At 46.4% G+C, this 138,311-nt stretch overlaps 14 protein-coding genes, 4 long non-coding RNA genes and 1 pseudogene across 23 annotated transcripts; 8 read left to right on the forward strand and 11 right to left on the reverse strand.

Moving 5' to 3' along the window:
• Window positions 1-5,526: 5,526 nt before the first annotated feature.
• Window positions 5,527-9,522, reverse strand: LOC112878956 (endoglucanase 5-like). Its single transcript, XM_025943241.1, has 2 exons — window positions 8,010-9,522; window positions 5,527-6,468 (listed from the first exon to the last, which is right to left on the reverse strand). Exons 1-2 carry the CDS (start codon window positions 8,895-8,897, stop codon window positions 5,752-5,754), a joined length of 1,605 nt encoding a protein of 534 aa, XP_025799026.1. The 5' UTR covers window positions 8,898-9,522; the 3' UTR covers window positions 5,527-5,751.
• A 5,278-nt stretch (window positions 9,523-14,800) lies between these two features.
• Window positions 14,801-18,829, forward strand: LOC112874646 (U-box domain-containing protein 52-like). Its single transcript, XM_025938099.1, has 10 exons — window positions 14,801-15,062; window positions 15,177-15,298; window positions 15,504-15,625; window positions 15,712-15,881; window positions 15,988-16,030; window positions 16,291-16,561; window positions 16,674-16,757; window positions 16,923-17,465; window positions 17,712-18,470; window positions 18,577-18,829. Exons 1-10 carry the CDS (start codon window positions 14,801-14,803, stop codon window positions 18,652-18,654), a joined length of 2,454 nt encoding a protein of 817 aa, XP_025793884.1. The 3' UTR covers window positions 18,655-18,829.
• A 423-nt stretch (window positions 18,830-19,252) lies between these two features.
• LOC112884337 (ribulose bisphosphate carboxylase small chain clone 512-like) lies at window positions 19,253-20,214 on the forward strand. Its single transcript, XM_025949719.1, has 3 exons — window positions 19,253-19,417; window positions 19,497-19,628; window positions 19,741-20,214. The coding sequence occupies exons 1-3, from the start codon at window positions 19,253-19,255 to the stop codon at window positions 19,996-19,998; spliced, it is 555 nt and encodes a 184-aa protein (XP_025805504.1). The 3' UTR covers window positions 19,999-20,214.
• Window positions 20,215-20,610: 396 nt separating this feature from the next.
• LOC112881792 (VIN3-like protein 2) lies at window positions 20,611-26,496 on the reverse strand. The gene is made up of 4 exons (XM_025946662.1): window positions 26,277-26,496; window positions 23,725-24,406; window positions 22,467-22,774; window positions 20,611-22,388 (listed from the first exon to the last, which is right to left on the reverse strand). Exons 1-4 carry the CDS (start codon window positions 26,293-26,295, stop codon window positions 21,154-21,156), a joined length of 2,244 nt encoding a protein of 747 aa, XP_025802447.1. The 5' UTR covers window positions 26,296-26,496; the 3' UTR covers window positions 20,611-21,153.
• Window positions 26,497-31,934: 5,438 nt separating this feature from the next.
• LOC112884344 lies at window positions 31,935-33,693 on the forward strand (annotated as a pseudogene).
• A 3,269-nt stretch (window positions 33,694-36,962) lies between these two features.
• Window positions 36,963-39,444, reverse strand: LOC112898866 (polyubiquitin). Its single transcript, XM_025967203.1, has 2 exons — window positions 39,321-39,444; window positions 36,963-38,239 (listed from the first exon to the last, which is right to left on the reverse strand). The coding sequence occupies exon 2, from the start codon at window positions 38,237-38,239 to the stop codon at window positions 37,094-37,096; it is 1,146 nt and encodes a 381-aa protein (XP_025822988.1). The 5' UTR covers window positions 39,321-39,444; the 3' UTR covers window positions 36,963-37,093.
• An 894-nt stretch (window positions 39,445-40,338) lies between these two features.
• Window positions 40,339-45,183, reverse strand: LOC112888971 (uncharacterized protein C23H3.12c). The gene is made up of 8 exons (XM_025955450.1): window positions 44,383-45,183; window positions 44,206-44,270; window positions 43,986-44,084; window positions 43,163-43,210; window positions 42,996-43,065; window positions 42,649-42,720; window positions 42,198-42,317; window positions 40,339-41,104 (listed from the first exon to the last, which is right to left on the reverse strand). The coding sequence occupies exons 1-8, from the start codon at window positions 44,581-44,583 to the stop codon at window positions 40,961-40,963; spliced, it is 819 nt and encodes a 272-aa protein (XP_025811235.1). The 5' UTR covers window positions 44,584-45,183; the 3' UTR covers window positions 40,339-40,960.
• A 127-nt stretch (window positions 45,184-45,310) lies between these two features.
• LOC112888904 (DNA-directed RNA polymerase V subunit 1) lies at window positions 45,311-58,549 on the reverse strand. The gene is made up of 19 exons (XM_025955326.1): window positions 58,315-58,549; window positions 57,655-57,742; window positions 57,074-57,200; window positions 56,857-56,972; window positions 56,663-56,719; window positions 55,831-56,001; window positions 55,570-55,728; window positions 55,329-55,484; window positions 53,368-55,095; window positions 53,098-53,273; window positions 52,639-52,714; window positions 52,442-52,569; window positions 51,397-51,563; window positions 49,158-49,432; window positions 48,473-48,646; window positions 48,246-48,386; window positions 46,514-48,075; window positions 46,292-46,400; window positions 45,311-46,163 (listed from the first exon to the last, which is right to left on the reverse strand). The coding sequence occupies exons 2-19, from the start codon at window positions 57,736-57,738 to the stop codon at window positions 45,633-45,635; spliced, it is 5,937 nt and encodes a 1,978-aa protein (XP_025811111.1). The 5' UTR covers window positions 57,739-57,742; window positions 58,315-58,549; the 3' UTR covers window positions 45,311-45,632.
• Window positions 58,550-65,909: 7,360 nt separating this feature from the next.
• On the reverse strand, window positions 65,910-68,758 carry LOC112879365. Its single transcript, XM_025943605.1, has 5 exons — window positions 68,605-68,758; window positions 68,353-68,468; window positions 67,614-67,699; window positions 66,419-66,506; window positions 65,910-66,267 (listed from the first exon to the last, which is right to left on the reverse strand). The coding sequence occupies exons 2-5, from the start codon at window positions 68,426-68,428 to the stop codon at window positions 66,047-66,049; spliced, it is 471 nt and encodes a 156-aa protein (XP_025799390.1). The 5' UTR covers window positions 68,429-68,468; window positions 68,605-68,758; the 3' UTR covers window positions 65,910-66,046.
• Window positions 68,759-69,586: 828 nt separating this feature from the next.
• LOC112893885 lies at window positions 69,587-74,363 on the forward strand. Its single transcript, XM_025961411.1, has 12 exons — window positions 69,587-69,923; window positions 70,021-70,150; window positions 70,555-70,638; window positions 70,734-70,850; window positions 70,965-71,162; window positions 71,244-71,447; window positions 71,532-72,019; window positions 72,702-72,801; window positions 72,973-73,032; window positions 73,105-73,197; window positions 73,279-73,398; window positions 73,653-74,363. The coding sequence occupies exons 1-12, from the start codon at window positions 69,859-69,861 to the stop codon at window positions 74,019-74,021; spliced, it is 2,028 nt and encodes a 675-aa protein (XP_025817196.1). The 5' UTR covers window positions 69,587-69,858; the 3' UTR covers window positions 74,022-74,363.
• Window positions 74,364-74,896: 533 nt separating this feature from the next.
• On the forward strand, window positions 74,897-76,002 carry LOC112883402. 3 transcript variants are annotated; one of them, XR_003226839.1, is made up of 3 exons: window positions 74,897-75,033; window positions 75,109-75,281; window positions 75,690-76,002. It is a non-coding gene; the product is annotated as an uncharacterized LOC112883402 (long non-coding RNA). The 3 variants fall into 3 exon arrangements; XR_003226837.1 differs by having other exon boundaries at window positions 74,905-75,038; window positions 75,134-75,281; XR_003226840.1 differs by having other exon boundaries at window positions 74,937-75,038.
• LOC112883375 (tyrosine-sulfated glycopeptide receptor 1-like) lies at window positions 75,359-85,067 on the reverse strand. The gene is made up of 2 exons (XM_025948673.1): window positions 82,909-85,067; window positions 75,359-78,717 (listed from the first exon to the last, which is right to left on the reverse strand). Exons 1-2 carry the CDS (start codon window positions 84,336-84,338, stop codon window positions 75,657-75,659), a joined length of 4,491 nt encoding a protein of 1,496 aa, XP_025804458.1. The 5' UTR covers window positions 84,339-85,067; the 3' UTR covers window positions 75,359-75,656.
• LOC112883385 lies at window positions 78,218-79,759 on the forward strand. The gene is made up of 2 exons (XR_003226831.1): window positions 78,218-79,043; window positions 79,174-79,759. It is a non-coding gene; the product is annotated as an uncharacterized LOC112883385 (long non-coding RNA).
• On the forward strand, window positions 80,278-82,669 carry LOC112883417. 2 transcript variants are annotated; one of them, XR_003226844.1, is made up of 4 exons: window positions 80,278-80,376; window positions 81,199-81,968; window positions 82,160-82,328; window positions 82,410-82,669. It is a non-coding gene; the product is annotated as an uncharacterized LOC112883417 (long non-coding RNA). The 2 variants fall into 2 exon arrangements; XR_003226841.1 differs by having other exon boundaries at window positions 82,160-82,669.
• Window positions 85,068-87,830: 2,763 nt separating the features above from the next.
• On the reverse strand, window positions 87,831-100,166 carry LOC112883349 (tyrosine-sulfated glycopeptide receptor 1-like). Its single transcript, XM_025948640.1, has 2 exons — window positions 98,631-100,166; window positions 87,831-90,979 (listed from the first exon to the last, which is right to left on the reverse strand). Exons 1-2 carry the CDS (start codon window positions 100,058-100,060, stop codon window positions 87,916-87,918), a joined length of 4,494 nt encoding a protein of 1,497 aa, XP_025804425.1. The 5' UTR covers window positions 100,061-100,166; the 3' UTR covers window positions 87,831-87,915.
• A 2,304-nt stretch (window positions 100,167-102,470) lies between these two features.
• LOC112883357 (tyrosine-sulfated glycopeptide receptor 1-like) lies at window positions 102,471-106,174 on the reverse strand. Its single transcript, XM_025948649.1, has 2 exons — window positions 106,048-106,174; window positions 102,471-105,941 (listed from the first exon to the last, which is right to left on the reverse strand). Exon 2 carries the CDS (start codon window positions 105,802-105,804, stop codon window positions 102,607-102,609), a length of 3,198 nt encoding a protein of 1,065 aa, XP_025804434.1. The 5' UTR covers window positions 105,805-105,941; window positions 106,048-106,174; the 3' UTR covers window positions 102,471-102,606.
• Window positions 106,175-124,709: 18,535 nt separating this feature from the next.
• Window positions 124,710-128,803, forward strand: LOC112883391. 3 transcript variants are annotated; one of them, XR_003226835.1, is made up of 5 exons: window positions 125,797-125,954; window positions 127,753-128,134; window positions 128,251-128,421; window positions 128,512-128,657; window positions 128,772-128,788. It is a non-coding gene; the product is annotated as an uncharacterized LOC112883391 (long non-coding RNA). The 3 variants fall into 3 exon arrangements; XR_003226834.1 differs by lacking the exon at window positions 125,797-125,954 and adding an exon at window positions 124,710-124,892 and having other exon boundaries at window positions 127,704-128,134; window positions 128,512-128,803; XR_003226832.1 differs by having other exon boundaries at window positions 128,512-128,803.
• Window positions 128,804-128,815: 12 nt separating this feature from the next.
• LOC112883366 (receptor-like protein 2) lies at window positions 128,816-131,512 on the reverse strand. The gene has a single exon (XM_025948661.1). The coding sequence runs from the start codon at window positions 131,499-131,501 to the stop codon at window positions 129,357-129,359; it is 2,145 nt and encodes a 714-aa protein (XP_025804446.1). The 5' UTR covers window positions 131,502-131,512; the 3' UTR covers window positions 128,816-129,356.
• Window positions 131,513-134,310: 2,798 nt separating this feature from the next.
• On the reverse strand, window positions 134,311-136,899 carry LOC112879347 (receptor-like protein 2). Its single transcript, XM_025943615.1, has 2 exons — window positions 134,832-136,899; window positions 134,311-134,762 (listed from the first exon to the last, which is right to left on the reverse strand). Exons 1-2 carry the CDS (start codon window positions 136,732-136,734, stop codon window positions 134,527-134,529), a joined length of 2,139 nt encoding a protein of 712 aa, XP_025799400.1. The 5' UTR covers window positions 136,735-136,899; the 3' UTR covers window positions 134,311-134,526.
• Window positions 136,900-138,311: the final 1,412 nt, after the last annotated feature.

Here is a 138,311-nt window from a genome sequence, read left to right on the forward strand (position 1 = left end):
GCTTACTTTTCCACCACGACTAGCACCACCTCGGCTAGTACCACCTCTCAGCATACCTCTGCCTCGACCCCTACCACGATTTGGTTTGAGTGGCTGACAGCAATCACGAATCAAATGCCCTTTTTCACCACAATTATAACAGATTCTGGTCTCTTGGGATCCCGCTACCACATAAGCTGGACTTGGTGAATTTAAGGAGTTATCCTTTATCATCTTCAGCCTTGTCTCTTCCTGTGCCATAGCAGCAATAGCTTCCTCAAGACTAGGGAGATTAGCTTGATGAAATAATGCAGCACGTCTTCCTTCAAATTCTAGATTTAGACCCCTCAAAAACTGAAGGACCCTTTTTTTCTCTACCCACTTTTTCACCCAAGCCACACATTCAGGGTGAGGTAACTCAATAGGATCATAATAATCTAAATCAGCCCACAGTCGCTTCAATTCTGCGACATAATCCATCAAAGTCCGCTCCCCCTGTTTCAGATAATGTATCTTATCATCTGTATCTGCCAAAAGCATCACATTCCCAACACCTGAATACATGCTTGCAAGAGCCTTCCATATCTCCGAGGCAGAAGTAATAGTGTCAACAGAACCTGCAATTGTTGGAGTCATAGAATTGAATAACCAAGTAACCACTAACGCATTAGTGGCATTCCAATTCTTCCACTCACTGCTCACCTTGTCCTTGGGTTCAGTTATGTCCCCATTGATGAAGCCCTCAAGCTTCTTTGATTGCAGCTGTAACAATGCTCTCCTGGACCAAGCCAAATAATTTTTCATGCCTTCCAGCTTAATATCAATAGGCATCAACTCCAATTTCTGTACAATGTCAATCTCTTTACTTGAGGACGAGACATCATCCTTCTTTGCAGTAAGTAATTCCACCAATTTTCCAAGAACCTGTTCAATTCCTTAATTCTCTGCCATAATTTAGTGGCTTTAGACTCCAAATCGCCTCCTGCAGTGACCAATTTAGCTTGCTTAGCCTGTTACCCCACCAGGTCGCTGCCTCTTCTTCCTCCAATCGCCAGCAGCAGCTAGCTAGGGAATAGCTTTTTTCTTGCCTGCCGGATCTTCCTTCTCTGAAGCAAAAGGCAGCAGCCAGCACTACTTTCTCTCTTCCCTCTCTCAACTGAACCAATCAGCCTCCAAGCTTTTTGCTCACGGATGTGACCCAAGAAGCAGAGAGGAGATACCGATGCAGAGGGGATGCAAAAGGGCTGTGGCACTGGACGAGCAGAGGACCTCAACCCTCCTCCGGCTTGCCACCCGCTCCTGCTCACGGGTCACCTCAGCCCTGCCCGCCCCTGCCACTGCTTGCTCCTCCCGGGCTGGCCGCCGCTCGCTTCCTCCGCCGACGCTGCTTGCTCCTCCTGGATCTTCAGCGCGTGCCCGAACGAGGCCGCGCCGCCGCTCACTTCTTCGCCTCCCGCGGCCTGCACCGCCTTCCTGGCCGCCTTCTCCACCAGCCGGCGCTCTTGCCCCCTTGGCGTCACCGCCTCCCGCCGCTGCTCCGGCGTCACGCCGTCGAGGCTGCCACCAGCATCGCCAGCCCTGATACCATGTAGAAGATTTTTGGGAAATCAACTCAGGAGATTTTTTCACTCCCGTTGTCTTTTCTTATCCCTTTGCTTTTTTACATTTTAACCCTCCATATATAACTATATTACATATACACACATCAACACCAACAAACCTATTTTTTTAATGGAACAAGAGGGGCAAAGCCTCTTGAAGATACTGATACAAGCTTTTAAAATACTGATTATGTATTAAAAAAGAAAAAAAGGAGTTACAAGTAATAAAGTACAGAAAAAAGGGGGAAAGGAGCTAAGAGCAATACACCTAAAATTTGATTTAATACAAATGTAGCACAGTAATTTTACTACAACTCATATTTTGAAGATTGTAAGAAAAACCAAAAGTTGATACAGCAAGTAATTATAGAAACTTACAAACCATATTAATATTGCAGTTTTAAATCCATACCATCTTCAGGATCAGTTGCAGGGCATTTCCATCGCGAAGGATTCAATCCAGCCACAGATCTTGTGGGAGAGTAAGGCAACGAGTGAGCTACGATTGAGACTTATTGGTTTAATCAAATACATCTCCATGGCATTGAGTATAGGTGGGAGCGTTGCATTTTTTGTAGCAACAAGTGAGATGTTATACTTTTCCTGCCCCTGAACAGTGCCATAAATGGAATCAGCAAAGAGGAAAGGTGGGGTGTAAGGTTTTGGGTTCCATGTGCTGTTGTTGACAATGATATCAAACTGTCGCAGTGCATTGCTTGCTACACTCTGCAACTCAGCGAAGTAGAAAACAAAGAAGTACCTGGAGCTGATATTGACCGAGGGATCAGACGGATCCCATGAGAAATCAATTCTTGAGCCATTGACAGGTGTTGCAGCAGTTTGCATGACGGCTTATGGCAGGCCGTAGGCATCACTTAGGTAATTCTGAACAATAGATGTTGCAGATATCTCTTTCCAGCTTGGGATTGTGTCATATGTCGACCAGAGGCGATCATGGGGATCTAATGGGTACCTGTTTGGACCAAAGAAATATAGTTCATTCAGTTATAAAAAGATGCATTCAAGTTGGAGCAAAAGATAACCGTTATTCTCTTAAAAAAAGATAACTGTTATTTGTCTTAAAAGGAACGGCGCTTCTCAGACAATCCTGAAATGGCGTAGGAGCAAGGCAGCTTGAGAGTGAGAGCGTAGCAAATATGGCGGCGACGTTATCTCGTCGGCCGACGAGGAGCTGTTCCTCGCCACCGTCGAAGATAACTCGCCCCGATGGGAGAGTCTTTATTCTTCGATGCCAAACCTAATACAATCTACCGGCCTTTATAGAATCAGGCCTAAACTTGAGTAACAAACTTTCCTAACAAACTTAATCTAACTCTCCCAAGCGATATCTTCTAAAAGGAACAAATCAGCCACTTGTAGGAGCTGTTGCCTTTGTGGACTCTTTCCGTTTCCTTCTCTGGTACGTGCGGGGGTAGTACTAGTAGGAGTCCACAACAAATCCATATATAAGGTGGTTAAAATGAGAGCCCACATTCATTCATAAAGATAGTCCCTTTTGTCTTTCCTTTTTATTTTCAACAGGTTCAGAAGATGTGGTGTACGAAATGTTTGTGACATCATAGTTTCTACTTTTATCAACCAACAGGGTGATTATGCTGATTTGGCCAGTTAAAATTTCATACACTCAGAAGTAAACTCAAACTCACCGGACTATGGAATTGTCTGTGGGCCCCATGTTGAACCGATTAGAATTGATCAGCACAATGTATTGACTAGAATTTGATTGTGGATAAAGAGTACTCTTCAATGGCCTCAAATCCAGCCCAGATATAAACGGAGTCCCCATCCCTTTGTTCACCAAACAAACTTGCAGGTAATCAGCAGGAGCTACAACTATGATGTCCATCCAATTAACTGCACTTGAGTCTCTGAACTTAACTTCATGCCAATAATTTGCCCCCAGGTACAGATCAAATACAGGAAGCTTGTTCAGGCCATCGTAGTTTCCATAGTAGAAGGTTGCACGAACAAAGTACTTGTTTCCTGCAACCAAGGATCTCAAGGTGTAGCAATTCCGTGTGCCATCTGGAAAGAAGCGGACATTATAATTGCGCCATGCTAGTGATGGCTTGATATAATCTGAAGAGATGTTGCGGTTTTGTCCTAAGCTGATAAAATCATGGTCTGAGATATATACTATGCTTGAAGTGAGATCTTGGTACGAAGAGTTATCCGGGATGCCACAATCAATGCTTATGAAACCTGTAAAAACAAAATATTAAGTAAAAAGTATACTGTCAAGCATGCCATCATTCACAAACTTATTATCATCGAAAAGGGTTTGTTCATACGCATGGATCTTTCAATACGCTTTTGTTAAATTGTTAGATTTTCCTCTTTTACACGAGAAGGCTTTCCATCGAGCATTCATATGAACGATGTAAGCATACCTTTCCGTTGTAAACTATATGAAATCAGAGTTGCATGATTAGGGACAACGAACCTCAGATATCAGGCTGGCCACTAGTGTGCTTCAAGATGTAGAATAGGAGAACTGCAACGAATAGCTTCATGCTTCCTGTTCACCCTTATGATCACTGGACATAAAGAGAGACCTTCTACTTCAGAGACAAAGACTATATAAACATATGTACGAAGCATATCCACCAGACCAACACATTTGCAAATATTTACGCGTTTTATAAGGTTTCCCTATTCTGCCATCACAGGGCAAGAAAGTCAACAGTCAATGAGCTAGATCAGGCTAATCAGGGCTAGTGTGCCGCTTAATACCCCTTGTTGTTATCTCGTGCATAACTTAATCACTATCCTCCTATTGACCAGATACGATAAACTGTTAAGATGATCCTAACGAATCTTGCAAGTGTCATACACAGCTAAAATCAGGGAAGGAAAAAGTATGTCTGCCGCTGACTTTCATGTATATTTCTCCGTCTATCCCGATAATAGTAACTTAACAAGCCCTGAACCTTCTACACACTACGTGCTTTGCCAACAACTTTGAGGGCAAAATAAATTGTGTGACTGCAGATGCTCACATCACATATTGTTCTCATGGAGGCATGGATCCTACCTGTACCTACTGCGGGCATACCTTCCCAGTCTGCGCAATGCGCGGCAACTTCGTCCCCCTGACCAAGACGAAGATGGTGCGCGGCTTCGGACTTCGGAGACCCTCAAGTGCGCATGTCAGCGCGCACTCCACGGGCCGCCGCGCGGCTTCCCACGCTGCCTGCACGCCGGGCATAGGCGGCAGGGGAAGTCGCTACGCCGAACAGCCCACGCGCACGCCGACGCGCATCGCCTCCGGCGGCGCACTTCGCCCGCTCCCCACAGGGATCACCGAGACGCATTTCATCGAACACCTTCGGCGGCGCCGGCGAAGGCGCGGCGATGGCGGTGTCTGCGGCATTCCCTCGAACGCACCTGCCACTGCCAAGCCCATCAGCAGTCCAGCCCATGTCGCGGGACGCGGGACGTTGGGCCCTCGAGAGGTCCAGCCCATTAGTAGGGAAGCCCATGTCTATTTCGCTGCCGTGCTCGCTCGGGCTTCTTAGGGGCCCACCCGTTAGCACTAGCCCGCTGACACGGTCGGGCTTCCTGAGGGCCCATCGGTCGGTCACCACACATAACGAAGTCCCCTGATCAAGAAGCCAACCTTTCCCTTTGATTACGCGTCCAAAATTAATACTACCTCCGTTCCAGATGCAGAATATAGTTATTTTTAGATTTTCTCTAAGTTGAATTTTTTAAATTTTAAACTTTAACGGTAGGTATTAAAAAATATAATGATTGATAATATAAAAATAATATTAGTTTATTCATAATAAAATTGTAACTTTTATATTTAAAGTAATTATTTTTATGATATTATTGGTTAAAGATAAAAATATTTGATTTTGATCAAATTAAAAATTTATATTTTAGGACGGAGGCAGTAGTTAGAAACAAAACAACAGATCGATTATCCTTTCTAAAATTTCTATTACTCACTTGAAATTTGTATTTTTTTCTCTCTTTTCGATCCATTTCTATGTGCAAAACAAGAAACAAACACTGTTCTCTAGGAATCAACAAAAAGAATCATGTATACATCCATCCTAATCAACATCACTTTTTTTACTCTTTTGAAATTTTTTATTTTCCGCCATGTCATCGAAATTCTGTAAGGAATTGAACCATCCTCCTATCAAAGATCCTCCGCCGGCGCCGGCTCGGTCTCCTCCGCCGTCTCTGGCCGCCGCCGCTGCGGCTGCTGCCCCTCAAGCTGCATGAGCTTGGAGAAGACCCCGACCATGGGCGCCGTGTTGTACGTGCAGGCCTCCGTCTGCATGTACGCGCCGCGGCGGTCGCTGAAGACGTCCTCGCCGTTGGGCCCGCCGACGACGGCGCCGACGAGGTCGTGCGGGTTCTCTCGCCGCGCGCTGTACCACGAGTCGAACCCCTGGAGGCACCCGATGAAGTCCCGGTCGTGCCGGTACGACGCGCTCGACGCCGCGCGGTGGTGCACCCGCCGCGGGTACGCCGCGCCGTACCCCACCAGGTAGCTGGTGCGCATCGGGTTGCTGCCCAGGATGTAGTCGGCCTGGGACTTGGCGAACGCCAGCACGTCGCCGGCCTCGCCGGCGCCCTCCTCGCCGCCGCAGCGGAGGGGCTCGCCCAGGGCCGAGAGCACGTCGGAGTAGACGGTCAGGAGGAAGGCGGCGCCCGAGGCGTACTGGAGGTTGTTCCAGGGGCGGATGAAGAGCAGCCCCGCCGGGGTGCGGCCGGCGTTGTGCTCGGCGCCGCCGGGGTTCCGGTTCATGCACGAGCACACGTAGTACTCCCCCTTGGAACGGAGCTGCTCCACCACCGCGCGCTCCTCCGGGCTCAGCCGCAGCCGCCGCTCCTTCGCCTCCACCAGCAGCTGAAACATTCATCAGATCAACAGAGCAAAATCAGCAGCTGTCTAATTAAGAAAAAATAGAATCCTGGCCACATGATCCTTCTCCCTGGACCCTGGATTCAGTTTGTCAGGGCACTGGTTGTGATCCAACCACTTCAACTTTTGCCAAACATGTAACGACTGTTAGTTGAATGGCCCATGCATGGGTTGATGGATGTGCCATTTTTTTACCTTAAAATTGACTCTAGTGTTGTCTTCATGGGCAAGTGCCGTCTCATGCATGCTCCCTCTTTATTTGTTTTCTCTCTCAAACTATTTATGTGCTAACCTTTGCTTTCATTAATAAATTTCAGAATGACACTGACTCCTCTGCCCAAGTGCACCAGCAAGATGGCTAGAATCTTCAGAGTTGGTTGGTTTGCTTGCTTCAGAACATCACATTCCAAGCATGGTGAGAGGGAGGACAGGCTTGTGGATGCATAAAGAAATGTGCATGGTAAGAGATGGCTGCCTTGTATTCTAAGCATAGGGAGGAACCATGGTCAATGCTCTGTGTCAGGGTTAGGAATGCAGTCCATTTCTACAAGACCCCAATAATGCCAGCACTCTACTCTACTACACTTCATTAAAAAATTTCCCAGGGTTAGGAAAACAGTCTGTTTCTTGAAGAATAATGCATGGTACATAGAGCACATGAGAGGAAAAAATGTTATAAATGGCTGGCAAAGGACAGGGGAACAGGTAGAGGAAAGATATGATCTGCTTGCTCATAAACAATTGATGAGGCCTCTATATATGATCCCCATAGTTATGAACAGTGATCCTCTTCTTATTAATGAGCTAGATTTTGCCCATGTATATATCTGGCCTGTTCATTGTATTTGTATATGGTTTCTTTCAAAGGAAATTAATGTGGATGTGCCAAATCAGCACATATCTTTCCCATCAAAAGAAAATATTTTTTGAAATAAAAAAGAAAATACATAATGGAAAAACATATGCACACTATGCATTCCTCTACAAGATGGAGTTGTTGGTTGTGGAGATGCTGTGCATCTCCATCACATTCAAGCACAAGCAATGAGGGGGGCAGCAGGGCTATGCTTGTAAGATAGCCCAAGCAAAAGGGAATGGTGCACCAAACAGGCTTGCCCTTCATGCTAGCTTACAACCGGTGCTACTCACTTTGCAGGCATGCAGTTAAAACAAACATCCACATCAAAGTGGCCCAACCAAAAGAGAATGTTAACCACCTATCCCCTCGGCTCAGACTTCGGGCCATGCGTGCCAGCAACTGCCGCCCCCCCCCCCCCCCCCCCAAAACAAATCAACGGTGGAAAATTTTTGCTGGACAAGATGATGGCGCAATCCGATAAAAGGCGAAAACGATACGTTCATGAATTCCACGTGAAGTCCTTTTTTTCTAAAAATTGATGTGGATTAATGTAGGATTCGACAAAATTTTACATATTTCAAACAAGACGGGAGACGGTTAGATGTACATTCGTGGCGGTTCACAATACCAAAATGAATAGGGGTGAGCGTGGGTGCAGCGTGCATACCTCGGATGCGAGGACCTGGAGTCCAGCGTACTTGATGTCCCAGCTGAACTCGGAGACGGCCCAGCCGGTGCCGCCGAATTCGTCGGCGTTGGCGAGGGCGTACTCGAGGTAGTCGCGGCGGCTGGTGGCGCGGTGCAGCCAGAGCGCCGCCCACAGCAGCTCGTCCTTGTACCCGCTCGACGACGGGTAGTAGTTCTTGACCACCTCCACGCTGTCGTCGTAGCGCCCCCTGAACTTGTCGGCAAACTCGAACAGCTGCTGCGCGTGGTGGAGGAGCAGGTGCGCGTAGTGCGCGTCGCCGGAGCGGCGGAACACGAGGGACGCGGCGGCCAAGGCGGCCGCGGTCTCGGCGGCGACCTCGGAGCCGGGGTTCTCGGCGTCCACCTTGTAGGCGCGCCGCGACGTGGTCATGTCCTCGGGCCGCTGCCAGCAGTAGTGGTCGGAGTCGCCGTCGCCGACCTGCGCCCACAGCTCGTTGGGCGCCGTGTGCGCCTTGATGAAGTAGTCGGTGCCCCACTTGATGGCCTGCAGCGCGTGCGCGAGCTCCCCGGCGGCGGACACGCCGTCGCCGTACTCGAGGACGCCCCAGGAGAGTAGGGTGACGGTGAACGCCATGGGGAGGCCGAACTTGACGTGGTCGCCGGCGTCGTAGTACCCGCCGACGAGGTCCACCCCCTGCTCGAGGCCGTCGGTGAGCCCCGAGTGGCCGCGCCACCGCACGCGCTGGTTGTACGGCAGCCGCCCCGACCGCTGCGCCTCGAAGTAGAGCAGGCTCTTGGACAGCGCGTCGCCGTAGTCGTGCGCCGCGGACGCCGCCGTCGCCACCACCGCCAGCGACACGGCGACCACGGCCGCGGCCACCACGAAGCGGCCGGAGACGTCGCTCATTGCAAGAACCGAGCCCGACGACCAACCACCAGCAGCCGGCGCCGCCCCTCTGCTCCTCCTCCTCCACAAACTCCGGCGGCGGCGGCGCAGACGCAGCACATAGATCAATCAATCAATCCCGCACGACGATCGACCGGACGACCTCCTCTGACGATGATGAACTATCTCCAAGATCCACCAGCAGGCTTCTCTTCTTCTTATCCTCCACTCGGCGAAACGGAAACGGCAACGGAAGGAATAACTGCAGTGAGGCAGTAAGTGATGGCTGGCTGCTGATTAATTCGCTGCCAAATTTAGCAGGGCGGCCTCGGCGACGCGATGATCAGGCGAGCACGGCACGGCACGGCAAGACCGCCTCTCGCTCTCTCTGGAACGCAGCAGGGCGCGGCGCATTTATACCCGTGGCCGCCGTTTGGAGGATTAGGAGGAGGAGGAGGAGGAGGAAGAAGAAGAGACAAGCAAGTGATAGGGTAGGAAGGCCGCGTGCATGCCGGAGCAGGAGAGCAGGTGCAGGTCGGGGCGAGGACGGAGCAGCGGGTTGGTGGACTGAAGACCGCAAGGGTTGGGGTCGTCCTCCGGCTTGGCTGGGCATGGCGGTGTCTTCACAAGAGGATGACAGGGACGCCGGCTGCTCTCGCACGAGCAACTCTCTTTTTTTTTTGTTTGCAACTTTATACACATGTTGAGCTTCCTGACGATGTGATGTTGTTGAGCTTTGTTCTGGTTGTGCCCGGACCCACGTCTTGCTCTGTTCTTGGTTGGTCCAGCCCGGTCCACGTGGCGAAGCAGGGGCCGTCTAGGCCGTCCGATCGCAGACCGACGGCTGGGATTGACGGATTCATATGTGGAAACAAAAAAAAAATTATTATGAATTTGCTCAGTCTTAGCATAAATTTGTTCTGTCTTAGCTGATTGCCTGAGCTTCCGCTACCATTTCAAAATATAAGGCATGGAAAATACTACGGTTAGCTATATATGGTGATCGGTTATCGGACTAAGGGAGCGTTGGAATGTTGACGGCGACGCACCATTTTGACGTACTATGTGTAATGCGTGGTTTTATATAGTCGATTCAGTCATTATTAGTGAATAGTTTTTCATCACCTGATGTCCAATTAACAGATTGCCAAATTATTCCACTGTGGTCTTTTTCGCTAAGAGAAAAGAAAAAAGAAAGAAAGGAGAATGGTTTGGCCCTGTTTTTCTATGATCAGATCGCATGTCACGGGAGGCAAAGGTTTTCTCAACAAGTAAGTAAACAACGGAATTGAATTCATACACCAAAAGTCACACACACACACACACACACAAACTAATCTATTGTGAGGCGTGTCGCATGTCTGATGAGTAGTAGTTCGTTGCGACGTCTCCGTCAGGTGTCAGTAAGTAACCGGTCGTTCGAGTCTCCATTCCTCCCCGCTGCTGTGACAAGTAAGCTTAGAACCCAGGCCGCAGACAGCGCAACTTGTGACCAGTATAGGATGCTTCGGTTGGAATCCAAAACGAAAGCTCCTGTAAGGGAAAAAAATGCTTGCTTTTTGACGCATCTCTGATGAAGCTGCACAGACAAACAAAGATAGATAGTCCACGTTTACAACAAGCTTGATTAGTTAGAGTTCGCAACAGCGTGTTAGGCGAGACTGGACCTTGACAAGGAGAGTTTAGACTTGGTATAGTACCATAAATGTTATATGCGGCAGCCATAGTGCAATGAAGAAATTTAAAGTTTTCTCGCAGCCCATAATTTTTCTGATGAGATAATGGAAGTATATGGAATAAAAAGGAGTGTATCCCTGCCTTAGATTATATATTAAAAAATGATGATTTTTAGGATGTATAATATTTTTTATCCTATATTCATTTTTGATGTTTTTTCCTTTTTGCCAATCTACCTTGAAACATGAGAAGAGTCCAAGAGAGTTTTTTTCTTTTTCAAGGCGGATTCTTGTGCTGCAACATTATTCATGTCGGCGGCATCACGATTTTGCAACATATATCAAATTTTGCTCTAATTAATATATTCTCTTCTTAGAAAAAGCTCTAGGATTTCAAATCTGGTTTATTCTCCTCGTGAAAACCTCTAGTTCATCATCATTTGCTTTTAGTTTTTCCATTTTATTAGCTACTTTATTTCCTTCTAGAATAGGGACACAAGCAAGCTCTGTCGTCTGTTAAGCAGATGAGGTGGACAATTCACATCCGCAGTCACATGAAAGAAGTAAGACCCAGAACCAGCGTTCCATTTTTGACAAACAAGCGAGGTAGTTAGGTTTCAGGATTCAGATTTTACCCAAGCAGCAGCAATATCAGTTCATATTCCAAAAAAAAAAGTTCCTTCAACAACACATCTTCTTTTTTTTTAAGAATGTGACTGAGCACATATTTCATTAAGAAAAAAGACAAGTTTTACAGTGATCGAAAATCTGCAGACCCGGCGAACCGTCTTCCACAACACCACTCGCTGTTCGGAAAAGATACTATCATATACCTAATTTTTTTCCATGGAATAAAAATGGGACACCCGTCAAACGTTGCAAATATATGTGCATTGCGTCATGCATCTGTCATCAGGCTGCAGCAGGCAGAGATCAAGAAAAAGGTCAAAAAGGGCAATGAAAAAGATTTGGCAAATGGCAATGGAACACCAACCTACACACGCGTGCATGGAAATGCAACGCGAGCGTGTCAACGTTGCAGGATTACAGTCAGTTGAAGCAACGTACACTACTGCATGTCCGCATCTTCGACGCCGAACCTTGACGACGATGGCAGCCCGGTCTGCGAACGGATCAAAGACGAAGTCGTCACGGGTCAAGGTCGTCAGTTATCGCCTACTAGCTGTAGACTATAGCTACTGTCTCTTCTCCTCCTCCTCCTTTTTTCTCATGCATGCATGTACAGAATCTGAATTCTCAAAGCCAGCCGGCCACTGCAACTAGCTAGATGATTGGTAGAATTCCAAGGTAGATTCATCTTCAAAAAACTCCAAGCTAGATAAGGTAGTAGATAGATGATGGTACACAGGTGCATGATTGGGCATTTTGCATGGAGCCAAATTACAAGCCAGCAGCAAGTAAAAGATGACGCTGCACCAGGACTTTTCATTCCCAGGACCCAGATGACCTGATTGGCAGGCAAATGTATTCAAAGCCAAAAGTTTGGGCTGTTATGTAGAAAAAAGGAGAACACAAAGGTTGAATATGGGGAACTAACATCTTTTTGTCTACTATAAATTAGTTTAGCTGATGACGGTGCATATATAGGAAGGTTGTGAAAGTTGTTTGCATATATATAAATTTTTACATCGCATGATATGCACCGGTAGTCTGATACTTTGACCTTGCTTGTAAACAGGAAAGAAGAAAGAAAGGTCGAAGCACCTACTAGCTGCTGCCAGAAAAGGCCTAACCTTCCCTCTCTCTTCTTTTTTTAACCTGAACCACCGGTCAGCATCATATCAGTGGACGATCAAAGGAGAACAGCAGCAGCAGCCCATGCATGAATGCATGCATCAGACTCACTCGTTTTCGGCTGTTTGATTTACTAGCTGTTTCTTGCGCGTAGTACGTGTTTGGTGGATTCGATCAAGTTTAGTCCAACTCTGTTTATGGGTTTACAATGACTTGCTTTGCTTAGCATGGATGCTTTTTCTCCGTTGCCGGCTGGGGAGTTCGGTGAGGGGATTGATAGAGAAAGCTGGCTTGGGGGGCATCCTTGTATCAGATGGGCACCGTTTGTCAGCGACGCACTAACCACTGTAGTTGCAGGGCAGATGTCAATCGGTCTAATGGGGTTTTGATCGATCTTCAGTTCCAGAGTTGACATCAGGTCGATCGTGCAGGAAACGTATTCTCTGCAGTACAGCATGTTCATTAATAATAATGGCCGATAGGAGTTCTAGCTAGATGCTATATGTCCTTTGATCTATATATTGTCCTAAATATATGCTGTAGATATGATATTCTTTAGGGTATCTTTTCTCAAATACATCTAGCAACCAGTGGGGGAGGGGTTATACGCAAAAGGTCAAAAAGATGTTTCAGCGATAATACATAGTTTCTTATTTATTATTTTGTCTTTCAAAAAAATAGTTTCTTGTTTATTTTTAAAGGTATTTTTACCACCTAACCTGCTGGATCAAGCTGCTACAGCTAGAGTCATATTGGTGATAATAATAATAAACACAGACACAAATATTTATTACACATCACACTAACGATACAGTATATAACCAATTCAGCAACATGTAGCGCAATGGTTTCGCATGTTTCAAAGTGCTTCCATTCTTGTCGTCCTTCTTGGAATAGCTTTCGCGGAAGCCATTCGTAAGTTATGCAAATTGACTCAAATCTGTAACAAACTAGTATACAGATTACTTTAATTAGGGGCTGTTTGGATCCTCTCATTTTGGAAGGAATTGAAATCTACTTAATAAACTAGGCAATTTGGCTTAGAATTTAACATCCCATCATTTTCCAACCACTTTCTAAAGTTTAGATATAAATCTATCCGAAATTCACATGGTGGGAGATGAAAATCGATTCTATACACTGCCAAGCTATGTTTCTATTCCGTAACTTGTAACGCGTACGCTCTCTAGCTCACTCCTCTACGGTAGAAATATAGCACATAAGTATCTCCATCATATATATGGCCAACAACAGTATACAGGTATATTCCATATATAATTATATTAGCTTAATAGACTAACATCTAAATTATAACTATTATAATAGAATTCAATTTGAAGGTTCCAAACGGTGCCTTAGATTACTTGATGCCCCATCCTCTATGTGACCCACATATGCTTTTTTTCAGATATGGTGTCAGATATATGTTGTTTCAAAGCAAATTTAGTTTGCTCTGCTCCAGATGCTTTCTCAAACATGGTTATTATTTGCCATTAGATTTAGATTATTAGAAAAGCATGACTTCTAAGAACAAAACAAGGTGATTAATAGACGTGGTTTGTACCCCTGTTGTGTCTCATTATTAAAGATATTTCTTTCAATAGTAGCCAACATGTTCATTTGCATTGTGTACGTGGTGGCTTCATCAATCCTAATACCTCCTAGCATGGTTTCCCTTATGCATTCATGAAGATATGTTGTCTATGCATAATTTATAGTATTAGTTGTGCGTGTATATATGTAAGCATTTATGTTTATACTGTATTTAAGAAAAAATAGAGAAAGAGAAGAGAGAATAAGTCACGATTCATGGACAAGATTTTGAACAAAATGTTTCATTAACCCCACCATGAAATATCTCTTGATAGTGTATGTATTTCATATGTGTTAATATACTTTTTCATAAATTTAAAAAAGTAGGAGAAATTTGCCTTAGAATAAACTCCCTCCGTCTTAGAATATAGCTACGTTTAGATTTTTCCAAAGTCAAACTTTTTTAACTTTGACCAACAATATCTCTAAAAAGAAATTATTTCAAATAGAAAATGTTCATATTATAATAGTTGGTTTCATAATGAATCTACAGACACAATTTTTATGTTATTAGTCTCTATGATTCTTTTGCTATTTATAGTCAAAATTGAAAAGATTTGATTTTAAAAAAGTTTAAACGTAGTTATATTCTGGGATGGATGGAGTATTAAGGGAGGGATAGAAGGAGTATTGTTTTTGGGCTTTCCGGGTTTTGGGCCAGGCTTGGGCTCACTTTTCTTTTGGAAAACTTGGGCTCACTTTTCAATTTTCATCAAGGAAAGGACAAATAGAAGAAGTGGCATGCAACCGCAGCGGGTTCCCCGCCAAGCTCGCGTCCTCCTCCCTTTTTTCGCGCCCCCTCTCTTATCCCACCCCCACCACCACCACCTGGCCATTGGTTGACGCCATTGACGCCATGCCCTCGTCCTCCTCCTCCGCCACGCCCAGCCCCGCTCGGAGATGTCGTACACGTTCAACACGCAGCCCATCGTCACGCCGGCGAAGAAGAAGGACTCCCGCAAGGACGCCGCCGACGCCGCCGTGAGGCACTGCACCCCGCTCTCGTCGAGGGAGCGCGGCGCGGGGACGGCCGCCGTCGCCGTGGACGGCGACAGGGGCAGCCAGTACGCGCTCAAGTGGGCCGCCGACCACATCCTCGCCCGCGGCCATCCCTTCTTCCTCATCCACGTCCGCCGCAAGCCCACCTCCTTCCACGCCCACGGTAATCTCACTCCTAATTAATTTTCTTGATGTCCAAAATGCAATCTGCTTGATTTGTTCTATCAGTCAGATGTGTTGCTAGATTTCTGAATCTCTCTGATTGTGATGTGTGCAGGGGGGAAGCAGTTCTCCATATCGCACGTGCAGGATCATGTTCCGGCCGCTTTTCAGGCTCAGGTCGATCTTCATGCTAAAGATCTGATGCTTCCCTTCCAGTGTTTCTGCAGCAGGAGAGGGGTATGCACCATATCGCCTACATTTCCTTTTGATGAAACGCAGGGTTTCAGTTATTCTTCTGCATTTGAATTTAGGAAAAGGCGGTGCAAATGTAGACTAACTGTTTGAATGTACTGATCAGATGATATTACTGTCAGTGTGATCATATAACGATTTGGTACCAAATACCGTAACCTTTTTGTCTGACTTACTTCAATATCTACAGTTGCAATGCAGTGAAATTGTCCTGGATGGAACAGATGTGGCGAAAGCTATTGTCGATTTTGTTGTGAGATACAAGGTCGACAAGTTAGTATTGGGGGCAGCATGCAGAAATGCATTTACAAGGTGCGGTGTAAAATCTTAAACAAGCCATACACATAAGATTCCTTTTTCTGAAAGGATTCCATCGTTTTCCCTTGTTTTTTTTTCAGAACAATATGGAAATTGGATGTGCCAACATCTGTCACAAAATCCGCACCGAGCTCCTGTTCAGTGTATGTGATAGCAAAAGGAAAGATTTCTTCTTTTAGGCCTGCCACTTATGCAGATGATAACAGCAAAGAAGATTTGAAATCTGATCTACCTGTCAAACAACTAGAAGGTGTGAAAAGTGTGTTTCTCTTACACCCTTATTCCTTGGATTGTACAATACTAATCTCGGATAGATTGTTCCATGGATGCTCATGAGGTGCATATGTGATTCGCAGGTGAACCAACAGACAAGTTGCATGATGGGCATGATCCATCAAAGTGAGTATAAAATTCCCCCGTCCACAGAAATGGCCGTCTTGTCGGCTGTATGCAAGTCTACTCATGCTGTCTTCCGATCAATATTTAGCCTACCAGTCTACAACATCTATCTGTGACAAATCGATATAGGGTGGAGTTGTTCAGATCTGTACTCGTTAATTATTTGGACCATTTGTTCTCTTCAGTTCTTCAACTCGTCTGCAATTATTTTTGTACATGCTGGTGGTTTCTATTTTTTTCACACTGTGAACTCTGCTCAGGCCTATGCCAGCACGTGCCGTGATGCCCATTTATGCCAGTTCTGATGGATCAACGGGAGACGGGAGCCTCCTGTCATCAGATCAACGAGGACATAGCGACTCTTCATCTCTACAAACAGCATCTTCATGCCCAAGTGAATTCTTTAACGACATTGATCAACATGGCAATCATTTGTCATCAGATGCTCATAGTGCACTAAATCATGGACACAGCGTCTACAGTCCATTGTTGCCAACCACATGCTCTGAATCAAATTGTCACCATTTAACAGTATGTTTTCAACATTTAACCTGCTATATCTTGTTTCTGAAGTAGTGTTAATTTGCAAAAATATTACTGTCCCATATACACGGAAGGCTTATCAACAGCATGCAATTTGCAGGAAGAAGATGACGCTGAACTAAGTCTCTTTAAGATTGAAAGGAACCAAAACAATAGCGATATGCTTCCGTGGAAGTACATAGAGGTATTGTTGGTACCTCATGCTTGCTTGATGGTTGTGACTCACACTGTGAAAATGATTGTGGTTCCAAGTTCAAATTTGAACTGAATCTGAAGTACTCTATTAGTTACCACATTTACATATTTGGATCAAACATGTCACCTAAAATCTTGTGCATATGTTGAACAGGAACACAAGGAGCCGCCAAGAAACCTGGAAAGTTCCTCTTCCAACCTTCCATCTCAGAGGAACAGACCGGATGTAGAACCATGCAGTCAGTCAGCAATTGGCCCAAAGCATAAACACTTGAGCCTTGACACTTTATCTTCTGACAGTCAACGCAGAGAAAGAATCAACGAGGAATTTACAGATCATAATTACCATGATATCACTCAACCGCTGTTGAGACGCTGGCCACCGATTCAGTCACCTAGAGACGACAATATAGGTGGATCTGCTCCAGAAGAGCCTCACATGCTTCCACTCACCCTTAAAGCCTTGCCAAGGCCAATCGAGACGAAACGGATGCTGGAGTGTCTCCCTACAAGACTCGAATGCAAAATATACAAGCCTGATGATATCACGAACGCGACTGAGCATTTCTCTGATGAGCTGAAGGTTGGGGAAGGAGGCTACGGACCAGTCTACAAAGCGACACTTGACGGCACTGTTGTGGCCATCAAGATCCTCTATTCTAATGTAACTCAGGGACTGAAGCAGTTTCAACAGGAGGTATGCTCACAGCTGATTTTGTCTGACAAAACAGTATCCTGTTTGCCACTAGCATTCCTATTTTCCAAAGTCTAAACTGCATAATCTTTTTCTTTTTTTTTGCAATTTTGATGTTTAATCTGTTCCGTTGGTCTTACAAGCAACATTCAGTAGTAATGGTTCCAAAAGGCTGTACTTTTATGGATTTGATGAAGTAATCATCTCTGTTTGTTGTTGTATTACCATCATCATCATCATCATCGTCAGGTTGAGCTGCTGAATAACATTCGGCACCCGAACATGGTGCACCTGGTTGGCGCGTGCCCGGAGTACGGCTGCCTGGTGTACGAGTACATGCCGAACGGCAGCCTGGAGGACCGCCTCTTCTGCCGTTCCGGCACGCCGCCGCTGCCGTGGCCGCTCCGCTTCAAGATCGCCGTGGAGATCGCGAGCGGCCTGCTCTACCTGCACAAGATGAAGCCCGAGGCGTTCGTCCACCGCGACCTCAAGCCGGGCAACATCCTTCTGGACGCCCACTTCGTCTCCAAGATCGGCGACGTCGGGCTGGCGCGCATCATCCCACGGTCCATGGACGGCGCCGCCGCGACGACGCAGTACCGGGAGACGGCGGCGGCGGGCACCTTCTGCTACATCGACCCGGAGTACCAGAAGACGGGGCTGGTGTGCACCAAGTCCGACGTGTACGCGCTGGGCGTCATCTACCTGCAGATGGTCACCGCCAGGGAGCCCATGGGGCTCGCGTACACCGTCTCCGACGCGCTGGAGGAAGGCACGTTCGCCGACGTCCTGGACGGCAACGTGACCGGCTGGCCGGTGCGGGAGGCCCAGGCATTCGCCGAGCTGGCGCTCAAGTGCTGCGAGATGCGGCGCCGGGACCGCCCGGACCTGGAGACAGTCGTGATGCCCGAGCTGATCCGGCTGCACCGGCTCGTCTCGCCGGCGGAATACTCTTCTCCTCCTCCTCCTTCCATGGATCATGCTCATCACCGTTCAGCAAGTGAGAAGGTAGAAGTAATCAGCACCACTTTCTTCTCCAATCGATCTTGAAGTTTGCAACTGATGCCGGATTTGCCGTTTAACTTGGAGTTTTCCTTTTCTACTGCGATCGCAGGATTTGCATTTGGATGATGACCTGGTACACATCCTGAGCGATGCGAGCATGAAGGGAGGAATATCATTTGCAATATAAACAAACATCATGAGGACCAGAAGTAGGTCTAATTGTACTACGTGCTTTCACTGGAATCTGCAGTGGTTTCTATGATTTTTTTTTGTAAATACCGCCTTAGCCCGGCAATTTTGGGGATCATTTTGCTTGGAATTATGCCATGATCATTTTGGATGATGCTTTGAATTTTATACACTTCCACACTGAAGGATATCTATGGAAAATTTAGCTGACAATATCATTGTACAACTTCCCATGGTACCCAAAAAAAACAATGAATGCGAATTTATGTTTTCTTGTGAATGAGACATGTCAAGCCCTTTGTAAACTATGTTTAGTGAACAATTAGTGGATCCAAACAATTGCTGGGCATGAACGATGGTTGAAAGCGAAAGAGAAATTCTCGGCGGCGGGCGGCGGCACCGAGGGGAGATCGCCATTGCTCTGGCCCCATCGCCGTCTTGGAGCCACCGTTTCTCTCGACCAATGGCCGTGGCATCTCTCTTGGTTAAAGCAGGCACCAGCGTCTCCGCTTCAGCTTCGCTTGCCGCCGCCGCCGCCGCTCCCCCATCTCTGATCTCGTTGCCCATCAGCCACTCCCGTGACCGTGCTCGAGAATATGCTCGCCAACTCGGCCGCCGCCAGCTTGGTCGTCTCCGTTGCCGGCGCCGCCGGCCAGCGGCCGGAGCCGCCGGCAAGGCTTGCCCAGCGGAGGCTGCTGCCCGCAGGCCCATCTCGCAGGGCAAGGGCTGCATCCAACGGCTTCAGAACGCACTGCATGAAGGTGAGAGTCTGCATCGAGGGTTTCATGCCCGGAATTTCGTGTTCCTGACGCTGAACTCATCCATGGGGTATGACGCCAGACCTGGAACCCATTCACCAACACTAGGTACGAGGCGCTGTCGTATCTGCCGCCGCTGACGCCGGAGTCCGTCGCCAAGGAGGTGGAGTTCATCATGGCCAAAGGATGGGTGCCCTGCCTCGAGTTCGACAAGGTGTTCTGTCCACCATCCATGGCGGCGGCGCCGTCTCGTCCGATCTCGCCGGAATAGCAGGATCCCGTCAGGCCATGGCATGTAATTTGTAAACTGTGATGTGATGCTGCAGGCCGGAGAGATCCACCGGAGCAACAGCCGGATGCCGGGGTACTACGACGGCCGGTACTGGACGCTGTGGAAGCTGCCCATGTTCGGCTGCGCCGACGCGGCGGAGGTGCTCCGGGAGGTGGAAGAGTGCCGGAGGGAGTACCCGGACGCCTACATCCGTCTCATCGCCTTCGACAGCTTGCGCCAGTGCCAGTGCATGTCCTTCGTCGTCCACAAGCCCGCCCATGCTCCGGCGGCGGCAGCGCCAGCTTCAAACTGAGTCTGGCCTCGCCATGGCTTCAGGCTTCAGACCGTCAGCTACTGGGGTCTCCATGCAATGATGAACCCTATTTGATTTCTCTCTGTTCTAATGTTGAATTGATCCACTGTTTTTTCAATACTGATTAGATGAAAATAAAAGATTTTAGACGATAACAAGGCGACAAAAACGATTGTTTGGATCTCGTTTTGCTTGCACAATCTGAACATTGGAGATCTCAACCTTCTGGAGATGAAACTTGTGTGACTTGAAGAAACTGACAATATGAATAACGTAAAACTAACGTATTGCATTCAAACACAGCTTCCCATTCGTGGATTTCATCAGATCTGACATAGCAGCTGACACGATAATTGCTGTCGGACACATCTGCAGAACCTTTTCCCAATCTCTATTGAGCTGAAAAAGATGGGTTTACCAGCCCAGGGCTCTTAGCAGATGGGCCAACAAACACAATAGGACTGTAGGAATAGCCTTTCAACACTTCTGGAAAAGGTTGCTGTCATGCATGCCAAGCCACATCGGCCATGCACAGTACCAGCTATGACATGCTGCAAGAAGGGGTTCAAACAGGTGTAACATAAAAATGAAGGAGCTCAGACAGCACTGGAGTAAACCAACAAAACAACAAATGCAGCAGTAGATAGAGAAGCATTGAGTCAACATAACATTAAGGCAGATGTTCTGCTTCTTAAGCATCATTCCTCCCATTCCCACAAGAGTCAGAAACATATTGCGATTTCCCCCAGATACAGCACAATCATTTTACTGACAAGACATGGTTAGCTCGGATTCGTCAACACCCATACGAAGCCTGCTTCATCCCACAGAGACAGGTGCATTCCTGATCCAGCCTGACAATCATCCTTCTTTGAGCAGCTACACGCCACAAAATTCATGATGCAGCCCATGATGCTCTAAGAATAACATGGACGGTACTGATGATAGCACTGTAACCTATGGAGCAAAAGAAAAGAAAAACGAAGTTGCCTGATAAAATAATCCTACTGTCATGGGGAAGGAAGTTTCAATGAAGATTGTACATGTCAACTACTTCAATGAAATTTCCAATGAAGAATCAATGCAACGATCTGCTACAAAAGAATGGGACCAAATATGCTCCCTACAAAGCAAATGTTAAGAGCTTCCAGTTGCTTAATGCCACAGATCCATGCAGAAACCAGAAGGCATGGAAGACCGCTTTTTGCTGTATATTGTCTCTGAGAAGCTGTCGACAAGCTGGCCGGAAAGGCTAACAGGGTCCTCAATAAGAGTATCCACATAGACACTAACTATCTTCTTCTCATGTGGGGTGGCACGCAAGCTAAACCATGTCAGAAATTTCACCCTGAAGTTTGTTTCAATATAGCCCTCGCACTCCAGCCACCTGACCACCCTGACACAGTACTCGTAAGATGCTTCCGAGCAACCATCCTTGTGGCCAATGTCATCCAATTTACCTGATGTTCTTTTATTTGAAGAATTACCCGGTTCCCTTTCAGGCCTTGAAGAGCCATTCTGAACAATGTTATCACATGGTTTGGGTTTGAAGCTCCTAGCACCATTCTCCTTGCCGTTTTCCATACCTCTTGGTGCAGTGGGCGGCACAGAGCCAGAGTATCGAGGTGCAACAATCACCAATTCATTCCCAGGTGGTGCATCTGATGTGTCCTGTGGTCTAGGAACATGCTCTACTGAGTTTGAGGACTCTCTGAGCTTTACTGTCTGAACACAAGGATTGGGTTCCTCATCCAAGGCAGACGCTGAGAGCCCAGGAGCTTCTTCTTCCAGCTCAGTGACTTCAGTTACCCTAGCTGCAGCCAACTGTGTATTCTGCAAGTCTTCCATATGTTCACCGGGGTGATGAGATGCTTTATCTGAATCAAGGATCTCAGGTTTTTCACAATATTCAAAATCACTTTCAGGGGATTTGTTTAGATCAGCATAAACGGCAGTATTATTGTTTGAGTCCACACCCTCCGAGGAAGGATCAGACTGACCATCACTGTTTGTCTTCAGGCTCCCATTATTTTGTTCTAGTCCAGCAACAGCACCACCTGGCACTGAACCCCTTGGGTCTTCCTTCTGACAACTTGTCTTCACTCTAACCACCCATGACCCCAACTCGATTGAGTTCTTGAAAGCAATAACCTTAAAGATATAGGTTGTAGCCGGTGCAAGCTCAGTGACAGGTAATTTTTTCGATGGTGTAAGAATTATGCCAGTTGGATTCGACAGGTAGGATTCAGTAACAGCCACTCGGTGCCATAGATTGAAGGAAGTTGCCTCTTGGGCAAGCATAGGACATTGATCCAAATCCAAAAATACTGTGACAGATGATTGGGTTATAGCTTCAAACTTTATGAAGTTTGGTGGTACCATACAAGGTCCTGAAAATGGAAACATGCATTAATTAGTCAATTCCATTTGTATATGTGATGCCAAACACAAAGGGTACAGGAACATACGCTGAAGTCTTGAGTTGGCAGGAGATGCACCAGAGAACATTGACTCCATAGCATTTATTGCTTCAACACAAAGTTTCTGAACTTCAGCACCAACAGTAAGCCGACTGACAATTCCACGACCCATGTTTGGAGCTCCTGATATAGGACCGACCTCAGCCTCGAGTTTCTTCAGTGCTGTGTCAACAATCTCTTGCAATACCAAGTACTTTTCTGTTGACATGAGGATTTTATGACTGAGAAAAATCCGATGACACAATACATCCAACCGCCGAGCATCTTTCGCTATCACAAGTTGTTTCTTCCAGGACCTGAACAAAGGTATTTAATAGTCACGTGCTAGCTCAGCATGTTAACAATATCAAAATGGCTCTACTAATTACAATTCACGCATTCCAATCAAAGGAACAAAGCACTACATGTGTAATATCAATAAGAAATCTTTGAAAGAGATATGCCCCTTTTGCTTCTTATTAGATTATTTGAATTGACTGATTAACCTAATGGGTATCTTCCCTCTCTTTCCCTCTAGATGCCTTGGATTTGAGCATAGCAACTATGATCTGTAAATTATAATTTCTAACACTCTTCTGCATGCTGTGTTCATCTTTACATGTATATCTTGCCTTACGACCATTCCAAATGCTTAAAGTACCAAACTAGGAACTCGTTCACTCCACTTGAAACTAGTACAGAAAGATCCCCCAAGGAGATACGACAAGAGCAGAAAAGTAAATATGGTTGAGGAGCTATTTTCATAATTTGCAACCTAATAGTCATAGAATAAGGCTGTGTGTCCAAACAAACAAATCTTACTCCAGACGGAAAATGGATGAATCCATCATTCTACCATGTAGATGAGTAGCCACAGAGATAGCTCATTGCATAAAGACAGAAACAGGTTGCTTCTGAAAGTACCTATTTGAATATATCTAATACTTGTTTCTCTACCCTGAAATGTTTGTTTTTCTCACAGCTCTATCCGAAAATATTTTTCTCTAAAGTTAAATAATGACAGTACAAGGTTCGATCCCTAGGAGTGGAATGAGCAAGGATTAAGGAAATCTAACAAGAGTTTGATGTTTTCACTTAGCAAGGTCCACAAAGTATAACAACGAAAATTTTCAAAGCTATGTCATAAAATATTAAACTGAGATTTCTGTATTGTTTATGTCTATCAGTGCAAGATATACTGGAAGCTAAGACACGGAAGCAGTAAGATAGAAACTTTGTGTAATAAAAAGATGATACAGAACAGTACCCAAGCAAATCATTCTGTTTCCAACAGCGAGTGCAATAATAACCACCATCAAGTTTCTTGCACTGTCCACTTTGAAAAATGCCTGTTCTTTCATCCTTGAGAGCACATTCAAGATGGCATGAGAAACCACAGGAATCCTTTTGCAAGGGTTGGTCTGAACTACAGAACAACCAAAGACTTGGGTCCTTGTTGTCATCGTAACTGAAACAAATGCAGCATGAACAGCGCCTGCAAAATTTTTCCCTAAGAATAGCCCTGCAAGCTACATTTTGGCAATAGCGTTGACTATTGGTTAGCCCAGTTACATCAGATGCCCCTGAGTTGTTTGCAATAATTGGTAGACGTGATGGGTTTTCACTCTTTCTCGGTCGTTTTGCAGGGGACTGGTGGTTAGTGTTGGGCTCAGGAATTGACTCTTTCTCTTTCTCTTGCACATGCTCCACTGGTCCAGACGATTTTCCACTCACCACCCTGAAGAGATAATCTAGCATTCGCTGCTTGGATAAACCAGTATATTTCCTCTCCCTTCCAAGATCAGAACAAAGGATTTCTACAATCTCACGACGGCTCCATGTCTGGAGCCTGTCAGGTGCAGTTTCTGGGATCTTTGATAATTCACGAACGAGCTCTCGCTTTTCATCCACACTCATCAGTCGACATTTAGCAGGGTCGATTGTTGTACCTGAGGAAGATAACAACATATTACTATACGTTTTGTACATGTTAAACTGAATTCAAGGTTTTGCAGCATAAGACTCTAGGAGAGTCATCAATATGCTTACAAATATAGCCAAGAGGTATGTACCAAATAAACTTTGCAAGCATCCATATTCACAGTACAAAATCAGCAAAGCTTGTGCCAGCATATGTAACTTAAACAAAAAAATTATTAGATCCCATAAAGCAGTCAGAGAAAAGAGATACTGGCTGCAAAGTTTTAGGGAGTCATTCCGACATGATCCTAGAAACTAACAAACAAACAAGAGATGTGGTTGGAACGGAATTATGTGCTATCAAGCTTCTTTTGTTTGCCAATTCACATCAACACGTGTTATATGTAGCATTCAGGAGTACATCAGTTTAGGGCCTCAAATTTTTTAAAAGATAACCAATGATAAGCTAAAACTACACTAGACAAAACCAAGAAGTCAATTTATCCTGCATGTCAGCACAGACACCCCCATCTCCTTTTTTGGAGTCACCAATGTCAAATGGTCCACGTCAGTCTCTTACTAGCACAGAAAACACTTTGTCTATTTGACTAACCGTGTTAGCTGCCTCCCAGTTACACTTGTATCTTGCGCTCTACCCAAAGACAAGTATTTTCCCCTCAATTTTAATACTCTCTTATTTCCGACCCCCTCCCTCACTTCTACTATTATCTTTCATCAAAGAGGGGGGCCAGAAAGTTGAAGCCATGACAAAACAGGAAAGCATGCCAATCTATTCTATAAATAGAAGACTAACTCAACACTTAGTACAAACATATGATACCAACTCTAGTTATATAATTTCCAAATACGTAGGCCTTTATAACTGATCATTTGTGACAGATTATTCTATAAAACTCAGATTCTGGCACCACACGCAATGCGTGTTTAAAGAGCTATATGGATGCATTCTATATATTAGCTATTAGAACCTTCTACTTGTGTAGCCTCTACCAATAGATAGCATCAATGGGAGACGAGACGGATCAGAGACACCCTTCAAAATCAAAACTTTTCGTTTGCCTACCTTAACCTGTACACAGCATCAACGGAAACCAATGCACAGCAAGTGTTCTAACAAACTTATCACCCAACTCCATCAACCTAACGCAACTATATGCACAAGGCAAACAAAGCCATGCATGCGACGGCCAAAAAAAAGCATTTTTGCAAGGTCAATGCGATGCCGCTCAGCACCCAAATCCAGGACTCCAATAGGAGCACCCAGCAGCAGAACCACCGACCCGAGCCTTCCTCCTCCCCCAGAAGAGATACTGCTACCGGTACCAACAACGAGGCACCAGCCGTGGACACGTACGTCCCCGGAAAACGACGTAAAGGCGCCGAACCCCCGCCGCCCGCGCCCCCCACGGGCGGGACGGGCGCAATGCGAGTAGCCATCACCGCATGCACGCGAATCTGACGTTACCGGCCGCGGAGGAGGCGGGGGCGGCGGCATCCCCCTGCGACACGCCGCCAGCCGAACCACACGCGTCGGCGACCGAACCAATCCGACCGGCAACTGGAACAGCGGAAAGCGCGCGCACCCGACTAACCCCCGAGCGCTAAATCCCGGATTCGCGGCGACGGACGCCTCAACAGCGAAGCACGCGGAAGCAGCCAGCCGCCGCGCGCGCGAACCCGTGGAATCTCGGCACGGGGGCAGGGGGGGCACGAAACGAGAATCCCACCCCGCGGCGCGCAATCGCCGCCGCACCCCGCGGGCGGAACCACCAATCGCGCGGATCGAGCCGCCGCCGCGGCGCCCGCCCGCGGCCCGGGAGCCAGGCCGCGGGACCGGTGGAAAACGACGGGGGACAAAGGACGGGGGTGCGCACTGACCTCCGCGCGGGGGATCCATGGCGAATTGGGCGGGCGCCGGAGACGGCGAGGGGGAGGCGGAGGGAGGAAGGGGGAGATCTCTCTCTCTCTCCTCCCTCTCTCGCTCACTCACGTGGACTCCTCTCTCCTCCTGCCCTGCTGCCCCTCCTCCCCTCTCCTCTCTCTCTCTCCTCCCTCTCCCTCTGGCTGGCTGCTGCGTCGTCTGCTCTGCTGGGTGTTTTCTTTCTCTCTCTACTCTCTTGGCGCACGCGAGGTTAACTCCCAGCCTTGGGACTCGGCACGCGCATCAACGCGCCCGATGACGCCGCGCTTTTGCGGTGGACACCCCCGAGTTCCCCGCGTATTCCGGTGGACACCCCTTCCGTTCTCAGTTGAACGTTCCCGATGGAAGGGTGTGAGTGATGGCGGTCAAAGTAGATTAGGCGGAGCGGCAGTTTTGGCCGCGCACTAGTCTAGGGGTTGTTGGGAAACTTTCACACCGGCAAGAGCTACCGTGATGTGGTCAAAGTAGAATAGCAGCGTGCATGATGTAGAAAGGAAATGTGTTTTGTTGAGGAGTAATTTGTTATACGCGGATGAGATATTTAGCATGGTATGGAAAAGCTGCTGGTGATAATAGGAAAATCATCGGTATAATTACGAGGGATTTTTATATGAATGGCGATAGACATTGCTACAAACTTAATTGATCTCACGTGAAGTAATAATGCCGTTTGACGTACATAGGTAGCGTAGCGCCAAATAAATACGTACCTTTATAATAAAATTCTGTCGTAGAAAAGTCTAAGGAAAATAAGGAGTTTTCGAAATGTAGTTGCAACTCCTAACGGTAAGGCATTCGATGTAGTTTCTGTTTACTAAAAATCATCCTCTTCAAAAACATACCCAAGCGATAGCCATACCACAGCTATAGAGATATAAGAAGAAGCTCGGTACCGATAGATAAAGAAATAACAATGCAGAGACTAAAACATCTGCCTAGATAAGCTATATACTCCCATTTCGTCAAATATAACATCTAATCTACTCTAGCTAAGAAACTATGAAGAATGCAATAATTCACCTTTAAGTGCGCTTGCTACGGGGGGCTTTGACTAGCTCTCGAAGCACCCGAACCGCCCCCACCTCCCCACGACGTGGATGACACCGAATCGGGCGCTCAGCTAATAAGCTGGCGCGTACGTCCTCGGTACCTCACGCACCACGTGACAGCGTGACGCCACGACGGGTCTGATGGCGCGGGCGGCGGTGCACGCAAACTGAAAGCCGACCGATCACTGCACGCACGTACCGGCTCCATAGCAATACTAATTGCACCGCTCATCGCTCACGTCACACGTACAGTACATGATGCGCCACAGTGCAGTACAGCTACGCTGCGGAGTGGCTGGTGGCGGCCGCGGGCGGAGCAGAACGAGACCGACGGCTGGGCCCGGGCGCGCGCGGCGCAGGCTTTAATCGCCGACGTCGTCGTGGCGCCACCTACTGCCGCGCCATGCCAGAGCCCGGGAGCTCAGCGCGACAGCGCCTCAGCCCCAGCCCCAGCCCTGAAGCGCAAATACGCGGGACGCGGAGGGTGCCTCCGCATAAGCACCGGCTCGCTAATCATCGTCATCGTCGCGAGGCCAAGCAAGCAACGAGGGCCCCGCGTCCTCGCCGATAAAATAAATTCGGGGCGCGAGCACGATGCACAGTGCCCCCTCCAGCAACCGTGCTGCGGGGATAAAATAATAATTAATATATTTTATTTCAAAAAAAAATATGAAGGTGGTGGTATTTTTTTTATTTGGGGGTACGCGGGGCGTACTGTTCATTAATAGAGGGTGGGGTGGTGGTGGCCTGGTGGGGCGACGACTGAGGAGAGAGATGGGAGCGGCATTTAATGGAGGGGGAGGGGGCGCTTCAAGATTCGCGCCAGCGACTCCTCGTGGGCGCTTGCGTGGCGTGGAGGGTGCTCCCGGTGGGCCCGCTCCCCCGTCCAACGTAACATGGCGGCAGCCACTTGGTAGACCAGTAATTCCTTCCTCTCATCAGAAGGAGAAAAAAAAACTTCAACGTGTTTGTGACTACGACGGCGTGTAAGCCGCCGCGGTTTAGCATGAACTAAGGTTTCTTTGTTTCGTTACATTTTTTTTAAAAAGAAAAACTGCTGACAGGAATTCTACCGAGCTTGTTACATTGGTACTACATAGAGAAGAATTCAGTACCTCTCGCCTTCAGAACTTTAGCTTTTTACTCTACAGTATAGCTTCTCCGCTGCTTTAGAATCTGGAAGCTGTTCGTCGTCGTCTCTAGGCCGCAGTAGCTAACCCGGAAGGCCTTGCTAGCTCACGCCGTAAACACCTACGGTAGAGAGCGAAAGAATCATAGAGAAGCAAAAAGGTGACAAGTCAATTGGTTAGGGTCGCTATGTCAGAACCATAGAGATCGAAGTTAGGCACACTCCTAATCATATACACGTATACTAGTAGTACCAGTAGCAGTAGTTTTCTATCATTGCAAGAGAAGAGGAAAATATTAGAGAAAGGAAGAAGTCAAGCCCGGCCCCATCTACCAGACCACGGCACCACGCCGGCCGGCCGGCCGGCCGGTATAGAATACTGTGCGCGTGACGGCGACAGGCGGGGAGTGGGTGCGCCGCGGCTGCTGCCGCCGATGACCAGCTCGGCAGCAGCTGCTGATGCGTGGCAATGGCAGCGGCAAACTGGTGCCTGGCAGTGGCGTCGCGCGGGCCCCGCACGTCGTCTCCTACCAGCACGGGCGCGTCGTTTTCCGCCGGGATATGGATGGATGGATGGAAATGGGTGGGTGCCCGGACGAAACGAGACTGCTGCGTGGGTGTGTGAGCGAGGCGAGTGGAAAAGCCAAAGCCACCCGAAAGCCTCCATCTCCCGGCCGGCCCGGCCACGGCTGCTTGCTTTTTGAAAGGGAGGCTGTGTCTCATGGAGCCATGGCGTCTTGGCCTCTGGGCCAGATGGACGGATCGCACGCGACATGTGCAGGGAGAGTCGGAGAGAGGAGGCCCGATGCGTACGTGCCGTCGACACGAGCCGCCGCGGCGTGGCGCGCGTCTCCGCTCCGCTGACTGCTACCGAGCACTAGAAACCCTTCACCAAATCAAGTAATCTTTTTTGATGAATACTCAGATCAATTTTTTTTTTTGGCGTTTGGACCCGGCAAAAATCCGGTCCTCTGCTCGGCAACCGGCAGCTCGTCGCTTCTCACCTTCTTCACGTTTTACTTTCTAGGACGACGCATGGTTTTGATCCCTTCTCTTTCCCCACCTCGTGTCACGGCCAGAGAGGTTCGGTGGACGATGGAGCGTTGAAATTTATGCGGACCGAGAATAGAATCCAGTACGGTATAGATTATCTGATCCGGTTTGGTTTGGTGTAGTCTAGTTGGGTAGGGTCGTTCGCTGTGGTGGGATTTGTCCACCGGATTCAGCCTTCGTATTTCAGGACTTATTATTATTATTATTATTATTATTATTATTATTATAACTATTATTTTAATGGCAGATGATGCGCGTTGGTAGTAATTTTATAAATTTATATCCTGACGCCTATTATTCTATTTTGGAGGTGGGCATAATAACACCCTGGTGTGCGTTCATACTTCACAGGCTGGATACATATTCAGATACACGAGCAATCTAGGTGCTTATACGGTAGGATGTACGCAAATACCTACGTGTCAATGCGCGAGAGTATCTCGCCTCCAAACACTACCATGCCACGTACACCATGGCTACCCTCACCTCACACCTCTACAACGTAGGAAATACGCAACTCTTTTTTTTCTTTTTTCTTTTTTTTGTCCCTCTCCCTTTTTATGTGTGCTGAACTTTCTTTGGAATCGAAATATCTGAACCTGAGCGCCCAAGTGCATCATGTTCCCTAATCATGTGTTCCCTGGTGCTCAGGTTGCGCCGCCCGTCACGCAAGTAGGCGCGTCCACTTCCGGCCGTCGCCGTCCGACGCAATCCCCGTCCAAAGATCGCCGCGGAAACGCCGCTTTCAGGCGCTACGGCCCGGCGCCCACTTCACTGTGCGGATAAGCTCCGAGCTACGGAGACGGGGGGCTCACCCCTGATGTCACTCGCGCGCCATCATGCCACGGCAATGATCACGACTAAAACACGACTTGTTGTTTTCAACCGTATAACATAGTAATAATAAGCTTTGTGTCATGATTTCGTAACATTTTAATCTTTTTCTTCCAAGTTACTAGGTTGACTGCCGACCTTTTTCTATCTGCTCGTACAAATGGCGATTAGAGGGAGGCAAGACGGTGGTCACGGATCGTTGCCCCAGTGCTCTCTTCACGATTCAATTTGACCCTTAGCTCAAAATTGAATAAGATCAGAGCCCAGCCGTTTTAGATCTGATCCTTAGATTATTTAGGCTAAAATTTAGGATACTTTACCATCCCTAAGTACAAGTACATCGGTCAAAAGTCAAAACTAAAAGGACTACGAATAGTAGTACTAAGTACCTGTACCTTTTTTCGGTAGGTTCGTGCCCTTACTTTGCTACGGGATAATAAATTTATATATATGTATGCTATATTTAGGTGATGCTATTTTTTTATATAGGGGTGATGTTATTAGGAATGCACCGTAGATGTTACTCGTGCATATTATATGCCCTGCATATTGACTTGCAATATTTTTTGAGCTTGTGCAGTTTATTCTCTCTGATAAAACTATAAATTTTGATCGTGCATAAAAAACTATTTTTTTCACAAGCAATAGATGAGCCAAGGACACATTCAATGGAGAGATAGCCCGAACCATCACTTCCCGATTTTCATATTAGTTCGCATAATATAATAAATCACTTCCTAAAACCATCTATCTAATTGTCAAAATGAAGAAAAGCAAATCATCTTTGTGAGAGCATTTTCATAGATGTTTATTCATCTATGATAACTACTGCACAAAAGTAATGACTATGATGAAGTGAATTATCTGGGTGTATTTTTCTACACCAGTAGACCATTCATAACATCACGAAAAGGAATCATGGGGAAAGAATCGATCAAATACTATACTGGAGCATTGACTACCCATGACCTTCATTATGTGGGTGCAACGATCTGATGCAAATGAAAATTGAGCAACAGTTAGAGCATCTTCAAGAGTGCCCAAAACATGCTCCTAAAAATCCTGCTTTGGGAATAAACCAGAAAACCCCACCTTAATGTTCCCACCTTAAATCTCCAAGAGTGCCAAAACCTGTTCCCAAATTTCCCCCGCGCCCAATCCTAGCGGTGTCCGGAGCCAAATTTCCACCCCTCCTCCGCGCCCAATCATATGAAATCAACAACTGGCCGACATTTGTCCTACCAGTTTCTGCCTAACTTAATGATCTTCTGGCTTGCAGTCACAGTATGGTACGATCCTCATCTCTACAGATCTATACGGCAGAATGAGCGAACCACACAAGGACTAAAATCAATATCTCACCTTACCAAGCTGCCATCACCGAACATTTTTTTTCTCGAAACGAGGCTCATCCCCAATTCCATTCCAGAGAAGCGGAATTACAGAGTTAGATAGCTCAGAAACAGACCCAAAGGCGGGATAGAACTGAGGCAAAAGGGAGAGAGCCTAAACCTTCTGACCTGACTTTCAAGCTAGAGGAAAGCTGGGACATGCCCCGCACCCAGGATTCCCAGGTGGACGATAGCCAGCAACGAGTGTTTTTTCGCATTACAGCAGGTTCCTGGACAAAGAAAAGAAAAGAGACGACAAACGACAACTGACATCAGAACCCAACAGGCCCCCCCCCACACCAAACTCGACGTCGTCAGACTTGATTGAAGCGCCTCTTTTTCATCACTCCTGCAACAAAATCTCCGCAGGATGCCGAATGAGTTTAGCACCAAAGACAGCTCTGTTGCTGCAAACCCAAAAAGGTAGACATTTTGTCCAGCAGGCAGCCACCTCCTAATCCACTGCTGGTATTGCCAAAGACAGCAGCCATCACCGAACATCAGTGGCTATTGTTAGATAGGTGGTACCTTTCATATGAAATATCCGACACTGAGAAAAACGAAACAAACCTTTGGTAAGTTAACCAGAAACAAATATGATGGCAATAGATGTCCCGCATTAGGATGCACTGATGTGAAACTAATTTTAAAGATGAGAAATGCCTCCAGAAGTGCACCAAAACAGCTCCGCTGAGGACTATAGTGATAGAATGCACTCCTGACTCTTGTCACCTCCCATGTTATACACGCAGCTGTAAAATAGGGCATCATTTAAAGAATTAGAAACATGTGATTTTGCCCGGCCAAGCGTGATGCGCGGCGACGGCGAGGGCACCGCCGCGCGATGGCATGCAGCCACTTAATCTCTTTTATACTATATCATTAAAGTTGGGATAGGAGCAAATGTTGTATTTACATGTTCTTTAATTATTTAAGAGACTTAGGCTTAGTATGCAGTCCTGTGTTATAGCTCCCATTTATTACTTGGTGTAGCTGAAAAAGGATGCTTCCATGTGATTAATCTGTTGAAAAGTTGCAAAATAATACTTCGGATTGTATAAGCCACATTGTGAAATGATGGTTTACTATGATAATAGATCTAAACTATGAAACTAACTAAGTATCATTTATTCCAAACAATAGAACTGTTTTCGACTCTTGGTTGCTACTTAAGAAAAAAAGGGTACTTAGTTGTAAAAATGTATGTGGCAAAGATCTTGGTTTTCAATTGTAAAACATCCTTTTAAATAAAGAGTTTTGCTTATGTAAATTTCTTTACAAGTGAAACATAAGTAATTAGCTTTAGATATTTCGTACTTTGATATGAAGAGCTAAATAACAATAATTTTGTAGGGTACTCTCATCAACATGTCGGGGCCTAAGCGAGGGATAGATTTGTATGGCACTATTCTAATCGAATATGACCTGAGGATCAAGACAGGCAAACAAGAAAAACATGATCTACAGCTGATCGATGGTGTATCATTCATGGACGACATAGACACATGTAATTGTCGCGCATTGACAAGCCGTATCCATGGCGATCGCGGGGCAGTCGACATAACCGCATCACGGCTTGACGATGCAGTTGAGGCGACCGTAGAAGTTCTTGTATCAGAAGTGAAGAGCAGTTTTAATCTTTGCATCGGTTGCTTTGTCAGTGATATGCCAGAAGAAATCCGGCTCTTTGACGGCGCCATTGGCGAGTCACGTGGCTTGAAGAGGTCTGTGGTTGCCGTGGTGATGGATACTTGGATGGATTTGAAGTTCAGGGTAGGCGCAGACTCATCCATCCCTGTTGAACACTGCTTTTCCTTCAAGGCGAGCCAGCATGGGCATGCTACTCAGGAGAAAAGGGGCAGATTTTGCGTTGATCTCAGTGAAGGTGACTTGGTCGACTTTGATCCGTGGGTTCTAGGCGAGAATAACTTTTCTGTCTAAGAATTCGGCCACCGAATCCTAAACAAACTAAGAGTTCAGAGAGTCGAGTTGTGGCAACTTTGGGTTGTAATCAGACTGTAAGTGTTTGAGTTGATCATATGATTAGATTTCTCTAGCCAAACCTTTTTCAAAGATTGGCAAAAATGTGCACGTCGATTTGTAGCTGCTCTGCAATCCTTGGAAAGGTTTATCGATGTCAAAAAAATTTAAATCATTAATAATTCTCCATTTTTTTAGTCAAAAAACTTATCTACTTCACTTTGCAATTGTCAAGCACAAAACTCACAGAAAAGCAAGTCACTGTCTCTAGAAAACAGAGTATACATTATCTTGGCTCCAGAAAACAGAGTATATATGATCGTCTCCAGAAAACAGAGTATATATGAGACCTTGTCTCAAGAAAACAGAGTATAAACAGGGTATCTACGATCTTTGTCTCATTGTCTGCAGAAATCAGAGTATAGATCTTGTATCTGGAAAGCAGAGTATATAATCTCCAACTTGATCAGAGTAATGAAATGGATCTATAAATCTGTGAACACCTACAAATCGAAAATAAGGTTCTGCACATCACAGACCCAATCATGGTAAGCTACAACGAGAGCGTTGTGACCCTCCGGTTACAATCCAACACTTGCAAACATTCAGCCAGAGGTTCGAATTTGGCAGAACACAAAGATGAGTTAACATTCAGTAGGAAACGGTCGCCAGCCAGTACCAGGAGCTGCAGCAAACACCCCCCACAAGCCAAAACGAACTCAAAAGAATTTGATCTCAGAAGCTGTATGATAGAACCGGCATAATCGAAAGCCAGAAAGTGACATCGAGTGCAGAAAGAAACTAGAAAGCTAAGTAGGGTAACGAATACTGTCAGTTGGGGGCCTCGCCTCACCCGCACCTTCGTGCTTTCGTGGTGGCGACTGCGAGGCAGCCTACGAGAGGTCCGGATCTGGCGTCTCACCCTCTCACGTAGAGCGTGGTGTTGCAGCGGCACTTCGGCGATGGGTCCCGCATGGTAGTGGCCTTCTTGGTGCGGTGCGGTCTGCTTTTCTCTACGGTTCTCGCTGACGCGGGTCTCGGCGGGAGGTTTCGGTGGCGGCTTTGAGAGTGAATGCTGGTGGACGCTGCGTTTAGACTTCGATCTTGCTGGTGCTGTCGAGTAGAGTGGTGTTTTCGAGTGGAGTGGTGCGGCCAAGTTGATGTTCCAATCCAACCGGCCGTCTGTTGTTTGTTTTTATTGTTTGCTCAGTTTGGGTTTATTTTTTTTTAATATAATCGGCAGCTCTACTTTCTGGTTAGTTTAAAAAAAAATCAGTTGGAACTTGCAAGCGAGTTGCACAATGCAGTGTTTTAACTAGACTTTCCATGAGCATTACCTGAGAGATTTATGAGAAGGCGTCGAACTCACCCGCGAGATGATTGAGCACCATATTCTCATGGAGTGAACAGGGGAGATGAACAATCCTGCGTGGAAATGGAAGCTGTTCGGACTTCAGAGTTGATGGACCGGAAGCCGCCGCGCAGTGGAGCCTGCCCATGGGAATGCTGCTCCGCACTTCACGGTTGCTTGCCTGGGAGAAGCGCTGAAGGTTTATGCAGCAGAGATCACCCTACCTAACATGACCTCACCACCCGGGGCTCCTCCTTCGCCGCCATTGCCGCCGGGGAAGAGGTGCCGCGGGGCAGAGGAAGGGGCAGGGGAGCGAAAAATGGCTTGGCAGGGGGTTTTCTATGAAATTCCTTCCCACTAGGCACCTCATTCGACGAATATGGACCGTCTAATCCATATCGGACGGTCAAAACCGAACCGACCCTAGACGGTATTTCATCTACCGTCCTCCCCGTCTCGCTGCTCTCCCCGCCCCGCAGCCGCGCCAGTCCACTGGCGCCGGCGACCTCCGAAGGCTCGTTCATGGCAGCCTGCACCCAAGATCTTACGCGAGAGCCTGCGCCGTGGATCCGGAGGAACATGAGCTCTCGACGGATTGAAGCCGCGGCGCGGGTTCCCCGCCTTCTCCTTGGCGTGGAACGCCGAACGCGCTCAACACTCCATGCGAGCTCCGCGCCGTCGGCAACAGCGTCGGTTCAGACACCGTGCGGATGAGTGCAAGATCATCCATCCGCCACGTCCTCTTCGCCTCCTCGATCCGACCTCAACTCCTCCGCTCCGTCCATTCGCATGCTTGCCAGTTCGCCGTCGCCGCTCTACTCGAACAAACGTGAAATTTCTATATAGAATTACAGATCACTGAGGTCAGAGGAATGAACGCGCGCCAAACAATCGCTGTGTTGCTGTGATGTGCCTTCTCGTTTACTCCCTCCGTCCCGGTATATAAGTGATGACGAAGAAACATATTTAATTTTTTCTATCAACACTATTATTACTGCATCAATGTACGCACGTATAGAGAGAGACCGCACCTTATATTATGACTTGAGTAAAAAGTAATTACACACAGAAGAAGAACATGACTACGAGAGCCGGGCTTCGCACCCGCGGATCACTTTGTCCGGGTTCAGGTTGAGACTCGATCACCTCAATTAGAGCAGACACGAGAGTAGTGAGAAACAGCCTGATTCCTGACGGATCAACTGGCTGTCCTTCATCGTCTTTCTTGTATCAGGTCGTGGTTCCATCAGTGTTTGAGAGAAATTCAGACCCGTAACATCATCAGGCCATGCTTTCTTGCACGGCGGGAAGAAAACAGAGCATATATGAACCTGTCTCCAGAAAACAGAGCATATATGAACCTGTCTCCAGAAAACAGAGTGACCTTTGTCTCCAGAAAACAGAGTGCATATGATCTTGTCCCTAGAAAACAAAATATATGATCTCCAACTAGTTCAGACTTCAGAGTAATAACATGAATCTATGAATCTGAGAACCCTTAAAAATAAAAAAATGGGTTCTGCACATTACAGACCCAAACATGGTAAGCTACACCCATAGTGTTCTGACCCTCCGAATACTCCCACCTTGCAAACATTCAGCCAGAGGTTTGAATTTGGCAGAACATAGCGATGAGTTTTGAGTAGGAAACGGTTGCCAGCCAGAAGCTGGAGGTGCAGCAAACACCACCACAAGCCAAAAGTAACTCAAAAGAATTTGATCTCAGGCGCTATAGGATAGAACACGCACAATCAAAAACCAGAATAAATGCATACCAAACCAAGCACAGATTTTAAGTTCAAACATCACTTATTCATGCATATGCAATACTGCTGCACCACAACAACTGTTTCGGGTAAACAGACAAAAACCAGTTCATGAAACCAGATACAATTTCGACACAAACACCACAGTACTTCAAAGACGATGTCCCTTCATGGCAGAGACCAGCAACACAGGAACAGCAGCAGGTCTGATAACCGATGGCTTACTGACCACCGCGGAGACGGAGCACCAGGTGGAGGGTGGACTCCTTCTGGATGTTGTAGTCAGCAAGTGTGCGTCCATCCTCAAGCTGCTTGCCAGCGAAGATAAGCCTCTGCTGGTCCGGGGGGATGCCCTCCTTGTCCTGGATCTTGGCCTTGACATTGTCGATGGTGTCGGAAGACTCCACCTCAAGGGTGATGGTCTTGCCAGTCAAGGTCTTCACGAAGATCTGCATGCCTCCCCTAAGGCGGAGCACCAGGTGGAGGGTGGACTCCTTCTGGATGTTGTAGTCAGCAAGTGTGCGGCCATCCTCGAGCTGCTTGCCGGCAAAGATGAGCCTCTGCTGGTCCGGGGGGATGCCTTCCTTGTCCTGGATCTTGGCCTTGACATTGTCGATGGTGTCGGAGCTCTCAACCTCCAGAGTGATGGTCTTGCCGGTCAAGGTCTTCACGAAGATCTGCATGCCTCCCCTCAGACGGAGCACCAGATGGAGGGTGCTCTCCTTCTGGATGTTGTAGTCGGCAAGTGTGCGGCCATCCTCAAGCTGCTTGCCAGCGAAGATGAGCCTCTGCTGGTCCGGGGGGATGCCCTCCTTGTCCTGGATCTTGGCCTTGACGTTGTCGATGGTGTCGGAAGACTCAACCTCAAGGGTGATGGTCTTGCCAGTCAAGGTCTTCACGAAGATCTGCATGCCTCCCCTCAGACGGAGCACCAGATGGAGGGTGCTCTCCTTCTGGATGTTGTAGTCAGCAAGTGTGCGGCCATCCTCAAGCTGCTTGCCAGCGAAGATGAGCCTCTGCTGGTCCGGGGGGATGCCCTCCTTGTCCTGGATCTTGGCCTTGACATTGTCGATGGTGTCGGAAGACTCAACCTCAAGGGTGATAGTCTTGCCAGTCAAGGTCTTAACGAAGATCTGCATGCCTCCCCTCAGACGGAGCACCAGGTGAAGGGTGCTCTCCTTTTGGATGTTGTAGTCAGCAAGCGTGCGCCCGTCCTCAAGCTGCTTGCCGGCGAAGATGAGCCGCTGCTGGTCAGGAGGGATGCCCTCCTTGTCCTGGATCTTGGCCTTGACGTTGTCAATGGTGTCGGAAGACTCCACCTCGAGGGTGATGGTCTTGCCGGTGAGGGTCTTAACGAAGATCTGCATCTGCAGAAGAATAACCAAACAGCAGGGTAAGTATCTAGCAGTATACTAACAGAAGTCTCAAAACAAATAGCAATAACATGAACATACTAACAGGTCATGCGTGTTCAACAAATGGGTACTATAAAACCAACAAACAGCAGCAGCAAGTTATCATCCAAATATATCAAAACAAGTACAACAGCATGCATGATGATCAGGTACTTCAAAAAAACCATCGAACAGTATGTAGCAGTATTTATCTTGATCTTTATCAGGTACTTCAAATAGCAATAAGCATGCATATCTAGGTAATCACCGGGAGGTGGCATGATGTGGTAAACAACTAAGCATATATCCATCCATAATGTTAATTATGAACACATTTCTGACACAAGCAGATTCAATTTTAATAACAAAAAAGGATAGCTGACAAGATCTTATTCTACTCTGATCCACAGCAAAACAGCAGCATATACCTACAACTACGCACATATTCATCAATTATCTTAATTATGAACACACGTGACACAAGCAGATCCAATTTTAGTAAAATCCAGAAAGATAGTTAAGATCTTATTCTACTCTGATCTACAGCAACAGCTGAATCAGACCAAAAGCACATGCTAACAAAATCGATCGAAAAAATCAGGCGCATAGACCCGAGCTAACACCATGGAACCAGACTATAGATGCACGCTTGGGTAACCCATACAAAAGCGAGCAAAGCATCAAGGTTAACTGCATCATCAGGAACGAAGAAAAGAATGAGCAGGTCTAGCTAACCCTAGGCAAACAACCCGGAAGATCATAAGAACGGTCTCATCTACGAGCAACTACCCGGCAAATCATGAGAACGGTGTCATCTACGAACAGCCTAGGAACACCCCACAATTCCCAGATCAACGACCCAAAATCCCCACAAATCGCACGACCACCGCAGGCAAAGCTGCAGAACCTATCAGATCTACACAAAAAAAATCCCACCTCGCAGCCATCCACGAACAGAAACAACAGGACTACTTCACCGCACGAGTCCTGACCATCGGTCCAATCAATCAAAGCGAGCAAGTATGGACGGGGAGGGTGACGAGGGTCGCCGTACCTTGAAGCGGCGGTTGGGGGGGTGGGGGCGGGGGGGTCGCCGAGGCTCGCGAGAAGAGCAACGATTTGGATCTCCGACTGCGAACAACACGAGACGAGAGCAGAGGTTGGGGGAAGAGGCGAGGAGGGGGCGGCTTTTTATGGCGACGCGACGGGGGAAGGAACGAGGAGAGGTGGAGGAGGGATCCCGTGCCGTGACGGTTCCGTGCCGTGTGCGAGGAGCGCACGGCAATTTCCGGAAGCCGCCAGCGCAAGGCGAGTCCGATGTGAACGGACTGGCGGTTCGCCGGTTGGTGGCCGTTAGACTTGTCGACGCCGTTAACGCGCTCCTCCTCCACCAGCACACGTCGCCGACATGCATGGCCCGCCACCTGATTTTTCTCTACCCGAGGAGAACCAGGGAGCCACCGCCACTCGAGTACTTGGACCATTTTTCTAATGGGTGGATTCATTTTTATGCTTTCAAGAACACAAATTCAACGAGGCTTGTGCTGGTTTTGCGTTCATCTCGCTGAAGGTGACACGGTCGATTTTGCTACGTGGGTTCTACGTGGCAACTTTGGGTTGTAATCAGACTTTGCTAAAAAAGAAAAAAAGAGTACTATCTGTTGCTCTGCTCGCATGCATATTCGGTTCAGCTGCTATGCATGCCCCGCTGTCGTGCAGAGCAGTTGCTTCACATTTTGTTTCTTATTTTGGAGCGCAAATTTCACCGTCCCCATCGAACACAATCTGCGTAAAAGATAGCCAAAGATGGCTATTGTTTCTAAGATTACTGCTCCATCTTGTTGGCTATTGTAGATGTACAACATGTGCCCATCGAGCACATTTCACACAATCTGCGCAAATTTTACCGTCCCCATCGAGCAGTTCAAGGAGATGGCTATTGTTGGCTCCATCTTGAACTGCTCCAATCTCGTCAGCAATCATCACACTTAAAAAGTTAAAAATCAGTGTATATCAAACACACAAACATAATGATGCCCTTAGATGTCAATTTTATGATAGAGAAGATGCCATTGAGTGTTGACTGCCATCTTTCCAAACATCGAGATAGCAATCAGAAGGGTAACACAACAACACAAGTGCACCAGTCCAGATATAAAGCTAAGTCTTATTACTTACACAGAAAGCACCTCATAAAAGATGAAACTTTCTAATTACTTCGAAATGAGAAGATTCTGCATTGGATCCCAGTTTATGATTCAGATGCACACAAAGATTCGGAACCATAAACAAAATGCAAACCACGTACGATATTCGAATGGCCGATCTCAACCCTACTCTTGGCTTCCTTGTTCACAGTTAGTAGGCAGGTGCTGAAGTGGAAGAGCTAGGCAGCTAGCAAAATGTCAATTGCTATGTACATGGTGTGTTCAACATAACAAACCACCCTGGGTTCCAACAGTCTGGTGAGTCCTCTTTGTTTCTAAGATTACTGCACTAGTAGTCGACTGATTTGAAGCATAATTAAAAATGAAACTGAAGCTGTTACAAAAAATTTCCTCATTGGATGACCAATTGTTAGTGGTCCCGTGCAACTCCTGTACCCTTAAGCTTGGTTGTGCTAGAAGAATTTTACAGTACAAACATCAGTGGGCAATGGAAAAAAAAAACTTCAGAGCAAGGATATGAATTTGGTTAAGGCAGATCCCTGTACTTGACAACATCAATCTTGTCCAAATCATACTCCTTGCAGATCCTTGAAATGGTATCACAGTCCAAACCTTCATCCAAGTTTCTCCTTTCAAGGAACCCATCGAGCCTTTTGGATGGCCGCAACTTCTGTTCAATGAATACCAAAAAGCATTAGATACAGATGCAGAAAATAGCAGTAACTGAAATCTAACAAACTTATTTGAATAATTTTAAGATCATCTAACAGAACCACATCCAACAACTCTTTGTCCCACCTCTCTTAGAGAACATGTATCAAAGAGATATATGCACCAAGTATGACTAGATTATCTTATAGTTATTAAAGACAGAACTAAAAAGGTTTGTTTATCCTTGATTGTGGTTTCATTTTATAAAGAATTGAGAACTGATGCAGCCACATGTCATCTTAGCTTGATAATAGAGAGGGCAAATTTAGAGTACTTTGGTTAATATATTCCTAAAAAAGAATAGTTTGGATAATAGCAAAACAAGTACAGGTAAGAATGCTACACCAAATTCTAATCAAGCTATACGAAACTCATGAAAAGAAGCATAAAACTTAACAACAACAAAGCCTTTAGCACCAAGCAAAAATTGGTAGGCGGTAAAGTAAAATCTTTGCGAGAGAGAAATCTTAGGGTCTGTTGCGGTAAAAGAAGTGCCATGTTTAGCTTCCAGTAGCAAAATTGTGACATTATGCAGCAGAAAAGTTTAGGTTTCCCATGATGGATTCATATGAAACTATTAAATTCATTAGAAAGAAAACATTTAAGAGGCATTGAACACAACTAAAAAGGTGGTTCACTGGGAACATTTGCATAAGCACACACTCAATACAGCCAGATCAATCAAGCAGTCTAAGGCTACCATGGCAGCTTTTGACAACTGCTTCACTGAAAATTTATCCTAGGGCCATCCAACATGGTTACAAACTTACAATAGGTTAAGTGATTGGACCTCAGTTTACTAGTATTCTTGAGGTATCTGATCAATATGGTTAGTATGCTCCATTTGTAATGCAAGCTTTGACTCCATTCAGGAAACACTACAAATATTGAGACGTGCAAGGTATTACTGGAGCAGAAACCACTTAAGTTCAATGTTACAAAAGACAATCAAATTTGGGGTTGTAGTTGTCATTAGATCGCCTCAGTGAAAAACTGATCCAAGAATATAACAATCTGAAGGTCTTGATCATTTCAGAGTTAGGGCAACTTACCCAAGGAGAATACCGGGCATTTACGTTAGGGTTACCATCCTTTACTGAACCAATCTCCTTCTCAAGAATTTCCCATTGATCTGAGCAGTCCGAAACTAGCAACTGGAGCCTCTCACTTCCCTATACCAAAATAAAAATCAGGCAAACCTAAAAAATAAAAATAATTAAATAAAACTCAATTGTGTTATCATCACGACGTTTAACTAACATAATAAAGTGGTATGCTGAAAAAATTGCAGCCAATGTTGCCCAATTTTCTACCCTAGAGGCACTAGTCGCTACCAACAAGATTTGTAGGGGATCTTTATTTTTGCAACTGGGAGAGGGTATAAACTCACCATACACAAATACAAATTTACAGAAATTTGAATGATTGAAAGAGTAATGAATACCACGACACTGACACCAATCAGCAAAAATCTCTTAAGACTAAGTGGATGACTTCACAAACCTGTAGAGCTCTCCAATGAGAATAAGCACGAAATAATACCCAAAAGAATGGTATGTTTGGTAAAGGTAGTACCTACAATTGAATAAATCAAGTATCAGACAGTTGCACCATGTCCTAGCCAATAGAGTTAATACCAGTTGTACAAATATGTAAATTTGCAAGGGGCACCGTATAATTAACATTATAATTTTTTTAAAGTAACGTGCCATAATGCAGAACACAATAAAAGTAAAACAAATCTAAACTAATAATATATGCAGAGAACATTTTGAATCATTCAACTGACAGCACTGTTATGAATTGGTAGTTGACACCACCACCCCCAAAACAAGTAACTGCAAACCTACCATGAAAACACTAGTAACTGGAAGCAAACAAACTGAGCCATAAAGAAATTTCTTGTGAACTGACGCACCCCTGGTCATCAGAAACAATCCCAAGCAAAGGGTCAGAAAATATAAAAAATTAGACTAGACAATGCGCTAGTGTGTGTTGAAGGGCATCAAGCATTCACCTAACAGCAATATGCCGCAGCCGTCGACGCACAAGACGAGAATTTATGCTGCAGTAAGAATTTGTGATTTAGAATTTTAGAGGCATAAGTACAAATGAAGGCGTGTATGCTAAAAATTGCTGGCCAGCTGTGCTGAAACCTGGCAGTTAGAAGACTTTAACAAGTGATGCATGGCAATACTAGTTCCAAAGTGATTCTTAATTTTCAAACAATTCACCAGAGAAACACAGAAGCTAGGACAGTTCAATTTTCAATTTGCAAATACTTACAGATAGCTAATCTATCTATCTAACATATGTAAGAATATATCCATAGAATGGAAAGAATTGTAAATTAAAGTTGCAAGAATTAAACTCTAAAACCAAGAAAATTAAAGGACACTTAAGACCTGTTTATCAGGCACATCCTACAAGATGCCAAAACCAATATAAGTATGCTAAATTTTCAGTTGCAGCTTTGTATGCAGTTGTGAACATGTAACATATCATATGAAGCTATGTGCTTTGCTACTAAAATGTGTGTTTTTTTTTTGTTTTCCTGCTCAATGTACTTTGCTAGTTTTTTTCATTGGGGACAATGTATGTGTGCTACTGTTATATTGTACGGTAATTGCACTATCAACTGATACTATGTAATGAAATCCACAAAACCTGGGGAAGATTTTAGTACAGGGCACATTAATTCGACATGTAAACTCACAAGCGCCAGCACCTTCCTACCATTTGGACACCAGAAAACAAAATAAAACGAGAAACATATACACTCACCTTATGCATCAGACAAGGCAAACAGAAATGCAGGTGATTATCAACATAGCTCTCACCTCGCCGGATGCACGATCTCTAGCGCGCCTACATCCTTGGTCACGGACTTCAGCAGCACCTCCGACGGCCGCACCCGCGAGAGCAGCTTCACCCCGAAGCTGCACCAGAACAGAACACAGGATAAAGGCGCGTAAGCCCGACAGCTAAGCATCATTTCGGCATTTCCGAATCCACGGAGCCCCCAACCCAGGCCAAGCCTGAAGCCCCCGTGCAACTGACCTGTGGATCCGGCTCTTCATGGATCCCTCCGGCGCGCTCCCGAACCCGATCCACGCCCGGTTCATCTGCGCATCGGAGCCGATCCATCAGAAAACCCCGCCCAAAACCCAAATGCAGGCCTACGGGAACAACCGGCACGGGCGTGCGGAGGGCGCGCGTGGGGGTGGGGCCGGGCACCTTGTCCGCGACGAAGTCGACGACGGACTCGGCCTTCTCCGGCGCCGTGCGGCCCGCGGACGTGATGCCGCGCCAGAGGTCCCTCAGCGTCGGCGGTGGGGGCGAGAGGGCGCCATCGCCGGCGGGCGCCGCGGCGGCGCGCGGGAGGGCGAAGCACCAGGCGCGGCCCTTGACGGGGAAGACGACGACGCGGGCCTGCATCGCGCGGCGCGGCGCGGCGAGGTGGGAGGTCGGCGCGGGAGGCGAGGCGGCGGCGTGGGGTGCGGTGTGGTGGCGACTGACGAGGCGGAGGCGGAGGCGGAGCGCACTGACTCAGGCGGTGCTGGGGACGGGGAGTCAGTGAGCCGAGGAGAAACGGCTTCGTTTGGCCCAAACCGGGCCCGATGGGCCGCCGAGCAAAAAGAGCGTGTTTGAGCCGTTGGATGAGGAGAGGAGGGCGAGATGATTTTTTTCCTTTTATTTTCTGAAACTGGGCAAGATTTTTTCCCTTTTTTTGAGTGGGCAAGATTGAATTTTAGTGAAACGAGGAAACAAAGTTTTGCAACGTTTGTACGCAAACAGGGGCATGCACTCTCCATACGTACCATCGGGGGCATGTACGGACGCCACGTGGCGACCGTGCAAGTCTTATGACAAATAGGCTATGGTCTATGGAAGAAAAGTGGCTGCAGGCTGCAGCTTGGGAAACACATTACTTGGATCCAGACATCCACTCAGACTCGCATAAGAAAAGTGCTCTTTTGAAGATCCACCTGAGGAAAACCGAGCGGAAACAGCATCAGGCATGATTCTTGGGCTTCCTGGGTTCGCATCAACTCAAGTCACAGCCCAGAAACCATCACAAGATTTACCAGCAACAGCAAAGCATCGACATCAGCCACAGATACCAGCGCGCGGCCCCGGGGGGAGGGGGGGGGGGGGGACAAACTAGACAAGGATACGGCAGACGGGGTAACATTCACCAGAATTTACAGTTTCGTCAGGACGAGGCACGGGTCGGGAAACGCAGCCGGCTAAGGTCTAAATGTTTGCTGCTGCCGCCTCTCCAGACGAGGTCAGGGGAAGTAGACAACGACGACTAGTAAGGGAACGCTCAGAGCCAGAGGGCAGGTGTACCGTTTACATGCCACGGCTTCACACGGCCTAAGAAATCAGTCATTCAGATCAGGCCCCGTCGAATCTGGGTCCGGAGTCACTTGCGGAGCCGCAGCTGGGGATTCCAGGGTGAAATCAGGACCCTTGCCTAGAATTCAACAATCATCGGTCGAGTCTGGCTCCGGAACCTCTTGCGGTGCCGCAACTGGAGAAGCCGGAGTCAAGTCAGGTTGCTTCTCCAGGGTCCCTGCGTCACCGGTTGAATCTAACTCGGGGACCCCCTGTGGTGCCGCAACTGGAGAAGCCGGAGTCAGGTCAGGCTGCTTCTCCAGGATCCCTGCATCGCCGCTTGAATCTGGATTGGGAGTCTCTTCTGGAGCTGCTACTGGTGAACCCACAGTCTCCTGTGGAACCTCCGCTGGAGGGGCAGGAGTCCCTTGCTCAGTCTCAGCTGCAGTAGATGGTGGAGCCTCAGCCGGAACACCTGGTGTTGCCCCTCCATCAGATGGTGGTGCTTGCCTGCGACGCGGCCTCAAATACTTCATGCAGAATGTATCGGCATCCTCCTTGTAGTTCTTCCTCACGAAGTTCTCCAGGCACTTGAAGTAGGAGAAATCTGAACGGGATCCATCCGTCGAGACCACAAAGAAGCATCGGGTATCCTGGAAAGTTTGGTGCTTGTCGACCTGTCAAGTGCCACGAGGCAATTACCAACCATAGTTCCAAAATTAGACTTTGGTGTTTCTGTTATGGCATATCAGATAGAAGATAACATAGTAAATGCAGAACCCAAAAGTAACATGAGAAACCATACCATTATATAGTCGATTGCACCAGACACCTTTGATTGCTTTTCAGGGTGGTTCTCAAGAACTTTCTCCTGTATGAACTTTTCATCTTCAGGCTGAAGTCTAACACCGTCGCTGAAAAAATTAAGACAGATAAAATTAAATTTTACATTGTTTAAAAGAAACTTAAAACTTGACTGTATACTATGATGCACATAAAATGATCCAGTAATTTTGAGTTATTTTACCTTGCTTCACGGGATATCCTTCTGACACGCATCAAAATGGGTTCAACTTCTTTTAGAATGTTTTTCTCCTCAGTTGTTAGTTCGAACCGTTGTCTTGGTGGAGGTGGGCCCCTCTCGTCTGGTCTCCTTGGGGGCCTCCCAGAATTGTTTCTTTGGCCACTCCAATTACCAGATTTGCCACCCCATCCATCTGATTTCCAGCCTTTGCTGTTACCAGAATCTGATTGCTTCGCATCTGCATTACCCGCTGGTGTTGCAGCCAGATTACCCCAGGAGTCCTCTGCAGCAGAAGTCTGGACCTTTTCTGCTCCATTTTCCCAGGAATCATTCAGTGTGTTGTTATTCTGGATTGCCACATTACCCCATGAATCTTGCTGTGAATTGGTATCCGTTAGAGCTATTTTGTCCCAGGAACCCTCCTGCATGTTATTATTGTCAGCTGCACTCTTACCCCAGGAATCCTGTAGTGCATCAGTTTTCCCCCATGCCCTTTCATTTGATTTCCCCGTACTCCATGGGTCCGATTCTTTCGGGGCTTCTGAATGTTCATAAGTCCCCATATTATCTCTGTTGCCCCAACTGGATCCTCCATCAGACTTGGTATTTGATCTTCCAACTCCCTTGCCAGCATCCCAAGCATTGTTTGATGGTGGCATAGCCATGTTATCCCAGGAATCATCATCAGCATTTGCCCTATTCCGTTTGTAAGTGCTGACCCGCTCCACCCATTGACTGTCACCACCATGTAACTTCTTTTTTTCCCTGGCGTTGCCCCACGAGTCCTGATCTACAATCAACATCTGCTCATTCCAACTGCTGGGCTGCTCCTCATGGCCACCATCAGACTTCTTTTTGTCCCACATATTGCTTGACGGTGGTGTTGTCTTCTTACGCCAAGAGTCTTGGTCCACATCCATCTCCTGTTCCTTGCAAGAGCATTTTTGCTTCTCCCAGGCACTATCACCTCCATCTCCTTTCTGTTTGTCCCACACATTTTCTGATGCTGATGCTGGCATGTTGCCCCATGGATCATGATCCTCAGGAGTGCTGGACTTCTTCTCCCAGTTATTATCACCTGCACTTGATTCCACTCTAGCACCCTTATCAGCCCAAGTACCAATTGCAGCTTGTTCTACATTTGTCTGCTTCTCAGTGCCCCAACCTCCCCAATCGGTGGAATTGTTCTCCACCACTGCATGCACATCCCAGCATGAATTATCTTGGTCAAGTGGTTTGGTAGCTGCTGCAGCTCCATTACTCCAACCTCCCCAGTCACCAGAATCATTACCAGCACTTGCATTTTGTTCCCAAGTCGAGTTCATTGTTGCACCATTTTCCCATGAGCTGCCCTTCTGAATATCATGCTCTTCAAAATTATCCTCAAAGGTGGGCTTACCAAGGATCCCATCCGGTTCAGGCGATAAGCATACATCATCTACTGCATTTTCTGCTACAAGGTAGTCGACATCATCCAAGAATGCGTATCCTGCCTTTTCTTGGTCGGTCCTGACCAAGGCTAAGAAATCATAGAGCCCATCACCATACTCTTTGTTAGTTTTCAGCTGCAACAAAGAAATCAAAACATCTTAGTGAAATTTCCATATGCTTAGCCCATATAACCCAGCAGAGGAGATTTCTAGTGACATCTAAAACATTTTGGCCCTGATTAGATATGGGCTCAACCTTCACTACTGATATAAGCTGTAAGTTCTGGTCGTGAAGAGTAGCATACCTGATTTTCGTTCCAAAGAATCTCAAATGATGAACCAGTACCAATTGCGGCATGCTTGCCCCATGAGCACGATGAAACCACACATCCCAACGAATCAGAATCACATTTTTCCGCAGCCTTCTCAAAGCATTTCATAGGGGTCTACAAAAAGAAATATGTCTGTGAGAACACACAAATGTATGATTTATTTTATTGAATATGGAAAGATATTTCAAGTACAAACTTACAAACAAAGTGGACACCGTGAAAGGCACTTGAACTTTTAGTGAACGGAAGGTTGCCTTATAGCCACCAGTATTAAACCCATACAAATTTCCAGTGCATGTCATGCTGTTTGCCACAAGTATCAAATGGTCCTTGAGAACTCCTTTAGAAACCATTTTTACAGTAGTTGAAAGCCGCTGCACAAATAAGCAAGCATTCTTAACATCGTTGTGAATGATGCAAAACTGATAAGAAAAGAGTTCTCACTGTAATAAGAGATTATACAACACTTGGGCCAACTGGATGCAAATTGCAACATAAAGTACCAGGTCACCAGACGCCTCAGAATATCTAATATATGTGCTATTTATGATCAACTACAATAGCTAAACATTGATCTTAAAACAAGGCAAGATCTACCAACAAATTATGCTTGCCCGATTGGCCACATGAAATAGTACTAGTAGATTCCTCAGAAAAAATGCTTACACGATATTTATACATTTTCCTGATGTACCACAAATACTGACAAATTTGCATTCTAGACTTCTAGTGATGATGAACTTAGGGAAACCACAAAAAATGATCACAGATGGGGAGAAGAGATAGTCCTACCCAGTGTTTAGAATGCTGTTCACCGCACAGTGAACCCTAACTGAATCAACTCTGCAGTTTTTACTATCAAACACAGGAAATTAGGTCACAAACCTGTACAACTTGATCAAAGGCACATGAGATGCCAAGAAGTTCTCTCACTTGCTGAATACCATAAGGAATAGACCTTCTTGTGTCAATGAGATTAAGGACAGGTATGCAGGCATCCATTGTTGTTCTCCAGGCATCACCATTGTGTACAGCTTCATCTTTTTCTACAATGATTTCTAATGCTGGCTCGCCCTTTGGTGTCTTCCGTGTGTTCTTTACCCAAGAGGTCGCATCCGATTCAACCCAGATGATTTTAGCTGCTTGAATACGAGGGTCACCTGCAGAGCAAATGAGCAGTCACCCATCATTAGCAAGAGACTAATCATCACTTAATACCCCCCCAAAAAAAAAACCACTATGAACTTAAAATATATTATGTGCAACATCCATTTATTACTATATTAGTACCGATCTTCAAGAACAAGGGAGATGTTCAAAGTTGTACTAACTACCGGGGGATTAAGTTGATGAGCCATACGATGAAGCTTTGGGAGAGGGTTATCGAGCATCGCCTAAGAAGATTGACAAGGGTGACCCAAAACCAGTTTGGGTTCATACCTGGGAGGTCGACCATGGAGGCGATTTTCTTAGTACGACAGTTGATGGAGAGATATAGAGAGGAGAAGAAGGACTTACACATGGTCTTTATTGATCTAGAGAAGGCGTATGACAAAGTACCGAGAGACGTCATGTGGTGGGCCTTGGAAAAACACAACGTCCCAACTAAGTATATTACCCTCATCAAGGATATGTACAAGGATGCGATGACTTGTGTTCGAACATGTGATGGCGATACCAGTGACTTTCCAATTAAAATAGGACTACACCAGGGGTCAGCATTAAGCCCTTATCTATTTGCTTTGGTGATGGATGAGGTCACAAGGGACATACAGGGTGATATCCCTTGGTGTATGCTCTTTGCTGATGATGTGGTGCTAGTTGACGAGAGTAGGGCAGGGGTTAATATGAAGTTAGAGCTGTGGAGACACACGTTAGAGTCGAGGGGGTTCAGACTGATTAGGACCAAGACCGAGTATATGATGTGCGACTTTAGCCCGACTAGACATGAGGATGGGGACGTTAGCCTCGAAGGTCAAGTGGTGGCCAAGAAGGATATTTTCCGGTATCTAGGATCAATGCTTCAGAAAGATGGAGACATTGATGAAGATGTTAGACATAGAATTTCAGCTGGTTGGTTGAAGTGGCGGCAGGCTTCGGGCGTCCTCTGTGACAAGAAGGTGCCACAGAGGCTAAAAGCTAAGTTCTATAGGACGGCGATTCGCCCGGCGATGTTATACGGTGCCGAATGTTGGCCTACAAAAAGGCGACATGTCCAGCAACTGAGTGTAGCAGAGATGCGTATGCTGCGTTGGTTCTGCGGGCATACAAGAAGGGATAGAGTCCGGAACGAAGAGATTCGAGATAGGGTCGGGGTGGCACCTATCGAGGAGAAGTTGATTCAACATCGGTTGAGATGAGATGGTTTGGACATGTACAACGGAGGCCTCCCGAGGCGCCGGTGCGTAGTGGAGTTTTAAAGCGGGGCGATAATGTTAAGAGAGGTAGAGGTAGACCTAGACTAACTTGGGACGAGACGGTTAAGAGAGACCTTAAGGAGTGGAATATCGCTAAGGAATTAGCTATGGATAGGAGCGCTTGGAGATTAGCAATTAACGTATCTGAACCGTGACCTTTGTTACTTTTTATTTAACTCCTAACTCTTCCTTTGGCTTGTGCCCTTTTTGTGTTTCTTATTCTTGTTTTCTGTGGGTTTCATCTCTAGCCTACCCCAACTTGCTTGGGACAAAAGGCTAAGTTGTTGTTGTTGTTATCCATTTATTACTATAATTATACCTAGATGGTAGTAAGATTGACTCTCATCCATTTATTACTACAATTGCTCTTTGATCAAAGATGTTTTTTGCCAGAGGATACAAAGCCAAAGTTCATATTCTATGAATGTTCCAGCGTTATTAGAAATAAACAACCTCGATCCATTGGAAATGATGAGTTCAATCAAGATAATAATCATACCATTCCCCCACAGGTATCAAGTAAACAACCTCCATATCCTATATATGTAATATGTGCCGGTATTGTGAAATAAAAATTAGGCTCAAAGCTTTCATTTCAATAAGATATGAACAAGAACAATGCACTTTTATTTCAACAGGGTTAAGGGTGATTTGAAGATATTCAGTAATTTTCTAGGAAGAAGCCTAGTTTATATAACTCACTGTACCTTTTATAATTGTATCCAAAAGCACTGAACACACAGAGTCAGCTATCACATTTACTGCTCTCTCAACAGATTCAGATAATATGGTGTTGTCATCAGAGAAAGAGAACTGCACACATGGAATCATATGTAGGTATCCATCAACTGGATTCTGTCCGAATGAACAATCACTGCAAAGGATTCAATTGAAACCCTTAAGATTAACTCTAATTAATATAAGAAATAAAAGATCATGTCACAATTAAGAGCAACAAGTCATTAAAAGCTCTAGAGAGAAAGACCGTGCCTCAGCTCTAAGGAGTATCAACTCTCTGCTACAAACAAGACCAAACCCTGTCAACTGAAGGTACTAGGAAGCAAATAAAGATTAGGTACAATGCAACTAACGAAAGATGGTTTGTTTCAACTTTAAGTATAACTTAAGTTGTTTAAGCATGCTCTTGTATGATTGTTATAGAACAGATGAGCTCACACCCGACTAACAAAAGGCAGATTCAGAAAATATCTAATTTTCATGCTTCTAACGCTGAGCTGTTATAGTATCACTTCCCCTTCTTTTTTGTTAATTATAGGATCATGAATTCAATAGAGTTTTAACCTTTTTGCAAAAAGAAATGAGATAGCTCCATTTCCAACGCGGACTGAAATTAAATTACTTCTCATGTGCTGCAGGAGTATATCTTTCTGATTATATCTTATATGTCCATTTTACAACCTGCACAATTTCTCCACTTTACACAATCTAATTCAGAGGATCTGCATGTGGAATGTAGTAAAAAGTTAGTAGGATGTCACCCCTCATCAAGATCACCTCCCTCTCAGTTTCATAGTCTATGACAGACACCATAATGGGTTTCATGTGTTAAAAGGTTCACCCAGAAGAGGATTGTGCAAACAAGTTGGTAACACTAAGGCATCACCAATATCCCATAGCCAGTACTAATAATCTAACAGAAGGCAATCTAAACAAATCCTGGATGTCATATTTTGGGTTGTACAGGTGAAAGCTCGCAGGATTATAGTAGGAAAGAATGGAGAAGAAAAATACCACGTAGCGAAAGTGATCTTTCTGAGAAGGTGGCAAAGATGTCCTTTCTTCTTTCCATATCTCCTAGAAACTTCTTCGCATTTTTGGAGAATGTCTTGAGTATTAATGTTTATCCTTTCTAACTGTGCCTGCAAGAGAGACATACACATATTTTTCAATAACAGTTTGTGTGAGAAAAGCCAGAATACATCATATACCTTGTCTAGGTGAATATGGCCTACAAGACTTGGGGCAGCTTCAGATGTTCCATCTAAATTTATTTGCTTCTGATGCCTGAAAATGCCAACAGCATACTTTTGGTGTTCAGCCCTACTGACTCAAAAAAACACAAAAGGATGCACCAAATGCGAAAGCATCCTATATCTATTCCCACTTTAAGAATGGTCATACCATTCATTTAACTACTTTGATTAGACCAGATAAGGAACCAGCCTATTAAGTTTTCTCATAACAATCTTTTGTAGGCCTGCTTGACCCAGTTGCAGTTGCATAGTAAACAGTCAAATGCTAAGTTGACATGTTAATTTGCATAGCATTGCACAAACTGATGGGGAAATCAGGGGATTAAGGAATCTGGACATTACTGCTTATTTGAAAATGGGAAATAAACATCCAACTCCAAGTGACTTTGACAGCTTTATTTTATGGATACTTACTCAATGCAGATATCAGTAGTGCAATCTGCTATTGTGACTCTCCTAAGACAACTTTGTACTGTAAGAGCAGCACGTTCCTTGCAAAACTTCTTGGAACAAGAGCAGTCGTTCAAAAACAGGATAACTTTCCGATCTTTCATATCATTATTGTAGCCAGTTTTAGCCTGAAGTGTCTCCTGTTATGGGTAAGATAATACAATAAACTTGTTAAGCAGCAGCAACTACAAGATCCATCAGTTAAAATGCGAAGAATGTTTATAACATTACAACCTTCATTGACTCCCACGAAGCATTGTTACTCTGAGACGAATCCAAGACAGCCTTGTACGCAGGGTTCGAGATAGCTGTGGCGGCTAAGACACCCACAGGTTCACCAGGAGGTAAGGCACTAGGAAAATCTGTCTCATCATCTTCCTTGTACTTAAGCTGTATGATTGAATTGCTGCAGGTGTTCCTCACAGTTCCATCATAGCATATAACTACATCCCGCAAGATGGCCATTAAATTCTTGAACAGAGTTCCAGGTTCTGTCAACCCTCTTGAGGAGCGGACCATAGCTTCTCTTGTGGATATAGCATGTACAAGCTCCTCATAAGGATTGAGACCATGAAAATAGGAACTTTGCACAAGACCATAAGCCTCTGGAGGATGCTCTTCTCCAATGTCTGAGTGTTTATTCACAAAATTTGAGAAGCAATCCTCTACCAGGCGGCTTGAATATAGCTTTCCTTCACGATAAAGTTGCAATCCAACAAAACCCAGTTGTTGAACTACTTTTGACATCGCAGAGTCCTTTTTAGGATCAATCAGCAACCCCAAATCAGAGCACTTAGCGACAAAATCCGAAATTTGCTGTTTGATACTCTTCAGATTGTTTTCCACCCGCATCTCCACAAACTGACTTTTAGAGAACCTTGATTGCTCAAGGATGAGGGACTGTTTCCGAATATGTCTCTGTACTTCTTCATAGATAGCCTTGGGAACGTTGAAATCTTTCAAGCTCACACTAAAGCCATCAAGAAGTAAAAATTCCATCAATAATGGCTGCAATACATTCAGAAATTGAAGAACCTCTCCTGGGCCCTTCTGAGAAAGAAGGGAGGACATCAAATCACTGAACGAGTCATGAACACAATCCTTTTCAAGATCCAGCTTTATAACGGTACTGTCCCTGATTAAGTGTGTTTTTCCTTGGCAGGTCAACTTAGCAGGTAATGCACCTTGCACTATTTGTGTGATTGTCCAAGCTGGAATCGACTTGATTACAGCAGGGGGCGGAAGTGAAAATGGTATAAACATTGCTAGCTGATTTGCTAATTCCTTGCTTAACATGGTTCTGGAAGACATAAGTTTCATAGCTACCAGACTGTCATTACCTAGCTGGAGATTAACCGTGCCACTGTGTGAACTAATCAATTGTTTTTCCACACTAAAAAGCTCCAGGGCTTCAGCTTTTGCAGCAAGTGACTGTGGATAATATATGTGTACACAATCACCATCAAAGTCGGCTGAAAAGGGACCACATATGAGAGGATTGATTTTGACTGTATGGTCATCATGTACATATGCATAAAAGGCCTGGAGAGAGTGCTTGTGAGTACTGGGTGGTCTATTAAGAAAAACAACATCCCCATCAACTATCCTCCTCCTGATCGTTTGACCAACTTTGAGTGTGGTATGCCCTTTCGATCCTACAGTGATGGCATAGTTTGCTTGACCATCTCTGTAGGTCAAACAAAGTCCTTTGTCAACCACCTCTTGCAGCCTGTTGATGTTGATGTCAGTTACTTGTTCCTCAAAAGTAATCCTTTTTGCCACTTCAGATGGAAGCCCTATGACATCCACGCCAATGTACGGGTCTCCAGTAAGAACACTGCGTGATGAAAAACCTGACCCTTTGCTGATAAATAATGTCCTCATTTTTTCCAGCCACTGTTTTGTCGACAATGCAGCTGAATCGGTGCCAACAGCAAATCGCTTTGTATTATCTTGGGGACCCTTCAAAACAAGATATGGAATTTATCATTGAGAATAAAGAAACACAATACTGTTAGAAATTAAAAGGTAGATCAGAAATAAATGCAGGTGGCACTAAAATTGATCAACACAAGAAGGTACTGCAGAGCTGCAGGATTTTGTGTAGTTCTAGTGGTTCAACAGATTTAGACTTTGTTTGCCATAAACCATGTAAACAAGATTTAAATCATCTACGTCTAGATCCTGTCACATACCCTTGTAGTGCCCCTTAGATGGATGTATTTGCCAATAGCAAGTTGTAGATCACACGATTCTTCTTCATGTGACTTGAAGTTTGGGGAACCAGATCTTGATCTTTTTATCTGCTCTATCTTTTGAAGCACCTTCTTCAACAAAGCTATTGAAATATCCTGATACGAAATGGATAGGACATCAGACAACTAAATCAGTAGGTAAAATAACGAGTTTACTAGGTAAGTTGACTAGAAGACTCACATAGGACATGATGCTCTGCCCATCAGTAAACTCTGGAATATAGAGACAGTTTGGAGGTACTGGTAGGTATTTCATCACATACCCAGACTGAACCGTGTATCCCCGTGCAGCTAGCTTTCTCCTAGTATCATCTGGAACCTTCTTCAATATATTCAGAGCCTAACAAAAAGCAAAGGAGTGAATCAGTGTGTTGTTCAAACAACCTGGGTTTCACCAGAGCTACCAAACAAGTCTTGAAAACAAACTGTATGGGAATATCACCTCTTCTGGAAGCAATGGCCTCTCGTGCGAGCTTCCGCCATAATGATGTCCATATTTATCAAGGAAGTTCCATGAGCGTTCGGTCATATGTTTCCTTGGGGGCGCTCTCAACTCTAACCGAATTGCACCATCTGTTGTCCTGATTTCTTTCAAAGACAGTGCTGGAACATCCTATAAGGAACAAGTTCTGATATACTCAGTAAACATGAGTGAACTCATCCAGACTGCACATGTAGAGTCAGCAATCGCATATTGGCACCAGACTAGCAGCAAGCAAGGTTGTAAATTAGAAGACATCCACTAATCAACAAGGACATATGACTATACTTCACTGCTAGTGCTATGTTTGTCAGCTATATTGAAGTTAGTTACTCAGGAAATATTGTCAGATTAACCACACTTCCTTCCAATGTGACATGACATCTACTGAACAAAAAATCATTCCAGTTAGTATATCCAGTTATGTTTTCTTTCTCAAAAAGTAAAAACATCCAAATCAACAGCTCCATTGCAAAACAACCCACCATGCACTTATTAACTAGAATTCGAGAACAAGAAGAAAGAACTTAAGAACATGAAGCAGATGTGCAAATGAGAACACTGGGTCAGCACAAATATGTCAATTGCACAAGCTACGATGTCTCCAGCATCAATAAACACCAAATGGACTGTATTATTCAGATCACAGAACTAGGTAGTTGAATTTGAAACATTGATATACTTGGTTTCAGCTTAGGCATTTATTTCCACATCCCTACATATAGCAGTAACCAGTCCAACAATTTCTATTTACTTCAAGGCAAAAGAAAAAGAGGATGATTTCGGCGTGTACCCGGCAATAGAAGCATGATGTTGCTAAACCATTTTCCTTTCCCTTGCTTTGCTTAACCTGCAAGGGTGAAACGGCTCACATAAAAAGTAAGCCAAAGTGAAGCATCAAAGTATAACAGATAGGTCCCAAACAAATCAGGGTGACAGGTATTAGGAAATCACAAGTAAAGTTGCATTGTTTTGGTCTACAAGTACCTTCCCTTTCTTTATTCGAAGGCATTTCAAACATATCAAGCTCAATAGTTGCCTCAGTTCACTGACATGAGAAGGATGGTATATGGGTACAGGTAGCTCGATGTACCCAAAATGCCCTATATAATCAGAGAAACTTATTTGTTAAACAAGAAAAATGGTAGTCTCACTATCTAGAGCACAGTGTGTTAAGGATAACGGATGAAAACCCATTGCGCACCTTCGCATTTGTCATTTTCCGAGGCGCCACAAGCTTCGCATTTTCCAGCTTCAAGGGGCAACCCAAGGAATGGATTTGCAAGCTGGCTAGGATGGGTGACTGGGCAGTCATTTATCGAGTACGTGCACTGCAGAAACAAAAAAATTAGCATCTGAGTCCTATTTGAAAAAAAGAAAATATAATGGAAAAAATAAATCTGGGAATGTTGCAGAATAGATCTCTGCATGACTGTCTATCAAACAACAAATGTGCATAAAAGGAAGGAAGGTTACAAATACATTGTGATGGGAAGGTAAATGCAACTTTGATTAATTTTGTCAGTGAGATGTGCACTCACAAATTGGTCAGTAACTAATCCGCATTAGGGTATTCCTCTATTATCCTACCTCCAAATATGAAGACACCTATCTGTCTCTGTCTCTGTCTCTGTCTCTGTCTCTGTCTCTGTCTCTGTCTCTGTCTCTGTCTCTCTACTAGAAAGACATTTACCATGGAAAGGCCAAACTAACAGTGTTTCTAATCTTTCGTACATCTTGGTACGCTAGAATTGCTGATAAAAGCACCAGAGAAGGAGAACTTACAATTTCTTCTTCCGTGGAGAGGCTAAGTTTAATGCTTTTTATAGCACCTTCAGCGACCAGTATTGCCGACTGATCCTCCTCCATCTCTCTGAAACCAGTAAGCGCACAAAAGGTGCCACGTGCACTGTTAGCTAAACAGAGAAAAAAAGAAAGCGAGAACACCAACAAACTAAAAGGGGACATTTGTCCATGCTGCACCAAACGAAATACAAATCCACACGAATCCAGAAAAGCAGGGGAGATCAAACGAGACAGAGATAAATGAGGCAGGATCTCTGAGCGCAATCGCATGAAAAAACCGCACGAAACTCGGCACCCCACGGCCAGAACAGCCGCAGCAAACTCGTACAAACCGTGGCGAGAATGATGCATCCCAACAAAACTCACACGAAAACACCAAAGCAGAGTGATCAGATCTCCCGGCACCGTTCTCATGCCTCGGAGCCCTCCACCAACCCAAAAAAAACATTTTTCCAACGAAACCCATGAAACCTCTGAAAAAAGGGGGGGCAAAAACCCACAGTACAGTAGCGCGCCCCAAAACCCCCATTCCCAGGGGCACCGCCCACGCGATCCCCGATCGCCGGACCCCGAACCCATCCCGCATTGCGCAGTTACGACCGCGGCTCCCCCCGGTGGTCAATCACACCCCGCACTCACCAGGACGCGCCGGCGCCGCCCGCCCCCCGTCGCCGGCGTCCACCTCTCCTTCCCCGTCGACGCGGCCGCGCTAAAACCCTAGCCGCCCGCGCGGGGGAGTAGGGCGGAGGAGAGGGGTTTTGCCTCGCTCCGGAGAGGCCGAGGCGGCGACGGTCCCTGTGCGTCCGCGAGAGAGAGAGGGAGTGTGGTGTGGGGGAGGGAGGCGGAGGAGGAGCGAGGAGGTGGACGGGTCAGCCGAGGCGCACCGTGCTCGCGCACAAAAGGAGAGGCGCGGTGTGCCTGCGAGCAGGTGAAGGGTGGTAACTGGTGCGCGGCGGGTGCGTGGGACGCCGCGCGTGCCACTGACCGGTTGGGCATCCGTGGGATGGACCCACATGTCCGTTGCTAGGGTGCCCCGGGCGCGGCGTGGGTGACGGCAGCCGATTGGCCCCGCAGCTCGCCGTTTGGGAGCCGACGCCGTGACCGGCTGACTGGGCCGTATTATTTTTTTGCATTTTAGCCCTTTTCCGTAAATTTCTTACATTTAGACCACTGGCAGATGGATTGGACCCTCAGCACAGCACCAAAGGTCACGACGCTATTGTATAATAGCACGGAGCCATAACCTTTGATGCATTGCGTTTCCACATGGATCGTCAACGTGGCGTGGGCCGCCAGCACGGCGCCAAAGCTTACGGCGCCGTGGTATTAAAGATCGACGCCGCAGCCTTTAGCGGGCCACGGCGCTAACTGGCTTAGCGGGCCACGGCGCTAACTGGCACTTCGTTGTGACGTGGGGTATAACCCCCGCGCCCGCTGGCCCTTCCCTCCACCTCTCTATTCTCCTCCTCGAGACAGAGGCCCCCCACCGCACCTCTCCTCCTAATTCAGCCAAATCTGGCCAAATCGAAGCGGGAAAGCTTCAGATCCGCGTTAAGCAAGATGAACTCCCTCCTCTTTCTCATTTTTATCCTGCAAAATTGATTATACCGTTCATATTTTATGAAATCCTACATTGGGGCTAAATGCTACGAATTTGAAATTAGTTAGGATTTTATTGGAATTTATTGTGTGCATGCTATTAATAGTGATTGTAGATGTTGTATCTTTAGTTTTCGTTGGTAGTTTTTAGGATTATTGAAAGAAAAATGCATATGCTTGTGGCATGGAGTTTGTTTTTATTAGGTGCTGCGCTTTGTACTTGTGTTCAACTTTTAGCTACAACTAGTGGAGATGTACGTACCACGGGCACGTGCTTAAAGTCAAATTGTTTAAAAATAACTACTGCTTAAAAATCTCATCATTTGTTGCGTGATGGAATAACCAATTATATTTGCTATCTAAAGTCTAAAAGGGAAGCAACATTTAGTATCTATATAAGATAACCCTTGATTAAATATAGAAGCATATTGTTTTCACGTGGATATTTATGAAATTAGTTAGTCAACAGGGACGTGGTGAGCCTACATGAGTTTGTTACCAACGAGAGTCTACATAAATTTATTTGGAGCGGCTTCTCTCTTAGCCTCTTTCCGATGGTAACTTCCTCACCTATTTGCATTCAACTCTGCTTTTTTATCAGCTGGCAGGCTTGCGTACTTCTCCTTTGCCCTTTGCTGCTTAGCTTCGCTTTGATCAATGGAATCACCTACAATTGTAAAAGAACCATAAATAGATCATTTGTTTATTAATCACAACCATAAAGCACGAAACTTATAATAACAATTTATTAAAAGAATACATGAGAAAAAATTACCATCGTCAATATCATGGATAACAGGCTCCTCATGTAATTGTCGCTTACGACAATTCAACGTGTTTGTGATATCTTCAAATGGTCTACGGTCATCTATTGCTAGGAAATATTCATGTAATTGTCGCTTACGATAATTCAACATGTTTGTGATATTTTCAAATGGTCGACGGTCATCCATTGCTAGAAAATATACAATTATCAAAATATACCGTTTGCATAGAGCCATAATAAAAAAAACTACATGGATCATGGATCTCTGTAAACCCATAAACCTAAAATACATGCTTTCCTATAAGCAACATATTAAAAAGTATATCAAAAGTTAAATGAGAACAACATCTTACCTCTAGCAGTTTCAGCAAAGAGCTCCATTTTTCGTTATCAACATGAAATACAGAGCAGGCTGATTGGCGTGCTGATGCAACGGTGGCAAGCAGCACGTTGGGGGTGCCGATCATGAAGATCAATATAGGCTAGGGGTGCCGATCATGAAGATCAATATAGGGTGATCAAGTAAACATTCGAATGCATGAATGCAGACAAGAAAAAAATAATAAAACATTTGAATGGATAACAGAACCTTACCTCTACAAACTTCTGCGCACCATTGCATCCAGCAACGAAATAACCAGCGTAGCTTAATTCGCACCTCTAGGGCCGGCTTCTAGCTGGACAGGGGAGTTAGTGACCTCCAGGGGCTGATGACCATGGCACTGTGTGACGTTAGAAGGGACAGGGAGAACGGGAGAACGCCAGACGACCAAGGAAACGCGGACGATGTGTTACGCCGATGACCTAAGATATGATTTCAACGCCATGATGAATAACACCTCCAACCTAACTAACAACATAAAACTGCTATCACAACAAATATTGGAACATGGGCAGGAGGCATAACTTGATGTTGGATGCGACGTCCTGTTGGATGGCTTCGGCGGAGAGGTCCTATCTTGGAAGAAGAAATTAGATGGTACCAGCTTCTTGGCGCGACAGTGGCAACAATAGAGTGAATGATTAACCCTAGAGGTGTATGGATTTATAAGTGCAGTGATAGAAATAGAGTGAATGATTAACCCTAGAGGTGTATGGATTTATAAGTGCAGTGATAGAAGGTAGAGAGACATCATGCTTTTGAAAAGACTTTCTGTGGCAATAAGGACACCTGTAATTAGCCTCTTGATTGATTGATGGCGATATCTTGATTTAGTATGAAAGAATTTATACTAGTTAATTTATGCCCCTCCATCTATACTACTTTATTTTCTATTTGTCCGTATGAGTGATTCGTAAGTAAGGAAAGAAATATTCACAAATCGAGTTTGTGCATAAGGAAAGAAATATGCAGGGATCAATTTTCTCCCTTAATTGTGCGCATGTTGATGTTGCAATTAGCCTCTTCATTGATTGATAGGGATATCTTGATTTATTTAGTATGGAAAGAATTTATAATACTTAATTTATGATTCTCCATTTATACTACTCTATTTTCTATTTGTGCATAAGGAAAGAAATATGCGGGGATCAGTTTTCTCCCTTAATTGTGTGCGTGAGTGTGCCCCATGCGGTGGGTACACCGGGTGAGCATGTAGAAGGCTTTGGTGAAAAAAGTTTTAGCTTTTGGGTAGAATCATTTTCGTTCTATCAAAAAATAGGTCTCCACCCTCTTTCGTCAAACCTTTTGGCCTGTCAAGTGGATGAAAGTGCATCAAGTGGGTTTTGGTGTTGATGACATGTATAATTAAGGAGCTAATATGATTATCGAGCTATGGACAGGTTAAAGTTCAGTGAAATGAAATATTTGCGTGAAAAGACGTCAATCTACTTAAGACGGTGACGGACCTCAAAAGAAGATCTTTATTTATTTTTCTATTTTAAATTTGAGAATATGAAACACCGTACTATTAAGAGCGATGCGAATGAATAGTTCGAAGATATCAAAGTGCTTAATTGAGATGCTAACTACCCAAGATAGATATAAAATTACACATTTGTGCACTTAGTTTTCTCACTGACTCACATAAGTTCCGACCATGGATCGGAAGTTCCAACCCCTGCCGGAAGTTCCAACCCCTGTCGGAAGTTGCTTGAAAGTTCCGACAGGGGGTTCTCGGCCGGCTGTTTTTAATAGGGTCGGAAGTTCGAACCTCGGGTCGGAATTTTCGACAATCACTTCTTCTGCGCACTAACGGCTAGTTTTTGGTGTTCGGGTATTTATACCCTGAGCTACTCATTCATTTGCGGCTGACCTAACCCGAGACAAACACCTCCAAGAATATCGAATACTCCTCCCAATCCTTCCAAGAGCTAATCTTTGAGTTGATTCGAGTTAGGACTTGGGTAAGAGCAAGATTAAGGTGAGAGGTTTGAGCATTTGAGTAAAAAGGCAGCCAAGTTCATCTCAAAAGCACTTGAAGCATCTCCATCCATCGATTCGCGTTTGTAACTCTTAAAGCTTGCTTCTAGACGGTTAGGCGTCGCCCGGTTGAGCGCCCTCTCGTGTGTATGCGCCTCGGGAAGTTAGTATTACCATCCTTTTTGGATTTCATAAGTTACACAATCCTCATTTATAGTTGATTGAGTAAGGTAAAGGATTAGTGGAAGATCCGGCTCTTCGTGAGCTCCTCAATGGAGACGTAGCTTTCTTAGCGGGAGTGAATTTCAGGAATAAATCTCTTGTGTCTTGTGCTTATTGCATTTATTTAGTTCTAGTTGACCTAGAATTTATTTTGTGCCGATCTACGTACTCAAGTTGTTGTGCTTGCAAAGATCACTTGCAGAAGTCTTGTAATATCATTGCGCAATTTTTGATTCAGCCAAGTTCTATAGTTTCAAGTTTAATTTTGAATTTTGTATAAAAACTTCCCTTTATCGGAAGTTCCGGTCCTGTGTCATAAATTCCGACTTATTGTAACTTCCTATACAGGGTCGGAAGTTCCGACAGGTTTAACCGCTGCGAAGATTTTTCAAGAATTTTCAGATACGCCTATTCACCCCCACTCTAGGCATCACCAAGATCCTTTCAGCGGAACCTCTGTGAGGAATACGGTGGGCCTAATCTTGGTGAGAAAGAGTTTTAGTTGTTTCAACTTTTATTAACTATAATTTGGATGCATATACCCTGTTCTTGTATTGCACAACAGTCTTATACTTGGTGGACCCCACAACAGTCTTATACTTGGTGGACCCCCAATACACTAGAGCAAACTTCCGCCGGTACTTGGGATAGTATCACAGCGCCACACGGTACAAGCTGCGCTAGAAGTGGACGGAGACGACTACGCAAACATTGCTTCCTCCAAGGATGAGGACACCAGTTATGACGTGCGAGCTAGAGAGGGCACTGTAGTGGAGATCATACACATCCTTGATAGAGTGGTATGCACTAACTTCAATTCTGTACTTTGGCTTAACATGTCTCCTTGTTACATGAGCTCACTTTTTTACTATGCAGGGTTCTTCGGTTATGCAGTCTATGCATGATATTGACAACACTCTACGCTAACCAATTGACAGTCCGAGCAATGAGGTGCGCATGAGGGAGATGTTGGAGGTTTGGAAACGTAATTCTTTTTGTTGTAATTACAAACACTCGCTAAATTTTATATTCGTTGTGGCCTTTCTTGTAGAAGTTGCAGAAGCATCTCCGTATAGCTGCTGCTCGTTGCGGATACCGTTGCGTAGTGCCCACCAATGTGGCAGTGCCTTACTTATCTCACCGGTCTAGAGCCTCCACAGTCTCAACTGCAACAGCATCGTCATCCCACAGAAGCGCACATCAGTCCGCTGTGGCCAGCTCCTCACGTACAGCCACTTTCAGCGACCACCAAGATGACGAGGAGGAGGACAACGACGAGGAGGAGGCCGAGGATGATGATGCAAACCAGCCGTAGGACTACGACAAGATTGGAACTTCGCAGCTACAAGATGCTCCTTGCGCTACTCAGCCTACGCCTCGTTGTCGTCGTCCCCCTGCTTGTCACATGTCAGGCACCGACACACTTGGCAGGGGTAGGAGACGGTCTAAGAGGAACTAATACGTGCTTTTCAGTAGTTGATCATCCACTTATGTGTTTCTGAACTTATGTGTATCTGTGAATGCTTATTCTTGAACCTTAGTTCTTAATGTGAACTTAGTACTTAGTTGTGACCATGTTCTGAATATGGTGATGTGTTGTTTCTGATCATGGCTTCTGAATTTTCAAAGGTTTGCAGCACGGTGCCAAATGACACGGCGTCGTGCTAGCACATCACGGCGCCAGGGCCTTTGGCGCCAAGCTACAGAAGAGGGAGGAGGAAATGGCAAGAGGGAGGAGGAAACGGCTGAGCAGGAGTTAAGTCCAGCGCACGGCGCTGTGGCAATTGACGCCTCGTATCAACAACATGGCACCGTGACCTTTGGCGCCATGCTATTCGCCCTCGCCATGGTGGCGACCCATGTGAAAAAACACGATGGCGAGGGCCAAAAGCACGGCGCCAAAGGTCACGGCTCCGTGCTGTTATACAATGCCGCCATAACCTCTTTGGCGTCGTGCTGAGGGTCCATTTCTGCGAATTGTTCTGCTAGGGATCCAAATATAAAAAACTTATGGAAAAAGGGCTAAAATGCAAAAAATATGGCTGACTAGGGCGCGAGAATTGATGCCGGGAAGTGGAGCCACTTTTCGCAGTACGGTGGGGCTGACGCGTGGATCCAGTAAGATGCGTTATTTATCTATTTTAGTTTAATAATTGAGTGTACAATTACTTAATAATTAGAAATGTTTAAATTGTTGCCATCAGAAAATCCCCATCATTAACACCTACTTTCCATTTATCATGAGATGAAAATGAAACCTTCTACCATATGAAGATCATAGACTTTCATCCGAGATTTCGACCTTCAACCAAGCCAGCTCGATCCAACTCCCCTCTTCTTTATCCTCAGGATCTTACTAAGATCATACTGGATTATTACAAATTGGTAGCCTAGAAATTCTTCATCATCAACACCTACTTTATCTGTCATGACATAAAAAGAAACCTTTAGATTCTCTCACAAACTTTCATCCTATTTCGATTGTCAACTGCCATTGCCACCAGCTTGATCCTCCCCTACAGTTCTTTTGCTGGATCATATTGACGTCTTACCATATCACAATTCACAAGCCATTAATTGCTAGATCAACATTGTTTCATTTGTCATCAAATAAAACATGAACCTCCAACTTTTGTAGAAAAAAAAGTAACTCAAACTTTCATCTGAGAATTCAACCTTTAACCATCAAGGATCTTACTAATGTCTTTGCCAAACCACAGGCCACCTAGTAGCCTAAAAAAATTCTTCATCATCAACATTTACTACATTTTTCATGAGATGAGAAGGCAACCTCCAGCTTATGTAATTTTTTTACAAGTTTTCTACACGAGATTTTGACCTAGATCCTACTTCTTTTTTAAAAAAGAATTGTCTGTAGCCTATGCATAAACGTGCAGCCTTCTTTGGATCCTACCAATGTCTTTACCATATATATCACGGACCAGTAATAGGCAGGAATTTGTCCAGCATCAACACGCATTTTCAGCTGTCCTTAGATAAAAAAGGAACCTCTAGCTTCTATAAATCACAAATTTTCGTCCAAGATATCGACCTTCAACGGCCATCTTGTCAATCTGACTCCCCTTGTGTGGAGAAGTTGGTGGAGAAGTTGTTGATCTAACTCTCCATATGAGATTGGGTCGATCTAACTCTCCTCCTAGTTTTCCTCTAAATCCTACTAACGTTTTACCACAGATCACATGCCATTGATAGCCAGAACTTACTTTCAATTGTTCAAATGTCAATGCTTTTGTTTTTAATCTAAACATCACACATTCAATCAAATGGCTAAAGTTTCTACTTCTCGCTATCATTTCTCAAAGAACAATTCTCAGTCTTTCGATACATTCCCTAGCCGAAATGTCTCCGCATTACAACATGCTCTTCTCTGTTTTGTTTTTGAACAACTGAGAGGGAGCAAGTTATTGTGGGGCCAGCCCGTTCTCATAGTCACTACCCCTCCGTGACCCGTTCTGCAGGTTCCTCTCAAACTCCCTCAGGTAATCCAGGAGCAAGACAATCACATAGAGGATGAACCCACCGGAGGAGTTGCTGCCCCCTCCGCCTCCTCCTCCTCCACCGCCACCGAACCGGAACGGCGGGAACCCGACACCCCCATCATCAAGCCTTGGCTTCACCTTTTCTGTAATGCAAGATCATCATCAGATGAATAAATTGGAAGGTACGAGCCAATTAATGCTAGCACAGCTTTGCTGTACACTGATGAGACTTCAATTCTGCAACGATGGTAGGGCAGACACCTTAACAAGGCTTGTACAGATGGCTTCCATTACCTTTCACTGAACCTGATGGTGGAGAGGTAGGTCCTGAATACGATTTGCGTTGCGCGGTTTGTGTCTGGTTTGCACAGCAGGTTATATTCTGCAGAGAAATTTAACACACGCCTCTGTTAGTTTATTTCAGATTTGCAGGTTGCAGCTTAAAAAAACTGGAAAAAAAAATCGTGCAATCAGGTGTGGTTACTTGTAAGATATAAACCACAAGCTTCAGCAGCTTTAAGGAAGGAATTTCAAATTTAATCTTCAGACTCCATTATAGCAATAAGGAAGGAATTTCAAATTTGTTTTATTTAGAGATAACTGCATTTCCTGCCTTGAAATTCAAGCTAGATCCAAAGTGAACCTCGAAGTTCAAACATGCAGCACTCTTTGGCAAAGTTTCCATATCCTTAGTTCCCTGGGTGATAGATCCAATTTCTAATTGAGATGCGTTTTGTCACATTCTGATTGGAAGGTTTCCAAATTTGTAGTGATGGCCGGAATGTTTTCCCCATCGAACTGTATGCTTTTACCAATAACTTACAAACAACAATTATATGCCATTACTTGTAACTCGAAAACAACAAGCTTACTAAGCAGCTTTGTCATTTCAAGTTTGATCACCAGAATTCTGAGGTTTCCAGAACTGTCTTTTGTATCGAAACAGGTCCTGGTTCTGTCTAGAGATAAATACATCTCCTACCTTTAAATTCAAGCTAGGTCTAAAGTGGACTTGGAAAGTCCAAAATAACTAGCCCTTCACTTATTTCCTTTCATCTACCCAGGTCTGTATTCTTTATTTCTCAAGCAAAAGACCCCCTATCCCTAGCTCCCAGGTGTGAGTGTGTGACCGATATGGTTTCTTTATGAGGCACTGATGTCACATTCTGATTCCAAATCTGTGATGATGTCTGGCAGTACTCGCTTCAAGAAAATCTCCTTAATTCTTGCAAATTCAAGAAATCTTAAAGGCTCCATATTTATTAAGCTCATCAGAAATGAAACAAAACTGTACACTGTTTTTTTTTGTTGACGGCCAAAACTGTACACCATTTGATCAAGATACAATAGGAGGAAAGCAGACGAGCAAGCATGTCACAGCCATCTAATGCATGTTATGCTTTGGTATAAAAGCATGTCATGGGCTCAGAGCCATTCTAAAGAAAACTTTTGCTGGATCACAAATAAAAAGCATGTAGGCGTGTCTTACCATAGAAGCTCTAGCAGAAATTTTGGAGCCGCGTATAGCCCTGTGAGACTGTGAACCGCATAGAGATCGTTCTCCCCAGCATTGTCCTATATTGAGCAATCAACAATGAGAGTTCTGCATGATTTTTGGTAAACAAAAGACATTGACTATTCTAAACAGCAAATACACGATTATACCAACAATAGTACAGCAACTATCTGCCGTGATTCTCAAAATGAACTAAAATTGTTGCAAGACAACCTGCCAGCAAAGCGCTCAGCTCAAACTCTCCATACCAAGTTTAGCACTGGACAAAGCCTAGATTCTAGGTAATATTAACAAGATGCTGAAAATGCTATTTCTTTTCGAAAATCCTCCTTCTGAAGTCAAATTTTCGCGCAATGTTGTTGCTAGTCACTGCTGCAGTACAAGTAAATAATTCCATCTAAACCAATTTCCTATGCAGCTACAGCATTATCTCCTTATTCTGAATACGAGCAACAGTTTGACAAACACATGTTTCCTACGAGTGAACTCAGAGTGCACACCACTAGGAGGTTACACAACCGTTAGTAAGGGGTTTAGCATTTCGTCCATGTACCTAAGCAATGCTCAGCAAATGGCAACACTTATTTTCTTTTCCTTTGAATAAACAAAAATTCTTCCTTTTTTTCCCAAAAAAGAAGATAAAATCTAGTACAGGCAGCAATTCGTGGATAAGACAAAAACGACGCCGAGGTTAATAATGAACAGCACAGACCTCCTCTAATCCCCTGGCGTGCGACGCGCAGCGGAAGAAGCGAGCTCGGAGCAGACGCCGTCGCAACCGGAGGCATGGCGATCACCGCGAAGATGCTGGTACCAGCCTGTAGTGGCCTGGGCGACGAAGAAGAAAAATGGAGCAGCTTCAGACTTGAGAGAGGCGAAAGCAATTACGTGCGCGTACAGAGGAATGAAGAGGAGAAAGGAGGACGAACGAAGCCGAGCAATGGGAGGAGGGGAGCGTGGCTACCTTGCAGCCGCAGGTGAGGGTGCCCTTGCGGTTTCCGATCCACCGGGCCACCGGGGGAGAGTGGTGGAAGAACGGAGAAGACTGGGAGAGGAAGGAGCTCGGGCGATGCCGCAGTGGCGGGTGGCGGTGCGCAACAGTGCAAGCAAGTGTGCGAGTGACGAGCGGCTAAGGTTATCCGCTGTACTGTTACCGGGGGGCCCACTTGGAATTAGCCACAGCCCAACTGCCAGCCCAAGTAATAAACCACCAGGCAATTGGAAAGCCCAGCAGGCCGTCGGCAATTCTAAACCCTACGATGTTAAACTTCTTCAGCATGATACTTCAAATTTCTAGATTAAACTTTTAGATCTTTTACCATTCTAATACCGTGGCAGGTTTTCTTGATGAAATTTAATGAACACCGGTATGCACTTTTAAGGCTTAGCAGCAGATCAGGTGAAAAAGGGTAATATCGAAAGCTTGAAAAGCATATCTCGTGAAAATTATCCAAGTGTTAGAAAAAAAATAAAATTTCATATATAGAAGTTATAAAAAATCTTGAAAAAAACATACCATTCAAAATTATGGTATAACCCCAACAAAATTTTAACTCCGAACTCCACGTTACTTGATTGATAAAAAAATCACAAATATCGAGTTTTGGTAGAGTTGAACCTTTGTCCAACATAATTTCCATACTTTAGCACTTCTGTTGCATTTATTTCTACCGAAATAAGATCTTACTTGCATCACCTAGGCTTATAGATTCGTAGTGTCAGAGCTGATCACTTGTTTATATGGTCTTGATATGTAATTCACTCGGACAAATTTATACGATCTTGACCGTCCGTTGCATCCTCTTGTTTAGTCCAGTTCAGCCAGAACAGCCGTCACCAGCAAGATCCACCACAGTCGTCAGCTCACTCACCAGCGTACTCGCCCCCCACTACTCTTCCTCAACCTCCATCCCTCGCGGTGGCAGCGACTACGCAGCCCGCACGCCCGCACGCCGCGAGCATAAAGCCCCTCGCGCACCCACAAGCCCTTGTCGTTTCCATCGTTCCAAATTCAACGCCGCCCCTACGTCGACGACGCGGCACCGGCACCTCCCGGGCCCGTGAGCCATCAATTCCCTCCATTCCTACCCCCCAAATTCTTGCTTCGCCGATCGAGGGGGACGCGCATTGCCCGGCATTCGCCTCCGGTTCCGCGGAGGCCTCGCCTGATCAGCTCACGGCGGCGCCCGCGGAGCGAGGGTGGAGGGGGAGCGGGCCCATGACGTGCGCGCGCGCCGAGGACGCCGTCTCGCCCGCCGACGACGACGTGGCGGCCGCCCCGGTGTGAGTGGGATTCCCCTTCGTCTGATTTGTTTGTTGCATTCTTGCTCGCGCTGAATCTTTCCTGGGTTATGCGAATGCCGTGATTTCTCTGTTCCAGAGGCGGCTTGATCCAGAAGGCGGGTGGCGGCGGCCGGAGATCGGGCGGCCCGGGTCGCGCGCTGCAGCGCTCGGCGCATCTGGCAACGGGGGACTGCGACTCGCCGGCGCCGGCGGCTAGCTGCTCCGGGGTAAGCTCTCAGTTGACTTGCTTCTTCCTCCTATTAGCCCAGGTTTACCCTGCACAAAAATCACAATTTTTGTTTGGATTCGGTACGACATTGTCGAGAAAAAAGTTAAAAGTTATTTTTTTCGGTGGACAAAAGCGAAAATTAACGGCGAATGCAGCAAAGCTTGTGTCTTTTGCGGGTGCCGTGGTGCGGAGGGCACTGTCCGCTTCGGCCATGCTGTGTGCTCCCCTGCAGTCTCATGGGGGACCCGGATGAACTGTCCCTTACCTCTCTTGTCTCTACTTTCCATTAATTACCTCACTCTGTTTAGTCAACCAACAATCTTGTTGCTTATTGGTTCTTGGATTGGTTTCTTCCGATGGAATTAATGCCCCAGTGATTGTTTTTGGTTTACTTCTTTGTAGGATGGTATAGGTAAGAGCAATGGTAGTGGGAAGAGAGAAGATAGCCACAGGATGCGGCAGTACAGGTCGCAGCTTGAGCAGGAAGTGGGTGATCCTCTTGAACTCTGTACTTCTGTTTGTTTGCTATACTGTAATGGTGTTGCCTGACGTGATTTACTAACCCTGAGAAAATTGCGCAGGTCAAGAAATTGCAGAGGCAGCTGGAAGAAGAGGTTGATCTGCATGTGGCGTTGGCGGATGCTGTTACAAAAAATGCTGCGCCTGTATTGAAGTCCTCTGTGAAGCTTCCACACAAGGTGCATGGTTTGCATAATCCTGATGATTAATTTGACACGTTTTATTATTCAGTATCATCTCCTAGCCAGTTAATGCATTCAGTTACCACGCATGTCAAATCTTTCATTCTGCAGGCACAGGAGCTACTAATTAGCATCGCCTCCTTGGAGAGTACCGTTTCAAAGCTCGAGAAAGAGTTAAATGATCTATACTACCAACTTTGTCATGAAAGGAATGAACGGCTACTTGCTGAAAATAATAAAGGATGCTTGCCATCTACATCCTCAGATGACCACCAGTCACTGTCAACTTGCACGTGTACGTGGGAAGAAGTAAGTATCATCTGAGTAAATATTACAATGCCTTCTTTCTGCTATGGGAACCATTTACATTTTTTTTATTACCAATTTTAGCACATATCATCGTTGAGAGATTTGAAGTTTGGAGGATCTGAGTCAATGAGGTCAACGCGTCAGGACTTATTCCCTGAGCCTGAAGATGGCCAGTATGTGGGAGAAGATCCTGAAGGTCAACAGATAGTTTCTTTAAACAGACTGTTGGAAAAGCACCGAGATTCTTCCTTGAATAGACTTCTTGAAAAGCACCGGGATGAAGAGGTTCTCTTTCATGCTTACCTCTATAGTTTTAAGAACTAACTTTGAAACATATCGGAGTATCGAGAATTTATTATCTTTCTGCAGATGCAAGAATCATGCTCCATGGAAAAAGAAGTCTTGGAAGATGAGAAGCTTGACATTTTATCCTTTGAACAGTCCATTCTGAAGATAACTAGCATGAAAGGAGGAAATCTTTGGAACAATCCAAATGAGCTCTCTGAGGAGATGGTCCGCTGCATGAGAAACATTTTCCTACGTTTGTCTGAATCCTCGAAGATATCGCCAAAGGTGTCTTCTGATTGTTCATCTTCCTCAGCAGAGCGTCTATCAGGTTCTACACTAGCATCTTTCTCGGATTCATCCATAATTCCCTCAATGCTACGGAGTCCTTCAGATGATTCGAACCACAATGACGAGACAATGAAGGAGGTCAGAAACTTCGATCCGTATAAAGTTAATGGAAAGGAAACCCGAAGGGATATTGGAAACTATCGTTCAGCAGCTGAAGTATCTTGGATGTCTGTTGGAAAGGATCAACTTGAATATGCATCTGAAGCTCTGAAGAAGTTCAGGTTTGCTGCTGCAACCTTGGCTAAACCTACAAGTCCACATAGATAGATCACATGTTTACAAACTGTACAAATATTAGTGCATAGATACAAAATTGTTAGAATACGAGACAACTTGAATTTTGTTTAACCTTGTAATTCCCAAAAGGAATATACAAACAATCGAACCAGTCTGTGGACTTGGATTGGGGGAACAAAAGGATGCTCTATGTACACCTTTGCTTGCAGTACGAAATTAGGTTTCAAAATTTGCTGATAACTTTTCTCTCTCATTTTGAGTCGTTAAAGAATTCCAGTCAGCATGCAATTTGCTAGCACCTGAATGCTTTAGTGAACACACTTTTCCATCTCCATTTTGGGACACTTCTTGTGGTTATGTTCCATTTTGAACTCTGGATCTTAAGAAGTCCCAGTGAAAGTTAACAGATCTTAGCAGGTGTTTGGATGAGGAGTACACTCTTGAAATTGAGAGATTATAATCCAAATCCTCCCTATTCAAACAGGAATGTATGAATTAGTGAATCCCCTACATCTCACGGCAAACATTTTATTGCTCCACTTTTTCTAATTTTACATGGTGTGGATGCAGCTGCCCTACATTCTAGACCATGTGTTAGTTCGTTATTTTGAATTTTGGTGATATTTAACCACACCCATTTTTTTTTTCTATCTCAATGTTTTGCAGATTTCTCGTGGAACAGTTGTCAAAGGTTAACCCTAGTTCTATGGATCGTGATCAGCGGCTAGCCTTTTGGATTAACTTATACAATGCTTTGATAATGCATGTAAGTATGACTTGTTACTTTAGACTGTGACTTTGCAGACAAGGGTTACATTTCTATTTATAACTGGAAACTGGAACTTGTTTCAACTCATTGAACATGTTGTTTATTTCATTTTGTGTCATGCTCTCACTCAATTGCTTACCTTTACATTTGTTTATCCAAATCCATCAGGCGTATTTAGCATATGGAGTTCCTCGAAATGACATCAAGCTTTTTTCTCTCATGCAAAAGGTTTGACCAGTATACCTTCCGCTGTTAGCCTAGGATCATACATTGGTCTGTTAACCATGTGAAATTGTTCAGGCCTGTTACACGGTTGGTGGCCAATCCATCAGTGCAGCAGAAATAGAGTTTGTGATTCTAAAGATGAAGACTCCAGTGCATCGGCCCCAACTTGTATAACTCATTTCTCCATCTCTGTCTTCACCTTTTGGTTTTATTGTATTATCGCTTATTGTTCTCTTGCTTTTTTTTCAGTCTTTGATGTTGGCTCTGAATAAGTTCAAGGTTACTGAGGATCACAAGAAGTACTCAATCGATGAATTTGAACCCCTTGTGTTGTTTGGACTTAGCTGTGGAATGTTCTCTTCTCCTGCTGTAAGTATGCCAGCTAATTGTAGTCCTATTAAGATGTGCATATGGTTCAGCAAATGCTGCACTGAATAAGTTGTTGGAGAAACTAATGGCATGCCTGTCCTTTATTGTGCTGTGCTATCCTTGTCCTAGCCAGACATGCCATGCTTCAGATTTCTTTATCCGATTTATCGTTGATCGAGTTGTATGGTTATAAGAATGCTAAAGCTATGTTCTTCTCTATATCCGCGTTGCTGAATCACTCTTTTGTCATACAGGTGCGGATTTTCTCTGCTGCAAATGTCAGACAGGAGCTCCAGGAATCTTTGAGAGACTATATTCAGGCGACTGTTGGTACAAATGACCGAGGGAAACTGCTGATCCCAAAGTTAGTGCAGAACTATGCTAAGGGAGCTGTTGAAGACTCTCTGCTTGCAGACTGGATCTGCCATCACCTCGCACCTGATCAAGCGGCGGTCATCCGAGATTCTTCTTCACAGAGGAAGCAGCGGCTTCTTGGAGTGCGAAGTTTCACTGTTCTCGCATTCGACTCGAAGTTTCGGTACCTTTTCTTGCCTGACAGCATTGGCTCCCGGAAGCCAGAAGCAAAACAATCTTACAAACTTCCTGAGCCGTGTTCAGAATAGGTAATAAAGCTCAGTTGGTATATTTGGACCATTAAAAACCATTCTTTTTGCACAGTGGAACATCAGATTGGTGGTTGTATATGATGTAAATTTTGAGGAAGTAAGGTAAATCATGCAACAAGCTCATAAGATGCGGCGTGTTTGCGAAATAAGGTTCTCTCTGCAGAGTTCGTGACAGTTTGGGGTTGTATTGGGTTTTGTTGTGTTCAGTTGTCTTTCATACTGAAGATAACATGTCTTTTTGTTGTTTATTTTTCTTTTATCCTTTTGTAAAGCTCCTTGTCTTGGTCAATTGAGCTGTAACTTTTGCAGAAATAAAGGTGGGCATAGAGTTCTTTCTAATGCTCGTTCATTTCACTGCAATGCTTTACTGTACCTTCTCTGCTATAGTGCTACACTGCTACTTCTAGAATGGAGTGGGCAATCTGCAAAATAGTGGTTAGCGGTGTTTGATGCTTATGTCTCAACAGCTCTCCTTCCACTTTAATGCATGCAGTTCAGCTTGAAAGGGATTTGCCTCCTTCCATTTGAAACTAAATATTAATATTAATTATAGAGAAAAAATAATATGTTGAAACGAAGTTTTTTGTGGTTTTCTACACCACGTAAAAAATTACAAACTGCTTTTACGTTTCTTTTCTATAATATTCGAACCATTGTATGAACGGGACGGAGATTTTCTTTGTATACAGGTTTGAGATTGTAGATTTGGTAAAAAAAAAGTGTCATTCGCATAAAAAAAAGAGAAAAACATGTAATCTTCTATTGGCCAAGAAGGCCGAGATTGCTTAATTTCACAGATCACACAATCCAACAACACCCACGTCTGGGCCTCTCATGGGCCCACCAGTTGGCCCATGTTTATTCGCTTTCTACTTTCCTAGCAGTGTGCGTTTTCGCTTCTTTCCCCGGCGAGACGAACTCCCCGCAGTCCCCGCAGCGGTGAACGGCGGCGCTGCTGCCTCTGGACACCTGCGCAGCCGCGCGGAAGACCATCAGGGCACATACAGGGGTCAGGTGACCTCCTCCTTCGCTTTTTTTCTATCCCAGGGTTTGGAGCTGAACTTTTCTCGACCCGCTGGTTCAGTGGTGGTTTCGATGCATCGATTCAGGTTCCGAGATCCCAGTAGATAGGGTTCAACATAGGGCTCGATTCGAAAGTTGCGCAATCACGCATTGGAGGAGTCCCTGGTCACGGGAATGGGGCCGTCACGTTGGGAGCCAGTGACGAACCTGCCACTTCAGTGCCGGTGACCTCTGGTTTGCTTTCACCCCCCCCCCCCACCCCCCCCCCCCCCAACTGCTTCGATCACTGAAATTTATGAGAGCGAGCTACCTGGAAGTCGAGAAAAAGTTGAATAAGACCGAGCAGTTGCCCATAATCTTTTTGTTTCTCTTTATTAATCATGCACATTAGCCCACATATAGGAAAAAATGGAGATGGATTGTAAAATTGTAGCTTGTTTCTCAAGAATCACCATGGGCAATAGTTCAGTAAAGGGGGCAAGGGAGAGGAATTACAAAAATATGGTGGTCGGTTAAGCTATTCAAAAAGAAGTAATGTTATCAGTAACAGAAATAGTTCTTGTGAAAATCGTGCATCTACTCTGTTCTGAAGTAAGTTTATGATGTACTTTATTCTATGTGGACTGAATTTTGTATCGTCAGGTTGTCGTCTATGCTGTCCAAGCAAGAAACTACTTCCTGTATTGTTGGCCTCATGGAAGGATTATGGTTGACACACTGGCAAGCAACTTCAAGCATCTTCAGCATTTGCTCCTCATACCCTGTGCCCCGGAGTGCTGAATCCAGAACTTCAATCTGCTTTCCTTCAGATCTCATTTCCAATACCCACTGAACGAGTTCTTTTGACACAAATGAGATTGGAACAGGCCGCTGGCCTGTGAGCAGTTCAAGCAGGACTACGCCAAAACTGTAGATATCACCTCTCAGAGTAGCCACCCATCCTTGCCCATACTCAGGTGGGATGTAACCAAGAGTGCCAACCAACTCAGTCGTGACATGAGTTTTGTTGGGAAGGACCAATCTGGAGAGCCCGAAATCTGCAACATAAGCTTTGAATTCTTTGTCCAGTAAGATATTGCTGGACTTGATGTCACGATGAACAATGTGAGGCTTGCAGACATCATGGATGTAGGACAGACCCTGGCTTGCTCCTTTTGCAATCTTCAGCCTCATTGGCCAATCAAGAAACAAGCTGGTATCATCATCCCTGTTGTGAAGCCAGTCATCTAGGCTTCCATTCTCCATGTAGGAATATATGAGGAACCTTGAGTTTCCCTGGATGCAGTAACCCCAGAGTGGCACAAGATTGTCATGCTGTGCCATTGAGAGTGCATCAACTTCTGCACTGAATTCCCTATCCACAAGGCACATTTCACTGCTGAGCTTCTTGATGGCGACCTTGGAGCCATGGGGTAATTCAGCCTTGTAGACTAGCCCATAACCTCCACAACCTATGATATTCTCCTTGTCAAAGTTATTTGTAGCCTTCACAAGATCAGTGAATGTGAGCCTACCATTTTCTCCCTTGCTTCGTGAAACCATCACCAAGGATTGCTCTGAATTGAAGTTGGATGGCATTCCTTCTGTAACATCCTTGTTATTGCCCCTGCTCCTTGTCATGAAACGTTTACTCCTGAAGAAGAAAATGAGGCGAGCAAGCAAGAATAGGATGGCAACCCCTCCAAAAAATACACCAAATGCAGGTGCAAAGATGGCTGTCTTATTGCGTCGTTTCTTGGAGGTCAATGGTGCTTCAGCTGAATCACAATGATTTACAAGCATGGGACCACACAATTTTGGGTTGCCATCAAAGCTAGAGTGTGGAAACGTGCTAAGCTGGCCTACAGTTGGAACAGATCCTTCTAGGTCATTATTGGATACATTGAACTTAGAAAGGAAGTGCAGATCATTCAGTGCAGCTGGAATTTTACCAGTGAGATTATTGCTTGACAAGTCGAGCACCTGCAGGTTTGTGAGGTTGCAGATCGCTTCCGGAATCTCTCCAGATAACTTGTTGGTGCTCAAACTAAGTGAAAGAAGCGCTTTCAATCGGCCAATCTCTTTGGGGATCATACCAGTTAAGTTGTTGATGCTTAGATTCAGCACCTTTGGAAAAGCACCGGGCATGCGGTATTGAAGTGATGGAGTTGTATAAACAGGGATCTCAAAGACCTTTGGTGGAATATTGTTTGTTTTTAGCATTGGCATCTCCATTAAGGCCATTGGAATTTCCCCGGTAAAGCTGTTGTTTGATATGTCTATATAGAAGAGTGAGTTTAAGTTGCTGATCCAGTCAGGTATTGGCCCAGTTAGCTGATTGTTATATAAAAATAACATCTCCAAATTAGTGAGCTTTGATAACCAAGGAGGTATTTTTCCAGACAAAGAACAATCATTGATGGAAAAAACCTGAAGATTCTCAAAACCATCAATTGTATCATCCTGTGGCATGGCCTCGTGTAAGAAGTTGTGCCCAATCAGCAAGGTTGTGAGGTTCCTGCAATTCCTAAGGATCTGAAGCGCACTTGTGATATTTGTAAGGGAGATGTTAACAAGTGATAGAAATGAGAGGGACTTCAGATTGTCAATGCTTTCTGACAACCGCCCATGGAGCCCATTGCAGGACAGCCGCAGTGCAGTTAGATTGCTACATGAATATATGCTCTCTGGAATTGTTCCAGTAAAGTTATTCCACACAAGATCTAAAGTTTTTAGATTGGTCAGTGTGGAGAAGTTTACTCTAGTGAGTGCTCCATTGAACTTGTTGTTCTTGAGGTCTATGGTTACAAGGCTTGTGCAGCTGCTCAAAGTTGATGGAAGCTCTCCAGAGATGTTATTATAGTCCAAATGAATCTCCTCTAATCTCTTGAGCTCGCCTATAGAATCTGGGATATTGCCGCTGAACTCATTCCCTCCAAGGTCAAGGGTGACCAGATTTCTGAGCTTGCTGATGCTGCTTAGTAGTGATCCTTTCAACTGATTATTCGGAAAAGAGAGGTGCTCCAATAAGGTAGCGTTGAGGAGCACATCTGGAAGAGTCCCGCTCAAGTTGTTGTGCCCAGCACTGAGAGATGTCATCATGGAACAACTACCGAGTTCTGAAGGGACACTGCCATTGAACTGGTTGTAGCTGAGTTCAAGCACAGCAAACGATGGCGCGCTGAAACAGAAGGTAGTTGGTATCTTCCCGATAAAGCTGTTATTGCTGATATTGAGCACAACAAGACTCTTTGTCACCTCCCATGTGGTGGACGGAAAATGCCCTGAAAACAAGTTACTCGAGATATTCAGTACCTTGAGAGGCCTTACAGGGGTTGCAGATGACATCTCTTTGAGGTCTCCACTGAGTTGGTTGAAGCTGACGTCAAGGACAGTGATGCTGCTGGACAACACCAATTCCAGCGGCAGGCCGCCAGACAGCAAATTGTAGGATAGATTGAGGTGCAACAGGCCAGTGAGATTGCCAAGGGATGATGATATTAATCCCTGAAGGTTCCTCGAAGCCAAGAAGACATCGGTGACCATCCTATCTGGACTGCAGGTGATCCCTTCCCATGTGCAGCAGTCTGTGCCATTCTTCCATGTCAAGGTGAGATTTCCACCCTGTGAGAGCCCGCCAAGGAATCGGAGTAGTGAGGTGCTCTCATGCTCGGTGCAAGAAATTGTGAGAGAGGGGAAGAGGAGCAGAACAAGAGCAAGGCCAATGAAAGTTCTGCCGAATCTGTTGCTGTATTTCATGTGTGAGAAGTGGAGTGCCCTCATGGCTTCTTTCCAGAAATCAGGATGGAAGGAGAGGCACAAGTTGTCTCGTGAGAGGCTATAGAGGCCAAACAGGGTCTGATGTACAAAGAGCATGAGGACAAGGAGGACAAGCTGCTGCCTCCGTTTTGTTTGATCCTTCCAAAATCATAGTCACCAAAAGGAAATCTGGGTCAAAGTTAGCTGCTACAGCGTTTTTTGAGTTCGCACCATGATGTTTCGTCTGAGCCTTTGTTGGTAAGCTTGACTTGACAACCATGCGCAAAACAGTACAATAATACATGTAACAATCGTCTATTGTGGTTTCCTTTATAAATTGTTACGTCCTGCCTTATTTTACTTCACCTGACATCATTTCTCTCACCAGCTTCACCATTAATTCAGACAAAATTTGAGCTAAGGATGTGCCACCATCCGGTGATCAGGAAAAGACATGGTTTGCGAGGCCTGAACTGGTGAGGATCATGGCAAGCATCCATTAAGAAAAGACGAGTCAAATTCAAAGCAGCCATTGATGTCGCGATCCACTTGGCTGCAGAGGGGCAAGTTGTGTGCAAGATAATGGAGGAATTGTCGCTGACTGCTCTTTGCTTCTTGACCCGAGGCGTTTACTTTCTAGCCGTTGTCATCGTACAGTAGCAGCCGCGGCTGATGTATACGTCTGCAAGTTGCAATTTTCCTTTCTCCCTGCTCCAGTGGTTTACGGTGGACATTGGACAGGACCTGTTGCTAGGGGGTCAAGGTGTATAAACTACAGAGGAATCAGCTGATGTAGACTAGGCCAACAGCTCCGAGGAAAAATATTGCATGGATTTGTTTTTGGCGGCTATTTTTTTGTTATTGTGGATGATTTTTTTTTGGAAGTTGATGGAATAACTGGTACTGTACTTTTGTATTTGTTCCTGTTACTGTAGCTATCGTCTTTCGGTGCTAGTGGTTGATATTCTGAGAAACCTGCTTTGCTGCCATTTCCCTTTTGTTTATCTGTGCTTCATTTGCTTATTTTGCACTTGCAGTTACTGAACCAATCAGAAAGTGACTTCTGCGAAATTAAAGTAGGACTCTAATGATAATTCCCTATGAGGAAAAACTACAAATTGGTGAAATTTCAAAGGCATTCAGTCCTAGAAAAGAAATTTGTCCTCTGAAAAGACCTAATTTCTTCTGGAATTTTCTATCTAAGGATTTTTCGGAAGAATAGCCTATCCCAACTTGCTTGGAACAAAAGTCTAAGTTATTGTTGTTGTAGTTGTTGTTGATTTTCCGGAAGAAATTTCAAAGAAACTTTTATAGGAAACCTGAAAAAGGAGAAAGAAAAAAACAGTGAAAGGCAAAATAATAACAGTGGCAAACCTTTTATTATAACTTGGGCTAAGCGGGCCTACAGCTACGTTATGGGCCCAAAGGTGCCGGGCCATGAGCCCATGATATACTGGGCTCTACCCAACTCGTCCTCTCACTGTTTTTGCCTTCAAACAAGCCCACAAGCCCACAACTCCTTGCCGGAGCCGGCGACGGCGAACGGCGGCGCCGCGGTCTCTCCGCCGAGCACCCGGCCGCAGCTTCAACGGTCAGTCCGGTCTCCGCAGCTTACCCTTCCGTTCGCTAGTTGAACCAGCATCCATGCGTGTTCGTAGCTTCGTAGTTCGTGCTACTGGATTTGTTCGCCCATGGCGCGGCGCGTCGTGTTACTGTGTTCTCAGTTGCGGATTAGTTCTCAGTGAATAGCTGAAGGGTTATCCCAAACCGAACTCCCGAGCGGGCATCGGAGTTTAAGCATAAAACCCAACAAAGATGTGGTCGCTGCAGAAATGTGGCAGAAAAGGGCAATGTTACTATGTTAGAACTTGGTGGTTGGTGCCTAGCTTCAGATTTAGTGCTTCTGTTGATCCCTTTTGTTTTTTGTAATTTTTTTCACTGTTGACATAGCTGGCTAGTCCTCGTTTTCCTTAGCTTTTCACTAGCTGTTGCATGATATTTACATGATTAAACTGGTGATATAACGGTCTTTTCCTCATTTTGCAGAATATGATGCATATAGGAGTATCTTTTAATACCTTGTGTTGATTTTTGAGTTAGCATTAGTTATGTATTTGGGCATTTCCCCATGCAATTAACTCCTGATAGTATGTTGGGTCCCACTCTTCAATCCAATTCTTCTTTGGTGTGGTTTTCCTAAATAACATGCTGCAGATGAGCCATGAAATGTCTTATAGATTTTCTTTCTTTGTTTCTCATGCTACACAATAATTTGGGAAAATGGAAAATGGCAATCAATGAATTACAAAAAATTTGCCTAAAATGACAATATGTCAGAAACTGTACAAAAATAACGGACTACAAGTGAATCATGTTAACTTCGTTCTATCCTAACTGAATTTTGCATCCACAGGTTGGGGTCAATACCATTGAGGCAGGAGACCACTTCCTGTATGGTCGGCCTCAAGCATGCATTATAGTCAACACATCTGCAGGCAATTTCAAGAACCTTCAGCATTTGCTCATCATGCTCCATGCCTCGTAGACCTGGATGAAGGACCTCGATCTGCTTTCCTTCTGATGTCATCTCCTGCACCCACTTCACAAGTTCTTTCGATGAAGACAAGGCCGTAACAGGTCGTCTTCCTGTGAGCAGCTCGAGCAGGACAACTCCAAAACTGTACATATCACCTCTCAACGTCGCAACCCATCCTTGTGCATACTCAGGAGGGATGTAGCCCAGAGTGCCAACTAGCTCAGTTGTGACATGAGTTTTGTTGGCAAGGACTAATCTTGAGAGCCCAAAATCTGCAACATAAGCCTTGAATTCTTTGTCAAGTAGGTTGTTACTGGACTTTATGTCACGGTGGACAATGTGAGGCTTGCAGATATCATGGATATAAGAAAGGCCCCGGCTTGCTCCTTGTGCAATTTTGAGCCGCATCGGCCAATCAAGAATTGAGCTGGCAGCGTCGTCTCTGTTGTGAAGCCAATCATCCAGGCTTCCATTCTCCATGTAGGAGTATACGAGGAGCCTTAAATCTCCCTGTATGCAGTAACCCCACAGCGGCACAAGATTCTCATGCTGCGCCATAGATAGTGCTTCAACCTCTGCTGTGAATTCCCTTTCCATGGGGCACATTTCATCATTAAGCTTCTTGATGGCCAACTTGGTCCCATCAGGTAAAGTGGCCTTGTAGACTAGCCCACAGCCTCCACAGCCAATGATGTTTTCCTGGTGGAAGTTATTTGTGGCCTTCACAATGTCTGCAAATTTGAGCTTGCTTTTTTCGCCTTTTCCTCTTGGCACTATCACTAGTGACTGTTCTGAATTAGACATCTGTGAAATCGCTTCTGCATCTTTGTTATTGCAGGGCTTGCTTTTGGTTATCAAACTTTTACCCTTGAACGAGGTGAGGAGATATACCAGAAGCGAAAGAAGAACAACTCCAAAGAACGCACCAAATGCAATCCCAATAATGGTTTTCTTTCTGGATTGCTTTGTCAAGATTGTTGGCGCTTCTGCTGAGCCACAACTGCGAAGTAAGATAGGACCACACAACTTTGGATTCCCTTCAAAGCTGTTATTTGAGAATGTACTAAGTTGGCCTCCATTTGGAATAGGCCCTTCCAGGTTATTATAAGAAATATTCAACACAGAGAGAAAGTGCAGGTGGTTCAATGCTGTTGGGATTGCACCTGTAAGATGGTTGCTGGACAAGTCTAGCACTTGCAGATTAGTTAAGTTGCAGAGTTGCAGTGGTATGTCTCCTGATAAGCTGTTGGAGCTGAAATTGAGTACAGCGAGTGATTTCAACTGATCAATCTCTTGGGGGATCACACCAGTGAAGTTATTGTTAGCGAGTTTCAACAATTTTGGGATAGCACTGGTTATCCGGTACTGGAGTGATGGCTGTTTGTAGACAGGTAGCTCAAGACCCTTGGATCCAAACGGGTTGCAGTCTTTTCTGTTGTTAGCATTGGCATCTCCATTAAGACTGTTGGAATTTCCCCTGTAAGCTTGTTATTTGATATGTCTAGATGGAAAAGTGATTTTAAGCTTTTGATCCAGGCAGGTATTGGTCCACTGAGTTGATTCGTATGCAAAGTCAACACCTGCAATTTTTCTAGCTTTGATAGCCAAAGAGGTATTTTTCCAGACAATGAGCAATTAGATAGGGAGAGAATCTGAAGATTCGGAAAACCATCAATTATTTCATCTTCTGGCATGGCCTCACCTTTGAAGTTGGTCCCGATAAGTAGGGAGGTGAGATTCCTACAATTCTTTAGGATCTGAAGCGTATTTGTGATATTTGTAAAATTGTTGTCAGCAAGTGACAGGAAAACAAGATGCTTAAAATTGCTTATTCTTGGTGAAAGCTGCCCATGTAATCTATTTCCAGATAGCCGCAAAGCAACCAGTTTGCTGCATGAGTATATGCTTTCTGGAATTGTGCCGATGAAGTTGTTGTACAGGAGATCTAATGTTTTTAGGTTGGGCAGGTTGAAGAAGTTGACTTTATGAAGTTCTCCGCTGAAGTTGTTGCCCTTGAAGTCAATAGTTATGAGATTTGTGCAGTTGCCCAGAGTTGATGGCAGCTCCCCAGACATGCTGTTGTGGTTCAAATGGAGGTCCTCTATTCTCTTGAGCTCGCCTATTGAGTCTGGGATCTTTCCATTTAGCCTATTGCCTCCAAGATCAAGATGAACTAGATTTCTGAGGTTGATAATGTGTTCACTATCAAGTATTCCCTCCAAACCATTGTTGGGAAAAGAGAGGTACTCTAGTGATGTAGCATTGAAGAGTTCATCTGGGAGTGGCCCACTGAGGTCATTGTGTCCAGCCTTGAGCACTTTGAGCATGGGGCAATTACCAAGCCCAGGAGGAATGCGTCCACTGAGTTGGTTATAACAGAGTGCAATCACAGCCAAGGCTGGCGAGCTGCTGCAGAGATGGTTTGGTATCCGCCCAGTAAAGCTGTTGTTGCTGGCATTGAGTACAACCAGACTGTTCATCACCTCCCATGTAGTTGATGGAAACTGCCGTGTAAACAAGTTGGTTGAGATGTTCAATACCTGCAGAGGCCGGCTAGGGGTTGACGGTGGCAGTTCATGCACTTCTCCATCGAGGCGGTTGAAGCTGACATCGAGGACAATGATGCTGTTGGACGACATTAGTTCCAACGGCAGGCCACCGGACAGCAAGTTATGGGATAGGTTGAGGCGCAGCAGGCCCCTGAGCATGCCCAGAGACGCCGAGATTTGCCCTTCAAGGGACTTCGATGTCACGGAGACTTTAGTGACTGTCCCATCTGTGCCACAGGCAACCCCTTCCCATGTGCAGCAATCTGTGCCGTTCTTCCATGACAAACCAAGGCCGCCATCCTGCGAGAGCCCAACGAGGAACTGGAGGAGGGAGCTCCTCTCCTGCTCAGAGCAGGAGCTTGCTTGTGGGAGAAAGGCGACAAGGAGAAGCGCAAGTCCAAGGCCTAAGTAAGGAACGGGAAATCCAGTGCTGAACTTCTTGTACGAGGAATGGAGCTTCTCCTGCATGGCTTCCTGATGAAAGAAACCAGCATGAAAACAGATGCTTGAACCTGATGCTGACCAGATAGACAATGGCCCAATGAGGAGAGAGCGTGAGGAGGAGGAAGAGGAAGGAGACAATAAGCAGCCCCAGCTTGATTCTGCCTGTTTATCTGCTGCACAGCCTTAGGAAAAGAAAATTGGGCCAAGTACTGCACGACTGCTGTGGGCACACATCCACACCAATTTTCGGCAGCAGGTAGCAGCTTCCTAGCTCGTTCACACAGTGAGATCTTCATGTTTGGATTGAGCCAGCCTGGTATAATAACCTAAGAAAAAGTCCAACCCTTTGGCGCAAACAAATGGCTGCTTTTGTACCCACCCACCCATTGATTATGTGATTGTTGAGTCGTTATATGCTACATTACTTTAGATAATTATTCCGATTTCAGATCATATACTTGCGTCATTATCTTCATTATTTGGGATCTTCACTTATTGCAGCTACTCTTCAGTGCTAATGTGGCCACTTTTGGGCCCCAACTCAGCCTGATGGCTGATACTTTTCTGGTTCTCATTTTCTCCCTCAACAAAAGTTTTGCTGACCAAAATGTGGTGTGCATGAAGCCATGTACCGATTTGTCCCCCCCTTTGAGGACCCGGTTATACTTTCTTCTCCTTGAGTTGACATCAGATGTCGGCTGGAAATTTTGAAATGTACCATATCTATATATCTATCAATTCCGTAATTGTTGAGGACCACCATCCCCGAAGGGTTTCGCCGAAGGTTCTACCGAAGATTTCGAGAAACCTTCGGATAGATTGAAAAGCATTGCACGGTTCTTGATTTGTTTTGCAGGACCAACCAAAGATGATCTGGCTGGTCGAAGGTTTGTGCCTAGCTGAGCGTGCGAAGGTTACATTGTGACCTTTGCAAGGATGGACCAACCGCTTGGACAAGTGACAAGCGCATCAGAGGCTAAAGCTGACTTCAAGGCGACGAAGGAATCAATTGCACAACCTTCGACGACGCCAAGACCCCAGACGAAGAGTCGAAGGTTTCGTGGAACCTTCGATATCACATGGGAAGCGTGATCACCTTCTAGTGAACAACTTTTACACGCCATCGTTTGGAAGTGACCTAAAAACCGGAATGTCCTATGGATATTCTAGGTAGGTAGGGATATTTCTAGCACTGTGTAACGAGGGTAAGAGTATAAATACCTCTATCTTTTACTGTAACAAGGATGATTTTTTAAGATTTTAAAAGTACATATAGAGTTAGTCCTTTGAGTCAGAACACCATTCTTACTTTTTTGTTTGGAAAAATATCCTTCGAAACCCAACAGTAATCAAAACGACACAAAGTTGAGAGGCTGCTATAATCCTTTGAAAAGTTCAGCTCCTTCGTGCAAAGAAAATGGCTGCTTTGGTAGCCACCATTGATTATGTGAACATTGAGTTTTTAAAAGATACACTTTTTTGGATGATGGTATTGGTGTACTTTGACATATTTGCTTTTACCTACCGTTCAACGTTAGTCTTTTATTTACTGCAGTGGAGCCATTTTGGTTTCTATATATAGCCTGATTCCTTGTCAGTAATTGGCTCAGCGAAGAATGTTCATCGTTGATTAATGTGGTGTGCATGAACGGGATGATACTGCGTGCTGGATGAAGATGACGTGGTTTCTTCTTACTGCTGCATGGTTGTCATTTCGTCAAAAAGTCGAAGCATTTCCAGATTGAAACTGGAATTCCGGTCAGCATTTTGCGCCGCTTTATTCCCAGTTGACACCAGACATCTCTACTGCCTTCTGAAGTTCATGCTTGGACCAGACATCTTGTTCCGTTCTCTGCACTTTGAACAAGACTCTCTTTTTCCTCCTTAACTGGGCGGCGGAGTTTCGCCTATTGCTTTGAAGAAAAAACAAAATTTTGAACCAGACATCGCTGGCATTTCAAAGAATGGTTTCTGAGTTCTGTTGATCAGAGTCAAAGAGCTGAATGGCAATTGAGAATAGCTGAATGGCCAATACAAAATTGAAACATATCAGAGGCTGCAAAAACACCAGAGCGGAGGTACTGCGCCCTGCACGCAGGTGGCCCCGCCATCACCGCCGGCACGCACGATGCGCAGCCGGAGGCCCCCGCGAGACGGCGGATTGGCGACGCGTTCACCGGAGCTGCTAGCAGATCGCGACGTCTCGCTTGCGCAGGACGGGCGGTGCAGCGATCGGCGGCGACGGCGGGACCTCGATAGGAGACCGCAGCGCCAGATGATAGACGGAGGAGAAAGAGGGCCTATCTGCAAAATACTGGATCGCGATCTAAAGTAGGGGTATTTTGTAAAATGTAGGGTTCCTTTTACATAATATCGGATCGCGATCCATAATCGCGATCCAAATTAGGGTATTTCATAAAATGTAGGGGGTCTTTTGTAAAATACCGGATCGCGATTATTAATGACAATCCAAAGTAGGGGTTTTTTTGAAATTATTAGTTACTCTGTAAAATCTCCTTGCCGGCTGCCTGGCCGCCGACGAGGCCGCGCTGCCATCGGCGAAGGCCTGCTGCCCATCGCCACATGCTTCGCGCAACCTTCCGCAGACCGAGCACGCCCAGCCTCTGTGCCAGCGCCGGCACCCGCGGCCCCATGCTTTCATCATCGGGCGGGCCGCAAGCATCACAGGTGAACTCAGCAGTAGCCCCTCGACGACCCCTCCCTCCTCCCTCAGCCAACCACTCCACCACCGCCACCTCTTGTTCCCCGCTCATGCCGCTGCCGTGCGTGCGTCCGCGTCGTCCTGGGGCTGCGCGACGCAATGCTGGTTCTGGAGCGTGCAACGCGGCGCCGCTGTCTCGGAAGCATAGCAGCGCGCTCAAGCTGCTCGATGAAAGAGGCGGGCCCGTCACTTCGGCTCCATGACTTGGACGTAGATAATGGTTATCCAAAGGCTCGTGCGGGCACGTGCGCCGAGCAGGTATCGACGACGGGTGCACGGTCAGGTAACATGTAAGCTGCAATTGCCTGGTTTCCCCACAATGCCACCGTGTCAAACTTCTTCTGCATGGTTGGTACTCGCACAGTCGTCCTTTCGGTTATCTGGATTCATGTCCGGATTTATTTGGCGACTGCAGTCTCAAAACCAAACACAATAATGCACTGCCATTTCATTTCATACTTGAACCAGACACTATTGGCGTTACTCATTCCACATCCTAATTTTAAGCTCCAGTGGTTCTGAATTCTATGGATCAAAGCCAAAGAACTGGGTGAAAACACCTGAATGCATTAGTATCAGTACAAGTACTTCAGCTAGTAAGGAAGTCCATGAAGATGGCAATTGTTTTCTCTTGCTTTTGCTTTCCTTGATGCTTCAGTAACTGATCAGAGAATATGTTATGGAGTACTTCTACAAAGAACAGGGGGGGGGGGGGGGGGTGGAGGGATGGATGCTTTTCTTAGAAAGAACTTTCAAATATACAAGAAACTGTACATGATGCAATACATCGGTACTCACTTAAAGCCAAAACTAGTAACTTCACTGAAAATAGATCTGCTATATGTCTATAACTCTACATGCAACTGAACTACAATGTTATCATTTGTAGACTGACTTTTCGGTCTGCAGGCCATCATCAATGCTTTCCAGATATGAGATTACTTCCATGATACGTGGCCTCATAGACGGGTTATGGTTCACACACTTACAAGCAACTTCAAGCATCTTCAGCATTTGCTCTTCTTGCCCTGTGCCTCGTAGCACTGGATCTAGGACCTCAATCTGCTTCTCATGAGACCTCATCTCCAGCACCCATGGGACAAGTTCTTTTGATCTGGACAGGACCTGAACAGGTCGTTTTCCTGTAAGCAGTTCAAGGAGGACAACTCCAAAACTGTATATATCACCTCTTAGAGTAGCTACCCACCCTTGGCCATACTCAGGTGGGATGTAACCAAGAGTGCCAACCAATTCGGTCGTGACATGAGTTTTGTTCGGAAGGATCAGTCTTGACAGCCCAAAATCTGCAATGTAAGCTTTGAATTCTTTGTCAAGTAGGATGTTGCTGGATTTGATGTCACGATGGACAATGTGCGGCTTGCAGACATCATGGATGTAAGAAAGGCCACGGCTAGCTCCTTGTGCAATTTTGAGCCTCACTGGCCAGTCAAGAAATATTCCAGGATCATCATCCCTGTTGTGAAGCCAATCATCCAAACTGCCATTCTCCAAGAAAGAATATATGAGGAACCTCGAGTTTCCATGGATGCAATAACCCCACAGTGGCACAAGATTTTCATGCTGGGCCATGGATAGTGCTTCAACCTCTGCAGTGAACTCCCTTTCCATAAGGCACATCTCGCCGTTAAGCTTCTTAATTGCAAGCTTGGATCCATTGGGTAGCTCGGCCTTGAATACTAGTCCATAGCCTCCACATCCAATGATGTTCTCCTTGCCAAATTTATTTGTTGCCTTCATAATGTCCGTGAATGTGAGCTTATTTTCGTCTCCCTTGCTTCCTGGCATCATCACCAATGAATGCTCTGAATTGGAGTTGAATGATAGCACTTCTATGTCACTATCATCGGTGCTCCTGTTTTTGGTCCTGGAACTTGTTCCCCGGGACAAGGCAAGAAGACAAACAAGAAGGAATAGGATGGCAATAGCTACGAAAAATATAGCAAATGCAAGCGCAAATATGACCTTCTTCTTATGTTGTTTCTTGGAGGTGAATTGTGCTTCTGCCGAATTGCAATGGCGAATAAGTGTAAGACCACAGAGCTTCGGGTTGCCATCAAAGCTAGCATTTGTGAATGTACTAAATTGGCCTGTGGTTGGCACAGGCCCTTCCAGGTCATTGAAAGAAACGTTAAACTTAGAAAGGAAGTGCAGATTGTTCATCTTGGTTGGAATTCTGCCAGTTAGATGATTGCTTGATAAGTCGAGCACCAGCAAGTTTGTGAGGTTGCAGATCGATTGGGGGATTTCTCCATATAATTTGTTGAAGCTCAAATTTAGTGAAAGGAGCTCTTTTAAGAGACCTATCTCTGGAGGGATCACACCAATGAAGTTATTGTTTCCTAGATTGAGCACTTTTTGAAAAGCATTGGCCTTGCGGTATTGAAGTGACATATCTACATAAATTGGTAGTTGAAAGACTCTCGGATCCAAACTTGCAGCAGTCTTCTCTGATTTTAGCATTGGCATATCTGTTAACGCTGTAGGAATTTCCCCAGTCAGATTGTTATTTGATATATCAACATAGAACAGGAAGTTTAGGCTGCTTATCCAGTCAGGTATTGTTCCAGTTAGTTGATTGCTCTGTAAAAATAACATCTCCAAATTTCTGAGCTTTGATAACCAATGAGGTATTTTCCCCAACAATGAGCATTCACTTATTGAAAGAACCTGAAGATTCACAAAACCGTCAATTCTGTCATCGTCAGGCATGGTCTCATGCATGAAATTATTTCCAATAAGAAGAGTGGTGAGATTCTTGGAGCTCTTTAGTATCTGAAGTGCATTTGTTAAATTCGTAAAACTGTTGCCAGTAAGTGATAGGAAGGAGAGTGACTTCAGATGGCTTAGTCCCTTCGATAACTGGCCATGGAAATTGTTTGAAGATAGACGCAGTGCAGTTATTTTGTGGCATGAGTATATGCTTTCTGGAATTTCGCCGCTGAAACTGTTCCGCATAAGATCTAAGGTTTTTAGATCGGGTAAGTTGGAGAAATTGACCTTGTTGAGTTCTCCACTGAAATTGTTGTTCTTGAGGTCGATGGTTGTGAGATTTGTGCAGCCGCCCATTGATGATGGCAGCTCTCCTGACATGTTGTTGTGGTCCAAATGGAGCTCCTCCAATCCCTTGAGCTGACCTATATAATCTGGGATATCACCAATGAAGTTGTTGCCTCCAAGATCAAGTGTAGACAGATACCTGACGTTGATTATGCGTTTACCATCAAGTGTTCCTTGCAAATGGTTGTTAGGGAAAGACAGGTGCTCTAGCAAGGTAGCATTGAAGAGTTCATCAGGGAGTGTCCCAATGAGGTTGTTGTGGCCAGCCTTGAGCACTCTCAGCATGGAGCAGTTACCAAGCCCTGGGGGGACTGTGCCACTGAATTGGTTGTAACATAGATCAAGCACAGCAAAAGATGGAGATATGTTACAGAATTGTGTTGGTATCTGCCCAGTAAAGCTGTTGTTGCTGGCATTGAGTGCAACCAGATTCTCCATCGCCTTCCATGTTATGGATGTAAACTGCCCTGTAAACATGTTACTTGAGATGTTAAGTACCTGTAGAGGCTGGCCAGGGGTTGAAGATGGCAGCTCGTGCAGCTCTCCGCTGAGTTGGTTAAAGCTGACATCAAGGGCAATGATGCTGCTGGATGATAACAATTCCAGCGGCAGGTCACCAGACAGCAAGTTGTAGGACAAGTTAAGATGCTGAAGGCCAGCGAGGTTGCTCAGAGATGGTGTGATGCGCCCTTCAAGGCCTCTAGAAGCCAGAGAGACCTCAATGACTGTCCTGTTTCTGTTGCAGGTGATGCCTTCCCATTTGCAGCAATCTGTGTCTCCCTGCCATGACTTGGCTAGGCCGGCATCATTCGACAGCCCAGCAAGGAACTGCAGGAGAGAGGCCTTCTCCTGCTCTGTGCAGCAACTTGTTGGGGTTGCCAAGCAGATGAGCAGCAAAAGAGCAAGGCCAAGGAAAGGTATGGGCAATCTTCTGCTGCATTTCTCGTATGAAAAATGGAGTGACTGCATGGCTTCTTATTGAAACTAACACGGAAACTAGATGCTTAAGCTGTGTCCTGTCTAGACAAAGTACCAATGGTCGAATCAAGAAAGAGCATCACGTAGCAGGAGGCTGCTCTTGCTTCCATCTTGCAGATTTCTTCCTAGTCGTGGTTAGCACAAAGAAAAACAGAGTCAATGATAAGACGCCATGTGATTTTATTTTATGCAACAGATAAAGCAGCTTGTTTATTCAAACTTTGACATTTGATTGGTGTATGCTGCAATCATCCATCAAGAAGTCCAACTTACCAAGCTTTCTGATGATACGGAATATTTTTCTCTACTCATCCTTGTATCCATAATCCTCGTTGAATTTCTTACAGCCTGCCGTGATTTACCTGATCTGAGATCAAAATCTTAACAATTTCACGTTTGCACTTCACAAACGTGTAGTCTATAAGTCTATTCTGAAATAAAAAAGAACTGCTTGGTGCAGACAAAAATCTGAAATTAAAAAAAAACACTGCTTGATGCACCTTTTGTTTTTGTAGGATGATGCACACCCTTTTGTTATTATAGCAGGAAAAGGCATGTTTTTTTACTGACATTTCTTTAGGGGCAATGGCTGGCAATTTGCCTACCTGAACTCATTAAAACACAAGCCTGGTGCGTACATGTTTCACGAGGGTGGGGTGGGAGTGGGATGGATACTTTCTTCTACAAATACTTCGAAATATGCAAGTAACTGTACGTGATGAACTATAAAACTAGTCAAACTCTAAACTAGTACGTCTAGGGAATATACATTTATTCTATGCAAATATTACCATGTTTTTAACAGGCTAATAACATTGCTTCTTGACTGCTGACCCTTGCGTCCCAGGCCAGCACGGATGCTTTCAAGGCTGGACGCATGAGGAAGAAGAGGAGGCAAGAGACAATATGCATCCGCTATTCCAATTCTGCCCTGTTCATCCTTTACACAGAGGGGAAGAAAAATCAAGTCAAGAACTGGATGCCCCGCCGTGGGAACACATGGAAACAGTGATCTGCACATCTGCCACGGAAGGTCGCAAGCTTCTTCGTAGCTGGTTCGCACAGTCAGACCACCGTGTTTATGCTGAGGCAGCCCTGTATATTATATTGAGAGGGCCAACCCTTCTGTGCTAAGAAAAAAGGTTGCTTGGTGACCACCGTTCACTATGTGATTATTCAGCTGTCACAGGATACATTTCTTGATGTGGTGTCACATGGGACATTTGCTTCTACCTGCTTCGCAATGTCAGCCTTGTCTTGTTGCAGCCATGCTTACAGTTCTTGGATGCCCAGTCGATAACCCTGAGGCCAGTTTTTTACTTTGATTTGTTTAACGGCTGCCTGTTTGGACTAATGCGTAAGGACGTGTCACGTGCGGTGTTTTTTTTTTGGTTGATGAACCGATTCAAAAGGATTGCTTGTTGCTGTTCAATCGCACCCAGATTTTTCCACCACTCCTTATGTTAGCATTAGGTGTTTCGTGGTGATTTGCCACTAGTCCGTGAGTCACTCTGGAATTGGAACGATGTAAATTGGAGTAAAATGAGCAGCCTAGTAAAGCTGTAAGCTGTGGATTTTCTTTTCTTTTTTTTTTGACAAGGGTATTGCTGTAGAGGTTGATACTGCGTGCTGGGATGCCGTGGTTTCTTACCTGTTGCCTGGTTGGTACTCCTCGTATGCCTACTGTTGCGCATTCTGGTCAGCATCTGCATTCAAAATTCCACGTTTGAACAGGAAATCGTTGAGTGACAGCACCTCCCGACTCTGAAGATGCAGTGGTTTCTGAAGCCTGTTTATGATCAGGAGCCAAAGAACTGAGTATCATCAACATCCAAGTGCACCCATTGCTCATTAGTGACAGTGACTGAACCGAAAGCGCCGTTCCTCACTTGATTCTACCTTCAGAGTGCCTTAGCCACCTGAACAGAGTGCACACGCAGTAATCTGAAAAGGATTGCGCAACCTGTTCTGAATTTTCTGATCATTTGATTGTTTCGAACGATGCGCTGCTCCCTCCAGATCAATTGATTGTTTCGAACGACATGACATCGGAGCGAAGAAGAAAGCACGAACTAGGCCGTGCAAAGAACGATGCCAAGCATGCTCAACGAAAACTCGCCGACCACGAGATGCTTGGGCTTCGGAAGCTCGCACCTCCGCCGCTGCCGCCGCACGCCGCCGGCCGCCGGCATGCACGATGCGGTTGGACTTCGAGGCCCGGGCGCATCTCGTTCGGCGACGGCGTCCATCGGAGCGGATCGCGCTTTTCAGGCAGTCATCGTAGCAGTCTGAGCGTTTCTTTTGGATGTCGCGCCTGTGCTGGAAGGGAGGTGAGGCGGCCGGCGGCACCGCCGCGACGTCGAGACGAGGCGAGAGCCGGATGACCGAGGTCGAGAGGGTTTATTTGAAAAATATTGGATCAAATTAGGGGCATTATGCAAATATAGGGGTTTATTTGTAAAAGATCGCGACTATTAATCACGATCCGAATTAGAGGTTATTTGTATAATATAGAGGTCTGGATATAAAATATCTAATCACGATCCAAAATAGGGGTTTATCTGTAAAATGTAGAGGACCTTTTCTAAAGAATGGTTATTATCAAATCACGCTGCCGTCGTCGACCGCCGATAACCCAATGCTGCTCGTCTCGCTCAAGCGGCCGTCGACCAAACGCTCGCGGCGCTAGCGCTGGTACCTTCGGCCCCATGCTTCGATTGCCCGGCGAGGCGGCGAGAGCGAGACGGCGGGCCGCAGGCATTTCAAACGAACTCTGTAGTAGCTTCTCCTCCGGCCGGCGGCCAGTTGGCCACCACCAGTCTACCCGCTTGCACGCCGCACCCTAACATTGGGCGCTCATGCCCGTGTGCGCGCGCTTCCTCGGAGCCCTGTGCTCCCCAATGCAATGCCGATCCTGGGGGGGCGCTGAAAGCGACGCCACCGTATCGGATTCGCGCTCAGGCTGTTCGACGAAATGCCGCTGGCAGTACCCCTCAGTTGGGCTCGTTCCTTAGACAGAGACACTGGCTGTCGAAAGGCTCGTGCGAGTTGGCTAACCGGCCAAGCCGAGGTCGTAGACAATGTAAGTATTTCACTGCCACTCCATTTCATAGAACCAGACATTGTTTGCATTCGTGCTCTGCCTCCTTTCTTTACTCTTAAGCTCCAACGGTTTCTGAAGCTTGTTGATCGGATCCAAGAGCTGAGTTAAGCACTTAAATGCATTAGTATGACTACTTGAGCTAGTAAGGAACTCAACGACACAACCATTGCTTACTTGTTTTTTGCTTTGTCACAATGCTCCAGAAACTTGTCAGATTACACATGTTACACAGTACTTCAAGGGAAAAAGAAGCGGATGGAGGATGGATACTTTCCTCAAAAGTAATTTAAAAATTTGCAAGAAACTGTACAATATGCATTCTGACACTGGCCAAACTCAAAACTAGTATCTATACTGAAAAGTACATCTATTAATCTATTTTATGCACTGAACTACGAAAAATTGGCTAGTTGCTGTGCTGCACTATGTCTTGACTGACTTTTATGTCTGCAGGCTATCATCTATGCTTTCCAGACATGACACTACTTGCATGATAGGTGGCCTCATAGGAGAGTGTTGGATCAGGACTTCAATCTGCTTCTAGCACCTATACGTGCCACATGCAGTATCCCCACAGCGGCACAAGATGGTCATGTTGTGCCTGCATGGACAGTGCTTCAACCTCTGCAGTGAACTCTTGTTTCCATCAAGCACATCACCGTTGAGCTTCTTGATGACGAGCGAGCCTGCAGCCATCAGGTAGCTCAGCCTTGTAGACTAGCCCATAACCACCACACTCGATGATGTGCTCCTTGTAGAAGTTATTTGTAGCTTTCATGATATCAGAGAATTTGAGCTTGTTTTCGTTGCCGTTGCCTTTTGGCATCATGATCAGTTCGTGCTCAGAGCTGTTGTTGAACGAAGTTATTTCTGAAGTCTGTTTATGATCGGGAGCCAAAGGACTGGGTATCATCGACATCCAAATACACGCATTACTCACTAGCGATAGTGACTGAACCGAAAGCACCGTTCCCGAACCTGAACTGAGCATACAGTAAATTGGGACGATGTAAATTGGAGTAAAATGAAGCAGCGTATGCACAGTAATCTGAAAAAGGGTTGTGCAGCCTGTTCTGAATTCTGAAGCGCGTGCAGAATGTTCAGATGGGAGTTGGATGGGCAGCGCTGAAAACGGGAGGCAGCAGATCACACAAGACAAGACTACAAGAGTTTCCTCAGATTATTCACTAGACATTTTCCATGGGCAAATTCGTTGATGATTCTCAAGATACAAGAACGATGTGCTGCTCCCTCCAGATGATTTGATTAATTCGAGCATGCCATTATCGGAGCGAAGAAGAAATCACGAACTCGGCAGCGCACACGATGTCAAGCATGTTAAACGCCTCCCGCAAAAAAAATGCTTCGCCTTCGGAGGCCCACACTGCCGCCGCCGCCGCACGTCGCCGGCACGCACGATGCTGTCCGACTTCGGATTCGGAGGCTCCGGCCCATCTCGTTCGGCGACTTGGGAGCAGCCAGCAGCCAGCGGATCGCGCGTTTCAGGCAGCCGCCGCACCGTCCTGAGGAGGGGAGGCCGGTGAGCAGATGGCAGAGGTGGAAGAGGGTTTATTTGAAAAATATTGGATCCAACTAGGGGCATTATGCAAAATGTAGGAGGTTATGTGTAAAAAATTGGATCGCGAGGTATTTTGTAAACGTAGGATATCGGATCGCGACTAGTAATCGCGATCCAATACAGGGAGCTATTTGTAAAAATTGGGGGTCCTGTTGTAAAATAATGGTTATTTATCAAATCTCCTGTCCGGCGGCGTGGCGGCCGACGAGATCGCGCTGCCGTCGGCGACCGCCGATAACCCAATGCCGCACGTCTCGCTCAACCGTCCGTCGACCCAACGCACGCGGCGCAAGCGCCGGCAGCTTCAGCCCCATGCTTTGATTTCCCGGCGGGCCGCAGGCGTTGCAAGCGAAAATCTGCAATAGCTTCTCCTCCGGCCAGTTGGCCACCACCAATCCACCCATTTGCGAACCGCACCCTAGCATTGGGTGCTCATGCCCGCCTCGTGCGCGCTTCCAGGAAGCCCTGAACTTCCCGACGCAATCCCGATCCTGGGGGTGCTCGCGGAACGCGACGACGCCGATTGGGAAGTTTCGCGCTCAGGCTGTTCGACGAAAGTTGGCTACCTGAGCAGTTCGACGTCGTGAACAATGTAAGTGTTCAACTGCCACTCCATTTCATAGAACCAGACATTATTGGAATACGTGCTCTGCATCTCTACTCTTTAACTTCCAATGGTTTCTGAAGCTTGTCAATCGGAGCCAAGTTACAGCACCTGAATGCATTAGGGCTCAGTGCTCTGCATCTCTACTCTCTAACCTCCAATGGTTTCTGAAGTTTGTCGATCGGAGCCAAGAGTTGAGTTACAACACCTAATTGCCGTAGGATCACTACTTGAGCTAGTAAGGAACTGAACAAACGCACCGTTTTTCACTTGTTTTTGTTTTGTAAAGATGCTCTAGAAACAGATCAGATTATGCATGCTGCATAGTCCTTCAAGAAAAAGAAGCTGGTGGAGGATGGATAATTTCCTCAAAAGTAGTTTCAAATGTGCAAGAAACTGTACAATATGCACTGTAACACTAGCAAACTCAAAAATAGTACCTCTACTGAAAAATACATCAATTTTATACGCTGAACTATGATGTTACCATGTTTAATTGGCTAGTTGCAGTGCTGCGCCATGTCTTTACTGACTTTTCTGACTGCAGGCCATCATCCACGCTTTCCAGACATGACACTACTTGCATGATAGGTGGCCTCATAGAAGGGTTATGGTTCACACACTTGCAAGCAACCTCAAGCACCTTGAGCATTTGCTCTTCATGCCCTGTGCCGCGGAGTGTTGGATCCAGGACGTCAATCTGCTTTCCTTGAGACCTCATCTCTAGCACCCATGGGACAAGTTCTTTTGATGTTGACATGACTGAAACAGGCCGCAATCCCGTGAGCAGCTCAAGCAGGACAACTCCAAGGCTGTATATATCACCTCTCAGAGTAGCCACCGATCCTTGCCCGTACTCAGGGGGGATGTAGCCGAGAGTGCCAACCAATTCGGTCGTAACATGTGTTTTATTGGGAAGGATCAATCTTGATAGCCCAAAATCTGCAAGATGAGCTTTGAAGTCTTTGTCAAGTAGGATGTTGCTGGATTTGATATCCCGGTGGACAATATGAGGTTTGCAGACATTGTGGATGTAAGAAAGGCCGTGGCTTGCTCCTTTTGCTATCTTTAGCCGTGTCGGCCAGTCAAGAAATGTGCTTGCATCATCATCCCTGTTGTGAAGCCAGTCATCGAGACTGCCATTCTCCATGAAAGAATATATGAGGAACCAGGAGTCTCGCTGAATACAGTATCCCCACAATGGCACTAGATGGTCATGCTGAGCCATGGACAGCACTTCAACCTCTGCCGTGAACTCCCTTTCCATTAGGCACATTTCACCATTGAGCTTCTTGATGGCAAGCTTGCAGCCATCAGGTAGCTCAGCTTTATACACTAGCCCGTAACCACCACATCCAATGATGTGCTCCTTGTCAAAATTATTTGTAGCCTTCATGATTTCAGAGAACGTGAGCTTGTTTTCTTCTGCCTTGCTTCCCAGCAGCATAACCAATGTGTGCTCTTGACTCGAGTTAGGTGAAGTTGTTTCCACATCTCCATTTGCCTCTATTGTACTTTTGGCTGTCAACCTTTTTACCTTAATAGTGATAAGGAGACGCCCCAACAACAAAAGAATGGAAATCACTGCAAAGAACACGCCGAATGCAATTGCGAAAATGGCTTTCTTATTTCTTCCTTTTGTGGGTACCAGAGGTGCATCAGCTGAACTGCATCGACGACCGAGCATAGGGCCGCACAGCTGTGGATTCCCATCAAAGCTAGAATTCTGAAATGTACTAAATTGACCACCAGTTGGAATTGGCCCTTCCAGGTTATTGTTAGAAATATTGATTGTGGAAAGGAAGTGCAGGTTCTCCAATTCAGATGGGATTGCACCTGTGAGATTGTTGTTGGATAAGTCTAGCACCTGCAGTTTTGTGAGATTGCAGATGGATGTAGGTATTGGTCCAGTTAAGTTGTTGAAGCTGATATTGAGGGAAATGAGGGCTTTCAACTGACCAATCTCCGGGGGAATCACACCCATCAGTTTGTTGCTGCTTAGATCTAGCATTTTAGGGATAGCAACCAGTATGCGGTACTGACGCGATGGACTTCCATAAACTGGCAGGTCGAAGATCCTTGGGTCTAAATGGGCTGCTGTCGCATCTGAAGCTAGCATTGACATATTCATTAATGCTGTTGGAATTTCCCCTGTAAGGCTATTGTTTGATAAGTCTAAGTAGAAAAGGGAGTTTAAGGTGTTTATCCACATTGGTATTAGTCCACTGAGTCGATTGCCACCTAGGACCAACATCTCTAAATTTGTTAGCTTTGATATCCAAAGAGGTATGTTCCCAGACAATAGGCATTTTTCAATGTCCAAGACCTGAATATTCTCAAAACCATTAAATGTGTCATCCTGTGGCAGGATCTCTCCCTTGAAGTTGCTCCCAATTAGCAGGGTTGTAAGATTTGCGCAGCTCTTAAGGATCTGAAGTGTATTTGTGATGTTTGTAAAATTGTTTCTACCAATAGATAGGAAAGTGAGAGCCTTCAGGTTACCTATTCTCGGTGAAAGTTGCCCTTGTAAGTTGTTTCCAGATAGCCTTAGTGCAGTCAAATTTCTGCAGGAGTATATGCTTTCTGGAACTGTGCCAGTGAAGTTGTTGTACAGAAGGTCTAAAGTTTTTAGATTGTACAGTGTAGAGAAATTGACCTTCACAAGATCGCCACTGAAGTTGTTGCTCTTGAGGTCAATGGTTCTGAGATTTGTGCAATTTTCTAGTGATGATGGCAGCTCCTCTGACATGTTGTTGTTGTCCAAATGGAGCTCCTCTAATCTCTTGAGCTGTCCTATAGAATCAGGGATATTGCCAGTGAACTTGTTCCCCTCAAGATTAAGGGTTGTCAGATCTCTAATGTTGGCCATGCGTGTATCATCGAGTACACCATCCAAATCATTGTTAGGAAAAGATAGGTGCTCCAACGTGGTAGCATTGAACAGCTCATCTGGAATTGACCCACTGAGGTTGTTGTGGCCAGCCTTGAGCACTCTGAGCTTGGAGCAATTGCCGAGCTGTGTCGGGATACGACCACTGAATCTGTTGCAACAGAGTTCAAGCACAGCAAAGGATGGTGATATGTTACAGAAATGGCCTGGAAGTTCCCCTGTGAAGCTGTTGTTGCTGGCATTGAGTGCAACCAAATTCTTCATCCCCTTCCATGTTGTGGACGTAAACTGCCCTGTAAACTTGTTGCTTGAGATGTTCAGTACCTTCAGAGGTTGGTCAGTGGTTGAAGATGGCAGCTCATGCAGGTCTCCCATGAGCTGGTTGAAGCTGACATCGAGGACGATGATGCTGCTGGACGACACCAATTCCAGCGGCAGGCCACCATACAGCGAGTTGTAGGACAAGTTGAGATGCTCCAGGCCGGTGAGGTTGCCAAGAGATGTTGAGATGTGCCCTTCAAGCCCCCTGGAAGCCAGTGAGACACTGATGACCGTCTTGTTTCTGCTGCAGGAGACCCCTTCCCACTTACAGCAATCAGTGCCTTCCTTCCATGACTTGGCGAGGCCTGCATCCTGGGTGAGCCCGGCGAGGAACCGGAGCAGGGAGGCCTTCTCCAGCTCTGCGCAGGAACTGGTGGGAGACGCCAACGAGACCAGCAGAACAGCAAGGCCAAGATAAGGTATGTGTAACCAGCTGCTGCACTTCTTGTATGTAGAATGGTTTGGCTGCATGGCTTCCTCTTGAAACTAGCATGGAAACCAGAAAGCTTAGCTTGTGTGTGTCTAGATGAAGGATTAATGGTCTAATCAGGGAAGAGCATGAGGTAGAAGAAAGAAGAGGCTGTTGCTTTAATCTTGGCTATCAGTTCCTAGTCGTAGGCTCGTAGCCACCTCAAATAAAAATGAAGTCAACGGTTAGAGGCTATAGGAAATCATCCTTATTCTGACTGTAGTTAACGTAGCTGACGTGGCGGCCCACTTGTTCAACGTCTCATCGATGGCTGCATGATATGATCTGTTAAGAAGTCCAACTGACCAAGCTTCCTGACCGTACAAAAGATAAGCCTTTTTATTGTCAATCCTTGAATCCGTACATGCATGCTCAGTGCTGAAAATTCCCGGGGTAATGAGGGTGAGGGGAGACCTGCCGTGATTAACTGGATCCAACATCACTTCTGATGCCATGCATGTTCACTTGATAATTACGGCCTGCCTTGGTTTACCTGATCTCAGGATCTGGCATCACTTGTCCAACCTGCTGTCTTGCCCTTAGCAGTTAGTACATGACAAAATCTGTAGAACATTTTTTTTACGGAACTACGGTGGACCCATTGGGATCAGCCTGAACACGAATTTTAAGCATGGAGGAAGCGTTTACAGAAAGTTACAACCCCTGCTGTAGGACATTCATATGCTGGTATGGAAATTAGATGGACAGAGAGGAAAACGAAGGCAACATGTGTTGCCCCAAATTCACTAGACATTTCCTGGGAAAAATATACGCTGGATTTTGTGCAGTCCAGTGGTTGATGATTATTAGGACTCAAGAACAATGCGCTGCTCAGATCATTGGATTGCCATTGGAGCGAAAAGGAAAGCACGAATTTGGCAGTACGAACGATGTCAAGCATATTACACGCCGGGCACAAGAGCGCAGGTCTTGCAAATGGGAATTCTTTCTTGTAGAGTTTTAAAATGGTCGGACCTCGTAGGCCCGCCGCCGCCGTACGTCGCCGGCAAACACGGCGCCGTTGGGCTCCGGACGAGGCCCCATCTCGTCCCACGCGGGCGGCGAATTACGCATTTCTGGCCCTCATCGAAAAACAGGAGTCTTAAGAGTTTCCTTTGAATGTCGCGCTTGTGCTGGACGGGGAGGTGCGGCGGCCGGCAGCGTCAGCGCGCCGTCGAGAGGGGAGAACGGAGAGCCAAAAGACGGAGGGGGAGAGGTCTTATCTGCATAAATCGTGATTAAATAGTAAATGCCATTAAAAATAGGGGGCACTTTACAAAATGTAGGGGTCTTTTCGAAAGAAGTTGGATCGCGATTATTAATCGCGATCCAAATCAGGGGGTATTTTGTAAACGTTTTGGGTGCATTTGCAAAAAGTCGGATCGCAATTATTAATCGCGATCCGTTGCAGGGAGGGTTTTGAAAAATAGTTCTTTTTTTCTTTTTGTCAAGTCTCCTATCCGGCGGCACGGCGGTCGACGAGGTCCCGGCGTCCCGCTGGCATCGCCGGGCGCCGGCAACCCCATCGCGACGCGCCTCGCGCAACTTTCCGTAGACCGAGCAAACCCAGGCGTTTTGCTGGTGCCTGCAACATTGGCTCCATGCTCTGGTCGCCGGCCGCCCGGCCGGGCTGCAAGCATCACACTCACATCGGAATTATACAGTAGCGCCTCCTTCTCTCCGGCCACCACCACCCGCGCGCCGTGCTCTTGCATCCCGAGCTTATTCCCTAGAGCCGTCACCGACGCCCTCGGGCTCTTCGGTGCAATGCTGATCCAGGCGCGGAACGAGCCGCCGCGGAAGCAGACGCGCTAAGGCTGGTCGACGAAATGCCGCCGAAGTCGGCACCCAAGTGACGTTCCTTCGGTAACAAGGGCGGCTGTCCTAAGGTTCGTATTCGTACGGCCAGGCGCAACGGGAATGAGCAAGCTGAGGAACATTCCAGGATTCGTGGTATGCGGCAAGTTGTGGCTGCGTGCTGCAAATCTGCAATGGATTTTATTATTCACTATACCTTACTCTTGCATGGTTTGTGCTCTTACTTTAGATCGTTGAAAACTTGAAATGCATTCATGTTTAGTTTGTCATCCTACAATGTTCTACACCCTGGTCAGCATGTGGCAGCTTTATCCCAATTAACGACCATATGCTCTCATCCTGAACCACAAATTGTTGGCAGCTACTCATTCCGCGTCCTACTCTTAAGCTCCAGTAGCTTCTGAATTCGGTGGATCAGAGCCATAGAGCTGATTAACACTTAACAGCACCTAGGAGCATTTGTGCCAGTACTTGGGTTAGTAATGTACTCGATGGAAATGACCAGTTTTTGCTTGCTTCTGTTTTCACAATGCTCCAGAAACTGAACAGGCATACCGCATACATGTTACATACCATCTCAAGTAAAGAAAGGGATGGGAGCTAATCTGTTTGAATACTTTCCTCAAAATCTTTCAGAGGTCTTTCAGAGGTCTCAATATGTACAAGAAACTGTATAAGATGCCCTATAACTAAAAACTAGTACCCCTAGTGAAAGATACATCTAATCTATTCATTTAGCTACAAGATTCTCATGTATAACTGGAAAACTGCATTTTTTCTTAACTGACTTTTGTGTCTGCAGGCCAGTATTGATGCTTTCCAGCCATGAGACTACTTCCATGATAGGTGGCCTCATGCTAGGGTTATAGTTCACACATTTGCAAGCAACCTCAAGCACCTTAAGCATTTGCTCTTCGTGCCCTGTGCCGCGGAGTGTTGGATCCAGGACCTCTATCTGCTTTCCCTGAGACCTCATCTCCAGCACCCATGGGACAAGTTCTTTTGATGTCGACAAGACTGGAACAGGTCGCAAACCTGTGAGCAGCTCAAGCAGGACAACTCCAAAGCTGTATATATCGCCTCTCAGAGTAGCTACCCACCCTTGCCCATACTCGGGAGGAATGTAACCAAGAGTGCCAACCAACTCGGTCGTGACATGAGTTTTGTTGGGAAGGATCAATCTTGACAGCCCGAAATCTGCAACATAAGCTTTTAATTCCTTGTCAAGTAGGATGTTGCTGGATTTGATGTCACGGTGGACAATGTGAGGCTTGCAGACATTATGGATATAAGAAAGGCCACAACTTGCTCCTTGCGCAATCCTGAGCCTCGTCGGCCAGTCAAGAAATGTGCTGGCATCATCATCCCTGTTGTGAAGCCAATCGTCCAGGCTGCCATTCTCCATAAAGGAGTATATGAGGAACCTCGAGTTTCCCTGGATGCCATATCCCCACAGCGGCACAAGATGGTCATGATGTGCCATGGACAGCGCTTCAACCTCTGCATTGAACTCCCTTTCCATCAAGCACATTTCACCATTGAGCTTCTTGATGGCGAGCTTGGAGCCATCAGGTAGCTCAGCTTTATAGACTAGCCCATAACCACCGCACCCAATGATGTGCTCCTGGTCGAAGTTATTTGTAGCTTTCACGATGTCAGAGAATGTGAGCTTTTTGTCTCCCCTGACTTGTGGCATCATGATCAGCTCGTGCTCTGAGCTGGAGTCGAATGAAGTTGTTTGAACATCTCTATTATCCTCCCTTCTATTTGTGGATGTTAAACTTTTTAACCTGATTAGGACAAGGAGAAGCCCCAGCAACAGAACAACGGCAATCCCTGCAAAGAACACGCCAAATGCAATTGCAAAAATTGCCTTCCTTTTTCTTTCTTTTGTGAAGGCTGGATGTGCTTGAGCTGAACTGCATTGACGAACTAGCATAGAGCCACACAACTTTGGATTCCCATAAAAGCTAGAATTCTGAAATGTACTAAATTGGCCACCAGTTGGAATAGGCCCTTCGAGGTTATTATTAGAAACATTGAATTTGGAAAGGAAGTTCAGGTTACGTAATGCAGCTGGGATTTCACCTGTGAGATTGTTGTTGGATAAATCTAGCACCTGCAGGTTTGTGAGATTGCCGATGGATAGGGGCACCGGTCCTGTTAAGTTGTTGCAACTGATATCGAGTGAAATGAGGGCTTTCAGCTGACCAATCTCTGGGGGAATCATACCCGTGAATTTGTTACTGCTTAGATTTAGCACTTTAGGAAAAGCAATCGGTATGCGGTATTGAAGTGATGGAGTGTCATAAACTGGCAGATCAAAGATCCTTGGGCCCAAATGAGCTGCAGTCTTCTCTAGCATTGGCATAGTCATTAATGCTGTCGGAATTTCCCCAGTAAGGCTGTTGTTTGATATGTCTAAATAGAAAAGGTAGTCCAATGTGTTGATCCAGGTTGGTATTGGTCCACTGAGTCGATTACCACGCAAAAACAACATCTCCAAATTTGCTAGCTCTAATATCCAAAAGGGTATCTTCCCTGACAACAGGCAATCCTCAATGGCCAAAACCTGAAGATTGTCAAAACCATCGATTCTGGCATCGTCTGGCATGGTCTCGTTCATGAAATTCATCCCAAGAAGAAGGGTGGTGAGGTTCTTGGAGCTTCTTAATATCTGAAGTGCATTTGTTATATTTGAGAAACTGTTGTTTGAGAGCGACAGGAAGGAGAGGGATTTCAGATTGCCCAGTCCTTCTGATAACTTTCCATGGAACTTATTTGCAGACAGCCGTAGTGCAATGAGGTTTCTGCATGAGTATATGCTTTCTGGAATTGTGCCACTGAAGTTGTTCCATATAAGATCTACGGTTTTTAGATTGGGAAAGTTGGCGAAATTGACCTTGTTGAGTTCACCGCTGAAAGTGTTGCTCTTAAGGTCAATTGTTATGAGATTTGTGCAATTGCTCAGGGTTGGTGGCAGCTCCCCAGACATGCTGTTGTAGTCCAAATGGAGTTCCTGCAATCTCTTGAGCTGACCTATGGAGTCTGGAATCATGCCGTTGAAATTGTTTTCTCCAAGATCAAGGATGGCCATATTGCTGAGTTTGACTATATGTGTGCCATCAAGTTTTCCTTGTAAACCATTGCTGGAAAAAGAAAGATGCTCCAACAAGGTGGCGTTGAAGAGTTCTTCAGGGATAATTCCGCTGAGGTTGTTGTGCCCAGCCTTGAGCACTCTGAGCTTGGAGCAATTACCGAGTCCTGGGGGGATACCACCACTGAGTTTGTTGTAACAGAGTTCAAGCACACTAAAGGATGGTGATATGTTACAGAAATGACTTGGAATCTGCCCAGTGAAGCTGTTGTTGCTGGCATTGAGTGAGATCAAATTCTCCATCCCCTTCAATGTTGTGGATGTAAACTGCCCTGTAAACAAGTTGCTTGAGATGTTAAGTACCTGTAGAGAGTGGCCATGGGCTGAAGATGGCAGCTCATGCAGGTCTCCATTGAGCTGGTTGAAGCTGACGTCGAGGACAATGATGCTGCTGGATGACACCAATCCCGGCGGCAGGCCACCGGACAGTGAATTGTAGGACAAGTTCAGGTGCTGCAGGCCGGTGAGGTTCCCAAGGGACTGCGAGATACGCCCCTCAAGGCCCTTGTAAGGCAACGAGACTGTGGTGACTGTCCCATTTTGGTTGCAGGCGATTCCTTCCCATGCGCAGCAGTCAGTACCTTGCCAAAACTTGGTGAGGTCGGCATCCTGCGAGAGCTCTGTGAGGAACTGGAGGAGGGAGGTCCTCTCCAGCTCTGTGCAGGAACTGGCGCAAGACGCCAAGGAGATGAGCAGCACAAGGGCAAGGCCAATGGAAGGCATGCGCGGTCTGATGCCGTGCTTCTTGCATGAGAAATGTTTTGTGTTCATGGCTTCCTATTGAAACTAGCACGGAAACCAGCTCATGCTTGAGCAGCGTCCTTTCTAGACAAAGTACCAATGGTCTAATCATGGAAGAGCATGAGGTAGAAGAAGCTGCTGTCGCTGATCTTTTGTAGTCGTGGTCACTACAAAGGAAAACAACGGAGCCAAGGATTAGTTGCTATAGGAAAATCCCCATTATGATTGTAACTTCTGCAATAGGGAATAGACAAAGCAGCTGATTGTTCACACTTTGACGTCCCATTGGCGGCAGCCTGATGCACCGATCCATCAAGAAGTCCAGCTGACCAAGCTTCCTGGCCGTACAAAACATTTCCTTTTCACAGTCATCCTTGAACCAGTCCTTGTCGAATCACTGCCGTGATTTACCTGATGTGGTCAATCCTTGTTGAATTACTGCCGTGATTTACCTCATCTGGCATCACTTGTCCTACCAGCTTCACTTAACGAACAGGATGCACCTTTTGATTTTGCAGGATGATGGTGCGCCCTTTCTGGCGAACAGAAAAAGGTGCTTATTTTCGAAAGAAGCTGAAGATCTGCAAGATCCGATTGGTAAGTGACAGAACACGGCGAGCGTCATTCCGGGGGGCGCTGATAATAATTTAGAGCAATCATCGGCGTCGCGGTCAAGGTGTGGACGCTGCTTGGAAAATAGAAGGCGCAAGTGGAGGCAAGAAAACAAAAAAGGCACATGCTAATGGAGGTGGTGGGTGAGGGTGACCCGGCGACCTATTCTTCTGGTTCCTGACCTTCGCCCGAGGCTGAGGCTAGTGTGAGTCTGTAAACAGGGCATGGCCCACATGGTCCATCGACCTTTCCAGGTTCCTTCCATGGAACGCTGCGGCCGCACCCCCTGTATTTCGATCTGCATCTCAACGAGTGCTGTGCGGACACTTTGCAAGACCGGCGCGAGAGGAGAGGCTGCTGCGGTGGAGAGGATAGCGTTCGTCTCCGCCAACGCTGGGTTTGCCGATTTACTGTAGCGAACGGAAGCATCCAGTACCATATACAAGTATGCGGTGCGGGAGTTTCATCCGTGGATTTGCAGTTCAGTCGCGTGTGGCGGTCCGCGGTGTGACTAGCCTGATACCCTTGCAGATGATGCAGTAGTGATGTGTACGCCTGCAGCTGCTTCCCATGGCCCCGGCTGCACAGGTGCGCGATGGACCTTGTCTCTTCTTGCTGACCGGAATTCAAAAGCGCTCGACGGGAACTGGATAGCGTGTAAGTTCTGGCGGACTAGAGAAAAGGAAATAATTGAGACTTGAAGCACCCATGTAGCGTGGATAGCCTGAACTTCTGATCTTGTGAACATGGCCTGTCGATGAAGTTTTTATCCAGGTAGAGGTAGGTGATGCTAAAAATCTCTTATTTTGGGGGCCATCGTCTTACACTCTTACTCTAAGCTTCTAGTTATCAGTCGAGGTCATGTTGATGGTTCTGTTAAAAAAAGATTATGTTGATGGTGCTTGCTTGGTTAGTGGGCGCAGTTGCACATTATAATGTTGTTCTTTAGTGGTTGCTGTATGATTATCTGCCAGCACGGGTTGGCTGTGCTTTCCTTGCGGTGTTGATTGCAGGACAGCAGAGTTTCCGGCAGCACTAGGCCCTGTCGAGGCTCCAAGGTTTCTGAAAGGAACCGGATTTTCAAATCGAGAAATCCGACTCCCTATAGTCTCTGGATCAAGTACTATCATGTACAGAAACCATTCCAAGCATAATATCATAGTCATACTTCGCATAACATTAAACACGGGTTTAATTATTACATAAATTCATAGGATTTGTAGTACAGAATTTATTACAAACCTCTCGGCTAGAGCGAACAAGCAGAAAACGCATAGCAGTGACTAGGCCTCTGGCCGTCCTTCATCTTCTAGAACCTCCTCCACAGGCAACTCGAGCGTAGCACGGGCTTCAATCGTACCAACCGTCATTGTTAGAGTCGAACTCCGGATCGGATCCTGCATCGTACCAGGCTATTCCCAATGTATGGGATAGGTTCACGTCATCATTTGAATGCAAGCTTTATAGTGGACTATTCTAAGAGTATACCAAGTTCAAGGAATTAAGCTAGGGTTTCCTATCCATGCAACAACATATATAAGTATACATATCTTCTTTCAACCTCAAATCGGGCCCTTCCGGCATTCCGGACTCCCGGTCAACGCACACCTTCCAAACCACCAAGTCGATGTCAGGACTCCCTCTGCCCCCTGGCAGGGAGTCATTCTAGAGGGAGGTGGAAATCAAGAGTAACACTAACAAATAAGAGCAACAGAAGAGTAGGGATGTCCATGACCGAGAAAGCGGCTATACGCATAGATTTCACCCCGCAGGGTTGTACATTTGGACCCACTCGAATCAACACCAGTCGGAGATCAGCCAACTAAGCGATGAAACACCGATCTACGGAAACAGGACTAGGAGCCACGGCACCATCCGGCTTTTCCGGATCTTGGACGCATCCTCCCACAAGAGGTCGTCCCGGGACTGTGAAGCCTCCCATGCGTCTCAGAGAACATGAGGTTAGCACCTCCTTCCCCTGCACCGATACTCAATCCTCCTACCGGCTTGGTACCGCACTTGCTAGTCCCGGACCGGACCCACCCTCATAATGGATAAGTGGTGTGCACGCTTAACATATTCCCACAAGTCATAGTTACTCTCACCTGGTCCTTAACTGCCGAAGCGGGCATCTTCGTCATATGTGTCTCTACCACGGTGGTCCACAACTGCACCCTTGACGGGTGCCCACAACACCTCAACCATGTAACCAACAAGTTGTACCCATTACAGGTACTCCATAGGGTGTGCCAAGATACAGACCCCAAGTCCTCAAACAATGATCGAGTTAAGTTCGCCCGCTCTCGGCTAAAAGCCCTAAACACCAACTTCTGAGTAGTGTATCTTCACTCACGCCAAGACTATCCATCCATTCCCACATATACACATTCAAGGTACGGCATGATGTCAGACCCGGGGCCACGGGACTGGATACATGATGTAGTTTAAGGAGGATTAAGAGATTAAGTCCGTCTTATCTCTTTTTACCTCGTTTATCTCTTATTTATCCCGTTTAAATAGGAGATAGAGCTAACCGATACAGGAGGAATCTACTCGAGATATGTTCAAGTACGATTCCTTAGCTGGTGTTGGTTAGTATTTTTGTAACCCTGGCCTCTTGGATATATAAGGGAGGTCAGGGACCCCTTTCAAAACACGATCTCTAGGTCACTTACACCAAAGGCAATACAAACCACCATACAGGACGTAGGGTGTTACGCATCTTGCGGCCCGAACCTGTCTAAGCTTTGTGTTCCTTGCACCTTCGAGTTCCTGATCTCGGCGTCTCCTCATCCAAAACTTACCACCTTGGGTATATCCCTCGGTGGGCAGCCGGTTAAACACCGACAGCTGGCGCGCCAGGTAGGGGAACGCATCGAAGATTCATTGGCGAGCTCGATGGCGACTTTCAAATTCTCCAAGTCAGTTCCCTCTCAGGGCACGACATTCATTTTTGGCTCGTGGGTCTGCATCGCAGATGGTGTGGGCGATTTTCGGCGTTTCCTCGTCGACATGAGGCTGAAGACCTTTGCTGCGGTTCCTCGCAGCGACCTCGACAAGTTCATGGACGGGCTCGACAGCTTGCCGCTCCATGCTTCCGCAACACAAATTGAGATGGAGTCTGCTCCAGGCTCGACTTCTTCTAGTGTTGCGGTAGTTTCCTCTGGTTTGGACTTGTTCCAATCTAGGGATTTGCATAGCCGATTCCAACCCGGCTCATGCAAACTGGCCACTGATCCCTAGGAGGCCAACGTCTCTGGGTCCCTCTCCACGTTAGAAGAGGACCTGGACTTTTCTACTCCAGGATGGCAAGCCAGAAGCCACCGCGTGTCGGGGGGCTTCGGGTTATTCTGGCGCCAGCAATCTGGTGATCACCTCCTTGCCAGAGGGGCGCATTGTGCATTGGAGAGGCATGATGCTCTCCGATCTACTTGAGGCAGAGGGTCGACTTGTGGCTCATCTCGAGCCCTTGCCCTTTCAAGAGGGCAGGCCATTGGCTACCGCGGCGGAGGGGTCGACTGAACTAGTCGATGAAAGCTCTCACGAGCTTTCCTCCCGCCAGGTGCTAATGGCGGAAGAAGGCGAGGACGATGGGGATCTTCCCATCGTCAACTTCAAAGCGGTCTCCGAAGATGAGATCATGGCCAACGCCGGCGACGAGAACGACGTCGATCGTGAGGCGCGGCGGGCCAGGAACAGGGCCCGCACAATCCGGCGGAGGAGGGCCAATGAGCATAGGTGATCTATGAACCGCGAGCTTGACCCTGAGTTTGCTGCCGTAAGCGAACGGGGTTTCAGGACTCCGGTGGCCAACATCGCCAGGGTGACGGCCATCCTCGAACGCAGTCATGATCCGGAAGTGCGTCAAGCGCTCCTTTATGCGCAGAGGGCCTGGATCCAGCTGGATCAGCACAACCTGGCGTCCACCATCAGGGAGGAGCGCGTGGGCGAGAGTCGGAGTCAGGCTCACAGCCGAACGGCTGGCGGCCGTCCTCGACACCAGCTTAGCAACGACAACGCTCGCAGAAGCCAGGCCCCTGGCGGGAGGCAGCAGCCACCACCAGGGGGTCTTCCACGGCAGGCCAATCATCGACTTCCTCCAGAGGACCTGCGCCAACATATCAATGAAGGTCGCGATGCGCGGACCATGATCTCCTCCAGGCGCAAGGTCCGCGAAGAAGTCGAAACTGAAGGTACTGACTGTAGCGACCGATTTTCTGCTTTTTCTGCACGTTTCAGCAGCTACAAGTATCCAGAGGGCTTCAAACCGATCGGCGTCACCAAGTACGACGGCAAGCAAGCCCCTCAGCAGTGGCTCCGTTGCTAGTCCACGGCCATTGAGGTCGCAGGGGGTTCGAATATCACCGAAGTCGTCTACTTCCCGATGGCTTTGGACCCTGCGCCGCTCACTTGGTTGGAGAGCCTCAGCAACAACTCGATCGACTCCTGGGAGCGCCTCAGGAGAGTTTTCATCGACAACTTCCAGGGAGCGATTGCTCGTGCAGGTACTCGTCACGATCTTGCTCAGTGTAAGCAGGAACGTAATGAGCTTCTGCGGTCCAACACACGTCGCTTCTTCGACATCCGCGCCACCATCGCCAACATCTCGGAGGACGACATCATTGATTGTTTCTACAACGGCATCACCGACCCGAGCATCTACAGGGATTTCGGGCGGAACAGGCCAAAGACTGTTGCAGGCCTTCATGATATGATGCACGATTGATCCAAACAGGAGGAGAAGATGCGGAAGCGGTTCCCGCGGCGTCAAGATAGCAATCTGAGGCGCCCAAATGACAGCCGCAACGACAAAGGCCAGGCGGACTTTTCGGGTCCACCCCGGAAACGAAAGCCAGATGATATCATCGCGGCTATCGATCATCCTTCGCGGGGCAAGAAGTCGACGACGCAGGAGGAGTTTGAGAAGCTCCTGCAGAAGAAGTGCTCGTGGCATCCAGGTGCCAATCATGCCGCCATCGACTGCTACCACCTTCGGAGAACGTTCAGCAACGCCGGTGGTGGAAAGAAGAATAAGAAGCCTACGGATAAAGAGCCCGAGGATGATGATCAAGAGGACCACGGGTGCAACCCGAAGTTTCAAGATGCCTCGAAGGTCGTCAACGTCATCTTCGGGGGAGATGAGGATTTTGGTTCCCGACGAGACCAGAAGCTGATTCTCCGGGAGATTTTGTCCGTCGAGCCGGCGGTACCACGACCACTCCGTTGGTCGGAGGTCCCCATCTCGTTCTCTCGCGATGACTAGTGGACGAGCTTTTCGGAGCCCGGTAAGTTTCCATTGGTCCTGGATCCTGTGGTGGCAGAAGTCAGGCTTACCAAGGTCCTCATCGATGGCGGGAGCGGGCTCAATCTTATCTTCGTCAGCACTCTGAAGAAAATGGGTCTGGATTTCAAGGACATGCTGGTTCCCAGCAAGTCCCCATTTTACGGCATCGTCCCAGGTAACGCGGCACACCCGCTTGGTACGGTGGTCCTCCCAGTCACCTTCGGCACGCGGGAGAACTATCGTACCGAGTTCATCAAATTCGAAGTGGCTAACTTCGAATCTTCTTACCATGCCATATTGGGTCGTCCGGCACTCGCCAAGTTCATGGCAGTGCCGCATTACGTCTATCTGCTTCTTAAGATGCCAGGACTCAGTGGAGTACTCACCCTCCGTGGCGACTTAAAGAAGTCATACGACTGCAATCAGGAGGCGATCCAGTATGCTTCGACTACTCGCGTGCCAGATGCTTCGGGAGAACTACTCGCGGCCGCGCAGCAGCTTTCCCAGTCCGGGCTGGAGATTCCCTCCAAGAAGGCCAGCAAGTCGAGCATCCAGTCAACTAATGCCGTGGCCCTCAAGACGATCCAGCTCCAGGAGGGAGATTCATCTAAGACCGCTATCAATGGCGCGGGCTTAGGTGACAAATAGGAACTCGCGCTCGTCAGCTTCCTTCGGGCTAACCGAGACATATTCGCATGGAAACCGGCGGATATGCCAGGGGTGCCCAGGAAGTTGATCGAGCATGCTTTGAATGTACACCCGAAGTCTACGCCCAAAAAGCAACGCCTGCGAAGGTTTGCCCACGATAAGCGTGAGGCCATTAAACGGGAGATCGCTAAACTTCTCGCGGCTGGATTCATTAAAGAAGTAATCCATCCAGAGTGGGTAGCGAATCCCGTTCTTGTAAAGAAAAAGAACAATGAATGGAGAATGTGTGTCGACTACACTGATCTCAACAAGCACTGCCCAAAGGATCATTTTGGGCTACCGCGCATTGATCAAGTTGTTGATTCGATGGCTGGTTGTGTCCTTCTCTATTTTCTTGATTTTTACTCAGGTTATCATCAGATCACGCTCAAGGAGGAGGACCAAATCAAGACTGCATTCATCACCCCGTACGGGACTTATGCCTACAAAACCATATCCTTCGGATTGAAGAATGCAGGAGCAACCTATCAACGTGCGATCCAGATGTGTTTCGCGGATCAGCTGCACCGGAATGTGGAAGCTTATGTGGATGACGTGGTCATCAAGACCAAGGAGTCCAGCAACTTGATTGCAGATTTGGAGGAAACATTTAGCAGTCTGCGCAGATTTTGGTGGAAACTCAATCCTACCAAGTGCGTTTTTGGAGTACCTTCTGGGAAATTGCTCGGGTTCATCGTTAGCAACCGGGGCATTGAAGCCAACCCTGTAAAAATCACGGCCATCACTGATATGGAGGCTCCGGCCACAATCAAGGATGTGCAGAAGTTAACAGGTTGTATGGCGGCCCTGAACAGGTTCATCTCCCGACTCGGGGAGAGAGGACTTCCTTTCTTCAAGCTCCTGAAGCGCCAAGATAAGTTCCAATGGACGGAGGAGGCCGAGCGGGCCCTGCAGGACCTGAAACATCATCTTCAGTCACCTCCGATCCTTACAGCACCGTTGCCAGGGGAGGATCTACTACTCTACATCGCGGCAACAACTCATGTTGTCAGCAGTGCTATCGTAGTCGAGCGAGGCGAGGACGGCCATGCGTTTGGAGTGCAGAGGCCTGTCTACTTCGTCAGCGAAGTCCTCTCCGAATCCAAGGTACGATATCCAGCTGTTCAAAAGCTTCTATATGCAATCTTAATCACATCAAGAAAATTACGCCATTACTTCGACGAATACAAGATCACTGTGATCACGGATTTCCCGCTGGCGGATATTCTTCATAATCAAGATGCCACGGGGTGCATATCCAAGTGGGCAGTGGAATTGGGGGCTCTATCAATCGACTTCAAGCCACGCACTGCAATCAAGTCACAGGCTCTAGTCGACTTCATGGCTGAATGGAGGGAGAATCGAGTCCCAACTCCAGTAGACAGGCCAGAGCACTGGACCATGTACTTTGATGGGTCCCTCAAGCTCGACAGTGGCAGCGCTGGTGTTCTGCTTATTTCTCCATGAGGTGAACAATTGAAATATATCCTTCAGATCCTGTGGGCGGTATCCAATAATGAAGCGCCGAGTATGAAACCTTGCTTCACGGGCTTCGTTTGGCGGTATCACTAGGGATCAAGCGACTACTTGTGTACGGCGATTCTCTTCTTGTCGTTCAACAAGTCAACAAAGAATGGGACTGCAACAAAGAGACGATGGATGCCTATGTACAGGAAGTGCGCAAGTTGAAAAGCAATTTTTCTGGCTTGGAGGTTCAACATGTGTTACGGAGCACAATGTTGGCGCGGATATCCTGTCTAAATTAGGATCAACACGTGCTCAGGTCCCGCCGGGAGTTTTCGTCCAGGAGCTCAAGCAGCCATCCATCAAGCCTCCTCCGCAGGTAACCATCGATGCGGGTCCTCAACAACCCGTTCGAGAGGTTATGGTGCTGGGGGAGGACTGGCAAGAGGCTTTTATTGACTTCATCCGCGATCAAAGGCTACCAGCAGGAATTGACGCCAGGAGCGCAGAGGCGGCACGCGTCCTGCGCAGAAGCAAGGGTTTTGTCCTGGTTGACGGCAAGCTCTACCAGCGGGGCGCTCGGTCAGGAGTTCTCATGAAGTGCGTCACAAAGGAAGATGGCTACGACATACTGCGGGAGACCCACGAGGGCGTCTGCGGAAACCATGCGGCTTCAAGAACGCTGGTGGGGAAGGCATACAGGGCCGGTTTCTGGTGGCCCACTGCAATGACCGACGCGGAGGATCTCGTACGCAGGTGCCAAAATTGTCAATTCTTCGGCAAACAGACTCATGTTCCAGCCTACAGCCTCATCACCATACCGCCATCTTGGCCTTTTGCTTGTTGGAGCCTCGACATGATTGGGCCCTTCACGACGGCGCCAGGAGGTTTCACCCATGTTCTGGTGGCTATCAACAAGTTTACCAAGTGGATTGAGTACAAGCCGATAGCCAAGCTCACACCAGATCGGGTTGTCGACTTCATCTCGGATATATTGCACCGTTTCGGCTTCCCCAACACCATCATCACAGACTTGGGATCAAATTTCACGGCCAACCAGTTCTGGGAGTTTTGCGAGAATACTTGCATTGAAGTTAAATATGTCTCGGTCGCACACCCAAGGGCCAATGGACAAGTTGAAAGGGCGAACGGCTTGATAATTGACGGCCTCAAGAAGAGACTTTATGATGAAAACAGCAAGAAGGGAGGCAAATGGGTGCACGAGCTACCACATGTCATCTGGGGGCTCCGGACTCAGCTGTCCAAAGCCACAGGACAAACGCCTTTCTTCCTTGTATATGGATCGGAAGCTATTTTACCGGCCGATATCATGTGGAAATCTTCAAGGGTCGAAATGTACAACAAAGGTGAGGCAGACGAGGCGAGGCAGTTAGAGCTCGATTCCGTTGAAGAGGCTCGCTGCACCGCTCTTGTTCAGTCAGCCCGATACCTGCAAGGAATCCGGCGATATCATGATCGCAACGTGAGGGAGCGGTCATTCAGCATTGGTGACTTGGTCTTGCGTCGCATCCAGGACGAATCCGGCCTACACAAGCTCAACTCAAGGTGGGAGGGCCCGTTCTTCGTCACGCAGGTCACTAGGCCCGGATCATATCGGCTACAATATCCCGAGGGTCAAGATGTCCCGAACTCCTGGAACATTCAGAACTTGCGCAAGTTCTACCCATAAGGAGATGCCCGGTGATAGCTGAATCCACGGGGTCTTGGAAGGTCTCTTTTCCACGAATCAATTTGGAGGCTATATGCCACGAGATTCGGGTTGTACGTTCCTTCATTGGCGCACGATGGCCGCGGCCACGTGTAAACATTATACTCATCGACTTCTTGTCGTGAATGCTACGGAGGCTACCGCCACGTTCATATCTTATTGACTTCATTTTCCGACGGAACCCTCCGCTCCGTCCAAATTCTCTACATATCGATCCCCGCCGCGACCTTGGATGGTCGCACGCGACAGCAGTCGCATTTTCCCCGACATAATCGACCCGTTCGACTGGTTTTATTCCCAGCTTGTTGGATGAGCTCGTGCAAAGAGCTGCCTCGACTACATCCTGCGTGGTTGCACCCAGAGTAGTCTCGTCCCTACCAAGAGCACGGCATACCAGCGGCGACGCCCGCACTCGCTCCCAGCAAGTCCGATCCGTCCGTCCGGGTCCTATCCAACTTACGGAGCACGCTCACACAAGGAGCGACCCTAACTACGTCCAGAGTCGATGCACTCAGGGTAGTTTTGCCTTAAGCCCAGCATTCGCGCGACGTTGCTCGCGTTCTTTTCTAACAGTTCTAGACCCAGAGTTCAGGTTGTGGACAACTCGTTAGATAAGTTCCTACATGGAGCTATGGCTACCTTTAGGGTCGTTGTACCCCGGGTAGTGTCTACTACTTATGCCTTGTAAGCCTGGATACCAATTCAGCCTGAGCACATACACAAGTAGAGACATCAAAAGACATAATATATACAAGGAAGTGAATACTTATTTCTAGTACCCTAATCCTGCATTACACTTTGAACTATGCGTTCTGATACAGGTTGGGCCTCTAGGAGGTATCCATCAAATTGATCCTCGGTGCAGTCCGCCGCCATGTCTTGTGCAAATATTTCCAGCTGCGCGTTTGGCAAGAAGGACTTCACGACCGCGAGGGCGTTGTTGATGCATGTGACAGGAGCCTCGGAGAGGAACTTGAATACTTTTTTCGGGGCCTCGTGGAGCCGCTCTAGCAGGGGCCGCGGGCTTGTCTTGCTTTCTTCCGGTGGATCCACCATATCCACCAGCTCTCGAGCGGCCCCCCTGAGGTCTTCGAGTTCTTCGCCAAGCGTCTTGGTCCGCTGAAGGCTGTCGACGAACTGTCGCTCAGTGTCGCCGATCACCTTCTGCAGCCTCCCGACGTCATCTGTACGGCGATAGAGCAGGTTCTTCACGTCAGTAAGTAGCTCTTCTTTACTCATTAAGATTCTCCTAAGCTCTGTGGTGGAAAGCTTTTCAGAATCCAGGATGAGTCATACAGTGCAAGTACCCGAGGGAAGCAATGGCTTACCTTGGTGCGCTTTCTTTTGCTCCTTGAGCTGTTCCTGATGCGCGTGCTTAGTCGCCTCGAGCTCCCTCTTCTGTTCCTCGAGTTGTTGTTGGAGCTCGGCGTTGACCATCTCGAGATGAGAGTTCTCCGTCCTCTCGTTGTCAAGGTTCTTTCTCAGGGCAGCAAGTTCCTTGCGGTCGCAGGCAAGAGTCTTTAATTCCTCTGCTTGCTTCCGAGAGTGGGCGATCACTCTCTGCATGAAAAGGGGGAATCCAGATAAGCAATTCGATATAGTCACTGGCAGAGAGGTTTTCAGGTCTTACCATGGCAAAATCATGCGCCCTCTTGAGGTTCTCTATGTTGCCATCGGACAGCAGCAGGTCACTGGCCAGGCTGGCGGCGACGGCATCCTGACAACCCGACCCAGGCAGCAGCGTCTCAACGGGCCTCCCGGATGTTCCCACGACTTTTTCAGCAGTCGGCTGCTGCGCGCCTGCAATCACAAAAATCCTCAGCATACAGCATGCAGATCCCGGTAGCTAGCCGGGGCGGTCAGATCCTCACCTGCACCATCCGTAGGAGCGGTGCTAGGGGCCTCGACTTGCTTCTCGCCACCGGCCCCGACCTCGACTTGTCGGAGCTCGGGAGGCGGCAGATCGGGCAGCGTCACGTCTGTCCCAGGGGCAGGCTCCGCGGGCTCTGACCCCGACGGGGCCGATGGCTCGGGGGCTGACGCAGCTGTGACTGGCCCAGCGCTTGATGATTCTTCTCGGGTCGAAGACCCGGGGGCTGGGGTAGTCGAAGCTGGCGTCAGCTGGAGGTCCGCGGCACTTGCAGCTCTAATGAAGTCGAAGTTAGTCACCACACAAGTCGAAAGATCCTAAATTTATCGTGCAATCAGAGGCAGACTTACAGTACAGACTTCTTCTTCATAGCCCTTTTCATACAAATGGCCTGACGCGGCATCCCCGTTGCTGGCGGTGGGGTTTCACCAGCCTGCGCCGCAGTCCCCGCCACGGTGATGGTGACGACTGCGGCGGCCGATGGGCCTGTTCCTTCTTCTTCGGACTCGGCTCGGGAGGATGAAGCGGAAGGCCTACAGGACGACATTGTGAGCATGGCATAATCTCAACATATAGCAATGCATCAAAGCAGTAAGCTCTTACCCGGCAGACTCGAGTTCTTGCGCCTTTCGCTTGCGCACCAACCGACGGCCTTGCGGCACCAACGGCAAAGCACCGGTCAACTCCACGCTTTGGTCGGAGGAGTTGGGCCGACGCGCTTCTCCTTCAGCCCCCTCCTCCGACCGAGAGCTCACATCCTCGGTGGATCCACTGCGGCGCAGGGCCGCAGCGATGCGAGCCTTCTTTGCCTCAACAGCGGCACTGGGAGGAGGTGGTCCGGCCGGGGGATGTCAGGCCGCGGCGGGTAGCTGCGGTACAACTCTGTATGTCCCTGCAGAGGGTTCTTCGGTTAAGTAATGGAGTGAACAAGGATATTTTCAACAAAAAAGAAGTCGAATACTCACTGGTTTGGGCGGATTTCGTGCGGAGAATAATGTTGGCACGTATGGCACGGCGTCCACGTCCAGCAGCACCCGCTGAACTTGCTGGAGCGCGGCTTCATCGGACAACTCCTCTGCGCACATGCGAGAGGGATCAGCGGGGCCGGTGTACTCGAAACCCAAGCGATGACGTTGCTGGATTGGTTGGATGCGGCGTTTGTAAAATGCGAACATGACGGAGGCACCGGTCACTCCTTTCTTCTTCTGTGCCTCTATGATATCCAGCAGCTCTTTGACCTGATCCATCTCCCCGCCGGAGGGTTCGAGATTTCACTCTGGCCTCACCACAGGTGGTCTGTTTGATTTCGTTGGGAGGTGGGGAGCATGGTTCTCGATATAAAACCAATGGTTTTTCCATCCAGGAAGGTTGGAGGGGAATTTGTAGGTAAGATATTTGTCGCCGGCCTGCTGACGTAGTTGGATGCCGGCGTCCCCCACAACAGAAAGATTCTTGGATGTAGGTTGTGGTTTGAGGCGGAAGAGGAAGCGGAAAAGATCCCAGTGGGGTTTGATTCCAAGGAAAGCTTCACAGAAATAGATAAAAATTGAAATGTGGCAGATAGAATTGGGGTTGAGATGATGAAGCTCGAGCCCGTAGTAATACAGAAGGCCTCGGAAGAAAGAACAAGAGGGGAGGGCCAATCCCCGTTCGGCAAAATGGAGAAATGTGACGAGTTCGTCAACATTTTCCATGGGGAAAGGCTCACGGTAAGAGGGGCGCCAGTTGACAAGGTTCTTTTCTTGCAGCAACCCCTCGGCAACTAGGTTGTTCAGATGGTTGAGGGAGCACTTACTGTGTGTCCACTCCGCGATTGAAGGCTGCGCCTCTTTCTTCTTTCCCTCGATCTCTGCCTTCTTGGGCGCCATCTCCGATTCGCTGGCCACGAGATGCTCGGGGGCTGCGGGGAGAGGGGCGGGGAGGTTGGAGCGGGAGGATTTCTTTGGGGGGGGGAGGTGGCGGCGTTTGGCTCTGATTGGGGATTTTGGCGGTTCTTGGCAAATGCAGATTGAAAGCACAGTCTTTTTCCACTGTTGTCGCGGGGTTAAATAACCAGCGGGGTGGGGAAAAGTTGCTGTTCCGAAGTTCAAGGGTCGTTTTTTGGGAATATTCTGAAGTTGAGAGGTCATTTGGTGGACTGGTTGGATTAAACCTTCGATTACTTATTTTTTCAGGGCTAATTAGCCCGGAAAAAGGGGGATTCCTGGATTCATGATCTAATGTCCATCATTTGTATCATCACTTTGGCACTTTCTTAAGTTGTCATTTTTTAGCCTGCATGCCACGGTTTCCGGATCCTTATCTCCAAAATTGTGGGATTTGGATTGAAGGCTCGGGGGCTGCGGGATACGTGGCATCGACTACTTATTTTTCAAATTTCCTTGAAGGATAAGCAGGATTACATACTAATGGGACCCTCAGCCTGATTCTCCGATTCAACCTAAGGCTCGGGGGCTACTTCATATGGAGTGCGATTTTCCAAATCGCACACCATGATTAAAAACAAAATTCGGGGCGTGAGCACCTCATAGCTTTGATGCAGCAAAACAAGTACTCGAAGAAGGACTTCAATACGAAGCTTCAGAAGAAGTCGAAGACTGCTTCGAAAAGTACTCAATAAGCCTGCAGTACTCAGCTACGAAGAGCTCGGGGGCTTGTCAGACCCGGGGCCACGGGACTGGGTACATGATGTAGTTTAAGGAGGATTAAAAGATTAAGTCCGTCTTATCTCTTATTTATCTCGTTTATCTCTTATTTATCCCGTTTAAATAGGAGATATAGCTAACCGATACAGGAGAAATCTACTCGAGATATGTTCTGGTACGATTCCTTAGCTGGTGTTGGTTAGTATCTTTGTAACCCTGGCCTCTTGGATATATAAGGGAGGTCAAGGACCCCTTTCAAAACACGATCTCTAGGTCATTTACACCAAAGGTAATACAAACCACCATACAGGACGTAGGGTGTTACACATCTTGCGGCCCGAACCTGTCTAAGCTTTGTGTTCCTTGCACCTTCGAGTTCCTGATCTCGGCGTCTCCTCACCCAAAACTTATCACCTTAGGTATATCCCTCAGTGGGCAGCTGGTTAAACACCGACATATGATATTTCATATATTAAACAAGTGTACTAGGATTGCAGGGAATACGGGTAAATAAGATTGATAGGCTATGCAGGTTTATCTCGATAGAATTACACAAATAGCGATAGCATATCTAGCAAGCAATGCCTAGTAGGTATTTAGATCGTAGATGGGCATGAGCCTGGCGGTTCTTTGAAGTCCTCCTGGGCTTCCGGGTAGTCCTGGCCGTCGGTCAACTCCTCGTAGTCGGGTCCTATTCGTAAATACGAGTAAGGGCAAGGGCCCAAAGTGCAAAAATGCACAAATCTCATCAATTAAGATCCAAATCACCACAAAACCTACTCTAACGGATAGTTCATGATTTTAGAGGAATTATGGAACTGATTTCATAATTTTTGGAGGTTCGGTCGATTTATTATGAATTTTATAGAAAAACCTATTTCTAGAATTAATAAAAGAATTTCGGAAAAGAAAACTTTCAGCAGTGATATATGGCAGCACCAGAGCGTGCCACGTGGCATGCTGACATCAGCATGATATCACTGGTGGGGTCAGTACCTGCTGACGTCAGCAGTGGGCCCTGCTGACGTCAGCGTTGACCAGTCAACGGTCAACGGGTCAGTGGGTCCCACCGGTCAGCCTCACCCCGAGGCTGACAGGTGGGGCCCTCGGTCAGGCCGGGTAAAAGAAAAAGAAGAAGGGACATGGCTCGGTTCTAGGCCCAAAGGTGTTGGGCCGGCTCAGTCGGTCCAACGAGACTCGGCTTGGCTTCACGGGCCAGCTCGGCCTGCGGCTCAGCAGGCCGGCTCGGATTCTCGGGCTGGCTAGGCGTGCTGGCCGGCTCAGCCTAACAGGCCAACCACGGTCCAACACTCTCCCCCTCTCTCTCTCTGATGAAACGGGCCCAGGGTGCAGCGCCCCACGCTTCCCCCCGACAGGCAGGGCCCGCTTGTCGGTCTCCCACCGGATCTGGTGTGGCTGCCAGATCCGGTGCGGCTCGGCCCAGGGTGGTCTTGTGTGTGTGAGCTCGCGTGCGTCCAGTGCGTGCTCGAGGAAATGCTCGAAAGGGCTTGGCCGCGACACGAACGCGACATCGTGGCCGCGTTGGGGGTGACCGCGCACGATGGGGTCATGGTGCAGCCGTGGTGCGGCACGGTGTGGGCGTGGCCTAGCGGCGGCGCGGCAAGGTGGGGGCACGGCTCGGCCGCATGGCGCGGGTGCGCACGCACGCGCGGGGGTCCTGGCTTCCCAGGGCCGCGGCGTGGCCGTGCCATGCGCGGGGCACCGGCATTCCGGGCCCCGGCACGACACGACGGCGAAGGGCGACGGCGGTTGCGGGCTCGACGAGCGGCGCGACAGGCTCCTGCACAAGAGCGGCACGAAGGCCGGAAGGGGAAAGGGGGATCCTAGGGCTAGCTACGGATGGTTCATCGGCGGCGCTAGGCATCTCGCCGGCAGCACGAGGGAGACGGGAGCGGCGGCGACGCTCACCGGTGGGGCTCGCTGGCGAGGGGTCTGACGCGGTGGCGGGTTGGTGCAGGCGGGTCGGGGCCTGACGCGATGTCGTCGTTCGGGCGCAGGCCTGGTGAAGGTGCTCTGGCGCAGCGGCGTCGTCCCCCTCCTCGCGGTGCTCCTTCTTCTCCTCTTCTGGTGCGGCGACGGCAGAAGGAGAAAAGTAATGGAGGCAGCTAGGGTTTCGCGGCTGCGGCTGGGGCTTCTTATACGCGGCGCTAGGGCCGGGGCATCCGTGCCGGGACGCGGGGCTGCATCGCGGCGGTGCGGCGCGGCTAGGGCTTCGCGGCGCGGCTCGGTGGCCGACACGGGAGGCGCGGCGGTTTCGCTCCCATGTCGCGGAGCGGGGACAGGCAAGGCGCGGGGCAGGCCGGTGACGCGAGCGGGAGCAGAGGCGCAGGCGAAAGGAAAAGCGCAACGACTGCGGGGGAGCTGCGGGAGGAAGAAGGGAAAGCTGACAAGCGGGCCCCGCTTGTCAGCTGCCCCGGGTGGAAGGTGAAGGGGTGCGGTGCGGTGAGGCCGGCTGGGCTGGACCGTGGCCTGTGGGCTGCGCTTCGCGGAGGGGAAAGGGGAAGAAGGGACTAGGCTGGGTCGCGCGGGGAAGAGAAGGGAAAAGGTGGGCTGGCTTGGGCTGCGTGTGTGCTGGATTGCCGGCCCATGGTGGTTAAGGTGATGAGGGTTGAATTTGAATTTGAATGGCCCATTCAAATTCAAATTCCACTCAATTGAATTAAGCACTTTGAAGGCCATTTAAATAAAACCAAACAACAATTTCAAACACGATAAATTGCAATTAAATCCAAAAGACTCCAAATAGTCACACTAACATCTTAATGGTTCTCAGTTTAACTTATTAAGTTAAATTTACTAAGATTTCGAGATGGAGAGAACTTATACTTATATTTGGTTCTAGCCAAGGCACATACACGAAAATTTTTCGAAAATTCAAATTTTTGCACAATAACATTCTGGGTGCAAACCCGGGATGTTACAATTTCTGTGAAAGCGGATTCTAATTCTACCTTTATGTGGCCGAGTACCTGACGAAGCTGCTGAGCTATCCCTCCCTCCCTGCCTGCTTGCTCGTTTCTGCACAATAGTGTAGTACTCGGTTAGGGCCTGTTTGGATCCAACGGAAAGAGAAAGAGAAAGTGCAAAATTTTTGCTCTTTTGCACTTTTTTTGCACTTTTGAATCCAAACACCCCAAAGTGCAAAAGGGCAAATGCTACCGTAATTTTGCTAATTATAGATTAATTAGGCTTAATAGATTCGTCTCGTCATTTAGTCCTCATCTATGTAATTAGTTTTTTAATTAAACTATATTTAATACTTCTAATTAGCGTCCAAACATCTGATGTGACAGGAGCAAAAATTTACCATTTGCCCTTTTGCCATTTAGGGGTGGATCCAAGCCCTTAGTTTTCTTCTCTTCACACTCGCTCCATTTGTTTATTTTACTCGTACCTATCTAACCTGCATAATTTGTCAGGTTCAGAACCAGGTAAAGATTGAGATTTGAGCGCGTGGCGGAGACATGAAGAGCTAGCTGGACGGCGTGCCGGCTTGGGCTCCGCTTCCAGCAGCCAGGCCCAGGCAGGCAGAGAACTGGAAACTACACGGCGGCCAGGTCAGTCAGCTGGTGGGCTCTCGCCGCGTGCGCCGTACGCGTCTAGACCATGGGAACGCGCGGCGGCGGCCGGGTGCTGGGTGCAGCTGCAGCCACGACAACGGCAACGGCAACGGCGTGCGCGTTGGCGTGGACGCGGGTCCCGTACTCCACGTGCTCACCGAACGACTCGGCGACCGCCGCCGCCGAACGTGCCGGCACGCCTGCCTCGGGCTCCGTTCACATCGCCGCAAGGCGAGACAAAACCGGCGGCGAGGCGAGGCCGCGGGGGGCGACGACGACGACGATCACGAAGACTGGACGCGTACGGCGTATCCGCTGCGGACGGACGCGCTGTCCGTGTCGCGTTCGGGGTCCGTTCTCGTCTCTTCCCCCGTCGAGTTTGTTTGTTGACGCACCCGGGGTCCAAGACCAACAAGAGGCGGCGTCGGTCGCTCTTCAAAGTCCGAGATTTGAAAACGGCAAGGCGGCGGCGTCCAGAGCTTGCGGGTTCACACTCCACCCGGAATTCGGACTACTAGACCTCGCCACGACACGACGCCAGAACCGGACCGGACGCTGCTCGGATTGGCTCCCATCCGGATGGTCCGTACCGGTTTGCACTTGCACAATAATACTAGCCAGCCCTTGAGGTTGAGGTTCAGGCCATGTTGGCAGCGTGCGATCAACGTGTTGGGCCGTGCTATCGAACAGTAATACATGAATCTGATTTTCGTTATGGTTAACATATTATTATAACCATGATATGATGACGTAAAAATTATAAATATACAGAGGTTATAGCAAAAGAAAACAGAAAACATGAAAAAGGAAAAGGAAAGACCAAACAGAAGCCGACCGAAGGCCTGTTTGTCCCAAACGGATTCCGGCTCAGTCCGTCATAGTGAGAGACCAGCCCAACCAAACTACTGATGGCCCAGCACGGTTAACAGCCTCAGCAACAGCCCGTTGGGCCGAACCAAGTCAAAGCCACCCCGTCGGCCCATACCCTCTGGGCTTCATACCCCGCAGCCTGGACCATATCGGCCCAGTTTGTCTCCTTCCGCGGTTCCGCCCTCCTCTCCACGCGAAAACAAAGGCAACACGCGCCGTGCACCGGCGGGCGGCGGGGGCGGCGGCTGGCCACAGCTACCGCGCCGTACTCGAGAGGCGAATGGTGCGGCAAAAGCCTTGAAAGGATGATGCAGGGAGCTGCCGCTCAATCCGGGTGCTTGTTCTAAATAATGTCGGCTTGTGATCATCATCTAGGGTTAGTACAGTTCTTGCCGTTCCTGCATACGCTATCTGTGTCACATCAATTTCTGGAGATTTCTTTCGAGCTTATGTTACATCTAACTAGCTAGCTTAGTTGATTGTTAGCCTGCTGCGAAATTTTAGGTCTCTTGCGACAGTTCTGGCATAAGCAGCTAGTTTAGGTCCCACGATTCTGTCTAAGTTGCTCGATTTGTTTGGACTCTGGAATGAGGCGATTCGACACACTGATCTACTAATGGGGTTGTAGGTTTGTTCCCTGGATTTGTCGCCACGATCACTACATCGTTCCACAGATGATACAGAGTAGATATGTAATAAATGCAATACATTTAGCTAAACATTCTCAGAGAACACACATATATAGATGTAGTTACACATAACCCTGACATGGGTCACTGACTAAACATGTCACCTTATTATTTCAAAGTAGAAATTGTTCCATGCCTCTGGCATTCAGTCAGTCTATTGCTTTGTTTTCCTTTTATTTCTCCCTTTCCAAGCAGAGGGCATAACAAACTTTGAACATGACAAATCAGGTTGATCTTGCTGCTGGTGAGGCATGCCAAGCTTGGGGATTCTGATGGAAATCATGATCTCTGGCTATTTGTTGCTAGGTTCAGTTCTGTACACTGCATATCCATAAGCCAGGAGATGTTACTACAACCTAATGCAGCTGAACTAGATTCGGCTGAAATAGATGTATCTGGATAAAACCATTTGGTCATATAGCGCCCCTACTCCGAAGAACATACCGAAGGCAATCACAAAGATGACCTTATCAATGTAGTGTCCTGTGGAGGTGCTGGGGGCTGGAGCTGCATCTGCTGAACTACAATGGTGCAACAGCGTAGAGCTGCACAGCTTTGGGTTTCCAGTGAAGCTAGAATCTGGAAACGTGCTGAACTGGCCTCCAGTTGGGACAGGGCCTTCTAAATCATTGTTGGAAATGTTGAGTTTGGAAAGGAAGTGAAGCATCTCCAAAGTGGAATGGATTGCACCGGTCAGGTTGAGTGTAAGGAGTTCTTTCAACTGACCAATCTCTGGGGGGATTACACCGGTAAGTTTATTGTAGCCAAGATTAAGTCTGAGTTGGCTGACTCAAGCATTGGCATCTCCACCAGTGCTGTTGGTATATCTCCATTAAAACTGCTATTCGATATGTCTAGATAGAAAAGGAAGTTTAAGCTATTAATCCATGCCAGTATTGACCCACTGAGTTGATTGTTGTATAGAAGCAATGCTCGCAAATTTTTGAGCTTAGACAGCCACTTTGGTAAATTTCCATAGAGTGAGCAGTCATTTATGGTCCCATGAAATTCTTAAAGCCATAAAATGTATCATAGTCTGGCATGATCTCATGCTTGAAGTTGACCCCGAGTATCAACATAGTGAGATTTAGGTAATTAGGTGAGTGAGAGGCACTACAGATTTGCGAGCTTTGTATTCATATTTCATTTGCAAAATTAAAGCTGTAGAAACTATTTGCAAATGTTGTATTGGTAAAGACGTTTCAATTTGCGGTTGGTTGTATATGATCTAAACCTACTAATAGTTTTTCGTTTTCCATGGTTGTACATGGACTGACTATTACAACAACAACAACAACAACTTAGCTTTTTGTCCCAAGCAAGTTGGGGTAGGCTAGAGATGAAACCCACAGCAAACAAGAATAAGAAACACAAAAAGGGTACAAGCCAAAGGAAGAGTTAGGGGTTAAACAAAAAGTAACAAAGGTTACGGTTCAGGTACGTTAATTGCTAATCTCCAAGCGCTCCTATGCATAGCTAATTCCTTAGCGATATTCCACTCTTTAAAGTCTCTCTTGACCGTCTCGTCCCAAGTTAGTCTAGGTCTACCTCTACCTCTCCTTACATTATCGCCCCGCTTTAAAACTCCACTATGCACCGGCGCCTCAGGAGGCCTCCGTTGTACATGTCCAAACCATCTCAACCGATGTTGAATCAACTTCTCCTCGATAGGTGCCACCCCGACCCTATCTCGAATCTCTTCATTCCGGACTCTATCCCTTCTTGTATGCCCGCAGAACCAACGCAGCATACGCATCTCTGCTACACTCAATAGGTGGACATGTCGCCTTTTTGTAGGCCAACATTCAGCACCGTATAACATCGCCGGGCGAATCGCCGTCCTATAGAACTTACCTTTTAGCCTCTGTGGCACCTTCTTGTCACAGAGGACGCCAGAAGCCTGCCGCCACTTCAACCAACCGGCTGAAATTCTATGCCTAACATCTTCATCAATGTCTCCATCTTTCTGAAGCATTGATCCTAGATACCGAAAAGTATACTTCTTGGCCACCACTTGACCTTCGAGGCTAACGTCCCCATCCTCATGCCTAGTCGGGCTAAAGTCGCACATCATATACTCGGTCTTGGTCCTGCTCAGTCTGAACCCTCTCGACTCTAACGTGTGTCTCCACAGCTCCAACTTCATATTAAGCCCTGCCCTACTCTCGTCAACTAGCACCACATCATCAGCAAAGAGCATACACCAAGGGATATCACCCTGTATGTTCCTTGTGACCTCATCCATCACCAAAGCAAATAGATAAGAGTACATGGACTGACTATTGATTCAAAAAAAAATAAATTTATAAATGTAGGAAGCGCCAAAGACCAAAACTACTGGACTTTTGATAAAAGTGATGCTGATGGTAAGGGGAGCAAGGATAAGTAATCCACGGTTCTAAATTGCGCACATGACTTATATGTATATTCTAGACTTGAAACTTTTACCATATATTAGCTTTCTCTGAAGCTTATTTTCTTTTTCTCGGACGACGCAGGACTGCGTGTCATTTCATTTAAGGAATCTGAAGCTTATTTTCAACGCAGGAAAAAATAAAAGTTGTGAACAAGCATCTTTACAGCCATATAATGACACCCGCCTATCCTGATTGGTGACAATTCTAACAGAAGGATCACCAAGTGGAAGCTTCACACCTATCCTGATCTGATCCGATCCAGCTTTTTTGAAAGAGAAGATGCCATCACGATATATACTGGAAGGTAGTACCGGTACGCGTCATCCGGTCCTGTGAAATGATTTGCCAACTGGTTCACTTCGAACCTTGCATCTATCCATGGTTCGCTCATATACTTGCGTAAGTTACCACAATGCCAACAATATGGAGCCTTTGAACAAGTGATGCTCCATAGTTGGTTACTCGGGAATTTTGTGTTTAAGGATAAGAAAGTGGCCAGTCAATTCATCATGGTACATTTTGATTCTCTTTCCATACTCCTGATATACATTCCTCTTTTTTTTTTTCTTGAGAATTTTTATCTTTGCAATTCACCAGCTTGTTTCTTTTTTATCTGAATCTTTGGCAGGTTTAGTGAAGGAGATTGAAAGAGTGTGGTTATTTCGGACTGATAGTTGAGGTATGCAAGATTTCTGGTTTTTGAGTTCGTGGTTTTTTTTTGCAGATTCGGTGACAAGTTCAGGAGGGTAAAATAGACTTTTCTCAAAAGTGATTGATAACTGAACTACAAATTACCCAGGTGATGGTTAGCCTCACCCTTTGTTTCTTTTTTAAATTCCTCACCATTCATCATCTCACAGCCCATCACTTTTGTCCTGAACTCTCGCAGCCTAGCCCACCTATATCAGCCCACATCAAAGGCCCATCTCGTCTCCCACACCCGAACCTGCACGACGGCTCAATGCCATGGCGCACATCACCGGCGGGCGTCGCTCGGACGGCCTAGGGTTACATCCAGCGTGCTGCGCTCCAGAGGTAACTAGTGTGGCGAAGGTCTTGCAGAGATCATCTAGGAGCTGCCGCTCTCAATCCGTGTCCTTGTTCCAAAGTTGGGCACATGATTTATCTGGGGTTCGTTGGCTCTCGCAGTTGCAGGCATCTGCTACCCCTACTGGATGAGTCCGTGCGTGTAGCTTTCAAACTTCGCTTGCTGTCTGATGGTTTTGCTAAATTGAGATCCCTTTTGTCTTGGTCTACCTAGTGTAGGTCGCTTGGGTGGTTAGGTTCTATAGTTAGTTTGCTTCTCTAGTTTGGAGTAATAAGACGATCTAGCACACAAGTGCCACACAAGTACATCTGCTCCACATCAATTCACAGATGTTACAGAGTACATGTTATAAATGCAGCCACACATTCTCTAGGAGACACATAGTGTTACACTGACACAAAACATTAACATAATAGAGTTAGATACTCGTATTTCAGTACAGATCGTTCTGAGACTCCACTGATCATCCATTGGGTATAGGGCACAGGCTAAGTGTTGCTAACTATATGTGATTTGAGGCTTATGAGAGGTTCTGATCTTCCTGCTGCTGGAGCCACTCAATTGCATTACTGAAGTTTGAAGCTGTGTCTGTTCATTGCTAGGTTCAGTTCCGTGCACAGTACACTGCATATTCATAATTCATAACCCAGGACGCATTACTGTTATACGTTTCAGTTTATGTAGCTTCAGCCAAAATAAATATATCTGGATAGGACCATCTGGTCGTATAGCACTCCGACGCCGAAGAACATACCAAAGGCCACTGCAATGATGACTTTGTCAATGTACTCTCCTGTGGAGATAGTGGAGACTGGAGTCGCCTTTGCTGAATTACAATGGTGCATCAGCGTAGGGCTGCACAGCTTTTTGTTTCCAAAAAAGCTAGAATCTGGAAATGTGCTGAATTGGCCTCCAGTTGGAACAGGCCCCTCTAGATCATTGCTGGAAATGTTGAATCTGGAAAGGAAGTGAAGCCTCTCCAGTGATGAAGGGATTGCACCAGTCAAGTCATTGTAGGATAAGTCTAGCACCTGCAGATTCGTGAGGTTGCCGATTGATGGCGGGATATCCCCGTGAAAGTTGTTGAAGCTCAAGTTGAGTGTAAGGAGTGCTTGTAGCTGACCAATCTGTGGGGGGATCACTCCAGTGAATTTGTTGTTGCCTAGATTCAACATCTTAGGAAAACCACTGGTTGCACGGTATTGAAGAAATGGTGTCAGGTAAATAGGAAACTTAAGTATTATTGGTTCTGAGTGAGCTGACTTAAGTGTTGGCATCTCCATCAGTGCTGTTGGTATATCCCCAGTAAGGTTGTTATTGGATATGTCTAGATAGAAAAGGAGGTCTAAGCTATTAATCCAGGTTGGTATTGGTCCGCTGAGTTTATTGTTGTCTAATAGTAACCCTCGCAACCTTTTGAGCTTAGCCAGCCAGTTAGGTAAATGCCCATACAGTGAACATTCGTTTATGGCAAGACACTGCAGATTCTCAAAGCCATGAAATGTATCATATTCTGGCATGGTCTCATTCTTGAAGTTGCCCCCAATTAGCAAGAGAGCGAGTGTCCTTGACTTACTGATGATCTGAAGGGCATCTGTGATATTTGTAAAATTGTTGTGAGAAAGAGCTAGGAATCTGAGGGACCTGAGATTGCTTATCGATGATGAAAATTGACCATGGAGATTGTTGAAAGATAGCCGCAACGCAATGAGGTTGCTGCAAGAGTAGAGGCTCTCTGGAATTGTGCCAGTGAATTTGTTTGACCTGAAATCTAAAAATTTTAAATTAGATAGGGTGGAGAAGTTGACACGTTTGAGCTCTCCTTGGAAGTTGTTGTCCTTGAGGATGATAGTTGTGAGATTTGAGCAATTGCTAAGAGCTGATGGCAGCACTCCGGAAATGTTGTTGTTGTCTAAGTGAAGCTCCTGTAGCCTCTTGAGCTGCCCAATAGAATCTGGGATCTTGCCATTTAGCCCATTCCACCCAAGATCAAGGATGACCAAATTTCTGAGTTTGCCTACACGCTCAAGTGTTCCTTGCAAATGGTTGTTAGGGAAAGAGAGGTGCTCTAGTGAGGTAACATTAAAGAGCTCAGCTGGGAGGGTCCCAGTGAGTTGGTTCTGTCCAGCTTTAAGCACTCTCAAACGGGAGCAACTGCCAAGCTCTGTGGGTATCCTACCATGGAACTGGTTGTAACTGAGGTCAAGGACCGCAAAGAATGGCTTGTCAACACAAAGTGTGCTTGGAATTTCCCCAGTAAAGCTATTATTGCTCATGTTGAGAGCAGCCAGATTCTTCATGCTACCCAATGTGGTGGATGGAAAATATCCTGTGAACAAGTTACTTGAGATATTGATTACCTTCATCTTGCTGTCAGGGGTGGATTGCAGCTCATGGAATTCTCCATTGAGCTTGTTGAAGCTGACATCAAGGACAATAATGCTTCTTGATAGCAGCAGTTCCAGTGGGAATCCACCAGAGAGTGAGTTGCCAGAGAGATTGAGCCTCAACAGGCTGGTAAGATTGCCAAGTGAGGGTGATATGTGCCCCTCAAGGCCTAGAGAAGCCATTGAAATGTCCATGACAGCACCATCCATATTGCAAATGATGCCTTCCCACAAACAGCAGTTTGTGTCATTCTGCCATGAAGTGGGGAGGCCAGAGTTTTGAGAGAGACCATCGAGAAACCCAAGGAGGGAGGCCTTCTCCTCTTCTTTGCAGGAGGTGGTAGAAGATGCCAAGAAGAGCAACAGCACAAGAGCAACACCAAGTAAATGTATGTGTGTTATTTTCGATCTTCTGTTGTTGCATGAAGACCAAAGTGGCTGCATGGTCTTTTCCATGAAACAACAACAAGGACCTCCCGAAGACATCCTGCTATATAAAGCACCAACAACTGAATGAAAAGCATGTGAGAATCTTGATCCAGTATTTCTTGTATCCCATTTTTTTCATTATTAGATGCTTGTAGCTTTTTTTGCTAGTGCACATTCTGAAATCAAGATGCGTATGAGCTTTCTTGACAGTGACACTGAGTTCTGACTCTGGTTCTCAACCCCTTTTTGTGGTTTCTAAGTCTTTGTACTCTGATGGTTACAGAATGAAGTAGCGATTCTTTCAGCGGAAGAGAAGCACTGCAGATTTGCAAGGTAGGTTGTATTGGTATTTAATCTGCTAAAAGACTTTGTATATAACCTTGTAATAGTCCTTTTCTTTTTCCAATGTTTTTCATGGTCTGAACTGAATACTGATTCACCCAAAATACATTGTATAATTACAGTGAAGTGCCAAAGATCGAATGTTGGAATTTGGATGGGTAAGAAAATGAGAACAGAGTAGCCCATATAGCCTTGATGTTGATGATAAGGGGAACAGGATAAGTGATCCACGGTGTTACATTGAGTATTTGTCATACAGGTATGTGTTGAACTTAAAATTCTCATGGTATGATCTTAAGCCACGATTCATGGAACACATCAACTTAGCTAATGTTGCTTTCTCTGCTTGACCATTCTAACATGTCCTAATCTGATCTGCTTTTGGAAAAGACGAGACCAGTACACAATCCACGTGAATGCATCTTCTCAAGCTAAAGTTTCCAACCACGATGGTTTCATCTCTCGCTGATCGATCGGGACTTGTCCGGCCTTCGTGTCTCCACACCAGTGCAGCAAGGTTTGCTGCCTTCCGGCCATGGATTCTTCTCCTCGTCAGTGTCTTGCACGTCGGCGCGTGGATATGGCATCCGGTCCGGTGAGATGATTGGCAGATTGGGTCACTTCAAACTTTGTATCTACCCACTGACTCGCGGATATACTTCAAAACTGGCCATCCGTGGATCTTATGCTAAAGGGAGAGAAGGTACTTGTCCAATTGGCACAGCGAATTTGATTCTTTTCTTCTTCCTCTTGATCTTCCTCATCCTGTCTTTCTCCTTTTTTTCAGAATCTTTATCGTTGTGACTCATCAGTTTTTCTTTTCCTGTGAATCTTCGCAGATTTAGTTCCCACTAGTGGTCTGTGCTTTTTTTTGTCACTGTGTAAGGAACGGAGGATGAGAAGATATCCTTTTTGAAAGGAAGATGAGAAAATATCCTTGACCTTGAACCACAATGATCACGGTGAGCTTACAAAGCAAGGAATATCTGAGGAATTCTTTTGAGAGATTCAGTTTGAGTGAGGGCGGTGTGTCCCATTTGTCGACCGCGCTCCCATGAAACTCATACATCAGTATTTCTGTGGATGTTTGTGCAAAATATGATTTTACTTCCATGGATTTTATTTTCCTAGTCCTAGTTGATGTAGTGTACACTACAAATTATGGCAAGTGCAGTAATATGTTTATTTTTAGCAGGGCCTAAATGCAACATTTTTCCGGAAGTAAGATAGACAGAAGTTACACGGGATCCTGACAAGATTGTTAGTATTTGCACATTTAGATCTAACACTTTTGCATACTTTTACATCGGCACGAAGGGATCACTCATCAGATTTCATTGTGAATCTCTTGCAGTTGCATTGCTCTGAACCAGAGTATGAGCTAAATTTGACGGATTGGTTATTTTTGTGGAACCTGAGCAGCCAAAGTCATACCAAACCCCTATGTAATAATGTAAAATGCAATAATAGTGTAGTAGGACAAGCCGGAAAACTATGATAACACCTTCATGTAGCATTCAACAAACTATGTGCCAAAGGAAATTGCAGAGATGACATGGCAGATCCTGTGTCCATCTTCATGCATTTCAGTTACAGATAAGTATAGCGTGTTTTTTTAATGTTATCCAAAAACAATGTCATGTGTACAGATTTTTTTTGTAAAATACGAAATTTTTTAGGTTTCCGTCTACCATTGCTGCTCTTGAGATTCCTTTATGAAGTGTTTTCTACGGTTGCTCTTGGGAATTTTTCTTTTAAAGCTTGGCTGCTCAAATGTTTCCCTGAAAAATCTTCTTCTAGGGCCTCACCATTTTTGCCCAAACGCGCAGCTTCCACGGCCCATTGTTTCCCTTGAAATCTTCTAGGGCCTTACTTTCTCAGCCCAAACGTGCAGCTTCTACGGCCCGACTCTCACGTTCCGCACGTCCGCGGCCCAACCAATTTCCAAGCCCAACCAGAAGCGGAACGGGCAGCCGTCTCTCTCGGTCTCCGCCGCTCCGGCCGCCGGCCGGAGGTGACGCGGGGCGCCGCCGCAGCCATGCGCGGCGACACGGCGTTGCACGCAGCAGCGACGGCTGCGGCGGACAGCTGCCGGAGCGGGCCATCAGGTCCTGTGCTACGCTCTCGCGAGGTACATCCTACGCTCCGAAAAATTTGTGGGGTTGGCAAAAATTGGGGGATGCGGAGCCCGGGGCTGTCCGGTAGCTGTGAAAATTTTGTGGGGTGTTGACGTGTTGTGTTGTGATGGAATATCTGATCCAGCATATCATGGCTGGTGTTACATACCACCTAGTTTTCTCGAATTATTATACTATTATTAAGTTTGGCATTTTTAAGTACATTATTGTTGTTGGTTTTTTTAAAAAAATATACATTATTGTTCGGTATGCAAACTAAATCACGCAAAAAAAAATCATGAGAGTAGAGTTACACAGGATCCGGACAAGGCAACAAGATTCAAGTACTGTACTGACGTGTTAACTCACATGGCACATGGTTACTCACTTTAATACATGTCCAGCCAAGGGATCACAATTCAGTTATCACCTTAGAATCACTTCCAGTTTACCTTTTGGTAAATCTAAATACGAGTTAAGTATGGTTCGGTGGTTCCACTAGTGGAGGCTTGTAGACTGAAGCTTCTGCTAAACCTGAATAAGCAAAATCACCACAAACCGGTATGCAAACTGAAGTAGCACTAGCCAAAAAACTTTGATAATACTATCTGATCATACAACACCCCTACACCAAAGAATGCGCCAAAGGCGATCCCAAAGATGACCTTTTCGATCATGTTGCCATTTTGTTTTGTAGAGAAAATTGCTTCTGGTGAATCACAGTGGTGAGCAAGCATAGGACCATACAACTTTGGATTCCCATCAAAGCTAGAACTTGGAAATGTGCTCAGCTGTCCGGTGGTTGGGATAGGCCCTTCTAGGTTGTTGTTAGAGATATTGAACTTAGAAAGGAAATGCAGATTGTTTAGTGCGGTCGGGATTGCACCTGTTAGATGGTTGCTAGACAAGTCCAGCACCTCAAGGTTTGTGAGGTTGCAGATCGATTGTGGGATTGGTCCAGTTAATTTGTTGTAGCCCAAATATAGTGAAAGGAGCGCTTTCAACTGACCAATCTCTTCGGGGATCACACCACCAAAGTTGTTCATGCCCAAATTCAATGTTGTAGAGAAAGAAATAGGCATACGGAATTGTCGTGATTGACTCTTATAAACAGGAAGCTCAAAGGCCTTTGATGAAACCTTATCTGCTTTTAGCATTGGCATGTCCACTAAGGCTGTTGGAATTTCCCCTACAAGACTGTTGTTTGATAGGTTTATATGGAATAGGAAGTTTAGGCTGTTGATCCAGTCTGGTACTGGTCCAGTTAGTTGATTTCCATACAAAAGTAACACTTCCAAATTTTTGAGCTTTGAGAACCAAAAAGGTATTTTTCCAAATAATGAACAATGATTCAAAGCAAGAACCTGAAGATTCTCAAAACCATCAATTGTATCATCCTCTGGCATGGCCTCATCAAAGAAGTTGTGCCCAATAAATAAGGTGGTCAGATTCCTGCAACTCCCTAGGATCTGAAGTGCACCTGTGATATTTGAAATGGAGTTGTTAACAAGCGATAGAAATGTGAGGGACTTCAGATTGCCGATTCTTTCTGACAACTGGCCATGAAACTTATTTGAAGATAGTCGTAATGCTGTTAGATTGCTGCATGAACAGATGCTCTCTGGGATTGTGCCATTAAAGTTGTTCCGCAAAAGATCCAATATTTTTAAATTGGGTAAGTTGGAGAAATTGACATTGCTGAGTTCTCCGCAGAAACTGTTACTTTTGAGGTCTATGATCATGAGATTTGTGCAGTTGCTTAGAGTGGATGGGAGCTCCCCATACATGTTATTGTGGTCCAAATGGAGCTCCTCTAATCTCTTTAGTTCACATATGGAGTCCGGGACATTTCCACTGAGACTGTTCCCTCCAAGATCAAGGGTGACCAGATTTTTGAGCTTGCTGATGCCACTGAGTGATCCTTCTAACTGATTGTTAGATAAAGAGAGGTGCTCCAACAAGGTGAGGTTGAAGAGTTCATCAGGAAGAGCCCCACTGAGATTGTTGCTCCCAGCACTGAGAGATGTCAGCATGGAGCAATTACCCAGTCCTGGAGGGATGCCTCCACTGAATTGGTTGTAGCTGAGATGAAGCAAAGCAAAGGATGGTGCACTGAAACAGAACATGGTTGGTATCTCCCCAGTGAAGCTGTTGTTGCTAGCATTGAGTGCAACCAGACTCTTCATCACTTTCCATGTGGTGGATGGAAACTGTCCTGTAAAGAAGTTGCTTGAGATGTTCAGCACCTGCAGAGGTTTCAGGGTTGAAGATTGCAGTTCCTGAAAATCTCCTTTGAGTTGGTTGAAGCTGACATCGAGGACAATGATGCTGTTGGAGTACACCAGCTCTGTCGGTAGGCCTCCAGATAGCATGTTGTTGGACAAGTTCAAGCGCAGAAGGCCGGTGAGGTTGCCGAGGGACGGTGAGATGTGCCCCTGAAGACCTCCGGAAGCCAGGGAAACATCAGTCACCGTCCGGTTTGAACTGCAGGCTACCCCTTCCCATTTGCAACAATCTGTGTCATGCTTCCACGAAGTAGTGAGGCCACCATGGTTGGAGAGCTCAGCGACGAACTGGAGCAAGGAGTTCTTCTCCTTCTCGGTGCATGAGGTGGTAGGAGAAGCCAATGAGAGAATTAACACTAGGGAAAATCCAAGCACTGGTATGGCTAACTTACTGGTTTTGCTGTTGCATGAAGAATGAGGTAATGTCTTCATGAGTTCTCTTGTGACACTATCAGGAGTGTTCTTGCGGGGTATGGTTTGGAGCAATGAATTCCCAATATGCATTTTATTTGAAGACGTTTTCCCTTTAAGTAATCAAGTATTTAACGTGCAAGAGATGGCAAGCCACTTCAAAACTCGTCTAGTTCACGACCTGTGCTGTCATTCTAAGGTCAATCTGTCGCTGTTGAGACTTGACCGGCCTTGCTGTCAAACGATGCAGGACTTGTTGGCCGATATCATTGACCTGTCTATTGCTATTGTTCGAGAATGACAAACATTGGTACCAGTACCTGCACAGAAAATTAACCTTAAGATTATATTTGCATCGGAGTACCAGTACCTGCAAACATATATTCTATGTCTGTCAAATTTTCATTTTGCGACTTTTCTACTGACTATTTTTCACAAGAAAGTATGTTAGCAGGTACTGTTTGCAGAAAGATATATCTCTGGAGATCAAAGAATTTTGGGCAATAGTTTTGTCTGTATATACAAGTCAATGATTTTGATGGAGAAAAGAGAGCTTTTTGACCTGATACGTTTAGTTGCTGCTCTTTCAGTGGCTGTCAGAGTCTGGAGGATGGTCATGCTTGTACGTTTTTTCTTTTGCCCTACAGCTGGTGCCGACTTTGATCATTATCATTCATTGACACATCATTTGGCTTGATCTTGGTGTAGGTGAAGCATACAGCAAACGTTTGCACTTCCCTTTCAAGTTGTCAGAGAGTCGGCAGCCGGCTTGACTACAAGTCGATGAGCACTATCTGTGCTAATCCTTGACTAAAGGGGTCTGTGTCACGGACTCCGTACTCCTGGCAAGTTTTAGTTTTTTTAGGACTCAGCTAAATTAGCTTTCCGCTATGGCCGGTCCATTTTGAAAAAGTCAAAACACACCGCCATATGCTCTTTCTTTTTTTTTTTCAAAAACTGCTACCCGCTGCATTTTTCTCTCAAACGGAGGGCAACTGCTACGGGACATGCATTACTAGAGCATGATAAGGATAAAAAAAAAAGATGACGTCGGCGCATGCAAAATCAATCTCAGATTTAGAAAAGCTGTAATTTTACAACCAAGCATCAAAATTAAAATCCAGTTGCATTATTGCGTTGCCCGCAACAAAAAGATCAAAACAAGATCTCACTTCAATACGTTTCGGTGATATTTTTCTCATACAGTTTCAAAAGCACTTTTGTTAAAAGTTGAAAGTATATCATAATGAACTCCGAAGCAATTTAGAATAAATGTACAAGCAATGTCCTACCAACTCGTACTTGATTCACCGAAACTGCTTAAAACAGCATAAAATGAATTATAAGATACTCAACAAAATTGCTTAATGAACTGTATTCTTATGTTTAGATAGAATAAATATTATTGCTTACTGGAACTAATATTATTGCCTCTGTAAAATAGTTTTTATTGAGAATCAACATTAAAATGCCTATACAAGACTGAAAAACTGAAAAAGGATATTACTAACCCAGTTAAAATACTTATGAGTTTTACCAAAATGCTAGTTACGTACGTTGCCTAAAATGCATAGGCTCAACTCGGTCCGTCATGGCTCCGCACGCCGTTGGGGAAAGGGTGTGGGGAGGAGAGCTGAAAGGACCTCAAGATGCCTAGAGGGGGTGAATAG

The sequence above is a fragment of the Panicum hallii genome, chromosome 1 (assembly GCF_002211085.1).
Source record: "Panicum hallii strain FIL2 chromosome 1, PHallii_v3.1, whole genome shotgun sequence".
Classification (NCBI taxonomy): Eukaryota; Viridiplantae; Streptophyta; class Magnoliopsida; order Poales; family Poaceae; genus Panicum; species Panicum hallii.

Excerpts from the sequence above, each read along its gene's own strand:
- LOC112878956 (XM_025943241.1), bottom strand. The coding sequence starts at position 8,897 with ATGAGCGACGTCTCCGGCCGCTTCGTGGTGGCCGCGGCCGTGGTCGCC. Across the intron at positions 6,469-8,009 it reads TCCAGGTCCTCGCATCCGAG|CTGCTGGTGGAGGCGAAGGA; the intron begins GTATGCACGCTG and ends TGAATGTTTCAG.
- LOC112874646 (XM_025938099.1), top strand. The coding sequence starts at position 14,801 with ATGTCGTACACGTTCAACACGCAGCCCATCGTCACGCCGGCGAAGAAG. Across the intron at positions 16,562-16,673 it reads CAAATTGTCACCATTTAACA|GAAGAAGATGACGCTGAACT; the intron begins GTATGTTTTCAA and ends TGCAATTTGCAG. Across the intron at positions 17,466-17,711 it reads TGAAGCAGTTTCAACAGGAG|GTTGAGCTGCTGAATAACAT; the intron begins GTATGCTCACAG and ends CATCATCGTCAG.
- LOC112884337 (XM_025949719.1), top strand. The coding sequence starts at position 19,253 with ATGCTCGCCAACTCGGCCGCCGCCAGCTTGGTCGTCTCCGTTGCCGGC. Across the intron at positions 19,418-19,496 it reads TCAGAACGCACTGCATGAAG|ACCTGGAACCCATTCACCAA; the intron begins GTGAGAGTCTGC and ends GTATGACGCCAG. Across the intron at positions 19,629-19,740 it reads CCTGCCTCGAGTTCGACAAG|GCCGGAGAGATCCACCGGAG; the intron begins GTGTTCTGTCCA and ends GTGATGCTGCAG.
- LOC112881792 (XM_025946662.1), bottom strand. Across the intron at positions 22,775-23,724 it reads AAACAGAATGATTTGCTTGG|GTCCTGGAAGAAACAACTTG; the intron begins GTACTGTTCTGT and ends ACCTTTGTTCAG. Across the intron at positions 22,389-22,466 it reads TGCCAACTCAAGACTTCAGC|GACCTTGTATGGTACCACCA; the intron begins GTATGTTCCTGT and ends TTCCATTTTCAG.
- LOC112898866 (XM_025967203.1), bottom strand. The coding sequence starts at position 38,239 with ATGCAGATCTTCGTTAAGACCCTCACCGGCAAGACCATCACCCTCGAG.
- LOC112888971 (XM_025955450.1), bottom strand. The coding sequence starts at position 44,583 with ATGCAGGCCCGCGTCGTCGTCTTCCCCGTCAAGGGCCGCGCCTGGTGC. Across the intron at positions 43,066-43,162 it reads CTGCGGCATATTGCTGTTAG|GGGTGCGTCAGTTCACAAGA; the intron begins GTGAATGCTTGA and ends TCTGATGACCAG. Across the intron at positions 42,721-42,995 it reads CAGTTACTAGTGTTTTCATG|GTACTACCTTTACCAAACAT; the intron begins GTAGGTTTGCAG and ends ATTCAATTGTAG.
- LOC112888904 (XM_025955326.1), bottom strand. The coding sequence starts at position 57,738 with ATGGAGGAGGATCAGTCGGCAATACTGGTCGCTGAAGGTGCTATAAAA. Across the intron at positions 55,096-55,328 it reads ATCTAAGGGGCACTACAAGG|GGTCCCCAAGATAATACAAA; the intron begins GTATGTGACAGG and ends CTTGTTTTGAAG. Across the intron at positions 51,564-52,441 it reads AAGATCACTTTCGCTACGTG|TGATTGTTCATTCGGACAGA; the intron begins GTATTTTTCTTC and ends AATCCTTTGCAG.
- LOC112879365 (XM_025943605.1), bottom strand. The coding sequence starts at position 68,428 with ATGCCTCCGGTTGCGACGGCGTCTGCTCCGAGCTCGCTTCTTCCGCTG. Across the intron at positions 66,507-67,613 it reads TTTCTGCTAGAGCTTCTATG|AATATAACCTGCTGTGCAAA; the intron begins GTAAGACACGCC and ends ATTTCTCTGCAG. Across the intron at positions 66,268-66,418 it reads ACCATCAGGTTCAGTGAAAG|AAAAGGTGAAGCCAAGGCTT; the intron begins GTAATGGAAGCC and ends CTTGCATTACAG.
- LOC112893885 (XM_025961411.1), top strand. The coding sequence starts at position 69,859 with ATGACGTGCGCGCGCGCCGAGGACGCCGTCTCGCCCGCCGACGACGAC. Across the intron at positions 70,151-70,554 it reads CGGCGGCTAGCTGCTCCGGG|GATGGTATAGGTAAGAGCAA; the intron begins GTAAGCTCTCAG and ends ACTTCTTTGTAG. Across the intron at positions 72,020-72,701 it reads GAAGCTCTGAAGAAGTTCAG|ATTTCTCGTGGAACAGTTGT; the intron begins GTTTGCTGCTGC and ends AATGTTTTGCAG.
- LOC112883375 (XM_025948673.1), bottom strand. The coding sequence starts at position 84,338 with ATGCAGGAGAAGCTCCATTCCTCGTACAAGAAGTTCAGCACTGGATTT. Across the intron at positions 78,718-82,908 it reads TGGCTATCAAAGCTAGAAAA|TCTCACAATTTCTTGCACCG; the intron begins ATTGCAGGTGTT and ends CCTCTTCCCCTC.
- LOC112883349 (XM_025948640.1), bottom strand. The coding sequence starts at position 100,060 with ATGCAGCCAAACCATTCTACATACAAGAAGTGCAGCAGCTGGTTACAC. Across the intron at positions 90,980-98,630 it reads AAGCTAACAAATTTAGAGAT|TTGCTGCACAGAGCAGGAGA; the intron begins GTTGGTCCTAGG and ends AACCCCAACAAG.
- LOC112883357 (XM_025948649.1), bottom strand. The coding sequence starts at position 105,804 with ATGAACACAAAACATTTCTCATGCAAGAAGCACGGCATCAGACCGCGC.
- LOC112883366 (XM_025948661.1), bottom strand. The coding sequence starts at position 131,501 with ATGCAGCCACTTTGGTCTTCATGCAACAACAGAAGATCGAAAATAACA.
- LOC112879347 (XM_025943615.1), bottom strand. The coding sequence starts at position 136,734 with ATGCATATTGGGAATTCATTGCTCCAAACCATACCCCGCAAGAACACT. Across the intron at positions 134,763-134,831 it reads GTCTAGCAACCATCTAACAG|AAGGGCCTATCCCAACCACC; the intron begins GTGCAATCCCGA and ends ACAACAACCTAG.